Below are 141,860 nucleotides of genomic sequence, written 5' to 3'. Positions count from 1 at the left end.
GTAGGTGTACATGTGATTAGGTGTCCCATGGCATGTGCATTTCAGCATTACATTAATGTGATCACAAAACGGACAAGTTCAGGCTGATATTAAATCATAGGATAAGAAAAGAATGTTATGAATACTCAGCAACAAGTATGGAGTGTCTACAAAACATACAATGTGAAAGTATATTTCTCATTTTCAAATCCAGATTTGAATTTCCCACTGTGTCAGTCAGGTGGCCAAAGGAGGTGTGTTCCCATAGAAACAAGCCTATGAGTGGGGAAGTGTTTCATTCAGGGTTTCATATTTCACTCAGGCTGGGAAAATGTCCCCCTTTCCCCCCTCCCCTGACTTCATGTGCAAGGTTAGGGCTGTCCACCTAACTGATGCTGAAGATCTTTGTTGAAGATTGTATATTCAGAAAATAAGTAATTTTGATGTTTCATACATCCTGATAAAGGTAATCTGTCATCAAAATATGTAGTGAAAGGGTTGTTGGGCAATCACTCTAAGCCACATGTTCATTCTAGTACTAAATTCCAAGGTTAACCTTTCATATCGCCAGGCACCCATAGCCGTTACAGCCGTAGGAAGATAACATCTACACTGCTGAAGAGTAGCAAATGGGTGACTAATTGGAAACCCATTGGTTTTATGGAGGTTTGGACCCCAGTCTTTAACTGTCGTACAACTATTTATATCAAGCACGTATCAAAAGTATTTCAGACTCAAAACTTTTTGATAGCCACTCTCAGCACCAGCCAAGTGATTGATCCAGACATACTTTCCATATCTGTCAACAGGCCATGTTCAGTGATTATTACCAGATTTACATCTGAAGCTGTCTTATAGAAGATATGTCCATTCCTTCATCAGAGCTCCACTGCTTGTATTCCGTGGAGGTACAGGAGTATTGTCCAATCATATAAGGTGATTAAAATATTTGTCTAATATAACTTAGTGCCAGTCTCTTTATTCTTAAATGATGCTTTTATGATGTGAAAGAGGTCCAAGATGATGACCAAAGTAGCCTAAGTCTTTTCTTTGGACCAGTGCCAACCCATCAAGTCTATTCAAAGGACATTAGGCGACATGTTAGTGATAGCAGCAGTGAAGGACGTTTTTGACAATATGCAGTTTTGATGTTAATGTTACAAAATTACCTCACTATGTACAGATGTTGTGACCAGTTAGATAAAGCATTGGTGTATGGTTTTATAAGTGAGGTTTTATGTTGAATGGAAATAATAAGTAACTTACTGTTCGTATATCAAAACTGGTTTAGAGACAAAATACCAGTCACTTCCCGTGTGTCACGTGTAACTGTTCTCAATGGTTCATAAATCCATTTCTGAAGGTGTGATGAAATTGATCCCAAAACCAGAAAACAGCAAAACAACTGATATGTGCATCATGTTTTCCATTTCTAAGCCATTTGATCAGTGACATGTTATAACTAGGAGATAAACATCATGTGTTGGCCAATTTCCGGGTGTTATTGAGTATTTGAAGCACGGGAATGTTGCATTTGAAACCTCCGGCTGACGCCGTCGGTTCCAAATGCATTTGGTGCATGATGTTTATCGACATTGTAAACACAAAAGTAAACCAAAGGGTTTTACTGTCTGCACTCGTTTACATCGAATACGGATACAGCAGTGAAGTGTCACCAGCTGGCCGTTTCAGCTGGTTCCCATGGTAGCATCTGGAGTTACTCATTTGTGACGTCATTCTAACTTTACGTCACAATATGATTTGAATGACGTCACTACTGTTGATGACACAACAAAACAATTGTTTACGTGTCAATACGCGGTGAATAGTCTTTCAGTTTCCGGGAATCTAATACCATTTGATCATGTATTTCAACCAATCAGATTACACAACACAGTAACTTTTGGTTTACAATGGTATTTATATATTTATATATACATGTTTGTTTGTTGTTAGTGATGCTCTTAGCATTCCAGCTGCATGGTAGTGTACTATAATTTTAATCCAGAGTGGACCAGGCAGTTTGTTGAATGACATCACGAGCATGTTCTGAGAAATACAGTAACTGGGGGACCCGTGAAGGTCCCGGGGTAGAATAGGCCTTCAGCAACCCATGCTTACCATAAAAGGTGACTATGCTTGTCGTAAGAGGCGACTAACGGGATCGGGTAGTCAGACTAGCTGACTTGGTTGACACATGCCATCGGTTCCCCATTGCGCAGATCGATGCTCATGTTGTTGATCACTGGATTGTCTGGTCCAGACTCGATTATTTACAGACCGTCGCCATATAGCTGGAATATTGCTAAGTGCGACGTAAAACTAAACTCACTCACTCACTCAGTAACTGGGTCTGACCATCAGATCTTACCAAAGGGTACACATAAAAGTCTGCTTAGTGTCAAAGTTTGATGATTGTTTTAATGTTTTAACTATTGAAGTGGTGATCCCAAGCAAACTGTATTTATGATGTGGTGCGTGAATGGAGGAAATTACAAATTACATCCGCAGTGACGTCAGCACATTTCTGCCAAAGATGATAGAGCATCCACTGAATCCCACATTTGTGGAAAGATTCATCTGTTGGTGAAGAAGTTAACAGAAATTAGCACTTGCACAATGTATGCGAGACAGTTGTTCCTTCATGTTTTGGAAAAGGTGGAAAGTTGGTGCTGTCAAACTGGTGAAAACGGAGGATCTTCAAAACAATAGCCATGTGCTATGGCAAAAACAGAGAGATAAGTTGGGTTTTAGGTATCGGGATTGTTACAGCGAGTGTATTGTGACGGGATCACTTGAATTCATACACATTTACAGTAGACAGAAGTGCATTGTTCGTAGATATCCACAGAACCTAGCTAAGCACCTTCTGACATATGTCCCGATTGAATAAGGTCCTATCGTTACCTTTGGGAGCATATTTGGGACATAATTAGTCGTCATAAACAACAAAGGCATCCTCCTGTAGAGAATCTAGAAGCAGCTTTACCCGTGGAATGGCGCAAACTGTCCCTTCAGAGGATCAGGAGGCTGACTGTCATACAGTCACAAGGACGTTATGCTCGATATTGACCTTGAATAGTGTAATTCACGCAACATAACATTTTTTATATTCACATGCACCAACAAAGTCAACATTGAACATTCCAGGACCATACCAGTACATGCACAGTTTTGTATGAAAAGTCAGTCAGTTTCTTGAAGTGAGCAATTATCACCATGAAATCAACATGAATATATGATGAGCTTACGGGTCAAAGAAGCCAAAGTTTTTGCCTCACTGCATATTCCAACGTGTTGTTGCCATTTTAGCACTGAAAAAGTTAGGTTTAACGTAGAGTATGAAAGTCCTCTTCATGTTTAAGTTTACGTTTGACTATCACATTTGAGGGCATTTCCATACTTTTTGTTAGTAGTATATGATCAGCATGATGTTTACGACTGGATGATCATTTTGAATGTTATGGAACACCTCCAGACTGGCGTTTTTCGATTTCGAACAAACTCACTGAAGTCATATCTTGCTTTATAGGGCTTGGTGCAGCTCCAAAGGGCCCTAGTAATTGATTTGAATGAAGCTCTGTTTCCTCAACTCTTAGTCTTCATTTATAATAATAAGGATGCCAATAACTGATGTATGTGTTTGTATCTCATTAGTCATCACGCTGTCACAATGACTACCTCGTACTGGCCAGACTGTCACCGCATGTTTTGTTCAGTCTCTAGCACGACTTGTTATGACAGTGCTTACGTTTGCACATAAACTCAGCCAAAATAAAAACTTTCCACTCATTATTTTTCATGCAGTGTTTTGATGATCTCACGGTGTCATAGTAGAGTGTCATCTCAGAAAACACGGTTTTATGGTTAATTATTCGTTAATTTGCAATGCCACGACTGTCAAACATTCAGCGTGAACGTGTCATTGGCATGCTGAATACGGGAACGTCCGTCACTGATGTTGCGAGGATTATGGGATGCAGACCATCCATAATCTCCAGACACGTGACCATCAACCTGGCACCACAGCTGACCGCCCCCGTTCTGGTCAACCACGTATGACGTCATATTGTCTTACGTCATTTGCGTCATCGGTTTGTCACTGCCACTTCCACTGGGAATGAATTGTTTGGCGGTCGAGTGACTGCCCAAACCATTCGAAATCCCCTGCGCTGTGCTCGTCTTCATGCACGGCGACCATATCGTGGACCAATTCTATCCCGTCTCCATGGACGCCAACGTCTTCTCTGGGCACGTCAAGTAAGGAACCCTCCACAGAACTTGCGGGAGCTTGGTGTCATGTTGGTACAAATATGGCGGCGCATTCCCCCAGGTGTGTTCAGACGCATCATCCAATCCATTAGGAGACATTGTATCGCAGTTGTGAACGCCCATGGAGGACGCATTAGATACTGACATGATTTCATTAAGTTGTGACCCACAGTTTTTGACCATGGACATTGTAGTAGCATTTCCGGTGGAACCGATATTATGACAAACATGATCTGTATGCTATAGCATCTTTAATGACAAGAGAATTCAATACAATCGTTATTTCAAACCCATTTTCCAAAATGTTCAAATTATTGACTTTGAAACGAGTGTCAAGTTTTTATTTTTGTTGAGTTTATATTTCCATATTTATGGATTGAGAGGTGCGTCACCTTTGGGTTGTTTTTTATGAGAGTATTATTATGTTCAGTGGTTGCTGGTCTGACCTCACGGGATCCATTGTAAAGGCGCGCATACACATACGCACACATGCATACACAAGATCGAAGTTCAAGGGCACGCACATAAACATCTCTCCAAATTAACGTCGGCTGAAAACCACTCGAACCCGGCCGACAGCTCTCTCATCCCCAATAACCAGAGCTACTATTTCCATAATTTAAGTGTAGGAGCTACACATTCTGTCCCACAGCTTTTCATGGTTCAGGAACCTTTGGACCCTGCAGCTTTTTAGGACAAACGCTAAATGCATGCTATAATTTTGGACGTGAATTGGTATCCACGTGGGGAACCGATCCTGGTTAGAACTGAACTTTAGCAACCAGGTGAGGGGCGAGTAGCAGGATGGAATGGGCAGGCATGGTGAATTGAAAGGTTCATGACACTATTACAGTGCATATATTTCCTCATACAGTTTTTATATTTTTCAAAAATTATTCTTAACTAAGGAAATCCGTAGAGGAGGAAGTTGCTGTGCCTAGTGTATCTTGTTTATGACACAACTTGTCAGGCAATTAGCAAACGCGTCCATGCCAGCCAGTCTTAGCTAATTAATCACAGATGAAATTAGTGAGCTGTGTTGGCACTGGCCTTTCTTCTCAGCTACATCCCATTGTCAAGCGCAGATAAGTAGGACGATCTCAAGAGGAACATGTATACCACCAACTAGGTCGTAATAGAAAATCAACTTTACCATCGTACCATCCTTTTTGTCCTGTCGTAAATGCCATGGTCACATACTGACAGATATTTGGATTAACAGCTGCCTCAAGCTGACCATGGCTACACCATAAAGAAAATCAAGTTTTGTTAGGTAATCATCTTCTTACCAACCTACCCGGTGAAGTAAACCTTGTCAGCATAAGGTAGATAACGCATATGGAAAGCTCCAACATCAGAGAAACTTGATAACGACAAACGGGTAGAGATTTGGTACAAATATCCTGGGTTCTTCCATCTCAGGCACACTTGCTTGAATAAACCTAGGGAACTCTCTGCTTTGATGTTTCAAGGTAAGAAACATTTAAACTTTATTCTTGTTTATGTCTAACTTGCTATTTCTTTGTAATTATCCTCTAGAAAATGTTAGATTAAGGTTTGAAGCACTCCTACGATACCGAAGCACTTTTCGATGCTGGTTCTAGGTCAATTGCTTATCCATTACACAGAAGTATTTATTTTTGCACATTGCGTCGTGGGCTCCTCAGGTTTCATGTTTTTCGTGTACAAACGAATATTTCCTTTCTGTGTTACGACACACGTGTGTACATGTCTTTGTCTAGTTTTATTCAGTTTGCGTGTTAGATCTGTAGTGCAGGTTCAGTAGCCTAGATGCTTGTAGTTTAGTCACAAAATCAGTTCAGAGCTGAGAGTGTATGCAGTTATTTCGAGCAGTGGTGAATTTATACGAGTTCGTGGACCAAATAATATTCCAGTAGATTTGCATCAGTTACGCGAACAGAACAGGTTACAACAGCCAACATTTGCATTTTGGTGTTTCATAAACATGAATAAGTATTTCAATTATGATTTGAAATGTCCAGTTCCACGTGCACTCGTATGCGGTACAGAACAGTTTATACGTAGATCCCAATACCGTAATCATTAAAAAATGGCATTGTTTTCTCTTTCTACTTCACGAAATTATATACTTCTCAGCCTAAGTAATGCACCACCAAATTATTTTGTCAATGATTATGCAAAAATCAGTGATTGTAACACAATCTGCACGTGAAAAAACACAGAAAACGGACATAGAGTTGCATTATGCACGTGCAACATGCGTAAAAACATAGCCATCTAATACAAGTGAAATCACATGTTTAACTGACTGTTTTCGAAGCAACACTTGTGAATCTTAGGTTAACGTAACCTCTATAATGAGGCCTAGAATTATAGTATTCCCAGAAATTATTGAGAATCATGTTGCGTCATGTAACTCATTACGTTTATTAACTTCTGGCGTTTTACTTACATAAACATGTTAAAACATCATCCTTTTACAGTCTCAGTCTTGTTTTAGTACTTTGTTAGACCTCCTCGCTCAGCAATGCATGCCTGAATACGCCCAGGCACACTACCCATCAAAGTTTGTAGGTAATCGTGTGACAGGGTATCCCAATATTGGACCACCTCGGCCTTCATATCTTCAATATTTCTCAGTCCCTTTTGGTTTATTCTGTCCTTCATGACTCCCCACACATTCTCAATTGGGTTTAGGTCTGGGCTGTAACTGGGCCAGTCTAAAACTTGAACATTTTCGCCCGACAACCGCTGTTTTGTGTAGCGCGCAGTGTGTTTTGGGTCATTATCATGCTGGAAAATCCAATCATCTTCATACAATGTTTGTGCTGTCGGAAGAAGGTGACCATTTAGAATGTCAACGTATCTTTCTTTTGTCAAGTTTCCCGTGAAAACACACAATGGCGTCACTCCGCGAGCCGATATGCCACCCCACATGTGAAACTTCGGGCTATGTTTTGGTCGCTGGTAGATAGGTTTGACAGTATCTTTGGTCCAAATTTTCACACAATTAGGGAAAAGCCAAACAGAACTTTCATCCGAAAAGAAAACATTATCCCAATCTTGATTTTCATGAGCCCGACACCAGTTTTTCCTTTTGTGCATCTTTCATCAACTTCGAGGGAATTCCACGTTTTTTCACCCAATTAAGTCTCTGTAATTCCTGCCTAACTGTTTCATTGCATACCTGAGGACTTCCTCTGCTAATCATTTCATTTCTGATGTTCTCAACACTTTTCAGTTTGCCCCTACTCACAATCTGCCCAAGTCTTCGGCGATCCTCAACACTGAATTTCCTAGGCCGACCTGCCCCTGCTTTGTGCTCTATCCCTGTTCCTGTTTGAATATTCTTCAAAGTTCTGTATACTGTAGACAGAGGAATACCATGTCTACAAGCTAACACTTTAGCATCAGCCTCACCCCTTTCAAAATCATCTAGAATGAGCTTTCTTTTCTCTCTTGCTGTAAATTGTGCCATGTCAACACAGGAAGCCGTCTGCTCAGACAAGGGAGATAACTCTTGACGTAATGAGCTGCCTTCTAATCCTTCAAGAGTTGTCTCCCTTATTTAGTATGCTTAGTGCATAGTGAAAGCGCTTTTTCCAATCTTAGCATCATTAGAAAAAAAACAAAGATTTTCTCAATAATTTCTGGGAACACTGTACCACAGGAACAAGATGGCAAATGATCGGAATACACAGAATGGGAATGTCTTCACGGGCGATAGGCAGACAACTGAACATTAGTCACAGCACTGTTAGCAGACTTGTTGCCAAACATGGTGCCACCGTAGAGGTCAAAGACAGGCCCAGGTCAGGTCGACCAAGAAAGACAGATGCCAGAGAGGACCGTGCTATTGTTCGTAGTGCCAGAAGGAATCATAACAGTACTCAGTTATTTAATGGATTGCGTACACATCTCCGAACTTCAGCAAACAATGTGCGGCGAAGGCTTCATGCCGCTGGATTAAGGGTCCGGTACGAAGACCCCTCTTGACCCCAAGACACCGACAAGAGCGTTTACATTGGTACATGGCTAGGCGTCACTGGAATCAAAGGTCATGGCGTCGTATACACTGGTCAGATGAATGTCGGTTCTCAGTGCAAGTCGTTGACGGTCGTTCGCGAATATGGCGCGCTCGTGGTGAATCTTATAACCAGGACAATATTTATGAAGAGGTTCCCTTTGGTGGTGCATCCGTCATGGTTTGGGGATGCATTTCCCTATATTGCAAACGCGATCTTGTAATCATCCATGGTAATCTGAATGATCCGCGATATCAAGCAGAAATTCTTCACCAGCATCTTGTGCCTCATTTTGACAACCACGCCCTTGCTACACGTCCTATCATCATGGACGACAATGTCAGCTCTCACCGCGCACGCGCAGTGCGTGAGTTCCTCCAACGTAATGCAATTGCTGAACTCCGTATGTATTGAAATAGCGCGTTCTCCATAGCAACACCAGTTGGAACGCATTTACCGTAGTCACCCAAATACTTCATGATTAAACAAATTAATATTACTCTAGTCTGGCTAAAGCTATATCTTCTCCCCTGTAGTTACACATATTACTTACTTTTGTCACGTACCGTATCTACTGAAATTATTGTATAGAGAAAACATTTGCTAACATTGCAGTTAGAATGCGTGCAGTCGATACCGGAGTTAAATGTCTCATGTCCAATCTGAACACTGCACGCCTTTTACCGTACTTGCTCCATGCATATATGTTGATATCTGAAAACTACTTACATTAGTCGTAAAGCTTTACCGTAGTTAATGCACCAAACGCGACCTACCATAACTGACATTAATCCCAGTCGTAGTTAACGCAATAGGCACTGCATACCGTAATTATCGCAGACCCATTACCGTATTTATCGCATTAGGCGCTACGTCCCGATTGTCATAAATCGTTGCAATAGTTAACGAACTTGATACTACATGCTGTATTTGAATTTGAATTGATTAGGTGTTCCTCTCCATGCTGTCTTCTTCAATTGTTGTTGATGGTTAGTTTATCAGTGAGATTAGGGTATTTATCAGTACCGTAGTTACTCCAAGAAATGTGTTATTTGTGTTATGTAAGCAGCTACCGTACATACTACGTTATACCACACATTGCTTAAATTACTTGACATATACTTAAAGTGTATTAGGATATGATTGATTATTATGTCTGTTATTTGCATGTCATTATTATGTATGAATTGGTATATTGTGAATGCCATGACACACTTGCTCGAATAAACCCAAGGAACTCAAAGCTCTCTCCTTTCTTGTTTCAAGGTTCACTCCCAATAGCTAATTCTCCAAATCGAGGCTTGATTATTTTCAGACTGTCATCACAGAGCTGGAATATTGCTGGAGTACAGTTTTAAAGAAAAAGAAACTGTTTTTCAGACTTCTCTTTTGCTTGTCTGTTCTGGCAAAAATCTCATATTACTTTTATGGATGGAATGTTTGTAGTGAATTCATGGCGGAGATGTGTAAATGATCGTGTCTTGACGAGACAATCCAGGGATCAACAGCATAAACATCGATCTGCACATCTGGGAACCGATTACCTGAGTCAACCAAGTCAGCGAGCCAGACCACCCGATCCCGTTAGTCGCCTCTTACGACAAGCATGGGATACTGAAGATCAATTCTAACCCAGAACTTCACATTGATGGAACCACTGGTTGACCTAGACAAACACATCAGCACAGGGAGAACTTCCGAAAGAACATGTCACTGCATGTGAATCGCAATTCGATCATTGGAACGAGGCATCAAGAAGCAGTTAACTTGTAGCCTGACTGTTAAGCCTCTCTCACATGGACTCATGGTACTTACATAGGCAATTTACTTACATGCGTAAATATACCCACAAAAGTAAATGTAAATTTACACCACGAAAGTAAGTGTAAATTTACATCACAAAAGTAAGTGTAAATTTACATCACGTTCACATGTTGTTTTCGCCAGGTGTACGTTAACATAACCTCGTGATTAGAATAAATAAATTTTATTCATTTGAGACGATGTCTTGAGTAAACTGCTCATGCATAAACGGAGGAGAGGTTTTCCATACTATGTCAGTGTGTGTTTAGCACCGAATTTGTGTCGTGAGAGAGAACTATGGAGTAGGGCATGATCTCGCCATTGGTCTCAAAACATGGAAATGGCCTTTGGTGAAGCACCTTGGTTAGAAAACTGTCGGATGAATAGAGACATTTATTGTTCTTTGCAATGAACTACAGCCATGTTTTCCCACAATGGATGTTCATGTAAAGGAACCTCTGGAACTGGACCTTAAGGTGGGCATTGCAGTGTACTGGCTTGCTTCCTCTGCAGAGCATAGAACTATTGCTAATCCTATGGGGTAGGAGTTTCCACAGTTCACAAATGCAATGCCTGCAATGTGATATCCGAAAGATTGTAAACAAAACGTGTGTAATAAGGAGATGAACTGAGACATGTGATTCAGGGCTTTGGAGAGAAAGTAAACGTGTACAAAACAGGCTGAAGGATTTAAAGTAATGGGATGAATTTCCTGAATCGTCAAAGGAGACATCTGACTGTTTAGTAGAAGATCGGCTGGCTGACTTGGTTGATGGCTGACATGGTTGATTCCAGCAAGTCCAGGCATGGCTGTTGATGACGGAGACTCATTGATCACGTTCCTTGTGCTTTTGTGATTCTTCCACTTCTAGTTTTACCTTCTCCCGTTCTATCTGCTTCATTTCTGCATCAATTTTCATATCTTCTAATAACATTATAGCATTTTCAAATTTTGTGTTTAAGTATAATTCCAAAAACAGTTTTGTGTTCTTTATTCTCTTTTCCTTTTTCATGGGCTTCTTTTTTACTCCTGCTATTTTCTCTCTGCCATTTTTGTTTGCGATGTCATTTTCCTTCGTTTCATCCCTAAAATTATCATCATGTGTTTGATCGTCCTTATCGTATTTGCCACCAATCCATGTCTTCAATCGCATAGAGATGTTCGCTACTATCTTTATCTCCTAAGTCATCAGATCTGTACTATGACTGGCACTTGCGCTGTCTCTGACCCATATTTTCTGTCCTCTTAACAGGTGATGCTGTTGGTCTTTGGTTCCAAATTTTGCTCACTATATTTATCATAAAACTTTTGATACCAGTTTCCCAGACATTTCGTTTGAGTGTGTGCATATGTTACAGCTGATTAGGGCGCCAAGAATCACATGACTCGCTGTAGGTGTGTGTGTGTGTGTGTGTGTGTGTGTGTGTGTGTGTGTGTGTGTGTGTGTGTGTGTGTGTGTGTGTGTGTGTGTGTGTGTGTGTGTGTGTGTGTGTGTGTGTGTGTGTGTGTGTGTGTGTGTGAGGTGTGGTTTATTCAGAATTTATATCATATCTGTAAGCCCTGGAATGATACAACGTTCTTATTAAAATTTGCACAATACATAATGTTTGGCATAGGCAGCACAAGCAGTTTGGCTCAATAAATTCTGTAATCAAACAATTACACACGTAGGTTATACAACATTATCACTGACAACAGGAAATAATCACATGGCACATAGGTCGTACCATCAAGGGAAATAATTCATGGTCCAGTAACCTAGTTTGCCCAAAAAACTGCTAAACTTAGCAATATGTACACATATACTGACAGGCAATAAGGTTCACAATTGTAAAGACATACAGCGAGATAAATATTTGGTAACACTTCGTAGAAAGGTGCACATAAAAAATATGGGTAAATGAGAATACATCTTACCCATTTGTGGAATAGAGCCTAACATGTGATCCTGATGCCTTGGACCATGTGTTCACATGTGACCTGCCAAGTGCAAACATCATTCATCATTGTGACAACACATTCACCATCACTGACGATCTCCATTTACACAATGCGAAGAAACCCAATGTATGCATAAACACGGAAAACTGAGCACAGTGGATGCAGATACAAATCATGCAGCAATATGAAAACGTTTTCATCAATATCTCTGCTCTCCAGTCAAAAAACAAACAAAAACAATTAACAGTACATTTTCCTTGTAAAGAATAAAACACTGTGACACCAATTTATATATGATGGTTATAAAATAGTTCAAAGCAAACAAACCAAACTGAGTTATGAAAAACATAAAAATGTCACTGCTACACATAAGTATTTTGTACGTATTTGTGCTCCTCTGCATATCCTGGTGTCTTCATATCGTCTGACGTGTATATTGCTCCTTTATTCTATCTTTGACCTTCAAGTTGTTCCTCAAAACTTATTTTCATTCCAAAGAGGCAAATAAACTGAAATAAACAGTCTCTTCATCATTCCACGAAAGCCAGGTGTAGCTCTTTCATCAACAGGATTCTTCTTGGGATGTAACTTCCCTCAGTAATCTCTTAAGATGTCTTAAATGTGTGGTGGAATATTCACCTAAACAAACATAAATTCTGTTCACATGACCACAAATACTCCAGGAGTACTTATATATATACTTAAAAGGAAACACTTTTACTAGACCTCATGCAAGCAAAAGCGTTTACATGCCAAGTTTACTTATATAAGTATATATGTCTGCTCACAGGTAAATGTGTTAGTGTGCAAGGGACATTAGTTTCAGCAGTCCTGAAGTTTAGGCATATTTATACATTTAAAACCGAATCGCAAAAGCCATATTGTCATTTATATTCATATCATAAATATCTATGTATGCATGGCATATTTGAGTCTTTTTTTGCATCATATATTGTGTTCATTGATATTCACGAGCTCCGATCGTAGGCTAGCATGGGATTTGTCATTTTTGTCGTGCCAGCGTGACATGAGTAATAAATGCGTGAGTCTAAAGTCATATGTGTGACAGTTGGCAGGTAAACACGCAACTCTGTCGCGATGAGCACAGGTTTAATTTATCTTTGCATATCACCGATATGCATCACAGAAGGAAGCTGGGCTCCGTCTCGCATATCGCAAGTTAGCAAGCGCAAAGTAAGCCGGGACCGGCTTGGTAAATTTGGAGGCACACAAAGAAATGGAGTGTGACTGTGAGATTACGGATCCATCATAACAGTGTTATTGTTGCTCAAAATCTGAATCGCATTCTTGTGACGTTTATGTATGCATTGACGTTTTGTGACAAGATTTGCGTCCATATCTCCCTAAATTGTAATGATGAAGCTGAAAAATATCTCTTTCCATAGATTCAGGCGATGTTAGTTTGACGAATGACCAGAACTTTTGAAAAGTTCAATAGCAGCCATACAGGTAAGAGGTCTTCCTGTTCCCTCATCCCAAATAATATTTATGACTTGATATATAGTAGAATTATTTAAAAGAACTAACACACCGATTACTAGAGGTCTCACAAAAATAACTAAAAGCCCCCAAATTAAGTACAGTATTATATATGTATAATAATAATAAGAAGAAACTGAGGGCTTCCTTTTTGCTGCTCAGGACCAGTCACTTCCCACTCGCAATCGCCAGAATGTTATTCTTAAAGAAAATATCAGTATGAAATGTCGGCTTTGCAATGAATTTTACAGAGACTTGTCAGTGGATGCCCTTCCTTGGCACAAACAACATATCTTGAACGACATAATGGCATGGCTTGCTGCTTTTACTATCGTCTCTGCCATGCCTGTGGCTTTGATCCCGAGGTCCATCCATGGTACGACCCTGAACATGTCCAGGATGCCCTGGAAAATGATGCTTTCAAACTTCTCTGGAATAGGCCCATATACAGCCTGAGACGAATTATAGCCAACAAACCTGATCTTGTCCTTTTTGATAAAGCAAATGAAATTATTTATATCATTGAATTTTCTGTCCCTTTTGACAGCAATGTGATTGACAAGATTCAGGAAAAGCATGATAAATATGCGGACCTTGATTTGAAATGACTCGCTTGCATCCTGTTGCTTTTACTATCGTCTCTGCCATGCCTGTGGCTTTGATCCCGAGGTCCATCCATGGTACGACCCTGAACATGTCCAGGATGCCCTGGAAAATGATGCTTTCAAACTTCTCTGGAATAGGCCCATATACAGCCTGAGACGAATTATAGCCAACAAACCTGATCTTGTCCTTTTTGATAAAGCAAATGAAATTATTTATATCATTGAATTTTCTGTCCCTTTTGACAGCAATGTGATTGACAAGATTCAGGAAAAGCATGATAAATATGCGGACCTTGATTTGAAATGACTCGCTTGCATCCTGTTGCTTTTACTATCGTCTCTGCCATGCCTGTGGCTTTGATCCCGAGGTCCATCCATGGTACGACCCTGAACATGTCCAGGATGCCCTGGAAAATGATGCTTTCAAACTTGTCTGGAATAGGCCCATATACAGCCTGAGACGAATTATAGCCAACAAACCTGATCTTGTCCTTTTTGATAAAGCCAGTGAAATTATTTATATCATTGAATTTTCTGTCCCTTTTGACAGCAATGTGATTGACAAGATTCAGGAAAAGTATGATAAATATGCGGACCTCGCCTTTGAAGTGTCTCGCTTGCATCCCAAGTACAGTGTCGCGAGGCTCCCCAATGTTCTCGGTGCCCTTGGTTTGGTACCTGCTGATCTCCTGACGCAGATCAGGAGAGAGCCCGGATTCTCCACCGGGAGCATAGCTCTTCTGACAATCTGGGTAATGCAGAAGGCTGCAGTGTTGGGGAGCCTCCATATTTTCCGAAAAGTTCTTGGTGGGATCGACAAGGAAGTGTTTCCTGGGAGAAGTCCCATCTTGTCTGGGCTGCGTGTAGAGGGGGCGCGGGCCCAGAGCTGATGATGAGCTTTACCAGCCTGACTGTGCCAGGATCACCCGAACCCTCTTCTGCTGCATTTTTATCTCAATCTGTAAAACATAATAATTGGTTTTTATAGCCCCTATTTCCAGCTGTATGGAGCTGCTCAGTGGTGCTTTACACGATAGAAGTCACTTTGCTTCAGTTCATCAGTTGAAAAGAAATGTTTTCAGTTCTCTTAAAAGTTGGGAGAGAGTCACTGTATCTGATGTCGAGGGGGGGCGTGTTCCACAGGGTAGGAGCTGCGACTGAGAAGGCACGATCTTCAGCCTTTGTCGATGTTGACGGAACAGCCAGTTTCTCCTTCTGGGCAGAACGTAGGAATCTTGTTGGGTGGTAGACCGATAGCAGATCCTTTAAATAAACAGGTGATGATTCAACATTAAGAGCTCTGTATGTTAAGACGAGTAACTTGAAGCTGACCCAATGTCTGATGGGCAACCAATGTAGATCTCTGAGAACTGGCTTAATGTGACAGTCCTTTCTGGAGTGGGTTACGATCCGAGCTGCCTTGTTCTGAACTCTCTGTAAGTGAGAGATTATGCCAGATCGAAAAACTGGAGAGTTACAGCAGTCAAATCTGCTTGTTAATTGAGACTCAAATAAAATCTTACAAGTTTCATTGTCGAGGTACTTTCGGAGTGTGCCGATGTTGGTGATATGAAAGATTGCTGCTTTGGCTGTATTCAGTGCCTGATGTTTACCTGACATTGTTCTATTTATGATAACACCCAGGTTTTTAACAGTTGTAGCTGGAGCAACATGAATCTTGTCCACAGATAGGTTAATGGTGACTGGAATCTTGGCGAGCTGTTGTTGTGTACCAAACATGATGAATTCTGTTTTGTCCTTGTTAAGTTGCAGGTAATTAGCAGACATCCAATATCACTTTGTGTTACCCCTGTTGATCTGCGGACGAAAGAATATGGGGGAACAGAAGGAACTCTTTATGCCATATAATTTTGGTTAGGGTTTTAAAACGACAGGGTGTGCATAAACCCCAGAGGATGAAAGTAACCCCTAGAACATCTGTTCAATCCCACCCCCATCAATAGACGGGCAAAAGCCCCACAGGCCAAAGAAAAACCTTGGACAAAAGCCCCACAAGACAAAAGCCCCATGGCAAAAAAAACAACATATGAGACAGGGCCCCCACGTTATGTTTTCTCAGGGTGGTCTGAGTAGGAAGTGGGGCTTGAGGAGCTTGGTCTTGAAAAATTGGAGAATAATTAAGACATGCACTTATTCTTTACCAGAGCACCTGGTGGAAAATACAGGAATTGGGACTTGCCATACTGTGCAAGGAAAACAACCATGGCAAACTGTAAGATAAGGGTAAGATGCAGCAAGGGCTGTAAAAAGTAAGACCTCTTCCCCAGCATGATGCGCAAATGTTTCGTCTAGGCAGAACTCAGTGATGTAATGATGGAGTCTCCAACCCCCTCACTGACAATGGACAAGCTAGACATTAAATGTCTTCGGAATCACATCAACAGCACTCTCTGCTCTCAGCAGTTTCTGCTAGGTATTGTGCTTGTATCAGTTAAACATGAAATACCAAAAGTAGCCATCGCACGCGTGGCTGCTGTATTTGATCTAAGTCAGAGTAACACACGGGTCAGATTGGTTTGAAAGAAGAAAAATAATTCGTGTTGCATGGAGATTTTATGAGAATCGGGAATTATTGCCGTATTGGAACAGAGGTTACATAGAAAGATATGACAGGGGTAACCTCCGTGGGAAGAGAATGAAATGTTGGTTTTACGGCCTCCCATCTGTGTGGTATTATGGATGTTCCGTACACGTAATGGATATGGAGACACTCTTCTCATGGCGTGGGGTGCATCAGGATTGCATGATGCAGACTTCATTCTTTTGGACGTTCCAGTTACATAAAACTGTGATATTCAAGTTCAAGGCCATGTGATGTTTTTTTCTTTGAGACAACTCCTGCCTGAAATCTGAAATGACATCTTCCTGTTAATCCCTCTCAGTGATAATCTTTGTTAGTAATTCAATCAAAGCATGTCACTTATGTCAATCACACAGTAGTTAAAACATGTTTGGGGTTTTGTCCAAAGGTTCTCATTTAATGGTGGGTTAGGGGGATAGGTTGAGGTCTTTCCGTCACAGGTTCACCACAAGTGACAGTGTTCAGAATAACTACACTTGCATAACCTTGATACATTTATATCGGGAAGTACAGTGAAAAATCTCTTTTTATGTGCATGATTTCATTTTGTATTCTCACTGATTATTTCATTCAAAGATTCAGCAAACTAAAAATGCCAAAATTCCTCATGTGAATGAAACATTCCTCTTGTGAACGAAGCGTTTTGTTTACGAAAGCTGTTTGCAATCATCACCCATTTGTGTGAGCACAAAATGTGACGTCACATTATGGATTATGTAGAACCATGTTTCATGCATGGATTGCTTATTTGGTGTCTTGGCATCAATTTATGTATAACAGTCCACTGCAGTAAGTATTGAGGAATTGGAAAGCAAACCATGGGATGTGAGAAGAGTGCTAACGGTATCTTTTATACTTGACATTTTGTCAAAAATAAAATTTAGCATTGGTCGTGTTAGTGATTTGGGGCAATTTGTCTCAGTGCTTGACAGTTAGAATTTTGTCAGCGTGTCATGTTATTGTATGTACATAACAAAAATGTTTTGGGACATGATACGAGACTTAATTTACAAGACTGCATTACAGTTACAATGATTCAGGAACCAAGGTTATCCACAAACTTGAGCCACAGTTCTTTATACAGCAACAGTAAATTGTTTGTGGTGTCTTGATGACAGTGTCACGGTATTTTTAAAAGAAGTTACCATTAGACAATTATTTTATTGTTGTGGTGCGCAAGATCTCATGTGACTGAGTTATGTTTCCAGGATCTGTTCTCTAAGAAATACAATTTCTGTTCCAAAAGTTAATCTGCGGTCCATCTGGGAAGCACTTGTCAGTAAATCTGTATGTTCACTTTATCAGTGTACATGATTTAACGTTGTTAAAGGAAAATATTCTTTACCTGTGCTCTTGTAAAGTCCAGCTTACAGCTTACAAGCATATAGACGTTGGTTATTAGGAAACTGCCACATTATATGTAAATACTTTTGTTTACTACTCCATTTTATTCACCTTCACAGAAACAATTCTATTTAACCATGAACTGATGCTCATGTCAAGTGCATATTTAGATATACTCTTCCAAAAAGTAGGGGAACCTGAACTTTGAAGTCTGGTAGAACGAAAACCCATAGAACGTTACAATGACATTCGGGAAGACTCCTACACGTGCATAGGGTGTCATTATGAATCTCCTCCTATACGTGCATGGGGTGTCATTATGAATCTCCTCCTACATGTGCATGGGGTGTCATAATGAATCTCCTCCTACATGTGCATGGGGTGTCATTATGAATCTCCTCCAACACGTGCATGGGGTGTCATTGTGAATCTCCTCCTACATGTGCATGGAGTGTCATTATGAATCTCCTCCTACATGTGCATGGGGTGTCATTATGATTCTCCTCCTACATATGCATGGGGTGACATTATGATTCTCCTCCTACATGTGCATGGGGTGTCATTGTGAATCTCCTCCTACATGTGCATGGGGTGTCATTGTGAATCTCCTCCTACATGTGCATGGGGTGTCATTATGATTCTCCTCCTACATGTGCATGGGGTGTCATTATGAATCTCCTCCTACATGTGCATGAGGTGTCATTGTGAATCTCCTCCTACATGTGCATGGGGTGTCATTATGATTCTCCTCCTACATGTGCATGGGGTGTCATTGTGAATCTCCTCCTACATGTGCATGGGGTTTCATTATGATTCTCCTCCTACATGTGCATGGGGTGTCATTGTGAATCTCCTCCTACATGTGCATGGGGTGTCATTACGAATCTTGACTTTTTTCAGGCAGATCGATTAATCACCGTAGACCATTTTTTCTGCTTATTTTTTTTGCATCTGTACATGGTCAGGGTTTTCAGGGTCAAATCACACACTACTGACTGAAAATTTTGAAATATGGTCCTGTGGTGTTTGCTTCGAAGGATAAGAGGGAAGGGAGTTTTAAGAATCCCACATACCAGCTGGGTTATTTGTGAAATACAAATCAATATCACAACACCCTACCCATATTTAAATAAAACCAAACAGTGTTTTGACATTTGTACTCGATATCTGTAGCAAGTTTTGTGATGTGATGGATGATGTTACGAAAACAGGCCTCAAGGTACCACAGGATATTGAGGATAAAGCCCAGGTCATCGATTCCACTTCAGGAGATGCTTTAAGTGTGCAATATAGGTTGGTTTTCTTTCATCTACCAGGGTTGAATAAATGGTCAATGGCAAGTATCAGTGTCATGTCTGCCCAGCAATTTATGACAACCCGTATCTGCTTTTCACACATTAAAAGTCACATGATACTGAGGTGAAAGAAAAGCACAACAATAACCCTTTGATGAAACACAAACTTGATCATGAGAAGTGCATGTATGTAACTAAGACATGTGATGCACAAGGATGCACAACAGATGTTGAGGAAGAAGACAGTATGTGACAGTAAGTCACGTCCAATTTGACACCGCTGACGGGCTTGCATATCACATTGAAGCCCATGATACACAAGTTATTATAAGTAATGTCTTCTTGGACAGTGCTGTTGCTGATGTCAGCAGGGCTTCAGCATCTGCCTGCAGCAATGAAATAGCAGATGATACCATTGCTGTGAAAGGGAAACAGGAAACAATCATGACTATGAAGGTGAGGCAAACACCATGGAACCTCATCATGAATCATCTGGATTTGACCCAAGTGTTAGAATCAAACAAGAACCAGAACCTTCCGATCTTCCTCAGCATTCTACAGAAAACAGGGTGCAGACTAATATGGGTGTGTCGTTGGAGGACGATCTGTGTCTCAAGAGAACTGTTTTTCATAGAGTTGTTAGACTTAAAAGAATTAAGTTGGAACCAAATGAAATCCATACTGTGAAATGAGAAATCTGAGAATTGTTTGTATTGGCAATCCATTGTGATAAATAAATAAAATATCCAACAACATTGCGCTTGGCCAAATTTTTAAGAGCCCGCCTATACTCTAATTATAATTAGTCATATTTATTTAGATCATTCAGGGGCGGTGTGGTAGCTAGTGGTTAAAGCATTCATTCATCATTCTGAAGTCCCGTGTTTGATTCTCCTTATGGGTACAATGTGTGAAGCCCATTTGTGGTGTCCCTCAATGTGATATTACTGGAATATTTCTAAAAGCACCGTGACACCCAACTCACTCACTCTGAACATCAGGGTTGGAATTGGCCTTCAGCAACCCATGCTTGTCTAAGGAGCTGGATTGAGTATTCATGCGTAGTTGATGTTCGTAAATGTCCAAGATGTCCTGTCCAGACTCGATACCTGATGGACTGATGTTATACCATGGATATACTACTGTATACAGAAGCACATACATGTTATCAACTTACTGCCAGGCTCAATTGTAGGCAACAATGTTCCAGAAATGTTGGGATGTTTCAGCTGGTGTGCACACCTGTATTAAACCTCAAACGTAACAAACAGTTGTATTATTGGTTCTCTGCTAAAGGATTCTTGAATTCACCAGCTTAACATCTTTCCATAGTAATCCAGAAATACCTGCCGTTTTGTCACACAAACCGTCCACCGCTGTTGTAAAGGTATGCTTCTTCGACAGCTGCAAAGCTTTTGACACAGTGTGATAGACTGGACTTCTATACACACTCTGTAAGCTTGGCATACATAGTGCCTTATGGATAGTCATTGACAACATGTACAAATCAATGACAAGGTGTGTAGTTACTGAGAAAGAGAGGTCGCACTGGTTCCAACTTCACAGAGGGTTGAGAGAAGGAAGTGTGATGTCTACCAAATTGTACGTGCTCTTATATAGATGGACTGCTTCGGCTCCTGGACCAGAGTTAGAAAGGGGCGATGGTTGTGGATCTGTACGTCGTAGCACCCACACACGGCATTGCCCTCCTGAGCCAAATCACATTCTACCTACTGCATGTGGTCGACATCTGCCAGGGATACAGCTGTGGAAGTTTACCATCTACGCAACCAAGTCACAGTTTGTGCAGTTTGGAAAGAAAGAAATATGTAATCCAGAGATAAAAGTCTACCTTGAAGTTGTGACACCGGCTATAGAGTTGAAATCATTCTTGACGCCCAGTTCAACTCCCGGGAGAGAACATAAGACAGCTGCTCAATGTAAGAGTCACCCATTATGCTGCTTACCAAATCAGGCTACCATGGAAAAGGCCGAAGTTCTTTGATATCAGCAAATCTCCTACGCTCAGCATGCCTCCCTAAAGATTTATTTGGATGTGAGCTTTGTAAAAGCACCTCACGTCCATAAGTCATAGCTCTAGAAAGAGCTCAACTATTCGCCCCTGAAGTTGTTCCATGGGTTATCAGACACACAAGAATGTATATATGCAGTGCACTTCTGGGATGTCAATCGCTTGAGTTGCACATTGATGACAGACTGCTCTTCTTTGGACAAATGTGCAACAACCAGAAACATCCAATGAAAACAAGACTCCACCTCTACAGGCAGCAGTGTTAATCCAGTGCAGGTTTCATTCCAGACCTCTGCAGAATTCACAGAATGCTCTCTGGTGGATACCTAGACAGTTTCAGCAACAGTGCCACCTTTGTGACACAAACTAAGTGGAAGAGGACAGCGAGAGATGCAGTAGCACGAAGCTGGGTGATTGAAGGAGAGAATCAGAACCGACCCAGGCTTGCAGCATTTCCAAGACATCCATTTAACTCTGCGACCTCATGCAGCGTGGTTGATAGCGAGAAACAATCCCATCCTGAAAATAGCGGCCGCATCTTTCATCCAGAAGTGTGCGTCATGGAGGCTTGGGAGAGACACTGGTGTATGCAGCATTTGATGTGTGAATGTGAATTGACATGGAGACTACGAGACGAACTGTGGTGAAACATCAGCTGTGTAGGACCATTCGAGCTATATGTAAGGTTCAATGAGAACCAGGATGTAGTCGTTGTAGCCGGCATGCTATCCTAAACACAACCAGTCACAACGGACCATGCGACATGCGAACGTTTTGCAAAAATTGTGATAAAAACATCTTCACCCACTTAAAAGAATCTCAGACCCACGGATATAAATTGAAATCCTCACGTAATGCGTGCTTTTGTGCCAGTGTTTATTGTATAAATACCAAAACTTCACACTACTTATGTACCAAAGTCTCCCTCTAGATCCGCCGCCATATGGCTGGAATATTGCTGAGTGCGGCGTAAAACTACCCTTTAGGGAAAACAAACCAGCGTCTTCAGCATGACCAGCGCACGCCTTTACTATAAATTAGGCTACCTCATCGCCCCACGTCTTCAAGTATACTAACACATAAGACAATGATTGAACTGGCCAGGATTTGCCAAGCCTCCCAGGGCTCATTGTTTTGGTAACTTCACCATTCTCAAACGTGATGCCCAAACATGTAAAGAGAAAATGCCTTAAGGTATTAAGGATATCTAAACACCAGTCGTATGACGATACATTGATGATTCCCCGATCCATGAGTCTTACATTGTTGTATATTGATACGAGACCTCAAATGAGCACGATACATCAATATTTAACTATTTAACTATTGTCGAATATTTAAGGATTAAAATGTATTCTAGTTTACTTTCCCTTATAATCCTTATATTATAATCCTTATATGGGGATTCGTATCGTATCGCAGCTTCACTGCACAACACTTTGGCAATAAATCGTCGTAACTAAAGTGTTAGTATCGTTATATGTCGTATCGCCGGTGGTATGCCAATACCAGTACTACTCATGTGACACACAACTGCACTAGGTATCGTGCCACAATATGCCACTCAAATATGTTGCAGGCTTAATGTCTAAGAAGATGATTACATATTTGGAACAGATCGCAAGACAACAATTTTCATTTCTCATTCTCGTGGGGATCCTGGTTAGAACTGACCTTTGGCAACCATGTAAGGCGACGAGCGGGAATGGGGTGGTCCGACCAGGCGACTTGACTGATTCGTGACATCGTATCCCATTTGTATAGCCAGATGTTCATGTTGTCAGTCTTTGCATTGTCCGGTTCAGATCATCGCAATACAGCTGGACTATTACGTAGTACAAGTACAAACAAACCAAACAGTTATTCTCGTAGACTAACAACTAGTCTTTGAAATTAACATATTTTACTGAAAAAAAGGTTCATAGTGAAAAGCAATAATATAATGAAATGGAGCCCTGAGACGTTCTCCATTTTCAGAGCTACGGAAATCTAGACTTGCCACGTTTTCTAGACTTGCGTGAGCTTTCTTGGATATATTTTCTTCAGGGTCTGTAGGACAGACTACTATTCTACTGTTGCTTGAATGTTCTGGTGAAAATGTTCATAAAGCGTAATGGAAGGAACCATTGGTTGAAGCAAACAAGCATCTCAAACACCAGCAAAGGGAAAACGTTCGTAAGAACATGCTGTCATGCTGTCCTGTAGTGATTCGCAATTCGATCATGACATTTAGGTCTCGTAACACATCAAGAATATAACTTGAAGATTGACTGTTCGTTGTCAACAGTCCAAACGGACATGCATATTTATATATTAAACAGTATCGCAACAGCTGTGGATCTTAACCCCCATAATGGTGATTATATCCATATCATAATTATCGTTTTACGGCTAATTTGACTCTTTAGATGCACCATACACTGGTTAGGATACACACATGCTTTGACCAGAGACAAGCAACAAATGCAATACGTGTCTCCATCATCAAGCAAGTATCACGTTTCAGTGTGTATACACCGTTCCTTCGGCTCGATAAATCGGAAAATCAATTGATTTCGTCGATGATAAGCAAGCACGGGGCTTCTGCACTGGCAACCGCTCAAAGATGGCACGCCATTGGCATGCAGAATGTTGTGATGTCATTGGGGGCAACTGCAAGAGATGTAGGTTGTCAAATATCAACCGATTGCTCACTGAGCATCAGCACACCAATGGAGGCCGTAAGCATCCAGTGTGGTCACTAGTGACAACTTCTGAGAAGAATACAGCTCTTCTAGAAATCACAAGACTTCATCCGTTCATGTCAAGGCAGAGACAGGATGGCTTCCATCTCGTCATTTGTCCAACAGTATGTTCCGACATCGCCTTAAATCGGCGGCTTTGCTTATGGTAAGAGTCAACTACCGTCTGGATGTTCAGGCTGTCTGACTGGGATGACGCTCGTATTATGGGAAGACGTTAAAGATGTCACAGGTTGCCCGACCTGGCTTCATTTCAAGGGTATAAAACCACACTAATAGGTTTGATGTCTCTATATATGGTGTACCTTTGGATCTCAGCTATAAAGCTGTCAAGTGTCCCTGTCAGACTTATATATACGTATTACACCGACAAACAGATGCAACGCGCGCGCGCACACACCTGTGAATGCGCGTTCAATTTACAAGTGCAATACTCTTGACGCATTCCATGTTATCTTATATCACCTAATATCCCGTCCAAAATGCGTACGCTCTAGAGACTACCTCTACACTCTGAAATTAACATATGTTACAGAAAGAAAACGGTAAAATATGTTCCAAATATTATAAAAGGGAGGTCAGACTTTCCTCATTTTCAGAAACTATTATGATCTAGACTTGCCACAAATTCTACACTAGCATGAGCTGTTTAGGCATATTTGTTTTTAGGGTCTAGATGACAAATTACAGATGTCCCCTTCCATCAGGACGGGAAATTATTATGATAACCAGATTGCTTATATTCTTGCATCGTAAGGTAACTAAGATAATCTGTCTCACAGTCCCTGAACCACGTTATTTTGCCTAACTCAAACGCTATTTTGCTAAAGCCTTAAATATTTAGAAGCAAGTCTAGATTTCCTCGGGTTCAGAATCTCTGGTCACCCTGGGTCTCCCTTTCAGTTAAAATGGGTGGGTTTGTTACTAGCAATATTATAAATACTCAGAGACTAAGCCTTAGTCTATAACTATTGTAAAGATGGTCACTAGACAGTAGAGTTTCTAGTCTCACTGGACATCACAGTGCCATAGGACAGTCAAACACGTCTACGGGAAATGGACATCATGTGAGCTAGCTTCGTCAGCGAAATCAGTATCCGACTGCCACCTTTTACGTCTGAATTGTAGTATCCATGGCTTGCGTCCGATCAAAGCACGATCGACCTTGGGGAATCAATTACGCGACCACAGCGTCCTGTTGTACATGTATGTCCACATATGCTGCCACGTCGTCGATTGGACGCTTGGCAAGGATAAGAGGACGCGACGTTCAACACAAGCTTGCATGTCAGTTTGAGAAATTGTTTGTCCCATTACTATATTTTAAAGCCCCAATACATCCACTACCAGTAAATGTACCTTTCGAAGTGACAGTCCCGAACTCTATATATTATACATGGAGAGACACAGGTTAATTATATACCAATATGCTATCTGAAATCATGCTAGCATAGTGCCCACTCGGCAAAAGCAGTGGTTCAATATTGGAGACGTTTGATTTTACTTTGTCTGTCTTCCATGACCTCCAAAATCCTTAACCTCACTTAAATTTAAAAGGGCCTTAGGGTTTCATATTCACCACCCACCCCTGCCTTCTTAAGTGAAGTTACAAATGGCCCAAGTGAATTCCTTCCAAACTTCATGGCTTTCTACTCAAGAGGGATAAGAGCTTGAGATGCTGGGGGTACATTATCATGTTTGTCGTGGGAGCGTGACAATGTACCAGGCTAGCTATTTTCGAAACGTATTCTGAATTCTTAGGGTTAAGAACGTTTCGAGATGGATGTTTTCTTTCGCGATAACTGTAAGGGGGGATAATTCATCGTTGGATATCGCCGGGAGGTGGCACTACAGCAAGCCCCGCCAATATGGCGGAAGAGTGAAAAGTGTTAGAGTATTGCTCCGTGGAAATAGTGTTGTTGTTCCAAATCAGTGGAGCTATTTTGGCGACGCTTATGTATGCATTGACCTATACATATCCACAGTTCACAGCTTTGTTTTAATTTTATGATGTGGTGTTTGGAAATTGATTTTGAGACAGCTTTGCTTTCCCACTGTAACTGGACGCAATTGTGATGAGCCAAGCAGATTGAGCTCTGACCGGCGGCTGATTTCAAAACACCGGTACTTGTCAAGTTGTGTTTGGAGTAACTATAAAGTAACAGTAACATGTTTTGGTAAGAGTTCCTCTCGTTCCCAGTCCCAAATATATATATATTTTATAAACTGATATATTACTTGGATTATTAACAAAGCCTAACAGAAACCCAAGAGGACTCACAAAAATAACTAAATGCTCTGAAATAAAGTACCATATATATAGGGTTGAACCACTCAGTGTAACCTCTGTTAATCTGCCGAAGAAAGAATATGGGGGAACGGAAGGAACTCTTTCTGACACAAGACTTTATACAGTAACTTTATGTGGTTCATAAATTCTTATGTTGACAACTAATGTTTGCAGAATCCATCTGTTCTCAAAGCAACTGTTCAAAAGCTTCATTTTGTGGTACATCAGGGAAGGATTTGTCAGTAACACCTTGCATGAACTTAATCAGTGTACATGGCATAATTTCAGGAAAATATTCTTGACTTGAGTCACGCTAAATATTAACTTCAGTAAATAATTCCTCCTCTGTATAGTAATAGGTTTTGACGAAACTGCTGCATTTTATATAAACACTGACAGTTATACTCCGTTTTACTTACCACACCACAGAAATATTTCAATTTTGCCATTCAAATGTATGTTTAGATTTAATGACATATTTCATTATTTGTTTCGGAAGGTTAGTATAATTCATAAGAATTGTGAAAATATTCCTTTGATGTATGATTCAAAGGATGAGACCTATTGAGACTCCTGAAATGCCAACTGAGTTATTTATGAATACAAGTTAAATGTGATCTTAATTCACATCACCCTGCCCATATTTACAGTCCCTGTTAAAATGTTAAAAAAAAACGACACAGAGACAGACACACACCCACCCACCCATCCACCCACCATCTTTTTGATGTGTTTACATGTCAAATCTAATCTGTTACATCAAAAGTAAGGTACATCAAAAGTAAGGTAACCCAGAAGATAGTATCAGGTTATATTCTTATAAAGTATTGTTTTCACATGATGCTATTTGTTTATTCCCAAAGATGCAGGAATAGCAGGTGTTCTTCATGTTTCTAAACTGTCTTTCAGAACAAATGTGCAGAGTAATGTGATAGTCAGTCAACTGTGAATCATGTGTGTCTTCTCACAACTGTGAGACAAGCAAGGTATGTTGTTATACTAAATTCACTGCAAGAGGGTAATAGTCTTTGATTTTAATCTTAATGGAAGTGTAAATGCTGATAATGAATATTCCAACTTCCAGAATATAATTGCTCTTCAGAATTCCATGCTCATCATGAGACTAATGGGATAAAGCTTTCAGTATAAAGACATTTATTCAATGCATTATTTTCAAATTGTGCAGATAGATACTCATGTCATTTGTAAATCAATGCATTCTGTTGTGAGCCTTGTATCACAATATATGATTACACTGCTAACTGACATTGAATATAGCACAAATTTTCCTTTCAAATTTGACATATGATTGCATAAATATTTCAGGATCTGCAAGGAAAATAAGTATGGACAGCGAGGAAGAGCATGAGGGTGACCAGCACAATGCTGCTGTCTCCTCCCTAACTGGCTTCCTGTTCGGCAACATTGACGAGAAGGGGGAGCTGGAAGAGGACTTCCTTGATGAGGTACACCTTTTTGATATTCATTGTTTTTGTGGGGTGGTTGATTGCATATTGATTAAAATGTTCACTCGTCATGTCTTGATTTTGCTAATAAGACTAAACTCATTCATTGTTTTGTCATGTACTCAAAGCTTATTGACTGATGTTTGTTAGACTTGGTCTTTGCATCCCATACTTGTAAGAAATTACCTGTTAAGATTTGGGTTAGAATTGATCTTCAGTAACCCATGCTTGTATGATATGAATAACCAGATCGGATGGTAGGCTTGCTGAATTGGTTGACACATTTCATTGTATCCCAATCACAGGTAAATACCTTTAAAGGGGCACTGATGTGGAACATTTTCGTGGACTGGTTGTTCCTTTTGTTATTGTTTTTCTTCCTTGAGTACTTGGATGATATCTCAGAATTCATGACTGGTTCGTGACCACAGATGTGCAGCCTGTATGTGCAATTGAGAGTTTAATTATAGACAGATCAACTAAGGTGAAGTCATGTATACTTCATTACAAATGTATTATAAAAACAAATGAAACACTTCGAAGGTTAATCATCTGCCAGTGGTAAAATGGTCAAAAACTATTAAGACAGAAAAATAACAAAGCCAGAGTACGTCTTCATGTTTTGTCTCATAACCCTAATTAGTTTATTGTCATATTTGTATGATTTTGAAAATAAATAAAAGAACACACGGTCTGCTTATACTTATAGTAAATTTCTAACATGACTGTAACATTTAAACATTGTGTAGACTGCCAATGTAGATCCTATTTCAGACACATACCCGATCTAGTGTGTGTTTTCTGTAATATAGATTCTGCTGAATGCTACAACAAATAAATTAAAGCAAAATGCAGTGAATGAATTTAAAACAGACTAATGTTATAGCAACCATGTCAGGCTACTACCTTGTTCAGGAATGTATCCATCAATATCCACATAAAAGAACGATATTCCATTCATCTGCTGCTGGTAAATAATCCTGCTCTGTGTCATTTGTCTTACAACAGTCAAATTTACGAAAAAGTAACACATCGTTTTACGTCTTTCCCATTGGTGAAAACCTGATAAACCTCTCATTGGTTACCCAAGATAGCACACCTGGCAATTAATTGTATGATGTCCGCCATTCTAAGTAATTTAGTTAACCAATAATGAGTAATCAATCAGTCGACGCATTGGTGGTGAATTCTTTGAAGGGAGGATGTTGTTTTTACACTCGCACTTTACGACAGGGTGCAGTCAGTATAGATTAGTACATCTCGACACACTGCCTTTTGACAAATCCGCTGTATAAGATAAAAGTGATTAATCAATCAGTGTGTTATCGGTTAATCCTTTGATCGATGTTTGTTTTCGTAACTCAGCTGATATATCCTCTTACATCACTTTAATGCACATATTACACAACATACAATACATTTGCAACTACAGACCTTAATTTACAATGTTGAGTATTTACTCCAGACAGGAGAAATGCCGAATGGGAACCTTTGTTGAGTAACCTGAGTAGTGTTACCACTAATTATACCTGTTCTAAATTCATTAACTGACCAACAAGAGAATGAGTGAGTGAGTGAGTTTAGTTTTACGCTACACTCAGCAATATTCCAGCTATATGGCGGCGGTCTGTAAATAATCGAGTCTGGACCAGACAATCCAGTGATCAACAACATGAGCATCGATCTGCGCAACTGGAAACCGATGACATATGTCAACCAAGTCAGCGAGTCTGACCACCCGATCCCGTTAGTTGCCTCTAATGACAAGCACAGTCACCTTTCATGGCAAGCATGGGTTGCTGAAGGCCTATTCTACCCCGTGACCTTCACGGGTCCCAACAAGAGAATGATGACAAATAACACGTTTAGGGTTATACCATCAAATACAGCAAGGAAGGTGTAATCTCTGTGTTGCATACAGCCTGAAAACACTTATGGGCCAATACTGTTTTGAGGATACCAACGGAATTTTGTTGTTACATAAGAAATACATACAGGCATTTGCTGTGTACTTGGGGAAATAGGTGTAATCAGTTTGTTTCCCGTAAGAAAATTTTCAGATTTCTCTACCAATTGCAAAGTCATTGTTTTTAGTTTACGAATTCAAATAAATCAACTGTGTGTTTTTATTATCATAGATAATAAACTAGGGTAGCTACCATAGCTATCAAAATTTACGTATGATTTTTGGTATAACAGCTGAGCCAACACTCAAAACTATCTAAACATAAAGCTTTGCAATCTTTCGGACTGAAACAAATGGCTTGCTACATGCAGGTAGACATCGTATTTTCACATGACATGATTAAATATTGAGGTAAAAAACACAGAAATAGGATCAAATTGGACCAGTCACTATACCATCCAAGCATCCAAAAAAACTACACTGCTGGGATATTTTGTTACAATCAGACAAGGAATACCATGGATATTTTTAAATAATGGCATATGATGGGCATCGGCCTCCTGACTGTTTAGGTGAAGAAATTCTGCTAATGTGGACCGGAGCCCAGTCCCTTTGTCTGTCACTGTCGAGGGAGCGGGTGCTGACCAATTTTTCAGTTTGGTTGGTGAGAAACATTATTCACTCCACATCAGTGCCCCATTAAAACGAACTCCAAGGGACCACTGAGATTACTTTGTAATATACTTACTTCACTTTTGAACCAGTAACCATGCAGCTGACAAGTTAGAATCACTGAAGAGGTCATGATTGACTGATGAACTTTCACTGTGTGATGATTTAGCACTGATACCTCGCTGCTACTTAAATCTGTTACCCAGACTGTGTTGCATGAGAAATCCGAATGACCTAACTTTGCAAAGTAAGCACTGCAAATTGACACTGAGTTTGCTCAGTTTGTTATTCACACCATTATGTTCATTATGAAAAGTATTCTACTGTATGTAGATTGATACGCATGCTTTTGATTACTGGATTGTCTGGTCCAGAGTTGATTGTGTACAGAGTGCTGCTATATATCTGGAATATTGTTGAGTGTCGCATAAAACTAAACTCACCTCACTGTTGTAAGGAGTGATTGATTAGATCATGATGTTGATTGATGCAAGTCATATCCTTGTTATACAGATTGATACTCATGGTGTAAATCACTGGTTTGCCTGGTCCAGACTTGATAATAGCTTATGCTGTTATATAGCATAAACAGCAAACAAACAGTCATAGAAGATGAATTGTACTGTGTAAAGTGCACCAAGCTGATTAATGATGGTTTAGCAACTTTTGTCATGAAGAGAACTCATGGCAGTAGGAAGGCCAGGATGTTTGTATGTTTTAAGAAAAAAGCTCCTTGAGAAATTTTTTATGAAAGTCAAAGCTACTGTTGTGTGATTTGTGTTACAAGTCAAAAGCCTGTTCAGCAAAGTTTGGTTGATCTTGTAGGGTCAGATATTAAGATGCCATATGGTCACATTAAGAGCTACTAAGGTAGGTGCCAGGACATGTCACCTCATGAAGTAACAGATAGTAGCTCAGAAATGTCATGGTACTTAATAAGAGATTGTTTTTCTTAAACATGTGTCATGTATTCATGTTCTTTCAACTTCCATAAATTCAGTGTTGTAGGTGCAGTGTGTCTGTATAGATATTTTTGTTTATCAGGAATCTAAGAGACACATTGGTTCTCTCAGTACCCTGGGAGGAATTGGGTCAATGGTAAAGGAGCTGACTCAAGATGCTAGTGTTGCCACGGATACTGCTGCAGGCACCAGCAGCGATGACAATGGATCAGGTGGGTCTCCGTCTACAGGTCTGAGTGTGTCCAAGAACTTACATTCTGACATGGCTGAAGATGTTTTATTTTTCTGCAATCTTGCTGATCTTGTTTCTGGAATTTGGCAAAATCTGTCCCCAGTGCTTGTACCTCAATGAAGGTACATCGTCCAGAATATCCGTCTGCCCATGGATTTTACCTGGATAGTCTACTTGATCTAATTTTGACCATGTGTTTCCTCTAAACTTTGATCACACTTTAAGATAGAAGTTCTTGCAACAATTACTCAGCCATTTTGTTCGAAATGTTTATGAAATATGTTTTGTATGCTTAGAGGATCACCCCATATATCTTATTTTTGTGATATTTTGACTTTTTGTTAGCCTTGCACTTAACCACTAAATTCAGTGGCTTGAAATGTATACATCATCTCAACAGAAAAAAACAGGACCTATGAAGCCAAAACTAAATAAGCTTATTCTCATCAGTGATGAGAATCCAAGATTGAATCTGATTTTCAAAATGGCCACCATAGCAATCAAACTGATTGAGTTGTGATGGCATCTGAGATATGAATTTTTGTATGAGATGTAATACAATTCTTGTAGTGTTTGAATGATATAACGACCTTGTATAGGCCATTATGAACATCCTGAAATAGCCAGCCTTAGTCCTGTTTCGTCAAATTAAGGCAATACAGAAAATGTTGAAAAATGCAACAGTAGTAAGCATGTCTTATCTGGCATGGTTGACCCTTTTGACATTTTGCACTGTTGCCTGCCTGTCCATGATTTACCACACTGACATTAGAGTAGTTAGTTAATGACTCAAGAACCCTTCGTGTTTAGTTTATGACTCAAGAAACCTTCAGAAATTAGGAAATTTACATAAGTTGGACTGGATATTTTCAGCAACCGAAGTTGATATGTATCTTTAGGGAAGTAACCCTCAACTGTTCGTTTCTTATTTCATTCGCTTGACACATTTTAGAAATGTATATATGTAATGACCACTTTATCCCAAATGTTTTGAAGATTTTCTTTCTTTAGATTAAATGATGAAATATGAGACTGTAGATGTGTCTTGACCTAAGAATCAGATGGTCATTACAGACTGGTAACAGTCTATTTCAAGATTATTCAGTAATTCACTAGATACATGATGAATGAATGTGATCAGATGACTGTTTGATTTCATCACACACGTTAAGATTTCCTTTGTGTTATGTTGACATTTGAGCCCTCTCTGTCACTTGTGTTACCATGTTTTGTTGACAGAGGACTATTTTCAAAAGGCTCCCAATGCTGTTGACTTCTCTGACATCAATGAGACTGCTGACGAATCGTGCGAAGATAGTGGAGCACGGATGCGAGAGGCAATGGGTTCTTTTCATATGATGAGACACGGTAACATGTTACTGTTGCTTCTGACTTCAGCTAAGGGGCCGATGGGGTAGCCTAGTGGTTAAAGCGTTCTCTTGTCACGCTGATGACTAGGGTCGATTCCTCACATTCCAGCATTTATGGTAGAATAAGGCAGATACAGTGTAATGATCCTCACTGTTATTATGAGGGCTTTGGAGAGGGGTGTGTGTCAGTTTATGGTGGTGCAATTCGTGCTGTTCAGAGGTGCATCTTTGAACATGGAAGTAACCTGTGATTGTACTTTGTAGGTTTGAATCCTTGTTCACTCAGATGATGTTTAGGGCAGTGGAGTAGCCTACTGTTTACACCAGGGTACAAGCCCTTTTCTGGTGTCCACTGCCATGATATTACTGAGATATTTCTACAAGTGGTGTGAAACCAAATTCACCCACCCACGTGCTGAGCTAAAGCAGATTTTGTCTGAATCTTTGCAGGTAAACCAAGTCTTCACCTGTGTCAAACAGTAATATAAGTGTCATCAGATTCATTATTGCACTTCCTTAAATGTTATTGCCAGTCCATACCAATGTTATTGTGCATGCTCTTCTGTTATTTCATGGCTGAACCTGTGGAGATTTTGGTTTAGAAAAGGTCCTCAAGTGCTTGGTGTGGTCATGAGCAAGCTGAATGTAGAAGATTTTCAGAACCTTGTTACATAGTTGATAGCATATCATCATCTCTTAACCATGTGGATAATTGTTTACAATATTAATGACTCTATTGTCAGGTCCAGACTCTCATACCTAAAGACTGCTGTCTTACAGCTGTAATACTTTTTAGTGTTTTGTTAAACAAAGGATGTTCTTGGCTGATATTGCAGTTTTGTCCAGTAGCAGGCAAGGTAATAGAGGCCCAAGCTCACTAATCAAGTGACTTATCCATATTGGCTGGTAATGCTTGGTTGATTGTATGTAGCCTGATAGAATGGGCTACTGCTCGTAGTATCAACCAGTGGTTTGTCTCTTGCAGACTCAGTTATTAACAGTCTGCCATCATACAACTGGAAGATTATCATTATCCTAACTACAGCATGAAGGAAATGTTTCAACTATCTCAACCTGGTAAAATTCTTCCAATGATTTACAGTAGAAATCTCTCAAGTATCCCCTGTTATTTGTATTGACAGACAGTAAAGATGAAGATTATGATGACACTGAGTGTGACAGGAAGCTGATGCCACCTCCATCTTGGCTGCCAGGCCATGGTATGTCTGGCCAACAAGATGGACTGCATCATGACCCAACTCACCTGTCGCCAGTCAAGTCCACTCAAAGTCCGGACAAGAGTTCTCCCAAGTCCGACTCTCTGTCACCAGGCTCAAAGCTGAAGACACCCCTGGCAGACATGTTGCCTCCACAGCTGTCTGAGGTGGATGTGACAACTCTCTTCCCTGAGTTTAGACCTGGCAAGGTACTACACACACAGTCCTCTTGATCTGAAGTTCTGTTGTCTAAAAGGAAGATGGGGTAGCCATGCCATGAAGATGAAGGTTTGATACCCCACTCTGGCACACTGTTTGTTAAAGCTGCTTCAATTTGATTCATCTCAAATCGAATCTAACGATTGTCACTATTTTGATTCAATATTTGAATATCTATTTCAGTTGTTGCCGCACAGTTAAAATCCATCTTTAACAGTAGTGAGTGCTAAAATAAGGCTGAATGTGATTGGTACCAGCGGGGCTAATTATGCAGTGAGCACTGTCGTTGGTAGACATTGCCAAGTTGACGGTTGATTTCACGCAAAGAAAATAGAAAATAGCTCATGTGGACTCTGAGAGTTAAATGAAATCTGATGTTTTTACCTGTATTAAGAATTGAGAAGAAAATTATCATCTCACAGGGCCCAATATAAAATACTGAAAAGAAACAAGAACTGGGTGAATCATTGCAGCCCTAGTGTTTGTAGCCTTATTCGTATTTTTCCCCACCATCTGATATTGTGGGAATATTAAAAACAAATGGTGTAGCCATACAAAAACAGACTCTACAGAGTAGATCATTGATAAACAATACTGGCATGAACTTACTCTAGTTAGGACTGGGTGATCACTATACAACTGGTGGTGGTAACCTATTGTTTGGACTGTTGTTCATGCTGTCAACCAAAGATTTGGTACAGATATTGCATCCAAATGCACTAAGGGAGAAATGTAAAACTGTATACAAAATCTCTACCACTACTTCATAATACAAGTTTGGTCACCTTTATGGTTGTATTCAAATTTCAGATAATCCTGCTGTGATAAGTTCCTTGTGTGTACAGAGGCGATGGGGTAGTCTCAGCGATTCAAGTTGAGTCCAATATTTGAGGGCCCATGGGACTCACATTCCTAATTTTCAGGGGTCCTGGAGTACAAAATGGGGGTTCCAGACACTTGAGTTATATTATTAAGACGATGTAATAGTGTTGTACTTCAGTTACTGCCATTGTGTTTGTATCTTGATTAGCACATGGTTACAGGAATTAAATTGCACATGATACCATAACCCATCTAGTAGAAGACTCAATGATAACTTAGTGTTACTTGATCAAAATTTTTGCTGAAAGTATTCAGACTTTTTCTGCATCCTTGTGGATTTGTGAATAAATATTGTTCCGTATGTGTATAGGAAGCAGGAATTTGTGCACTGTTATTCCTTTTTACCTAATGGTTGAAACATCTGCTTATCAGTCTGAAGACGCGGGTCCAATTCCCAACATGAGTACAACGTTTGTAGCCCGTTTTTGGCCATTATATTGCCAGAATATTGCTTGAACCAGAGTAAAAAGTCATTCACTTTGTGTACAGAAACATTTTGATGGTATAGATATAAATTAGTCAAAACTTATGTTTGTTTGCAGGTTTTACGGTTCTCTAGGCTATTCAAGCCAGTGCATACACCCCATGTCTGGAAAAGGAAGAGGAAGAAACGAGAGGAAGATCCCAAGGAATCTAAAGATGACCAGAAAGGAGATGAGGATCAGAAGGATGAGAGAGAGGAAGATCCCTACCATCAGCCGGATGGAGGACACACTGATACACATGTCGACAGACCATTGTTCAGGGACAGGGTGTTTGAGGATGATGAGGATGTCATCATCACCCCCAACTTTGGTCGCCAAGCAAAGCCTGAGGAGGTTGTGTCTGATGATGAGGTATGTAGAAGATGCAGAACCTTGAATATACATATAGAATGCCATATAGAAAGTGATCAAATGTAATACATGCAGTGTGCGAAAATAGCAACTGGCCCACTAGCCTGTGGCTGGTAAAATTCCAGTCAGGCCAGTAAATATCCAGAGTCACTAGCCTGACTGTCAAGTGAATTTTCATGGAGGTCATTTTGTAAATATGTCACTGTCTCTGACTTGTTATAAACCACTTTAAAATCATGCAACAGGGGTTCAAAATTCCAATTGCCCAATGCCTGGGACAAGTCAGTTTTCATTTAGGGCAATGAAATAATGGTATCTTACTTGTCCGTGGACTACTAGATCATTTCCACTTACGGTTTCAAACTGCAAATAATCTTGGGTTTCTTTTCTTATCTGCTCATAATGAAGCTATTGAAGTTCGCAATAATAATAAAGTAGAGATAGTAGAGAGTGAAAGTATCACTCTTCAATAAAGAGTCCAGTAAACATTAAAGGTCACATGCAACCAAAACATCAAACATAATTAAAACACATTTATCACTAATTCATGACATATAATATACATTGCTGCTTTTAAAAAAACAAATAAATCCAAAAACAAATAAATCCAATAAAAAATCATGTCAGTAGAGATGGTAAACTACTGCAGGGCTAGAATCTGTCATTCGTCCAAGTACAAAGCAGGACTTGAAACTGACAAGAGTTTGCACCAGTTTCCGTCAGATCCCGTCATCCGAAAAAAATGAATCTAGTTTGTTTGCAACCCACAGACATAAAAACATGTCATGTGTATCACACGTGACTAATTACCTAATGTGGCAGACACGGGACTCAGGTGAGTCATAAATCAACATATTTTCTAGGACAAGTTGCTTTCTTGAACCCCTGATGCAAGATTACGGCCTGGTTATATTAGGAGCTTAATGATGAAACTTGTGTCTACATTCAAATTTTGGGACAGTGAATTATTTTGTGTTCTAGGAACTTTCAGTCTGATTTGTTATCAAAACTTTGAAACTAATTTCGCACACTGAACATAAGCTATATGTGGGACTACACTTTCTCACTAATGTACAGAGTCCATTTCTTTTACTTGGTTTGAGTCCTATCTGGGATTCAAAATTGAGAAAGTTTGTGCTGTTTTCTTTTCAAACCTACATTTTTCATAATTTTCTTTAAGATTTGTGTTTTTTAGAAATGAAAATCTGTTTTTGTCAAAAGATCATAAGATAATGTGTTTCTGCAGGAGAAGATGCTTAAGCCCATGGAACAGATAATTTCTAAGTCTACCCAGGATGGAACTGCAGACTTAGAACAGAAGATGGAAGTGGCACCATGGCGGTATGGCCCTGCCCAGCTGTGGTATGATCGTCTTGAAGTGGATGAAACTGGAGAGGGATTTGACTATGGATTTAAACTGAAACAGGTGACTTTTCTTCAGAACATTGTTGGTTGTCCCTGTACGTCATCTGTTGTATGCTTTTTCATCTGTTCATCTGTATTTTCTGATCAGCAGTGAAATGGGTAATATGTTTTCTGTTGTAACCTCCAGTCTTATGGCTTCTTTCAAATCTTACTGCATAAAATTATGTTGGTTATTTATGTCTTTTTTGTTTCTTTTGTAGTTTTCTAGGAATCCTTAAATCATTAAATGGGGTGGTAGGGTAGTCCAGTGGTCATATGTTTGCCTGTCTTGCTGAAGACTAGGGCCTAGATTTTCAAAGCTCTTTTAGTGCTAAGGTAGTTGTAAGTGCCATGTATAAACATTAACTTGTGACCATCTTAGCGCTAAGAAAGTATCGAAAATCAAAGCCCTGGGTTTATTTCCTCACACGGGTAGAATTCTTCAAGCCCATTTCTGGTGTCCCTGCTTTGGTATTGCTAAAAGTGGCTCAAACCCACACTCACTCTCTCACTCTCTCTCACTCACTCTCACTCACTCATTCAAATTGTTTATAATACATGAAATTGTGCCACACATATTATTATTATTATTTAACCTTATCTTGACTCATACTTATTATGCTTATCTCCTCCCTCTATGCGAAGATAGTTGAACATTTGAAATCCCTTGAGGTTCCCAATCTTCCTGGTACCCAAGAGAAACTTAAAGGGACGCATTCAGCATATCAACTGCCAGATGAAAGTTGTAATCAACACAGTACGGCACTGGTCGAAGACTTGGAAAGGCTTGGACTTGGACTTCGAAAGGCTGTCATGCTCTTGAGAACCATCTCCAACGGAATGGATTCTACACCGAGAGGCGTTTCTACTCATCAGTCATTGGTCGCGCCTTATTGGCCAGCAAGAGGTTGGTTCCCAATACTTAATGAGGAATAAGGAGAATCAACACTGCAACTACCAGAGTGGAAGAACGTACTTGTCTATCTGCACACCAAACAAGCATATGGCTATCCAACATTGTTCCAGCTTCAAGTGTGGATCATATCAAGGCCTGCTTTGAGGATTATATGCTAGAGCACCAGAGGCAGTTACCCAAGCTCTACATACACCTACCCACACCTTATATGATGATAAATGGATGTGGTTTGAAAGATACGCCAGGAAGAAAGGCATCACTGCAATGAAGGACACACATCCTCAAGTAGCAAACTACTTATGTCATCTACGACATATCAGGGAACTGAAAGGTACTACACCCTTGACATACTTGGTGGCACTCAGCTCCGTTATCACCATGAAAACGGGATCAAACTGACTAAAGTACCTGAACAACTTGCCTTAGTATGATCGTTTTAAGCTGGAAGACGAACATCAAAGGATCTGAATGTCATACTACAACATCTCATGAGTGATGACTACGAGCCACCAGACTGGATACCGCTTGAATTATTGACCCAGAAAACACTGCTCCTACTCGCCCTAGCAACCGAGGCACGAATGTCAGAAATATTGGCCTTGGACTTTGATCACACACGATTCATCTCCAATCTCTGTGAGATTGTACATCTAGGACTGAGGTGGAATTTTAATGGTAAAAAACTACTGCCTGGACAATTGGACAGACAAATCCACATCCCTGCATTATCTACAGTCATCGGGCCTCATGATACACAGGATGTATCATTATGCAAAGTCAGAGCGTTGAAAATATAACTCCAGTGTACAAAGACAAGGAGACAATGTTTCAAGTACCTATTCATCCCATTATCTACTGAGACACCTGAGGAGGTATCCCGCAACGCTATCTCACTATGGATGAGAGCTGTCATAATGAGGGCCTACAAAGCAGCAGGACTCTAACCTCAAGCTTCCATCCCACATGAAGTGAGAGCCTTGTCATCGACATTCTTGCTCTAAATGGAAACTGCTTGCTAGCAACTATAATGGAGGGCTGCGTTTGGAAATCAAACACAATGTTTGCCAACCACTACCTACAGGACATAACCACATAGGATGTCACTGGCATTCACCAATTTGGGCCACTTGTCGCACAATAACTAGCGATGCCACAGAGATGCTGAGTTTCACTCAGCCTTTTATCATGTGACTTGTTGAGACCGAGACGCTCTGGGGAGTATAATGGTTGAAAGTCCATGTGCACATCCTGAACAGGCTACCATGAGTGATTATGATCCGGTACTAGTAATGCAGATACTTGTACGTGAAGAAGGGTTGCGACCGGTCTTTATGGAAATCTTTACGTACAGTTGCACTGGACACTAGCAGGATGCGAACTGATCTATATATATCATCACATTCCAGTCAGCAATCGCAGCACAAGAAGAGAAGTTCGACTGGATGTAGTCCCCCTATTTCACAGATGAATATTGGAAGAACAGTACCGAATTACCGCTGTTACAATTCCCGAAGTAGGGGAGGAAGTACTGGGAGTACTTATATGGCGGCCAACAGAATCCAGCATTGTCTGACCCACCAACAATTCCGTCTGTAGGCAAATAAGCATGAGTCAGGATAAGGAAAAATATGTATTATTCTGAATAAGTTATACTTATCCTGACTCATGACATCAAGCCCTCCCTACCGCCCCACCTAGACACGTTGGATTCTCTACTTCTGGAATTACGGAGAGAGTGGTAAGCATGGCTGGTCATGTGACCGTATTGGTGGGAAAGGGATGCTGTTGATGGGTATTGTACGTCCGCTTCAATTAGAAGAGAACTTCATGGGATGTTAAGTGTTCCACTGTCTTCGCATAGACTGAGGAGATAAGCATAATAAGCATTAGTCAGAATAAGTACAAAATATCAATTTTATTCAGAAAATTTTGACCTTTTTGCTGAAACACATTCTTGACCTGTTTTACCTTGTGGGCAAGGCTACCTCAGATACGTGTAGGTTTTGCAATTCAGTCACAGGCATTTTAGTGAGGATCTATGTTTCAGTGAGCATTTCCTGATGTTTATTCTGAATAGGGATGGATATACAGACTGGACAAAAAATAGGATAAACTTTACTGCTGTGAAGTCATGTCTAGCAGGATATCATGTGACTTACGGTACTGTGAAATTTTCAGCCTGACCAAGAGCCAGAGAAAGAGATGGATCCGCTGGAAATCTTCTCCCAGGAGACATTCCTGATGGTCACTCAAGTCCACTGGGAGGATGACATCATTTGGAACGGCGACGACTGCCGCCAGAAAGTGTTACAGTCACACAAGGCTAGGGCTGCAGCTGCTGGCTGGATACCCAGCACCAACAACAGAACTGCTGGACAGTTCATCCAACAAGGTTAGTGTTGCTGTGTTAGAGTAACTGTCATTCATGAGTATGCAGATCTGGTCTGCTGCGAAACTCCCATCTTCTTATAACAGCCTTAACTCAAGTTTGATGTGTGAAGTGTTGTGAAGTCCCAATCAATCAAATTGTCACATTATATTTTGGTCATCTGGTCACCTCGACAAGATTGACAACATGTGTTTGACATGTGATAGTGTGAGTTTGACAAGTTTAAAAACTTTAACAACATGTGTTGTCAAACTTAAGTTTGCTGTGTGAGGACAACTTATAGGAAATGCCACCAGTCTTACTGATAATGAGAGATTTTAAGTTAGTGTTTACAGACTTGTCTGCAATTTCTCAGATACGCTTGCAATAAGTCTATAATGAAACAAATAAGAGACGTTTAACACCTAAGTGAAGCCAATGAGTCATGCATGTAGATGTCTGATCAAGCTCATAATAATGATGAATTTTGATTTCAAACAACTAATGGATGCGAGTTCAGCAAAGGGACATAACTCTGAATGGCAGGACTTTAGATCATAAGAACTCCTGTATCCTATTTTTAACAGAATGATGGTCTATCCTCTACAGTGCCAAAAGTCAGTATTATGACATGGAGATGGATTATGCTTGATTTCTTTTAGATAATATAGATACATAAAAATGTGTGGAAAAGTTAGTTAACTTGGATTCATATCTCTTGTTTTTCAGCTCGGGGTATAAATACTTCTTTAATTCAGAAGCCAGGTACAAATGTTTCAACCAAGATGTTCCCAGGACAGAAAGGTAAAACTGACCTGCATATTTTGTACCAGTGAAGCTCCGGGGTGGTATAGACCTTCAGCAACCCATGCTTGCCTTAAAAGGTGACTATGCTTTTTGTAAGAGGCGACTAATGGGAACGGATGGTCAGGTTTGCTGACATGGTTGACACATGTTATTGTCTTCCATTTGTGCAGTTGATCACTGGATTGTCTGAACCAGACTTGATTATTTACAGTCGCCATATAGCTGGATTCTTTTTCATAGAGATCCTCCTTGGGGTACTTATAAGCATTTAAATGTTCTTTAAATTCTCGCGACAGTTGTAACTATATTTTTTCAATAAAATATATACAAAACAAAAAACATCGTGTTTGTCTTGTGAGACCACCCCTACAGGGCCCCTGGCCCCGTGACAGCCAAGAGCAGGTAACTCTTCAGACTATATCCTCCAGCAAAACACTTCCTTTTCTGTCGCCCGCCTATGCAGACGTGCTTCAGCGTTCACAGAATTTCTTGCTTACCAAAGACAAAGACAAGTACTAAGATGAGTACCTCAGAGGCTCAAACTGTATGTATGGTTTCTTCATTAGACGCATGGGCGCATTAGGAATCATTTTTTTACAGTTTACTTGTCAAACTGTTGTAACTTTTGCCGTCCCTGTTGGTAGCCACGTGATTAGCATAATGGTGGAAGGCAAACCTTTTTTCCCGCCAAAACTTTTTAGTTTTATGGCGGTCTTTTTTAAAAAAAAGTAAGCTTGTGTAGCTATGCTTTTATGTACTTTATTCATGTTATCTCCATATTTACTACTATTTTTATAAAATATGTTGTAAACTATGGTGTCGTGGCACTTAGCTTTTACCTTAACTATGTACGTAGTTTTAGTTTTAGCTTTGCGCCCATGCGTGTCTTGTTTTATTGTTGTTTATTATGCAACACTAGGAGGTTATTTGTTGCCTTGCAGTTTAAATCCTGCTCAACATGCAAATCCTCCATTCCGGCTAAAGACCTGCATGATGTATGTCTACGATGCCTAGTGGAATGTCATCACGACGATCAGTCTTGTGATGTGTGCGCGGGGTTTACCCCTCAGACGAGAAAGTCTAGACACGCGGACTTCTTGTTCTATTCCAACCTACTGAAGGGGGGGGGGGGGGGGGATCTGGGCTCAGGACCCTCCATCTAAGCGCTCCCACAAAAAGAAAGGCGCAGCTTCTTCTTCGGAGGGGTCGGTTAAGAAGGCCAGGGTGTCTAGGGACCCTTCCCCTTCTTCTGCCGTTGTATCCTCAGCACCTACCCCTACTTCGCAAGCACCATTAATCTCTGTTGATTCAATTAATGCCTTGTTTCAGCAACAGATGTCTTTGGTACAATCAATGATAGATTCGGCGCTCTCTGGTTTCCGAAAGGAACTGGACGCCCGATCTTCATTGAGTGGCCATGGTGGTTCAGTTGAGGGAGGCCGCGGCCCGGGCTTAGGCTCGGAGAACGCTCCTCCCTCTGGGCAGCCGTCCTGCGCTTCGGGCGTTCAGGCAGATGTGCCTAGGGCAGTCGACCCCAGCTTGTCCCTAGTACTGCCCAGCCGCTGGGGGCATCGACAGCCTATCCATTTCCTGGGCTCTCGGGTCACCCTCCGGTGGGGGGCTTGCCCCAGTTGCCCAGGCGACCTAGTTCGGGCTCTGGCAGGGGCGAACCTAGCGGCTCGGCCCTTCTTAGTCTCTCTGCTCCTTCGAGTTCCGTCTCGGTAGCGCCCTCGACAGGTTCGCTTTACGGTGAAGGTTCCCTGTCTAAGGAGCGTGAGGAGATGGCTATCGAGAAGGAGGGGATTGGGGAGGAGTGCGAGTCGGAGGTCACATACTCGTTCGGTTTGTCCCTCAGACAGGTTAGAAAATTGCCGAGGTCTTACCTCAGGTTTCTATTCCTGTGTCGGAGCCCGACCCCTTGGAGTTTCGGCTCCCCGGGGAGGCGTTCGCGCCTACTAAGGTCGCCGAGGCGAGGTTGCGCCTGCTCCCATCGCTGGTCGGGGAGGTAGTGAATCCGCTCCTTTCGGGTACCCGGTCGCGCTTTGATCTCCCGGAGATTAGCCGCCGGTATCAACTGGATGAGGATTCGCTATTCGAACCGCCGGTGGTGGACGAGTGTGTGTACGCCTCGGTCACCCTGGGGGGGTCCTCCTCCTCTTCCTTGGCCTCGGCCAGGCAGGGCCGGCGGCTGCCGCCCTTCTCCACAGCCGCTCCAGTGCTAAGGTCTGCCTATCGTTCCTTTGAGGAGCAATATAGGTGTGCGGCCCAGCAGCTGAGAGTAGTGGTCCATTCAGCTTACCTTTCTGCTTTGCAGGGGCAGCTGTTGGATCATGGGAGCGCTGCTGTCGACTCTGGCAGTGTTGGGTCGGCAGCTTACGGACGTGCACTCTCATCTGGCGAGGGACAGCATTAGGTGCTGTGCTAGCCAGATGATGGAGGCCGTCATGAGGTTTCGTCGGCTATGGCTTTCCGTAGCCAGGCACTCTCCCGCTACCCAGCAGGCACTCCTGGCTCTGCCCTACAGGTTGGGATCTTCCCTCTTCCCTGGGGCACTACAGGTTGTGCGGGAGGCCGCGGAGGCTGTTAGCACTTTCAAGGACTCTAAGCCCTTGTTAGAGCAACCCTCCTCGTCTCGCTAACGGCCTCCCACTCTTGCTTCAGCTTACCCTTCGGCGCCAGCGAAGGAAGGTGCTAAGTGGACTGCTCCGCTGCAGCACAAGCGAAGCAAGAGGGCGAAAGGCAAAGGCAAGGGGCCTGCGTTGCAGCAGTCGCAGCAACAGCAGCCTTTTTGGGGCACAGGGAAGCCTGCCCCAGCTTCCCGTTAAACATTATTCCCAGAGCCTTTGGTGTCCCCCACACAAGCAGGCGGAGAACTGCCGAATGTGGGGGTACATTGCCTTGCGCCAGAAGTCCCTGTAGGCGGCAGGCTGTCACTATTCCTTTCGGAATGGCAGGCGGCCACTTCAAATCCCTGGGTCCTGTCCACAGTCAGGGATGGCCATATGCCACAGTGGAAGCGAGACCCTCCACGCTTCTCAGGGATTCGGCACATGCCGGTGCCGTTCTCCCGGGAAAAAGCAGAGGTCCTCCGTGCCGAGGTCCAGTCGTTACTGGACAAGGCTGCCATCGAGGTGGTTCCGGAAGGTCAACAAGACGACGGGTTTTATTCCATGTACTTCCTTGTGACCAAGAAGGACGGAGGGTTCAGACCTATCTTGAATCTCAAGGGGCTGAACAAGTTCATAGAGGTTCCGTCCTTCAGGATGGAGACACTGCAGTCAGTGATCTCTTCCGTGGAGACTGGGGATTGGCTCACGTCAATTGATCTCAAGGACGCTTACCTCCATGTTCCGATACACTCCGAGTTCAAGAAATACCTTCGGTTTTCGTTCGACGGGAAGTGTTATCAGTTTCGGGTTCTACCCTTCGGCATCTCCACAGCGCCGAGGGTGTTCACCAAACTTATGTTGATTCCGGCTCAGCTAGCCAGGTCACAGGGCAGGTGTTGTCATCCGTACCTGGACGATTGGCTTTTGAGGGCCCTCGGGCTCCTGTTATCACACGATGCCACACACCATGTGATGGACATCCTGTTGAAGCTTGGCTGGATCATCAATCTCAAGAAATCAGACCTGACCCCCACGCAGGATCTGGTGTTCTTGGGGGCACGGTTCAATACGGCTCAGGGGATTGTTTCCCGAGCCCCAGACCGCATCGTCAAAGTTCAGAGAAATGTTTTTCAGTTTCTCGAGTTCCCCAGGGCCACAGCAAGAACTTGGCTTCATTTGCTGGGCACTATAGGCTACAGGGGATGTGGTCTGGCGTGCGAGGTTGAGGATGCGACCCATTCAACAGGCGTTAGCCCAGTTGTGGTCCCATTCGAAGAGCTACGAGACTGTTCTCGAGACTCCCGCTTGGTTGATTCCTCACCTGCAGTGGTGGACAGAAGTCGGAAATCTGTCCAGGGGGATCCCCTTAGAGACACCGACACCTTCCCTCTCGATTCAGACGGACGCCTCCCTCACAGGCTGGGGGCGGGCGTCCTGGGTGAACTATCGGTCTCGGGCCATTGGGCTGAGGACGAAGTTACCCAACACATCAATGTGTTGGAATTGAGAGCAGTCCGCCGGGTGTTCGAGAGCTTCGTGGAGTCAGTGCGGGGTCAAGTGGTTCGCCTAGAGATGGACAACCAGACCGCTATGACGTATATCCTGAAGCAAGGCAGCACAGTGTCTCCGTCCCTCCTTCAGGAGGCGTGGCAGTTTCTGCTGTGGTGGGACCAGTTCGACATTCGGGTACTCCCCTTTTTTCTCCCGGGCATAGACAACGTCCGCGCAGATGCGCTATCGAGACGTATACTAGCCCCACACAAGTGGATGCTGCATTGGGGGATATTTGGGATTATTTCCCAGTTGTTTAGGTCGTTCCAGGTAGATCTGTTTGCCTCTGGGGCGACGAATCAGATTCCTGTGTTTTGCTCAAGGATACCAGATCCGAGAGCGATAAGCCAACAACGCCTTTCTGCTCGATAAAGGACAGACAGAGTGCTGTGGGGTTCCCACCAGTTCCTCTGATCTCAAGAGTCCTCTTGCAGCTGACCGCACAACCGGCTTGGCTGCTTGTGCTTCTGGCACCACTTTGGTCGGCTCAAAGCGGGTTTCCGGTAATTCTCAGGTTTCTTGCTCAGCCTCCTGTACTATTACCCTTTCGACCGGACTTACTATCCCAGAACGGATCCCCAATCCCAGGATTCAGTGGGTGGCTTGGCCGCTGTCCGGAGTCGCCTCCATGCGAGAGGAATTCCTGCACCAGTTGCAGACACAATTCTGGCTTCGCGGAGGGATTCGACGAACGTTCAATATGAGGATAGATGGGCCTGTTATGCGCGCTGGTGTGTTGACAGGGGGTTCTCGATCCCTTTTCTGCAGATCTAGTATCTGTGTTGGAGTTTCTGCAATCTAAACTGGAAGCCGGTCTGGCCGCTTCTACAGTTAGAGGTTACTCCACGGCAATCTCTGCCTTCCACATTCCTGTCGATGGTGCATTATTGGGGCAGCACCCTCTAGTTCAGCACTTTCTTGCAGGCGTGGACAGAATCCGTCCGTCTGTCCGGCGGATTAGTCCCCCGTGGGACTTGCCAGTCGTTCTTGATTGGCTGTCCGGTCCTCTTTTTCACAACCTGTCGGCTTTGTCCCTCCAGCTGTTGACATGGAAGACTGCTTTTCTTGTGGCGGTAACCTCTGGCAGGCGGGTAGGCGACATACATGCTATGTCCGCCAACCCTGAATTAACGGTGTTTCACAAAGACAGAGTGAGCATTCGATTGCCAGATACTTACCGTCCTAAGAGAGATAGCACCTTTCATGTTACGGCGCCTATTGAGCTTCCCGCTTTCACGCAGCCTTCGCCGCCCGGTACCTCTCTTCGACGTGCTCACGTCTTAGATGTCCGTAAGACCCTTAAGGCTTAAATCAAACGAACAAAAGACATTTGGAAGAATGATCAATTGTTCTGCTGTTATGGTGGTGGCAAGTCTGGCCTTCCGGCGAACAAGCAGACCATATCTATGTGGCTTGTCTCTGCCATTTGTATGGGATACACCTCGAAAGGTCGTACGCCTCCTGAGGGTTTGAAAGCTCATTCGGTTAGGGCTGTGGCGACGTCTAAGGCATATGCGTCTGCCTTGCCCATTGAGGAGATCTCCTCCGCGGGTATTTGGAGCCGACCGAGCACGTTCATCCGTCATTACCAGTTAGACAGACTGTCAAGCGAGCGTGCTCAGTTTGGCCAGTCAGTTCTCACCAGTGGGCAGGGCACGAGTGCCCTAGCCGATTGAGCTACCTTTGCATTTGACGAGCGATGATTTGACGAACGATCATTTGACATTGTAGCTGCAACAAGTAGACTGGTGGTGGTGTCTTACTGTATACTTTCCATCTTTTATCCCGGTGGTGGGCTCTATTATGGTGGTGGTATTTTTTGCTTTACCGGTCTAGACTGTTTCAGGTCTTCCCTAGCACTTTGGCCAGTGCACGAGAATGGACCCTGATATATCGGTCGCCTGTCTCGACTTTTTGTAAAAAAAAGAGGGGGGGGGGGGGGGCATTTTTTATAAGCACCCTACGACTTTCTCATAGAAATGTAGGGTTAGACCATGTAATAGCCTGACCCTGGTCCGCACCCCCGCCGCAAGGCATAGAAGGTCACGTGACCAGGTAACTTTGATTCCTTGTTACTTTCAGTTAAACGTAATAAAGGTTATCATCTTATGTCAGGTTTATGAGCAGACAGAATGCCTCTCCCTAAGATCAGTCTTTTGGAGTCTGTCTTATGCTTATAAGTACCCCAAGGAGGATCTCTATGAAAAAGAATCGAACAAACCTGTAGAGGTTGCAGATTCTTTGAATAGAGTCTTCCTTGGGGTAAGGCCACCCACCTCCCCACATTCTGTCTGTATTGCTTACAGAACGGAAGTGTTTTGCTGGAGGCTATAGTCTGAAGAGTTACTTGCTCTTGGCTGTCACGGGGCTAGGGGCCCTGTAGGGGTGGTCTCACAAGACAAAAACGATGTTTTTTGTTTTGCATATATTTTATTGAAAAAATATAGTTACAACTGTCGCGAGAATTTAAAGAACATTTAAATGCTTATAAGTACCCCAAGGAGGACTCTATTCAAAGAATCTGCAACCTCTACAGGTTTGTTCGAATATTGCTGAGTGCAGCGTAAAACTACACTCACTCACATATTTATATTACTTGAATCCATATGACTGCTGTTTTATAGGGCAGATTTGATTACTTACAGCTTGTTGTTATTAAGGTGTAGAATGGCAAACAAACAATTGGTTGAGGATATAATTTTGGATCCTTTATCCAAAGAATTTCATATAGTTGTCTTGCTAATACTAACCTTTCCATATACATGACGCAGGTTAATTTTAAGTGGAATTGCCTCCTGATGACTCTCCATGTTTACAGAAGGTGAAAATGGAGACAACACCTGGTATTCCATCTTCCCCATTGAGAATGAGAGTCTTGTTTACTCTAACTGGGAGGATGATATCATCTGGGATGCAGAGGTGAGATATCAAGGTTTAGATGTTGAAATACCTCTCTACTTACAATTGAACTGATTGAGGAGTTTGGGGGAATAGGTTTCAGTACCTTAGAGGTAACTCGAAAAGCAACTGAACTGGGCATCGAGTGGTGCTGTGGATGAATGTTAGTTGATGTGGATTGGTGCTCATTCTTTCAGTCACTGGGTTGACTGATCCAGTCTGTATTGTGCAAGTAATTTGATAATCATTGATTGAAGGTGACAGAACATGAAGATAGTAGTCAAACTTGGCATTTTACTCGACCAGTTCTTTCATCGTAATTGCTATTTCAGTGCATGGATAAAATCCCAACTCCTCCAGTGCTGACCCTTGACCCCAATGATGAGAACATAATTCTGGAGATCCCGGCAGACAGAGACTCAACGACTGAAAGCGAGCCTGCGAAGAAAGAGAAGGTGTGAAACTATCACTTTCAGCCTCTTGTGGGGTTGTGGAGTAGCCTAGTGGTTAAAGCATTTGTTCCTCACACCGAAGACCCAGGTTCAATTCCCCACATGGGCGCAATGTGTGAAGGCCATTTCTGGTGTCCCCGCTGTGATATTGCTGGAATAGTGTTCAAAGCGGCGTAAAACCTTACGAGCTCATTCAGCCTGGTGTTTATATATTTCTGATGCATGGGGCTTCTAGGTTAGTCCCCAACATGCTCACTCTGGTTTGAGCTCTGGACGTTAAAATAGGATGTCTGATGCTTGGCATCATGAGGACAAAACAATGACAACTCAAAGTTCGTATGTTTTGTCTGAGTGGGATATCCATGTCAAATTTCAAAGTTAAACTGCCATTAGTACATCTTTTACATGGAACCACTTACAGTTGTATTGACTGCGCTATGTGCAATGCTCAATTTAAGGCAAAGGTTATAAATGCATTGCTCACTACACTGTAAGAGGTGTAGGAATGGGTTTGGTTAGGTTGTCATCGCTGATCCATCAGATATAAATTACACAACATTAAGACATGAGTATGACAGTTGAAACTACCATGCTGAAGCAACTCTGTGTCCTTAGTGGATCTGGCTGTCAGTCTTTGTGACATTCTCCATTGTTTGTCATAGTAACCAGGTGATGTTGGACATTGCTGATAATATCAACCACTTGTTGGTCTGATGAGAACACAGCTTAATGGGATTATAAACAACATTCAAAATTAAGTTGTGCATGTTGGCTATATTCTGTCATAATTGAACAATTATTTATGTGATACATGGTATGGCATTTCCAGGCAGAGACGAAGAAGTCCAAGATTTTGTTGGGCAAAGCTGGCATCATTAAAGAGGAACCGGAGGAGAAGGAAGAGGTGAGGAGATATGGCATGTACATGATAGTGTTTATAGATAACTTACAGGATTAGCTCTGTGAAAACAGGGTCTGTCTGTGTAACTGTGAAAATAAATCAATATTTTATGTATGTTTAGTAAACTTCAAAGGAGGCACTAGTTAATGACATTCTAACTCTAGTTTGCTATTTACATTTTGACTGAAATTTCTTATATCCATCAGTTTGTTATGAACTTATTTTACCGTATCAGTTAGTCGTGGGCTGGGTGGGTGTGTTCAAGTGAAGTGTTTGCTCATCATGCAGAAGTGTTGAACTCTACATGGTATGTGAATCCTTGAACATTGCAAGAATTGTCCAAACTCCCAACACGTACTCTGACTCATTCATGCACACTTTGTTGCACAAACATCACTTAGTATTCTCACTCAGTGAGCTGTGAGATGCAAATGATGTCATTATATGACTGAGCAGGTCAACAGTATTTGAGGTAAAGCTATTATATTTTAAAATTGGAGAGCATCTCACTGTAGAAGCAATACCTTTTGCTTTTCATCTGGAACTGAGCAAAGGTGAAAAGCCTCAGATTTTCATAAGTCAGTTATTTTATTTTCATTCCATCTGGACTGCAAGAATGCTTTACAAGGTAAGTTTATGCTGCCATAACATGATTCTTGATATATACGAGGGGATGTCAATAAGTTTTGAGCCTTGAGCATTTTTCATACCCAGGTGTCACAGCCTATGGTACGACATTGAACCTTGGGGTGTAGCTGATGTGATATACAAGTTTTGGTATCCTACTCTCAGACGTTATTGAACAGCTCACATTGACAGAAAGAGACCCCCTCACGGCAGTGAAAATGAATAAAATTGAGTATAGAGCAGTAATTAAGTTTTTAGTTCTTGAAGGAAACTCAGCGAAGAACATTGAAGAAAGGCTTTCAGCAGTTTATGGGAAGTCTTCCCCTTCATCTGCTACCATCAAACGATGGGTCAACGAATTTAAGCATGGTAGAGAGAGTCTTGAAGATGACCCCTGTCCAGGTCGCCCAACAAGAAGTACTAGTCAGGAAAATGTTGACAGAGTGCATAGGCTTGTGCTGGAAAATCGTCGAATCACACTCCACGAGTTAGAGGAGACCACAGGCATTTCACACGGATCCATCGAGACAATTCTTCATGAACATCTCGTCATGTCTAAGGTGTGCGCAAGATGGGTGCCAAGAATGCTTTCAGATGAAATGAGGCAAACAAGGGTCACCATAAGCAGCTCCATGCTAACCAGATACAACAAGAATCCAGAAGATTTTCACTTTAGGCTAGTAACCTGTGATGAAACCTGGATCCACCACTATGATCCTGAGAGCAAACAAGAATCCATGGAATGGAAACATGTTAGTTCTCCCAGGACCAAAAAGTTCAAAGAATCCAGATCAGTGCAGAAGGTAATGGCGACAGTCTTCTGGGATAGCAAAGGCGTCATCCACATAGATTACTTACCAAAAGGAAGAACAATGAATGGGGAATATTATGCTAACTTGTTGAGGCAAGTGCGACGGTCAGTCAAGGAGAAGCGCTGGGGCAAGATCAGACGTGGTATTCTTCTACATCAAGACAATGCTCCAGTACACACTTCTCGCGTTGCAGCCGCTGCTGTCCAGGAATGCGGGTACGAAATCTTGCCGCATCCCCCCTACTCTCCAGACCTGGCACCAAGTGATTACCATCTGTTCCCAAATCTCAAGAAACACTTGCGTGGTCGTAGATTTCAGGATGCTAATGAGCTTATTGCTGCTGCTGAGGCTTGGTTTGAGGACCGAAATGGCGCCTTCCACAGAGATGGCATCAGCGACTGGCAGAAAAGATGTAACCAGTGTCTTGGCTCACAAAGGGACTATGTTGAAAAATAAATATGGTTCATACCAATATTTTGTGTTTTTCTATGCAAGGCTCAGAACTTATTGACATCCTCTCGTATCTGTATAAGAAAAAAGCAAAAATTTTGAAACAAGTTGTTTCTTTGTAAATCAGGAGGAGCAGACAATCCAGCGCAAAGATCCTTTCAACTTGTCAAATGATGAGTACTACAACCCAAAGGTGATGGACAACTCTCTCCGATCTACCCTTGGCAGCAGCCTCATACAGGTCAGTGGACAAAGTTGTAGCATTACATATTTGTATTGTGCAGGTCAGTGTATTTCTTGATTTAACCAGGGAAAGTCAGGTACAGAGATGACCCGTTGGAAAATAAAATATCTTGTGAAGATGTTTTTGTCCATGTACTCTTATAGTAATCGAGTTTTGTTTTAATTTGACCCCACTGATAGAAAATATTCGAGGTAATTTAATATTAAATGCTGCCTGACCAATGTGCTGGCCACAATTTCTGGTTTCTGCAAGGGCAATGGGTTAGTCCAGTGGTTAAAGTGTTTGCTTGTCATGCTGAAGACCCGGGTTTGATTCCCCACATGGGTACAGTGTGTGAAGCCTATTTTTGGTATGCAGAATATTGCTGGAATATTGCTGAAACTGTTGTGAAGCTGAAGCCACTCACAAGTTTCTGCATACGTGGTGTATTGTGTGAATCTGACAGCATTATATTCAAGCAACAACAACCAACCATGTTAACATTCTATGTTGTTGTAAAGTCGTTGTACTATCTGACTGTGCCCTCTTGTGATGGTTTCAGCACTCCACACCTGGAGTGGAACTACGGCAGCCCTTCTTCCCCACCTATCTGAATGCTAACAAGATGCGCAGCTTCCATCGACCACAGCTGAAGCGATATTCTCATGGTGCTCTCACAGAGGCAGGCTTCCATCCTGTACATCCTCTGCTGAAGCAGATCAGGAGAAAGGCTAAGGTATGGCTGTTAACTTCTTCTTATCATAGAATATCACTTCTGTTTTCTGAAGATGATTTATTTTCAGGATTAGAAATTAAGAACAACCTTTGCTGGTTATGAAAGGAAACCAAATAAATTCCTTCATCAAGCTTGATGACTTGCATTATGGTGTGTAATCTTGCCCCATTGGTGTGAATTGTTCATGGCAATAACATTCAGTGGACCGTCATGTCCAGACTTAATTGTATGTATTTCGGCACTATCACAGCGACCATCAAGGTACGTACTGTCACTAATGGGTACTTAGCAGTATATGAAAGGAAATTAATGGAACAAGGTCAGCACACCAAGTTCATTTCTGTGCGAATTCAACAATGATCGCTGTATCTATCTTATTAAAGTGTGCACACACTTCAAGCCAATAGATTTGCCAACAAAATGAGATATACAGCACAAAAATCGAAGCAGTACTTTGGGAGCTAGGGGCTTCGGAAGCTTAAACAAATCTCGATTCTCGATTCAGAGCCAAAATTTGTAGCGGTAACTCACCTATTTTCTTATTTATTTCACTGTATACACAAACTATGTGCACCAAAACATGTTGAATTGATGGCACTTTAAAGCACTAATCGCTATTCTTTCAGGGACACTTACACCTTCCTGTCACAATGAGTTTACGTACATTTATTCATTGCTAACAGAATTGTGTCATGGCCATTTGCAATTGACGACCCTGGTCTTGACCTGCCCTGCACTAAAAAGAGCGATGGAGCTCATTGGCTGTAAATAAAATATGTCCTATCATATCGCTGACTCTTATCATACCAGTCATACCAGTAAAACTGCTGCCATTGCTTGTCCTGGGAAATGTTACCTGCTCTAGCAATATTTACCAACACTGCTGCAGTGTAGGTAGTGAAGTAATCCTTGGTTACTTTAGCCATTTGTGGTTTATTGTTGCCAGTCTGTGAATGAATTGATTCTGCTTGTCTTCAGATTCGAGAACAGGAGCGTGCAGCATTTGGAGGTGGAGAGATGTTTTTCATGAGAACCAATGCTGACCTGACTGGCATGGATGGAGACTTGATACTGGCAGAGTATGCCGAGGAGTACCCTCCCTTGATGATGCAAGTTGGCATGGCAACCAAAATAAAGAACTACTACAAAAGGGTGAGATATTAGTTTTTGGATAGTAGAGGATAGTTGTTGTTACCGTGGCTCTCACCATTTAGGTGCCAAAATTAACTGAATGAATGATGAATGATGAACTTAAAAGTCTGTTCATTGTGTATGAACTCACCTCAAGATCATAAATGTGTTCAAGGAAGTAATGGTTGTGGCTTGTCAAAGTAATGAAGCTCTTCAGGTTTTATCACACATAGATATGAGTAGATATTTGGCATTTGAGTAGGTGACCATGTGTCTGTTCTTCAGAAACCAGGCAAGGATTCAAACCCTCCTCAATTCCCATTTGGAGAACTGGCCTATGCCCACACTTCCCCATTCCTTGGGAATATCCAGCCCGGCTCTTGTCTCCAGGCATTTGAGAACAACATGTTCCGTACTCCTATCTACCAACACAAGACTCCAGATACAGACTTCCTGATCATCCGAACACGTCAGAAGTAAGTCAAGGATACAGCTGAGCTCTGTCATAATGTTGAACCAGTGATGATCCATTCATTGCCTGATTATGTTATTTACACCAGTCTTGTAGAAGTCCTGGAACTATTTTGCAGTTCCTCTACCTTCATGCTTTCTTTCATGTGTGACTATCTGTTCAACAGCTACCATATCCGAGAGGTGGACACCATCTACTGTGTAGGGCAGGAGGGACCTCTCTATGAGGTGCCAGGACCAAACTCAAAACGGGCCAACAACTTTGTCAGAGACTTTTTGCAGGTAACCCACCTATGTTGTCATTGCCATGGTAACTAAATTCCTGGAATGTCTCTAGGAAATTTTGCTGGTTGCAAAAAGCAGCTTTGTCAATTGAGGGGAAAGGTTTTATAATTGCTAAGTATCTTGACTGTCTACTTTGATCCTCACTATCTGAGTCACTGCATTGTCTGGACCAGATGTGTCATCTTCTGACGTTGAATATAGTTTTGGATAAAGTTAATGAAAGATTACAAATGTAATGCCATATATTTATTGAACTCTATAATAATAGATTGGATTTATTGACATGGTATTCCGATGTTATATCTCCCGATGTCTTTGCATGGGGGAGAAAAAGCACAAGAACTCACATTGGTGTGAATTATATCCCACCCACTCGACAGACCTGATTGTTTAGGTATCTTAAACTCTCTACTCAAGATAATATAGGCCGAGTTGCAGCTTTAAACAACAAATATGATAACAAAGGCATAAGAATTTATGATTACTGAGTATAGGAGTGATCATAATTGTGTTTCAGTAGTGCTTGGTAACTGAAGTCTTTTCAAGACTGGGAACATCACTACTTTTCTTATTTGTAGGTTTTCATCTACCGTCTGTTTTGGAAGAGTCGAGATGAGCCACGTAGGATCAAGATGGAGGACATCAAGAAAGCATTCCCTTCACACTCGGAGAGCAGCATCCGCAAACGTCTCAAGCTATGTGCTGACTTCAAGAGAACCGGTAACTTATTTCCTAGGTCTCCCATGAAGGTGTGGGGAAGATTAGGCCTTCAGGAATCCATGCTTGCCATCAAAGGCGACTATTCTTGCCGTAATAGATGACTAATGGGATCGGGTGGTCAGACTCGCTGACTTGGTTGACACATATCATTTTTCCCAGTTGCGCAAATTGATGCTCATGCTATTGATCACTGGATTGTCAGGTCTAGAGTTGCTTATTTACAGAGTGCCGCCATATGGCTGGAATATTGCTGAGTGTAGCATAAAACTAAACTCACTCTTTCTGAGGTGTCAGTGTATTATTTGTTACAGGAAATGTACTCATGTTTAATCATTCGTATTTGAACTGATGTCATCATTTGAATGCTTGTGAGTAATGACTATATCTTGTTGCAGGTCTGGACTCAAACTGGTGGGTGTTGAAGCCTGACTTCCGTCTACCTACAGAGGAAGAGATTCAGGCCATGGTGTCTGCAGAACAGTGCTGTGCCTTCTACAGTATGGTCACAGCAGAACAGAGGCTCAAGGTACATCTGCAACACTTTGTTTGTTGTTTAGTGCTGTGTCCAGCAATATTCTAACAATAAGACAACAGTTTCTAAATAATCAGATCTGGACCAGATAATCCAGTGATCAACAGGATGACCATCAATCTTCACAACTGGGATACATTGACATGTATCAATGAAGATTTGTAACACTAATTACACTGTCAAAGGAAGCAGAAACAGTTGTAAATGGATGTATATATATTTAAATATCTTTAGATTTGTTTTGATGTGTTGTTTTAGAGGCATTTTAGGAATTCACATATGTAGTCCTGACTAACAATAGTATGATGACTTCTACCCAAACATTGCTATAACAGGATATCAAAAAGATCTTCGTTCATATATGGTGTATATTTTTTTTGATTGTTAAGAATACTATACAAGGATGATTTTCAAGATTATCCAACCTGTCATGGAAAGAATGAAATAATACAGAATTAGAGACTTTTATAAAGTAGAACATATAAAGGCAAAAATAACTGGATGACAGCGTCTTTATTTAAGTACGGTAGACCAAGTATTTTTTATCCCTGTTTGCCAGGATGCTGGGTACGGAGAGAAGTCTCTGTTTGCTCCAGATGATGAGAATGAGGAGGAGACTCAGATGAAGATTGATGATGAAGTGAGTAGACACAAATACAGAAAGAGATCTGTTACTGTCTGATTGTTGCTATGTTAATAAGAATGTTTGTCAACAAATGATCCTGATGAGCAAATTCAAAATCACCTGCTTGGGATGCTGCTACAGGTGGTCATAGTGTGGGGCACTTGTGACCTTGACATCTTATTAATGCAGTGTACTGAATGTCAGATATCCCCCTAGAATATTTCAGCACTACTGAAGCCCACATTGTATTTCCATTTTACATAACCATTTCATAAGTTCACATGAGGAGGCACATTTGGATTTGTGAACAGTGTCATGCTCATATTAAACACCAGATCCTTGTACCTGTTTCTGAGAAATAGTTCTTGAAATATCCTTAAGTCAGCTTCCTTACTTCTCATAATATGATAGAAGTGCACAAAATGTTTGAGAGTTTAGTCAGAACTTGCTTCTCATCATTTTTTGTAGATTTTTGTGTTACATGTGAGGTTATTAACCTTGCTTCCAAATTTCATTATGCTCAGACTTTATATGCGTAGCTTGACTGATATGGTAAAAAAAACTGCCTAGAGAAACATGGTGTTCTTCCGCCTAATACTGACAGATGTTAGTGGTATCTTATTTGTTGTGTTTTTTTTCAAAATGAAAGTTCTGTATTTCCAAAATATTTGGGGATTTAGGTTAAAAGGGTTTAATTTGAAGTTTTTCATCCAGGTGTGTATATCATGACAGCAGTTAGCAAATTCATGTAGTTATAGCATATATAAACTTGATATCCCCTTGATGCATTTTACTGAATCTGGAATATTCTTTAAAATAGATCATCACCACAAACTACCCTCTTTCTGTTTCCTTTTGAAATGAACCATTTCAAATGTATGCAGGTTTCCAAACGTGTGCTTTGTGATTCTGGCAAAGAAAACATGCGTGTCCATTTCTGTTAGTGACAGTGTTCTCACAACTTTTGTAGGTTCGGACAGCCCCATGGAATACAACACGAGCCTACATCTCTGCAATGAAAGGCAAATGTCTTCTGAAACTGAATGGTGTGGCAGATCCAACAGGATGTGGGGAAGGTTTCAGTTACGTTAAAGTTCCCAACAAACCTCAGGCCAAACAGGAAGAACAGAAGGACACTCCAGTCAAACGGACAGTCACCGGCACTGATGCTGATCTCAGGAGGCTAAACTTGAAGGATGCTAAACAGCTGCTGAGGAAGTTTGGTGTGCAGGAGTCAGAGGTAGGTTTGCTGTTGGCATTGGAGATTTAGATATTGTCTTGCCTCCTCTTTAAATGCTTCATCAGGTCTTCATGACTGCTTCCAAACTGTAATGTCTTGTCTGAAATGTGCTTATACATGTAATATTACCATGGGGTTTGTTTGCTTCCATTACCAATTACCCTCATACTTATTTAATGGGAATATAGTTGAGGGGAGATAATCCTGTTATCTATGTTGATATCGGGGAAAACTTTAGTTTTAGGGTTAAACTTAAAGAGTTTTGTTTTCATTTAAGTTCTGTGATATTTTAAGGTTTGAATTTAAACATGAATGAAAGATCACATATTTATGATGGATATAATTACAGATTAAGAAACTGTCGAGATGGGAAGTCATTGACGTTGTGAGAACTATGTCAACAGAGCAGGCCAAGACAGGGCAGGAGACTGAAAGTAAGTCATGATTCAGTACTGCTTAGAGGGAGGTGGAGTAGTCCAGTGGTTAAGGCATTGGTTTGTCACACCGAAGACCCGGGTTTGATTCCCCACATTGGTACAGTGTGTGAGGCCCATTTCTGGTGCGCCCTGCTGTCATATTGTTGGATTATTGTTAAAGCATTGTAAAACCATACTCAATCACCCACACACTCAAAGTGCTTAGTCCTATATGGAGTTTTTGGTCAAGCAAAGAACTCATCCACTGATTTGATAATGCTTACAGAATAGCAGCATGTGATTGCTTTCAACAAGTGTATTGTGCTACCATTGCTGTAACTTTTGTCAAGGTATGGAATTACAGTTCATAGAAACCATGAAAAGTACTTAAATTTCAATTCATCATTCATATAAATAATGGGATAGAAATTCTAGATTTTTTCACTGTAAAACTGTGAAACTGCATTGTCATACTTTCTACAGATAAAGCTGGAGGATGGAGCAAGTTTGCTCGTGGCAACCGCTTCTCCGTGGCAGAACACATGGAACGATACAAGGAGGAGTGCCAGAGGATCTTTGATCTCCAGAACAAGTAAGCTGAGTGCCAGGCGTTTATTTAAGGTCTAATTTGGGTTTCCACATGCTTGAAAGGAGTTTTATCTGTTGTTTTCTTGAATCAACATCCCTAAAAAGTCATAAATGTGGAAAAAAACAACAAAAATAGACGCAAGTTTCAGAATCAGATATTCTTGGGAATTGGTTCAGATCTCACAATTGATTATTAGTTCTTAACCTATCCATTGAGCAGTCATCGAAAAAATTTTGTTAGCATCATTTTCAGATTCTCCTGTTCAAGCAAAAATATGAGGTTATTGTTGGTTTTTATTTTATTTAGAGAATGTAAAAAATGCATTTGTAAATTTCACATCCAATGTAAAATGATACATCTTGCTACATTAAAGTGATGACTGATCTATCATGAACATCAGCTTCCTGGAGCCTTAAAAAAATATTCAGTCTTGATTTTTCACTAAGTGAAGCGAGTTTTCTAGAATTAAACATGTTTTCAGGCCTTTGAGACAAATACTAAAACAGTATTGCCAAAATCTTTTGTTCAAGTGTGCGAAAATGTGACTGATTGCTGGGTCGTTAGGTCACTACAACCAGTCTTCAATTATTTCCATTAATTGTAACACCACTAGTTTCAAATTTCCAGTGTCTCTTGTCACTGTGTACTCATTGTGAAAAGTATGCCATTCATGGCAAAATTGTGAGGTGTCACGTGTCTTCCTCGGTGTTATGGAATATTTCAAGATTTTTTAAATTTCAAGATACCTTCTCTGTGACTACAGATTGTGTTGGGATTTGATTCTGTCCTTCGGGTATCAACACTTTTGTTGAATAGTCTTGTGAAGAAGTATATTGCACTAATTAGTCAAACCACTACCACTATTTACGTAGTTAATTCAAATGTGAAGACATGGATGTAGGACAGGTGCCTCCATTTCATGGTCCTGTTTGTACATTTTGAGCTGTATGTCATGATTGAATCTCATTACATGGACTAACCTGTTTTATGTACTCCTCCAAGTCTGAAACAAAAATTTAGTAAACTTAACAAGATGAATTCTGAATATCCTAATTCATATTCATAAACACTCCTTCTGGAATATAATGAAAAGCTTAGTAAAATCTACACTCCCCTTCCCAACTCACTTCTTCACTCATCCATTCGATCACTCACTCTCATTCACTCCCTTGGATACTGACAAAGATATTCTTACTTGACAGGGTGTTGTCCTCTACGGAGGTGCTGTCCACAGACGAGGAGTCAACGTCAGGAGAAGATTCTGACTTTGAGGAGATGGGCAAGAACATAGAGAGTATGTTGTCCAACAAAAAGACCAGCACACAGGTGAGTTAAACCCCAATTTTAGTGACGCTGTGTTGGAGGGATAACCTAGTGGTTAAAGCGTTTGCCCGCCACACCAGAGATCTTGGTTGTAGATCTGGTAGCTTATCATCATCAGATGTTGCTGATGTAGGTGATCTCTGATAGATGTTACTCTAGTTGTAATGGAGCACTGACATTTTGTAGTTGAGTATGGAGAAGGAGGAAGCTGAGAGGCAGGAACTACAGCGTATGATGATGGGTGAGAATAGCATTGACAGCAAGGAGAAGAAGAAAGGAGATTCATATGGATTGGGGAAGGATGAGGATGGTCTACTCTCAACACCAGTAAGTTACAATTTCCCTTCAAATTTTCTGTGAATAGTTCACCAACACCCCACAGATGGTCTTAAGAGGCTAGAGAGTGGACAGTCAGACTCTTTGATGTCTTTAGCATTGCAATATAATGGTATTGAAGGTTAATATTTTCCAGATTGAAGATCCCGATTTGATTGTAATTCCATGAAATATATATATTCCTAAACTCAGCTGTTTTGTTAAGTGCCCAAAATTTCACAACAATTGTGTATGTCTTTTTACATTGCATAACCTATATAATATAATGTGTTACTGAATTAGACTGAGGATAAGGGTTCACCCTGGAACATATTATATAACATTGTGTAGTTGTGTCTCGATTTCAGTTTGTATTAGATTCATTATTTGACTGCTACTTTTATGTGGTGAGTATTTCTTAACATTCCCAGATGTGTCATGGTAAAGGATTATTTCTTGTATGTACCCTGCTTTGCGATTGGTACTAGGAGGGCATAACAAGTACTGACTGACTTGGAGTCAGTTTTAATGTGATGGAGTATGTTGTCGAAGTATGGTAATATTCCAAATGACATAAAAGCCCATTTGTGCTTATCTCTTCTCATTGTTCTTCAGGGTGGCAGGAAATTGAAGATAACGCGGACATTCCGGGACGAGATGGGAAAGACATACACAAGGACAGAGATTGTGAGGAAGTCACAAGTCATAGACACATATGTCCGTATCAGACAGACAAAGGATCCAACGTTCATGTGAGTCCACATATCAGTATGTGTTAAAGGAAATGATAACAAGATCTGTTGTTTAGGTAAAATGATCAACATCTGTTGTGTTGAGGAAGCTGACCAGTATTTCTTGTGTAGGAGAGAAAAGTGACATTTATCTCCTATCATGTAATTACACATTGCGAGGGATAACACACAGATTTATTGTCTAGAATCTATATACAATATGCATACTTTTAGAAATGAAAATATTCAAGACTATACTGATTATTTCTAAACCTGATTTTTGCATTGCAGCAAGCAGTTTGCAGCCATGGACGACCAGATGAAGGAGGAAATGAGAAAAGAAAGGCGAAGGTAGAGGACATCAGGGGAGATCACTGTCATGGGCAAAACAAGTGCCAAAAATAAATGATTATTCTCAACTTATTCTTATCATCCTGTCATATATAACTTATAGTGTAACTGATCAGATCTTGAAGATTTTGTTCTAGGTTTTTCTTCAGATAAGGTATATTTTGTATTCATATTAATGAGTTTGCATTTCTGTTTCTTGGTAAAGGGAGTTGATTTGTTGGCCACTGTCACTTTGGAAGAGTTACTTTTTGATGCATTGTTTACTGCTGTTCTTGTTTTATTGATTCAAGTTAACTAACACCCAAGCATGAAGCACTTTCTCTGAAATGGTAGGGTCCCTTATTTTCGGGTTTTAAGTAGAAAATTTTGAGGCAAGATTATCTGTGACAAGATTATCTATCGTCACACAACTCCACTGAGTATGGCACTTCACAGGAAATAGTGAAGAAAACCATTTGACAAAGAGCACAAGGTTATTAATCTTCATTCATCAAAACATTTTGTGAAGTAAAGTCCAGAAATTTTCAGTTGATGTCACTTCTTGGTATTGTAACTTGTGACAACAGTATTAAGGGTTCATGTGATATTTGATGTGTGCAAACACCATGTATGCAGCTATTGTGGCTTCCTATTACTAATTGAGTATAATTTTCCCCATTGGTGACTTGCCCAAGTTCCTATTAATTTCGACCCGTGAAGGTCATGGTTACACTAGGCCTTCAGCAACCCATGCTTGCCACAACGGGCTAGTCAAAAGAAGTGGCTAACAGGATTGGATGGTCAGACTCACTGACTTGGTTGACTCATGTCATCGCTTCCCATATGTGTAGGTTGATGCTCATGCTGTTGATCACTGGATTGTCTGGTCCAGACACGCATATTTACAGACTGCTGCTTATAGCTGGAATATTGCTGAGTTCGGCGTAAAACTAAACTCACTCACTCACTCTTATTAATTTGCACCATAATAAGATGCCTGTTCAATTGAACTCATAGCCCAAATCACTTAGTGAGTAGAGTGTTAGCACAACAGCAAAATTGTAGAGCAAAATAAGGCAACTTACCCTTTACTTATGATAGATATGAAGTGAGCAGCATAAGACTTCTTTCTGGTATTCTCTATCAGATTTTAATCTGTTGAGTAAGAGCAAGTACTTCATTTACACTACTAATCTTGTTATCACATGGCAAGTTGTGAGGAGTTGTGTTTTTGCTGTTTGTTTGAGAAAGCGCTCTTTGATTCGCACAGAATCCAAGAGCAACTGCGTCGTATTAAGCGTAATCAGGAGAAACCTCCACCACCTCCTCCGAAGAAGAAGAAAAAGAAGGAGATGCCCTTGTTGAAGGTAAAGGCAAGATTGTCGTTCTCACGCGCCGCGGTTATCTGTATCACCCTGTCTCAGTACACTGGTGTCACAGGTAATAGAATTGCTTCTCCTCACGTTTGTTGGTAGGTTAAGGATGTGTCTTTACACGATGTTCAGAGTTGTACTTTCTTCAAGACAGGTACTAGTACTGATAACCTTTTTCGCTGTCAACTGTCTACCAAAAGTGTATTGGAGGAATATGTTTCAGTGTTCACACAGCTAAGATTTTATAACAGTCAAAAACAGGAAAATTTGCAATAAAATATGTTATTGAATCACTTACACTTTTATGATATGCAGTGACTTTCTATTTATTGTTACAATGTGAGGTCATAGTGTACAAATCATAGCCAGTCTGCTCATGTTCTCAGTTGCCCCAAAAATGTGTGCAACTTTTTAACTTATTATAAAATGCAACATACACTTGATGTAAAATTTAGTGGTTATTAATTTTGGATGATTCTTTTTCACTAGTAGCAGATTTATAGCAATATGCTTCAAAATATTTATTAATGATAATAATTAGAGTATTTATATAGCGCTGACTTCCACCACACAAGGGCAATGCTCTAGGCGCTGACAAGTTTTATCCATGATGTTTTTATTCGTTGTGTATTTTTTTGAAACGGTACTTTGAAATCCAATTGGTTGCATGTACTGTGCAATGAGCAGTGTGTGGCTTTAGATATGGTGTCAATAAAATCACCATGTAAGACAGCGCACCAACAAATATCCTCAAAGCACTTGCCTAAGTTACATATATGCATTTCTTGAGAAATCTGTGTACATGTACCTGAAAGTTACAAGTGGTAACATTTCACCTTGTGGTTTCGTAAGTGAATATTTTCAGTGTTACAGTTATGTGAAGGACTGAGTAAGTTACAGGTGCTCTCATACTCATGCTCTCATTCAGCAAGTTATGTATACTTGACTGCCTTGTGTTAGACCTTTGCCTATCCACTACAGATGAAGTGTGGCGCCTGCGGTCAGATCGGACACATGCGAACCAACAAGGAATGTCCCATGTACAACAAGGGAGGTAACTCTGCACCTGTCCAGGTGGCTATGACCGAGGAACAGGAGGAAGAAGAGGAGAAGAACATTCCTTTGGACAGCAACCTGATCAATCTGGAAGGAACCAAGCTAAAGCTGTCAAAGACTATCCTTGCTCAGTGAGTATATAGGCGATCTGATGCAGCGAAGATCAGTCAGCTTTTCGTCTCATGTCCAGTTTAGGTCAGTGTAGACCTTGATTCCATGTAAGAATGGGTCCCAACATATCACTCTTGACAAGAGCTAGCTTAAATAAAGACCTGTTGCACTGCTTACATGTCTGATTTGCTAATGACTATCTGGCCCAGTTTTGAACATAAGAACCTGTGAAGGTCCCGGGGTAGAATAGGCCTTCAGCAACGACTATGCTTGCCGTAAGAGCTGACTAACGGGACCAGGTGGTCAGACTCACTGACTTGGTTGACACATTTCATGGGTTCCCAATTGCGCAGATCGATGCTCATGTTGTTGATCACTGGTTTGTCTGGTCCAGACTCGATTATTTACAGACTGCCGCCATATAGCTGGAATATTGCTGCGTGCAGTGTAAAACTAAACTCACTCACTCACACAAAATTTAGAAATCCATCAAGATGATAGTTAAGTAACACAGGCTTCTTTTCAAGAACTGACTATTGGAATAAGCTGGCCATGCTCACCGGTTTATTATTGTGATCGTATCCCAGTATTGTAGAGCACGTTCATGGCTTTCATTGGAATATCTAACCCACACTCCAGTACTGTTGTCACATAGATGGACTACTGTTGCATGCAGCATTACGCAACAAAGAAACAAGAACTGAAAGTCAAATATTTAAAGGGTCACAGAAACCCAGTCAGGCACACTTCACTTTTGTTATCAATGTTGTACACTTATGGTGCTCCTGAAACCAGTGCCTTTAGCTTTGAATCTGGGCAGTGGGGTATGTTTGTGGTTAGGCTAGTCCACTCATCACTCAATTTTTTATGGTTATAGTTGTCATGCAACCATAGATGAATTGTTGCAGTTTAAAAATCAGATATTCTTTTATGTATGTTTAGTGGTGCTTTTGTTTGTGAAATCTGTCTCTGCAATATTAATCACATTGATGCAAAAGTGTTCATTGGAACCTGTTCAAATCAGTGCTGCATGTGTAACATTCTGTTTTATAGTGCGGAGAGCATCAAGAGGAAGTCTTTGTTGCTGAAGTTCCCTAAACAAGCCGTGGAGACAAAGAAGAAGCGTCGTATAGGGACTGTGGTTCACTGTGACTACTTGAAGGTACTAACCAACACTTGCCCCATAGTAAATGTACATTATGTACTCAGTTCCCATGGAAATGCTATGAATTACGCATAATTACCATGCACACATATCTGCTTTTGTCACTATTTCAGAAGCCCAAGCAGTCTTCTAACCGGCGCCGCACTGATCCGTTGGTTACTCTGGCAACCTTGTTTGAGAGCATCCTGAATGAAATGAGGACTCTGCCCAATGTGAGTGCAGTTTGTGCAGGAAGTTGTTGTTCATTGATATGTGTAGTGTTGTGCCATTACTTTGTGATGTTTTCTGTTTGGCCACAGTGCACTGATTGATGTATTTGGACATGTGTTACGACATTACTTAGTGAAGAAAATTTCATCCAAACATAAAAGTATAATTGAATGGTATTTTTCATTTATTTCTTTTAAACAAACTTATCAAAGCGTTTGTGGACATTACATGTTAAGTGTGTGAATCACATGATGTTTTGTAATAATTAGCGTAGGCAAGTCTATGATGTAATATAGTTATTTTATGAAAACCTCACTGCGATTTACCTCATCTGTTGTACATGGGGATGAAAAATGGCCACATTTATTAGTGAGATTAACAGAATAAAAATTTCCTGCCTAGTATACTTCTGCCTTAAACTTAGTTTTATATGTAAAATTATTTTCATTTTCATTTTGTCACAGACCCAGCCTTTCCTGTTCCCTGTCAACCCCAAGGAGGTACCTGACTATCATAAGATTGTCAAGAGACCAATGGATCTTCAAACAATACGAGAAGTAAGTGAAGCACCATCATCCGTAGTGGAGAATGAGTGAGATGTTGAAGTGGTTTCAGCAATAGAGTGAGCTCTCTACTCCTCATCCTCGATATCTCCAGGGTATACGTTCCGATAAGTCTCCACTATACCCTGGACGCATCTACGGCTCTGCCCGATAAATTTATTGCCTCCCTTTGTTGGCTTCGCCTTCTCACAGAAGCCAATCAGCTAGACCGCCGTTATAACAGAACTTGCCAATGTCAACAAAGGTAGCGGTCGCAACTGCGAAGGTTTGCCCACAGTGCGTCCCAGATTTTAGGGAAATCATACAAACAAATTGACAGGTCCGAAACTTTAAAACAACATATGCAAGAACGCCTTCTACCTCTTCCAGAGAACCCCTGCATGGTTTCTGTTGCCAAGTATAATCGGTTAAATAATTCAAAAAACGAAAGTGAGTTGTGATTGGTTCGCTCAACTTCCCAGCGTAGACACCTGACTGGATGAAAAGACAGTCAAGGGAGGTAATAAATTTATCTGGCAGAGCTGTAGATGCGTCCAGGGTATAGTGGAGACTTATCGGAACGTATACCCTGGAGATATCGAGGATGTCTACTACTCTGAAGTATTTATTACATTTTTACGCAACATTGATGCATGTGTGTATGTGCCTATTGCTGTCTGTGCCTCTGCCTTTGTGACTCAGTGTCTTGCAGTTTGTGCTGGTCCAGACCAATGCCAGGTTAATAATGCCAACCCACTGAGATACTACAAAGATTAGGTATAGATGAATTCAATGTTTTCTCTTCTGTTTTGGCACTTTGAGTTGGGATAATTGGCGATGGAGGCAAAAAGGATTATGGCTATGCTCCAGGTCGTGGATAATTCTTGAGATACTTTTCTGATAAATGCATAATATTTAGCCCAATGTTTGTCTGCCTGTGAAATATTCATTGTTGTTTGTCGTTACAGAATATACGCAATAAGAAGTATCATTCACGAGAGGAGTTCTTGGTGGACATCATCCAGATCGTGGACAACAGCAAGATGTATAACGGTGAGATGTTTCTAGTGCACAAACGTCATAGTTCCAAATACCATTCTACTGCATTGTTCGCAGTATTTTGTTGACTCCAAATCAGCTGGGAGGTAGGGGTGTGTGCTGGAATATATCCCCAGTTCTAAATCAGAGTGAACTTGAATGTAGGGGTTGCTGCATCTTTAACCATCAGTATTAAGGATATGAAAACTACTCAAAGACTACTTGACCATAGTATCTAATTTCAGAGCTTGTTGTCAGAGCCCACTATTATACGGGTTATTCTGTTTCAAAGAGATCCTCCTTAGGGTACTTACAAGCATTAAAATGCTCTTTTAATTCTTGCGAAAGTTGTAACCATATTTTGAATAAAAGATATGTACAAAACAAAAAACAATGTTTTTTGTCTTGTGAGACCAAGCTATGTTTGTCTGATTGTATGTCTGTCTGCTGGGAAATCAATCACTGCATTTGTTATTGATTTGATTGCAATAATGCTCACTGATACAAGATTTTGAGGTGTTTTTGATGAGGAAGAAAAGTTCTCCGGTTTTGCATTAGTTTCCATACTAAATCAGTGCATTACAAGCATGATCATTTTAAACATAGTTTACTGTGAACAGTGATCATACCACACATGCCTGATGCCTTTGCCTGATTATCGTGTTCTCCTGTAGGTGCCCGACATCTGCTGACTGAAACTTCACAGAACATGATGAGCCACTGTCTGAAGAGATTTGCTGAGGTATGCACACATGATGAGTTTACTCATCACTTGTCTAGGAGACAAATGAAAATTTACGAGAATTACTAGTTGTCATTCAAAGCATATTCATGCTACATAATAACTGGTCAAACTGAGCTGCGGACTAGTCCAAGACAGGCAAAGATTTCTGTCTGCTGCACATGATACAGAGGCTGTTGATGCTCTGTCTTTTGAAATGCCACAACTAAAACATATATGTAGGTTTATACTAAGCAGCAGATGCAACCTGTTATTGTCTGGTGCGAAAAGGTTATTATTTAAGTTTGGACTGGGTGCAAGTAAGTTTCATTTCCTTAAATCGAGCCCAGCGTAAGATTATGTTATAACATAGGCATCATAATGAGTTTACCTTGTGGAAAGGGGTTCTAGTGGGTGTTCTCACAGTCACTCTATTTTAAGTCTGCACAAACTGCTGTTATTTCTGTGAATGATCAGATGTGCAGAGTTGTGTCCCTTATCACTGCAAGGATCAGCTTATCATGGATTTGTATCTGGAATGTGCCCAGACAATGATTCTAGGTTTGTCAGCACCAATCTTTTGCTCATGGATCTCTGATTGCTTGGAGTGATGCACAGTTGTTGTTGTGTGTTGCAGAAAGAGCAGAAGCTGATGCGACTGGAAAAGGCCATCAACCCTCTTCTTGATGACAATGACCAGGTCGCATTCTCCTACATCCTCATCAATGTTGTTGAGAAGATGAAGTCTGTTGAAAACGTAAGTCCAAAGTGTTTATCTTTCAGACATTTAGCTCGAGAAAACTTGTAGACTCAACAGAGTTTCTTTGGACCAAATCATGCCGCAAATTTCTTTTTTGTATTCACCTTACAAAATAGTAATGGTAAGATATTCTTAATTCTACCCTTGTATAAGGATCCATTGTGCAATGTTAGCTCAAAATTGAATAAGGAAACCTGTCCACAAAGGTATCTAGCCTGTTCTAAGTACCCAGGTAAAATCTGACGTAACACTTTTTGCCACTTTGTAGCCTAATGTATCTGACAGTGTAAAAGGATTTGGAGAGTGACAGGTGCTTTAGCTTAAGTTCCAAACTAGAATAAGTCAATGTCAATATCAATAAGACAAAGGTCATAGTTTAAAAAATGGAGGGAGATTATCAAAACAAGAAAAATGGTTGTATAGCAGTGAACATAAGAGGTTGTATGAGGTTACAAGTATTTGGGTGTGCTTTTTAGAAATGGAGTAACATCATCATTGCACTGCCACAAAGCTACACTTCAGGCCAAAAAGATTTTAATAGGCATTTCATGAACCCTAAAACTGTTTCCAAACATTGGCTTTGACACCTTTTTCAAAACATTTGATCCTAAGATTAGTGCTATTCTCTGGTATGATGTATGCCTATGGGATCAAGAAATCTGTGACACACTAGAGAAGGTATGTATATATGTGTGCAAAAGATATTTAGGTGTAAACTCCAACACCTTAAGTTTTACAGTTTATAGGGAATGTGGGAGATAACCTATGTGTATATTTACTTGCACAAAAGTAATAAATTTTTGGAAAGATTACTTAAAATCCATAGTACCAGATTCCCCCCAAATGTTATGAGATGATGTGCTTTGTGATGACAGAGGTAAAAATAACTGGACCTCTGGTACCTGGAAAGATGCCTCAGTCTTGCAGCTATGATTGCATCTGGAGAGCACCAGAGCATTTTTTGTATGATTTAACTCAAAGGCTAAGAGATAATGTATTTTCAAAAGTGGTACTCTTCACTATGCAGGTACTCTTCACTTTGTCCATTGTATAATGCCAGAAATGAATGCATATAGAAAGATGTCTGTTTGAACCGCCCCGTAATGGTCCGGGTTAGAATTACTCTTCAATAACCCATGCTTGTTGTAAGAGGTGACTATTGGGATCGGGGGCTCAGCCTTGCTGACTGGGTGGACACGTGTCATTGGTTCCCAGTCGCATAGATTGATGTTCATGCTGTTGATCCCTGGATTGTCTGGTCTGCTGCCATGTAGCTGGAATATTGCTGAGTGTGATGTTAAACTCAACTCAGTCACTCATTCTATTCAAGTAAACAAATTCTACACTCTCATATCGTTCCCATATCAAACTGTCACAAAATATGTTGTAATGTATATGCACCATGCAATGAATATCAGATCTTCTGCATTACAAATGAGATATTATTTATGTTATATTTATTTCTCTTGCACCCTCTGTTACTGTATGCATAAATGTACTATAGGCCGATAGCTTTTTCAGTATTGTAAATAAGGTATGGTTGGCGGGTTGGTTGGTTGGTTGAATAAGTTATCAGCCACATAATCTTTCTCAGGGTGGGGGTTTGGGGTTAACATCATCTAGTCTACCAGAAGGGCTTTCTTGTTTAGAGAAGGTCTCCAGCAACTGGGTGATCAGGCGTTGTTGTTTGTGTGTCATTATCTTTTTGTTGAAACAGTAACTGGCCATCAGAGAGACCTATCAGTTTTTATATATTCTGATTGTTGCTGGATAGAAAGAGTGTTAATCATTTACTCTTGCACTTCATATGTTCCATTCAAGATGAAAAGAAAATATCCATGGTTGCATTGATGGTTTTGCTGAAACCTGGATTTTGTTTTAGTTAGTTTTGTTGTACAAACTACTTTCATATGATATAATATTTTTACCCCAGTCGTGGCCCTTCCACCAGCCTGTCAACAAAAAACTGATCAAAGACTACTACGAGATCATCAAGAAACCCATGGACCTCAAGAGTCTGCTACATGTAAGTTGTTTTGTCAGTATTTGAGGTAGCTTGTACCAAATACAGTGGAAGCTGTCTAATCTGGCACCTGTAGGGACTGAAGAAATCATCCATTTTAGACAATGTGCTTGATTGTAAAGCTGATGATAAATGTACAAGCCATGGAAGGGACATAGATTTCATGCCACTGTTGACATCTTGCTGGATTAGACAGATGCCAGTTTTGACAGCTTTCTCTGTACATGTGAAATCTAGTTTCAAGTCAGTGATTGGCTCTTCCATGGTGATGACAGGTCAGAGTATGACAGACATTCATTGATAGGTTTCTTGTCCATCAGTCAAATTCAAAAGCCTCTGTCAGAACTTTATGCTATTTTAGACTTTACTTTATATTCTTTGGTCTTATTTATTGTGCATTATTATCTCTGTTTTGATAATCCACAGATATTCATTTAAGTCTTTTTTTTGTGGAAGCTCACACAAAATACAACTTGAAAGCAGTACACAAAATGGCATCATATTTGTAACCATTATTATGCATTAATGCATCATTGCAATCTTGAAAGAGTACAGAACAGAAATCAGTCTGAAGAAACTTGAGGAAGATTAGAATGTGTAAGAAAATACATCTGTGCTTGTCATACACCATGTATTTTCTCATACTATAATTGATGTCTTGGCTGGCACTCAAGTAGTAATGTCTTTGTTTGAAAGCATTTTCGAATAATATTTGCCTGGTGGTATGTAATATCCACTTTTCACTTCAAGACAGGGTGAACAACAGCTGTCATAATTACTGTCAGGATATGAAATGAGACAGAAATTTTGTATTCAGTGTATTACGTGGGTGTGAGCAAGATTGCTGAAGAGAGAAGTTACTTTTTGATTATCATGTTCTGTTTTGAGACTGATATTGTCAGAGGTTATTACACTTGCTGGCTTCTGCAAATATCATATATGATAATGGAAAATATTTTAATGTATTTTGTAACAGTAATTTATCAAGTTGCATGCAGCTATTCACATATTTGACCAGAGCAGTTAAGCTAGTTGGACATTTATGATTGTCACTGAAAGTGAGTGAGTAAGTTCAGTTTTATGCCACGCTCAGCGCTCTGTAAATAATCGAGTTTGGACCAGACATCTAGTGATCAACAGCAACAACAGATCAACAGTCACCCTTTATGGCATGGGTTGCTGAAGGCCTATGCTACCTCCGACCTTCACGGGTATGTCACTTAAAGGATTGTGTTGGCTAGAACTTCAGAACTCTAGAACTGCTTGTTTCATAAACCTCTAATTTGAGATTGGTTTCCAAAAGAAGGCTGACTGGGTATTATTCATAGTGTGATGGTGTGGATTGTTGTTCATGCTATCAACCATTGGTTCAGCTGTTCCATGGTCAGTCATATACTGGGAGAGTTGGTGACAGTTATATGAGAAACCAATGCCAGAAACCTTTGATCACAGAGTTTAATCCCAAATCCCAAACTGGTCTTCTTGTTTGTATTGCCAATCAGTTATTTGATTGACCCTTCGAAGATCCAGGTTAGAATTGGTCCTTGGTCATCATCAGCCCATGTTGGTTGTTAGAGGTCACTAACAGGATTGGGTGGACAACTCACTGACCTTGTTGACACATGGCATCATGTCTCAGTTGCGCAGACGGATGCTTGTGCTATTGATCATTAGATTGCACGTCAAGTCTGGATTTTTTACAGACTGCTGCAATATGCTGGAATATTGATGAGTGTGTTAAACAACAAACAAACAATCAGTTATCTCGTCCATTTCAATTACTCTTCCACACTGCCATCTGATAGCATGAATATTGCACAATGCAGCTTTTATTAAAAAAAGACACACTCGGATTAAATGGTCAGACTCGAATGATGGTATGTCATTTTGACCTGACTGTGTGGATCTTTGTTCATTTTATTGATTATTTGTCTGGTCCAGGCTCGATTAATGACAGGATGCTGTCATATAGCTGGGATAGTACCAAGTGAAACATCAACAAAAAAATACAGACATGCAGAAAACAGTGATGCAGTGTATAAACTGGCTGACCACAGTTTTGTTTTTTGTTTTTGGCCCATCTAAAATTTAACTATATTGTACATTTAACGCAAACTGTACAGCAATCATCTGAAATATATACATGTTGTTCTTTTGTGCTGTCATTTTATTTATGATGCTGAGAAATACCATCTGCCACAAAACAGTGATCATGACTGATCTAATAAGGAAAAGAAAATTAAGTTTTTAGAACTTGTAGGTAAAATGACAGCAATTTGGTAAGCTACACATTGTTTTTGGTAGTTTTTGTCAGTTAAGGAAATGTCACCGAAATGTTTGTGAACTTTTTATCATAAAAAGTGTGAATTCCAGTGTAGGGTGTTTGGCGGTGACCTCATACATGTGCAGATGGCGAGTGATAATTGGTGTAAAAGGTGTAAAATTGTTGACAAACCCTCTCTGCTGAGGGTATTCACCTTTTCATTATGTCCTGTTTTCTTCTGTCTGAACACAAAGCTTTGGCTAGATTAGATTCTGACTTTGACTGAGCTACAAAACTAGAGGACACAGGCAAACATACTTACACTCAACTTTTTCAGAAGTTTCAAGAGACTGGCTCTTTTGCAAGTTTTATGTGCATGTTCTTTTTACTTCTTTCATGAGTTTTATGAGTGGGTGTTTTCTTTCATGAGTTCATGAGATGTGTCACTTCTTTCATGAGTTGAAGAGAAGTATCGCTTCTTTCATGAGATTTATGAGTGGGTGTTTTCTTTCATGAGTTCATGAGATGTGTCACTTCTTTCATGAGTTGAAGAGAAGTATCGCTTCTTTCATGAGATTTATGAGAAACAATTTTTATTTTATGGCACCGATTTGGTATGTATGGTATGAGTCAACAGACTGGACAAAAAGTGAACCCATGAATCATGCTTTCTCAGATGAATTGAGGTTCTTTCGAAAACACTGACTCAAAAGTTAGATAAGCAGAATTGTTTGGGATTTAGTGGAAAGATGTTTACAGGTACTCAATACGTTTTACTTTTTTTGTGTCAGAGTACTTGATAAATCAGCTGAAAGGAGGTTGAATCCAGAAATATCCCAGCCTGCACTTAGTGACGGTAGTGGGTGTTTACGAAAAGGGTGTCCCCATTGTTTCAGCAAAGAAAGGATTAGAAAACAAAGAAAAGCAAGATTCATGAACGTCAACTTCTTTATTGTGAATAACACATCATTCCGGAGCGTATGCTTGCTCATTCATCGGGTGAATGGTTGGCAGTATCAAGGGGGTATATATACATATATGTGGCATTACAAAGACAACAACATGGAGGAATGAAAATATAATACAAACATTGAGGCCAGTAATGCACTAAAACTTGCAGAACAAGAGGCTAGTTAAACAAACAAGAGGCTAGTGAGCTGTTAAGGTGGTGATAGGCATGGGTGAAGGACATATGATTAGCAGTGTGTGTTTATACAAGTAAGTCCCATGCCATGTAGCTTGAATAACTAAGCTGAACTCACTCACTAACCTAAGCACAGTAAGTGGATTCCTTGATCATGGTTAGTGACTAGCTGTTGTCTCTGTATGTCTGTAGCCTTATGAGGCTTCCTATGGTGACAGTTGGTGTTGTTGATGAACAAGACCTGGGTGGCTTTCTTATTCCACTTCTAAATGTCCTTCAAAGATTTGAAACAAAGGATTGTCTGAAACTTGTAAACATGGCATAGAATATGCATCAGAATGATGTTGTCAGTGAGAAAGCACACTTTTGTGCAGCATTTGTTCGTCAAGAGAATGATGATGTATAACATCTTAGGTAGAAGCGTATTACACACAAGACAGAAATAGGAATGCCAGCTAATTGGACAGAAAGTTCAAATGCTGATGAATTGAATGGGACTGTTTTGAAGGGAGGTAACTCTTTCTGACTTAAGGATCCCAGGTGTTGTGTGCATGTTTAATCTTCAAAACAGCAGATCTGCTATGAAATATTCTCTTCAGGTCTTCATTCGGAGCCTTTAAGTTGATGTGATGGGTTGTGGTGTCTAATCGCATGGATTTGTTAATGAAATTGATGGTTAATGTGTTAACAGCTCATTCATTCACAGGGTGATGCAACAAATCCTATAAATAAATATAGCATGTTTACTGGCAGTAAAAAGAGTATTATCAAAGGAAATAGACCAAAATCCTTTGACCAGACAGCTAATGGTACCAGTGACTGATTCCTTCGCCATAAAGTGAACTTCAAAGCTGACTGTTCAATCTGACAATTATCCTGTGGGATAAAAATGGAAATTTATGTCATTTTTTTTCTCAAATGAATTTCAGTGATCAGTCATGCATACACAGAGGTGACAAAGGGAGAGATGTCGTACACATTTCAAGTAGTCGTGATTAGTTGTAATTCAAGAAAAGGAGATGTGTGTTGTAAAGAATTGGTCCTGTTCACATTCAGTGGCTTATGAGGTTGCTTCTGTCTGATGTAACTTTGATGTTTGGAGATTTAGGCTAGATTAATGTTTAGACAGGTAGCTGATCAATACCATGAAGGACAGTATTTTTTTGTGTCTGTCATTTTCTTTGCTCAGCTTGTCTGCCATAAGCCGAAAGAAACTAGATTTTGGTTGTTAGCTCTGGCAAATATATTTTCTAAGCGTACAGAAGCAAAGTGAAAAAAGTATTGTTAATATTACAAATTCTGTACAAATTGTTTACTCTTGTTCCATTATAACCTTTGCTGTGCCTTGTAAATATTTGCTTTATTTCACTCCATGTAGTGCTTTGAGCATGCTTTATGTGTACATATGTTATCATTATCGTTATGTAGGGTAATTTTCTTCTGCAACCATATTGAAATTTTAATAGAAAGAATCAAAGAAAAATGTCATAAGACACATGTTTGGTTCAGCACACTTCAAATCGGACATCTTTTGGTGCACCTGAGTGAAAAAGGCAAGTGAGGTGATGTCATATTTGCTGTCTGTCTGGTTGTCTGTCTGTCTGTATTGTATACCCAAGATCTGGGTTAGAATTGGTCCACAGCAACCCATGTTTGTTTTAAAAGGCAACTAATGAGATCGATTGGTCAGGCTCACTGACTTTGTTTACACATGTCATTGTGTCCCACTTGCACAGATCAATGCTCATGCTGTTGATCACTGACTTTTCTTATTTACAGACTGATGCCATATAGGTGGAATATGTTCAGTCAGTCATCTTTTCCTAACTTAGCAGCTAGATGTTCATGACATCAATCACTGGAACGTCTGTCCTTAGACAACAAATACAGCAACCAATCAGTTATCTGAACACTTATTGATTTTAGTAGGGGTATGCCTGAAGTTTTGAGGGGATTTGAAAAGTTTCAGTTTGGATGAAATCACTCATTTATGTAATGTTTCACGTCTCTCATGGATAGAAATGTACTTCAGTTCTGTGGGCCCTTATGATAATTATCTTGAAGACATTGCACTGCAGGCAATAAGTCATCTTACCATTATTTTCACTTTGTGACAGGATTTTGACTTTGTTTTTCAGGAAAATCTTCATTTTGCTTTAAAAAGGGTAAGAAATAGGAATTGAGTGGAAAAATAATGTCTATTGTTTACTTATGCCCAGAATGCCCAGACCCACAAGTATCACACCCGAGAAGCTTTCATGGAGGACGTAGAGTTGATCTACACCAACAGCATGGCATACAATGGTGCCGACAGCCCATTCACTGCCACTGCCAGGAAACTGATGACCATTTGTAAAGAGGCTCTGGATGAGGTGAGTTGTGTATTTGAGGAGGGATGGGAGATTTTGGCAATGAATGTCGTGGCATGTGTGGAATGATTGGGATGTTGGTAGTGAAATTTGAGGTGGGATGGGAGATGTTGGCAATGAATGGGATGGCATGTGTGGAATGGTGGGGATGTTGGTAGTGAAATTTGAGGAGGGATGGGAGATGCTGGCAATGAATGGGGTGGAATGGTGGGGATGTTGGTAGTGAAATTTGAGGAGGGATGGGAGATGTTGGCAATGAATGGTGTGGCATGTGTGGAGGAAAGGGGATATTGGTAGCGAATAGGGAAGAGGGAGTGAGAGATGTTGGTAATGAATGGGGTGGAGATAATGGTAGTGAATAGGGAGGAGGGTGCTTGAAATGTTGATAGTGAATAGAGAGGACAAGATTGGGAAATGCTGGTAGTGAATGGGATGGGATGTGTGGAATGTTAGGGTTGTGACTGCCAGTGGGGGTAGGAGATGTTGCAGCATTTGTGGTATGATTTGTTCGAGTGCGTGCAGAAATATAATTATAAATATCTAGTCCAAATGTTTTGCGCATGAAATTTTCATTACAATCCTGATCATTTCAAAATTATTGTTTTTCTATGTGTTGCTGTTTTAACATACTTTTCAAAACTAAGTAGATCAAAACCTGTGCGTCCAAAACATGCACACAAAATATTTTTTTTTGCGTGTTTTCGTTATTTTTTTGTGTGAAAAATGCAGGTTTCCACGTTTACATGAACACTGGATGTTGGTAACAAATGGATGGGGATTTGGGTGGCAAGTATGGAGGGAATTGGTATATGAATAGTAATTGGAGATGGTGCAAAAATGAGGTATTTTGAAATCATCGAGACTGGGATGGGGCAAAATAGAGGAACAAATTGATTGTTAGCTAATGTAACCATCCTACTCTGATGATGATAGATTCATGTCTATGCAATTTTCGATTACTATTTGTACTTTCCATGGTGGTGGTGTTTCTTGCATGATCTGTAAGTACTGGCTCAAGTTGATGTGTAATATTTTTCTGTGAAAAGGAGGAGCACCTGCAGCAGCTGGAGAATGATATCGCAGCATCAAAAGAAGCCGCACTGGATGCAGCTGAGACTGACAGCGTGATGACAGGCACGTCTCTCAAGACAGATGAAAACAGTATGCTGGGTAATTTAGAAATGACATTTTCATGAAATATTACAAAAGTGTCATTTCCATCTGTCACACCAGATGAAATTCATCATTTTCTGAGTGATTTACAATCCACAGATATTATGTTGAATATTGAATAGGTCAGTAATGAAATATCATGAGTATTTTGTTTTCTGTGTATATATGCTAGTATGGGGCTATAGCCACAGTTTTTCAAACCTCAGACATGCAGGTAAAATGTTGATGGGGTAGTTATAAAATGTGACTTTGTGGAGTTCATGTCATTGTTGCTCATTCTATTAACCATTTGTTTGTCTATACTACACTTGAGTAATTTATGTTATTACTCATTATTTAGATGTGTAAATGAGTAGTTATGTAGCATAAAAGTAACATATTTTGTTTCCTGTGAGTGATGTTTAGGTTGTTGTTGCAGGTGGAGATGAGAGCTTTGATGACATGTTCTTGGGGGTAGATGACGAAGGCTTGCCTATCGCTAAAGGGGGCAGGTCACTGGATGGTACCCCAAGCAAGAGGAAGAAGGTGGGTCCCTTCTCTGTGGGTAGCTGCTGGAATTTAGAGGGTTTGCTCTTGTGTAGATATTTGGAGAGGAGGTTGGCTGCTGGAGGTTTCATGGTGGGTCTCTTAGAGAGCTTGTGCAATCTTATTGTGATCACAGGTTGCTGAAGGGTAGGGGTTCGTCTTTCATGTTGTATTTGGATCCTTGTGACATGATGACGGGATGGGAGGTTGCTGGAGGTTAAAGGATGGGCAAGTGAAAGCTTAGGGTATCTGATGAGTGGTCACAGGATACTGAAGGGGTTTGCCCTTCAACATGTGTCAGTTCTGTAAATCATGAAATTAATGCAAGCATTTTGTTAATGCGAAAAATGCATCTGTACTCTCCTAGCATTTCAGTCTGACCATGTCTACTTTTGAGAAAATTTTGAGTGATCACATGTTGCTGAAGGTAGCATAACCATGTGCAAGTCTTTGGTCAGCATTAGTCATCACTGGTCCACTGTCACCTTGCACTGGTTCCAGGAAACCAACCTTTGTGATATTAAAATGCATGCTCAAAAAGAATTTCAGGCCCCAAGTCAATGTTTAATATTTTACACATAGATTTTGACATAAAGTCGATCCTCATTGTGTTGTATTATTGAGGTCTTGAAAAAAGATTTAAGTTTTCAGAAATCAGGGATTTTATGCTTATGTTGGACACCCAGATGAGTTTGAAGCCTTGGATTCTTAACAGAAGTCCAATCTAATGGAGTTTAAATGTATTTGTTGTTTTTTTCTTAAATGAATGATGTGTTTTATATCATTTTGAAAGATGTGACTAGTTCATTATCCGAGTAAACTTTAATGTGTTGCTAGTGATACTGATATAGCTCATACCAATGAAATAGATTCTGTGGTATATTTGACATTCTTCTATGAATTTCCATATACTAGAGGCACTATAAGGACCAACGGATGTGGTTCCTGTTGTGAAATTTCAAGTTTATTATTTTGTAGGCCTCCTTTTCAGTTCTCATATTAATTTTGAAGAGCGCTGCATTGCTGGCCAAAGAATACCATGAAGTTGGTAGAGTTGGTTGTTATTCAACTCAAAAGAATTTTAAAATGCACCCATGTTTTTTTTTCATATGGCTGTAGTTTGTCTGGTGTTTATTACATTTTTTAGAGGTATATGGTGATATGTGTTAGAGATGAATATGTTTTGTCAAGATCAGATCCATTGAAAAATACCCATGGTTAACATCACAGATTGTATGTGCAATGAAAAGTGTATGATGTTTTTGCCCTTTGTTTTTTTATGTGTCCTGTACATTAGTAATCTTGGTCTTGTACGGTGAGGGGACATCATCTGATTCTCAGCATGGCTTTCTGTCGCTATTGCATGGCCATTTGTTCTGTGTCTTTGTGTATACTCCAAGCTACACCTTCACCTATCAACTATATCCCACATCAAACATTAATGTCTCATACTGTGGGATCTGATGTTGAACTCAGCACTGTGATCACGTCTCATCTGTATTACTAATGTACACTGAATGCTTCTTTTGTTATCATTGTAGTACTGACTTATGGACCTGGGAGAAAGCTGATGTTAGTCTGTGTACTAATTTGGGTATAAGCTGCTCTTTTTTTTATTTGATTTGACATCATGGGCAGACTATGGAATTGACTGGTTCACTTCTCAAATATCATTTTTAGTCTGGAGAAACTTTTGATGTGGCATTTAGAACTGAACACTACCATGGTGCAGTTGCACAAAGTGATCATTTATCTGTAACAGTCACAAGGCAGGGTTCAAGATGGTTGTGAAGAGTGAGTTCAGTTTCATGCTGCTTTTAGCAACACTGCAGCAGTTCTATGCTGGTGGACACCAGGAATGTGATAGTCATTGTTGGGGGGAGCAGTGGTGTAGTCTAGTGGTTAATGGGTTGGTTCGTCACATCGAAGAGCCAGGTTTGATTCCCAAAATGGTTACAAAGTGTGACCTCCGCCGTGATATTGCTTGGATATTGGCAAGAGTGGCATAAAAGTAAAACTCACACTCTCATCTTTTGTTGAATGGTCTAAGGAACAAAGAAGCTGCATGTAGCATTGTCATCAGGAATCAGGCATCAGCTTGCGAGGTCAGACAGATGTTGAACATCCTATAAGCAGGCATTATGATATTTCTGTAGCATACAGAAATGAGAGCATAATTTGATCCATCATATCCACTTCAGGAAAGGAATTTGGGGTGCATACATGCTTGCAAAAACTTTTCTCAGTCTAATGTAATAAATATTGGATTTTGTTTTTACGGCTTTCTCTTGATTACCTTGCATGGAAAAAGTGGCTAAAAGTAATCAATGATTTTGTTATTTTTTTAAATGGGATCAGTTCTTCCTTGATTGAGGTTTAAATCTTGGAAATGAAATCCTAACTTATTTAATTATGACTAGATGCATATTAACCCTGATTTATGTCAACTCAGTGCAGATGTGTAGAGAACATTCTGATGACAGCAGTGGATGAGAACATCCATGAGCTGATGTACCATGTCAGTTGTCCAGGCAGTCCATGATGTGTTTGTGTGTTGTGTGTTGTGTGTTGTGTGTTGTGTGTGTGTTATGCTGGGCAGTCGGTGTTGTTGTTATGTTGTAGGGGGCTGCGCATGACGACTCTGACTTGGACTTTGTTGACATTGAGGGTGACGATGATAATGCAGTTGATATGAGATATGATCACCCCAGCACTAGTCAGTTGGTAAGTTCTAGATGCTGATGACAGAAGGAAGTTTCCTCACCAGTTCAACAACACACAGAGAACAGGCATTGTTGAGTAGAGTTGCAGATAAACACACCATGATGTAGCTGAAATCAATTTAATATTTTAAACCTGTATCTGTCAATATTGCAAAGTACTGTAGTAAAATATTGCCTTAAATTTCAATTGGATATTAACTGGTATTTTCAGAAACTGCACCCATGAAATATTCAGTTAATAATCACTTGTTTTAGCTGATGGACTTGCCATCAACATACTCTCTTATTAACTGATGGAAGATTTGCACATAATAGGAATTTGTTTTTAAGATACTATACAAAATACCTTACAATTAGACATACCAGAACTAGTCACTGTTTCATTTCCATAGTAATTTAAGGAGCCATATGCCACAGATATTCCTAATTGTCACTGTATGTTTCTCAGTGGAGAAATAGTTCTGTTGTACAGGAAGGGTTGATTGTGAACAGATACATTTTCTCTACATTAGAGATCTGTCTCTTGTTTGTGTAGTACTCCATGTGCTTGTTTCAATTAAAGAACTGAAATGGGAATCAGAATGTCAAAATGGCTACTCAGTTTGAATTACAGAATTGTTTCTGGCCCTTGTCTCCATTATTTTGATGAACTGTTGTCAGTTTGGGTGGTATCCAATCATTGCCATTCTGCTTTTCCAGAGGTTGGGCTTTACCGATTTTTAATTTGTTCACTCATGACTAAATATGGCATACTTATTTAACTTTAATATTCTATGTAGACAGTAAAAAAGAGATGTATAATGTGTTTTGTGTGATATGTTGTAAATTGTCAATGTATTTCTTTTTTGCAGTATTATCATTTTCTTAAGCTATTTCGTTCATACTAAGGTCTGATAAGCTTTGCACATGTCCTCAGTTTTCCAGTTTGTTATGTCTCATTCATGATGAACATCGGTAACCATTCACAACCATACTGTACTCCATTTTGTCCTGTTTTAGTGACACAGTGCTAAAAAGCGTCACCCTCTCACTGTTGAATCTTTGCTTTCACAAAATACACTAAGTTGTTATCTGTGAAAAAAGAAAAAATGTCATTATCAGTTAGGTTGCCCTCTTCTTTCTTGATTAGAACATTTAGCAAAATCAGTGATCAAAAGTTTTGTATTCTATTTTTTTTTTTCTTTGATGGAGAAGTGGGTATTGATTTGTTGTTGATTTCAAAAATATCTGTGAGAAATTTTTACCTCACTTCCGGAATAAACCTTTAGAGCTGGATGGTTCTTAGGTGTTCATGTAATAGAATGGTGATATCAATATGCTGGATAATCAAGGGTGCTTTGCATAACACACACTGTGTACATGCTTTGCTTTACTCGTACAGTTGATCCTAATTTTGAAGGCTGTCCTCGAAGCCTCTCACTGTGAACTTGTCTATGTTCTGCTCTGTATATCCTGTGGGTCTAAGATTTGTGTTCCCAAGGTTACAGCTTCCTAACTGTGCCTTGTCCTTTGTTTCTGTAACAGAGTCAACTGGACAGTTCTAATGCAGAGAATGATGAGGACCTGGCCCGGGAACTGCAAACTGCAGACTTTGATGAGGACCAGGAGGAGGACATTCTGGGTGAGTGGGAACATGCTTGTCTGCCTTGAGAGACTGCTGAAAACATTAATGCTTACAGCTTACTCACTTGAGGTGACTTTGTCTGGTTCAGGTAATTTACAGACTGCCATTCCTGATTGCAGTGTTAAACAACAACCAAGCAAACAAACAAAACTTAAGCTTACCCAGGAACTTGTCAAAACCCGCAGACAACAACTTCAGGAAGGTCAGGATGGCCTTAGTTTTCTTCAAGTGGCTACGGGACAGCCCTGAAGTACTTGATCTGTGAACAAGATACATGTCCAGGCCAGAATAGGTTCCCTTTAGTCATGTTTCTCAGAGATGAATATAATGGGCTTTTTCTCCTAGATATGAAGGCATGTCAGTTTTGGCTTCATAGAGTGTCCTGTTCTCCTCAAGGACCATTCCCTGTGGTACATGGCTGTCATTATTTGTGAATTTGTTTTAGACACCCTGGACATGCTAGTGTATTCAGGAAGGTCATGATAATGAGTGTAGGTGTGATTCCCATGTTCTTCTGCAGGCAAGCTAAGTGAGAGTGATGGTGATGATGAGCCAGGGGAGAACTCCATGGAGGTGTCACAGTACTTTGCCCAGAGTGAGGAGGCCCAGGACTATGATGCCATGCAGCCAGGCTACTACCAGGTCTGTAGACGCACAAAACTTTCATTTCCAATAGATGTTAATCTGTTATCCACTAACTTTGTGTCCTTAGCCAGTCATGTAGTCAATCAGGTTTCCTGTCTAATCAGTCCAGTAATCAATTCTGTCTACATCAACTCTTACCATGTAACATGAACACTGAATTTCTTTGAACACTGAATTTCCTGATTCTGGAGACAGAATTTACTTTAATTGTAAAGAGCTTTGATGTATTCTTTTCAATGTTGCTTCTTCTTTTCTCAGGCAGGGAACAGCACAATGGAGGGCCAGCCAATGGATATGGGTTATGATGATGAGAACAGTTTTGACCCGACCGAGTTCTTCATGAGTAGTTCCCTGGCTCAGGCCCAAGTGCAGCAGGGGATGCCCACGGACATCAACCGCGACCTTCAAGTGTCAGAGTCTGATGATGATGAAGCTCCACATATACCTACTGGCAACCAAGATGAAGGATTTGATCTAGATTTCTTCTGAAGGCAAAATCTGTTTAATAAGGACACAAAATGACTTACCTTCACAAGACACAGAAACTGTTCCTTTCTGAAGATATGTGTTTTGTTGTCATGAAGATTCTGGTTGCAGTTTCTTCACAAATGTAATTGTGGATTCTTATCTCAATGTGCAAAGAGGGTTATCTTTGTAAGATGATTTCTTATGAAATCACAACTCAAGAATACCTCATTGCCATAATAAGTGGTTAATGTATTGAAGAACCAAGGTGGATTGGCTTAAAAAAATGCAGAGTTGGTGTTCTTGGAGATATAAATGATATTGTCACAAGGTTACAACTGATGCACAAAGTAAGTTGTACTTAACTTGCTAGTAGAAATGGCTGTAGATTCTGCTTAAAGTGCTTAAAGGGTTTCAGTCATGCCAGGAAGTATGGCATGGAATGATGTTGTTTGTGTCACCTCATGGTTTGTTGTAAATTGTGAGTGATTTAATCCAATATTGTATGACCAATGGTGTATGACTGATTGTGTATAACTGGCTGATAGACAAATGGTGTGTGACTGTATGACAGACTGTATGATTGAATATGGATTGTACATCTGATTCTTTATGACAGGCTGTATGACTGAGTATAGATTGTATGATGAATTCTGTATGACTGGCTGTATGACTAATGCTGTATGACAAGCTGTATAACTGAGTATGAATTGCGTGACTGATTTTGTATGACAGACTGTTAGGGTGATTATTGATAGTATGATTCTGTATGACTGTATGACAGGCTGTACGGATGAGTGTGAGTAATGGTTAATCTATTTCTAATGGTGCAGTTTAAGGATGCTAACAAGACTCCTGAAGCTTGGGTCTCCTGCTGGTCGGTGAGAACTCTCATTGTACATATTCAACAGATTTCTTGCATCGTATGTTGTTTGGTATTGCATAGCTTTTGTAACATGTTAGTAGATCAGCTCTCATTTTTCATTGTTCACCAGATGAGCTCTCTAGATGTACATACAAGCTGTTTGACTGTACATGGTTTAACAGATCAGCTCTCACACAGTGCTCACACTAGACATAGTTAATCACAGAGTTGTCACTCTGTATATAAATTGCTGATATTTTGCACTATTAAAAGGAAACTTCAAAACGTGAACATCAGCAGATTTGTCATTCATTGCACAATTTATTCCTTCTCATTTTTTTAGCTCTACATTGGTATTCCATTATGTGACTGTTTAAGAGTGTAACTGGTTTTGTCCAAAGATAACCTTTGTGGTATTCAGTTAAAATGCCTGTATTACAAAATTGTTTTCTTCATTCTTTGGTTATCGGCATGAAAACACCAGTTCATGTGGGACATTGAAGGATTTTCATCCATGACTTTATGTCCATTAGAAGAGGGGATGGTGGGGTAGCCTAATGGTTAAGTTGATCGCACTGGCTGAGGACCCGAGTTTGATTCCAAACATGGGTTCAGTGTGTGATGCCCATTCTGTTGTCCCTTGCCTTGATATTGATGGGATATACTAAAAGTTGGGTAAAACCATACCTTTGGAAGTGAAAGGATGGCCAAGTTATCTAAAGTATAAAATGTGGAGTTGTGTCCCTTACATCTGCCAGGATGTGCCGACAAAGGTTAGAAAACCAGATTTTGTTTGTCACCATTATATCTGTGATCAGGGATATTACCAGAGTTATAAACAAATTTGACCTGTATGTCCATGGATTTGCAATTTCACTGAAATTCTATTTATGTCAGTGTAAAAACATAGTTTCACTGATTTTCCATTCATCTTCCTGCAGTAGAAAACTGCATGTGCGCCTAATTTTTCTTGTTCCCACTCTGTTGCTCTCCCAACTCAAAAATTGATTAAAACTGCCAAAATATCAAATTGAATTGCAGAACCTATTACTTTTTCGAACAGTTGATTCCTCAACTGCAATCATGTTTTAAAATGTGGATAGAGGATATTGGTGTTTGTGTCTGTGCCTGCATAAAGAATGGGTTATTGAATCAAATGCAAAGAGGTCATTTCATTGAAAGGTGTTGCAAATTAGCAAGCTGCAAATGTGAATTAATGTCGAGACAAGTCAGCCTAAGTAAACTTATCCTCAGTACTTTCCGTTAACCTCCACTAATGAGTCTAACAAAACCGTATGGGAGGTCACGTAACCTTTGAGACTGACCAATCAGAACACAGCTTACCAAATAGCGAAAGTAGACATTCACACATACCTTTTGAACTTTTTATCTAAAAGGTTCGTACCCGAACGATTCTGAATGCTATATAGCGTACGCTCGTTCCAGGTGATGCACACGTCGTACGAACAACCATGACAACGGTGAGTAAACAGTCCAGAAAATGGTGTTTTTGGCAATATTCAAGGATGTTATCTTGCGGAAATATTAGCTAATGGTAACCATGTCAACCATTTGTTTGTGTTGGTGACCTGAATATTTTGAAAGTCCCTCCGATCCCTAAATAGTAGCCGTTGTCTGATTGGTTAAATCTATTTAACCGTCTCGCGTTTGATTGGACGGTCATTGGTCGCTCAAAGGTTACCTGACGCGGCCCTCTACTAGGTTTTGTTAGACTCCGTGGTGAAGTGTAAAGAAATACACTGAGAATAAGTTTACTTAGACTGGGGACAAGTCTTCTTTGCTGATGAAATTTTGATGTTCGAAAATTTCAAACCAAATAGCTGGAATATTGCTGAATGCATTGCAAAGCAAAACTGACCCACCCCCTCACTCAATCACTCGATGCCATTTCATATTGACTTACGACTCCCTGAATGCCCTGTCAATCTGATATTTTAGGGGGTTCCTGTCACATAGAGACTTATCTGTCAGCTGCTCTGTTTGCTATGATCTCTTTAGTGGAACATGCTTCTCATATACAAGATTCTTCAAATGTTCTATCCGTTCATATCAGACATTGGTCTTTGATGTTTGTCAGTGATGGATTGTATTTTGAGATATCGTGTTTGATGTTTTGATCACCCTGACAGTGAAGTTTGTATTATGATCCTTTGTTACATGATATGTTGATTTAATTGTTTAATTCTGTTTCAATCCTCATTATTCCAAATGTCACGTGCTTTTGTGGATCCATTGCCTGTTGCAACACAAGTACACATTTTGTCGGGCTAGGATCATGTTTCATTGTCAGGGCAGGCATGAGAACATATTGTGATATCTTGCATTGCTAAATGGGATTTTTAGACTTGGAGGTAACACAAATACCGCTCTTCGGTATTATGTTGTTTCTACTTCCATGGGTTAATGGTTCAGGAGGTCCATACACCGATTAATAATAAAACTTTTATTTCATAGCTATCAGTTTAGTAATTCAGTGTTGAAATAGCATGAAATCATGATATATTGACCTGCTTCTGCAGCTTGCTACCAGAGGTGGTTTGGGTAAGAGAGTACTCTGAAATTCATGCTTATGGTTTGTCACAATCATATTGTACCGCGTTGTGCAGATGGAATATATATGTCTAAAAGTAATCTAATAAATTATTTATAAGTACATCACAGTCTGTTGTATATATTCACAAAATACCAGTTCAGCGTTTTCTCCTATCATTTCTTTCAGTGTAAACAACTGGCACAATGGTTGAAGCAGCGTTTTATCCTTTCTCTGTGACCATCTGCTGAAAATAACGTTTAATAGACATTTTCAAGACGTTGATGCACGCAAAAGAAGACACACGTTACGGATAAACTTTCCATTACACCATTGGAGCTACTCTTCCATGTACATCCTTCTACCATTGTCAAGCAAAACCTCTTCAAAATCTGCTTTGACAGTGATATTCACAGGAGGTCTGTCATCCATGAATTGTGTCCAAGTTGTTTGCTGGATAAAGAAATAAACAACAGCAACTAACGATAATTTTAATCAGTCGGCACTAATCCGTTGCCTGGAGGTTTCGATGTGTTGGCGGTGGATTTCATAATTCATAATGTCATAATTCTTTGAATATTGAAGTTACGGTATCATTGGTAATAGACACATGCAAGCAAGAGCGCTAGCTCTAGGTAAAACAACAGTCATTGTTGTATGCATATATCTTGGAGTATTAAAGTTCTGTATGGATTAAATAACATAACGTGTTCAGTTACAGATGGGTAACAATCGTAGTCTACCCGGTCGCGGTTCTGTTGTATAGACTGTCATCAAAGTAATGGTACCGTCCAGTTGGTGTCACCAAAACATACACACCACAAATGAATAGCGTAAGATAGTATTCCCCTGACGTGTGGATGTAGCTGGTTTTGACCCGATATCCTGGAATGGCAACACTTTCGGTTCACCAATCAGCATCGGATATTTCTTCCTTCCGTTCTCCCAGCCAGCTTCGAATGTCCAACATGGCCAAACCTGTTCCACTCAGACCCTTGAAGATCAAGGTTAGAACTGATCTTCAGTAACCCATGCTTCTCGTAAGAGGCAACTTACGGGGTCGGATGGTCAGGCTCGCTGACTTGGTTGACATGTCATCCTATTCTAGTTGCGTAGATTGACGCTCATGCTGTTGATCACTGGATTGTCTGGTCCAGGCTGGTATATTTACAGCCCGCCACCGTCAATAAGAAACCAACCGTTCAGTAGAAGAAGCCGATGTATCATAAGGATAGCAAGATGAAGTTTCAGTACACACACTCATCATTGCGAGATATGATGTTACTGTCTATAAATTTGTTATGTATCATAATATGAGGACTGATTGTCATATGCAGTCTCGTTTTACTCGTTTAGACAAACCCACATTGTATAAGCTTAGTAGGCGTGTAAATCTGATATTGAGAGTATATCGTGCGGCTAATCTATTTGGCTGAGCCTTGATGATGAGGAACCAAATGTCTCACCTGATTAACAGGCAATCAGATCAGCCGGGAAACCACTCCTGTTGTTAACAACGGAATCAAGATGCAAATTGCTACAGCTTCACATAAATCCTCGCGGAAGGTCTATTGTAATGAACCTCTGATAAGCTCAATTTGCCGGACCACGCTCATGAACAATACCTATGTCGCCTGCTCAGAGGTACGTGGGAGGGAGCCAGGGCAGACCAATTCACGTGTCTGTTGGCCCAATAGTGTTAATTTTGTCCAATTTCATTATCATTGATTCCTCATTGGAACCACGTCTGCAATACCCCTTGCCCAGCTCTGTCAATAGTTCTGAAGAAGTAGGCTGAGGTAGTCGTGTATCTGGTAACAAATTAGTTTAGACCCAGATCAGTATTGCCATGGACACTTTCATGCACACATTGCTGATGGGTTTGTACTTTCTTTGTCGAGTGAAATGTACCGGAAAACTCGACGCTATTGCATTTATTGTCAGACAGTCATAGTTAACAAATATCAAATCAGCGTCCAATGCAGCAACAGAAATCTGAGTTGATTTATGAGTTGTCTATATGCTTTAAGTAGTATTTATTGATGTCATCGTATTCAACTGGTGCACCAGGAATTGTGATCTATAACTTTCAAGATTAGATAAGTACATAAGCAATAACCTGACGATCATATGATAGTTGGGATAGCCCATCGGTTCTCTAACACTGAAAGACTGAAGTCAATAACTATAGCCAGCGTTCTCCAAAATCCGTCGGAGGTATTGATGATTTGCAGTTATGGTTCTGCCAGTACAGACCAACTTTGCAATTGCCGTCGTTCACACTCTATTAGCCGTGCAGGTTCATTTTATCTACATGTACGAATTCCTCACATAGGTACAATATGTGAAGCCCATTTCTGGTGAGCCCTGTCTTGATACTCCTGGAATACAGCCCACAACGGCGTAAACCTAAACTCACTCACTCTGTTACAGGATATTTATATAGGGCACTTATCCATGCAACCAGTGCTTGCTCAAGGCGCTGGTATTTGTTTCCCCTCGATCACTGGATGTCAATCTCAACGTCACATAGTATTATCAACCTCAAGTCCCTGGGGAGTTGCTGCCTCAAGGTGTATCGAGTTCATTGTGTGTCTCACATCCTAACGAAGCACCCAGTTCACAGCCGGGTGGACTTGGACTCATAGTCACAGTACTTTGTCTAGGTTTACTGCACGTTACTGTTCCCGCAACTGGGCGTATTCATGTGGCCACCATCTGGTCATATTCCAACGGATTCGTGGGTTCTTTTAAGTGCACAGTATTGTGTACTGTACACTAGGGGTTGTGACAACACGAAAAGCTCCTGCACACAAAGTTGACTCCAAGGTTTTTACACCCGGTCACAGGTGGGCTCGATTCCGACATCTCAGCCTCTCTGGATCACTAGCATTGCGCTTTAGCCAGCTCGCCTACTGCGCCACACTCTACATGTACGTAAATACACAATGTGATTGCCATAATGCTTGGTGCCAGACTGCCATGTCAATGGCAAAAAGTGAAAGAAGAAAGCCATATTCAATCAGTTAATCTAATGTGAAACGTATTCGTGATTATCTTTCTGCTTTTGGCCAGTTTGGATGACAGTGTAGCTTGTGACAGTATATTGTGTGACGAGACGTCGCCTTTGGTGTCTCTATTTCACTACTTTTGAAGTATTGCCTTCAAAGATTTCATGGAGCGTCACATGACTCTTTCTCATAAGTTGTGAGGTGAGGTGAAATGGGGTTTAATGCCTTTCTTAAGAAATTTCGTGCATGCTTGTGTGCGTGTGGATTCTGGTCCTTGAAGAGACTTCAGCAGGTTTTAAATTACTAGCACACGGAGATACCGCCCAGAAGTTAGGCATGAATACAACACTCAGACACATTATAGCGACTCCGAGCCACCCAGTCCTTGTATAGACTAATGCCGAGCGCCAGGCAGTGACCACCAAGTGCCATATTTTGACGTCTTTTGCTATGACGCGGCTGGGGATTGAATCCGCGACCTTCTGCTCTGCGGGTGGACGCTCTAACCGCTACACTACGTTGTGATTACAGTCCGGACATTCCATCCGTTATGAAAATTCCCAAATGTTTTGTGGGAGGCACGAAGAGGTCATTTCAAAATATTACGGATGAGTGAGAATGTGATGCCAGATGCAATTCTGTCTTCACTGCACATTATGTTCAGATGATATTTTTCAGCTAAGTGATTGACTTGACTGTTCATGTGTTTGTGATGAGTGTCACTGATGGCGAAGGATACGCCTACGTTAACTCAGCAACGTTGTGTTCCTGATAAAGACAAAGTTGTCATCCACAAACTCACACCCTATAATATGCCATTACAGAGTCACGGAGAAAGCAAATCAGTTAAGGTGTGTTCGATTCCATGGTCTCAGTTGTGAAAAAATCTCGTTGATGGAAAAAGCATTGATTCCATTATCCACACATGATTACTACGACCAGCTAAGTGACACTGCGGTGCGGATTTAAAAATATCCATTTCACTTGGCAGAAATCATTACTGTGAAATGCCAGTAAAAGCAACTTAAGTTTTCAAAGCCTGCATTTTTCATCTACCGAGTATGAAACAGTGTTTTAAATGATATGTGATGGTTATTATGCTACAGACTGTTCTGTAACATGTATGTTGAATGTTTGAGCATGCTGGTGATTTAGGTATTTGTTTGTATGTTCTTCAAAACCACACTGTGGAATATTCTAGCTATATCGCCTTGATCTGTAAATAATCTAGTATGGATAAGGAAATCCAGTAACCAACAGCATTAAAAACTAGGATACGATACCACGTGTCAGCGAGCCTCACCCTCCCATCCCATAAGTCGCCTCATATGACAAGCAGGAGTTGCTTAAGACCAATTCTGTATTGTAGAGGATTTCTTGGTAACGAAACTCTTAACATCAGTTATCACATCGATACTCTATTTCAGCTCTTATAAACACTGTTTCTCATAAGAATTACGGTATTATGGAGTCGCTGAAGTTTAGTCGCATTGATTTTGTTTTCGGAATTACAAATCAAACCTGTTTATATGATGGCAAACAGAGTGAAGGTTGATGCTGTCTTGGTGCAAGGGTCCGAAGCAATGTTTTGCATCAGTGCTGGTGCCAGGTCGTAAAGTAATCTCTCTGTGATCAATTCCCCTGTGTGAGAGGGGGCAGTCTCCCCGCGTCCCAACTGCCCTCAGCAACCCTATCTCCATCTCCCGCCTCCTCGTCTCTCACTTCAGTTGTCAACTCATCGGCCTGCAATGACAGATAGCTCAACACAATTCCTTAAGCTATCATTTCAACACTCATACTTTTTCATTTCCATGTTCAAAGTTCAAGTTACCAAATCAATCATATTTTCACCGTCCAGAATATAATTCATTGTGAAAATTAATCAGAAAAGTTCCCCCAAAGCTTAATACTGAACAAATGACGCTATTTGGAATGTATATCCTTGTGCAGTGTGTAAAATAGGGATGGACATATTTGACAAGCCATGTAATTCAAATCTTACTCTGAATTCGTTGTTTGTACTTCTTGCCCCCTCCCTTTTGAAGATCGGATTCAGATACAGCTTCTCCTGCCACAACAAGGGCACATAACCAGCATCGATTGAGACAAAGGGCAAGTACCATAGAACGACATGCACTCACAGGGTCCTCTGACATGACCACTGGTAACGTAAAATCTGAGGTTGGCGTGATCTGGGAAATCTGCCATATGCTGGGCAATAGAACCCTTCCGCGTAATAGGTTATAAATGGTATTTTAGTCCAGCTTTTTGTGAGGTTTCTAGTCATCAATATTTTAGATCTAGTTTGGCTCCCTGTTTCTGCCGCAAGAACAGGAAAGAATATTGCCTTAAGTAGAATTTAAGCAGCTTTAAGTAATAACATTCACAAAACTGTGAATTTACCTATATTAATCAAGATCAAGATCTATCCATATTGATATGTCATGAAAAACGTGTGTTTGTTTGTCAATTAACGTCGCACTCAACAATATTCCAGCTATATGAAAATAGTCTTTAAATAATCGAATCTGGGCCAGACAATCCAGTAAACAACACCATGTGCATTGCTGTACGTAGTTAAGACATCATAACGTGTGTCAGCCCAATTACCGAGCCTGACCATGAGTTGCTGACGGCCACTTTTAACTTGGATTTTCATGGAGCATAACAAAATATTCAGAATCGACTCTTTAACATACTTTAGCAAAAACCTTTCAAGTCAGTTTCAGTAAGTTACGGAATAATTTCATTTGGTTTCTTTTTTGGACAATCCAGTCTGACACGAAACAGACAAATAAAGATTATGAAAATCACAACAATAGCTGTATCGTGACATACAACTCGTAGATGGATCGACGCTGGGCGGATAATGACGACCAGTACAGTATTAACAAAGGTAATTGGAAAATCGGCCTGTAATTCCTTGCTCAACGACGAGTGCTGAATGTCTGTTGTCAGCACTGGTTTCAAATCACTCCTTAGATTCATTGTATTCAGTGAATAGTGAATGATGTCTGTTTTACGCCGCACCCAGCAATATTTCAACTTGATGGCAGTGGTTGGTAAATAATAGCGTCCGGTCCAGACAGATCTATGCAATTGGGATGCGATGACATGTGTCAACTAAGTCAGCGAGCCTGACCACCCGATCCCGTTAGTCGCCTCCCACAACAAGCATGACTTACTGTAGACCAGTTCTAACCCACATCTTCACGGCTCTATTTTACGTATAACGCTGGCTGAATGACAGTGTTCCTGAATTACGTCTGCTCGTCCAAAAAGACTGTTATCGTCAAGACTCTCTGTACTCATGTGGGGAATCGAAAACGGGTGTTTGGCGAGACCAGCTAACGCTCCATCATCGCCGCTTCATGTGTTTAAAACTGACCGAGAAAGAAGTGATGTGTTTACCAATTGATTTGTTGCTGGAAACACGACCCCCTCCTACTTACCATATTCCGTCACAACTCTAATGAAAGGTCAGTGATAATGAAAAAGAATAAAATTCACTCTATTGGGCCAACCGAAGCTGGAATTGGTCTGAACAGGCTTCCAAGCCATCAGCATTGATCTGGCGTCAAATGAATTCTTCATGGATGTAATCCAGCAAATTGGGCCGATTGGAAGTCAATTGCTATGGTGCTTCCGCTCAGATTTATGTACAGCTGTCTCATTTTGTTTCTTGATTTCTTTGTTAGCTGCACGAAAGTTTTTCCCGACTGATCCGATTACCTGGCTAACTGTAAAGGAGTACTCCGTTAAGTTTAAAAGAGAGGATGCATAGAAAAATGTTCAGCATACATCTTAAAACACCGTTTTGAAAATAACAATTGTAGTTGGAATACGAGATGATGTGCGGCAATTGTTCATCTATATAAAGTAAAACTATAACAACCTCAAACCAAACAAATAAACAACCACATATACTGACAGCAAAAGAAACGCAGCTTTAGCTTTTCGTCAAGGTTTTAAATAGGTCATAAACATTAACGCTTACTTTTATGAGATTTCATGTTTTCGAATATGCGTTTCTTTTGCTGTTCAGTATATATGTTGATAGAGAGTAATTATTTGTTAAGTACACATCGCTACATCACCTGGACGTTCAATATTTGTCTGACCTCGCAACGTGAGAGGCGCCAACCGCTGCTTCAGGTGACACTGAAACAGACCTTTCCAATGTCGTCCGCGAGCGCCTTTGCTATAGATATCACCGGTCTCTGCTACAGGTATGAATTCGCCTTTGCAGAGTCCATCAGGACTGACTTTGACCATACCAGGTCAAAACACTCCTGTTGAATCGATCTCAGATCATATGCCTGCGATTCGATGACGTGTTCAATACATGGCTCTCATCAGCTCTCTTTTTACCGCATGTCTTAATCTTTTCATTGTACCCATGCGTGGAACTGAACCCGGTTCATCGACATAATGAGCAAACGCTTTAACCACTAAGTTACTCCACCGCCGTACGGATAGGATGTAGGACATGCTTTTATTTCTGTTTTCCCTGTTTATAAATGAGGTCAATAAGCCGGCCATCTATGTCGGACAATGTATGCATTTGTTTGGACAGCTTTTTGGCTATATTGTTGATTAATTGGAAACTATCTTACGAATAATTCACAAATTGTTGTTGTATCCTTTATTGCGTGGATCGATGCTCATGCTGTTGATCACTGAATTGTCTGGCACAGATTCGATTTGTTTTCAGACAGTCAACATGTAGCTGGAATTTCATTTAATAACAGCATTAAACAACAAATAAGTAAACAAAATCAAGTGACGAGAGATTTGTTTCACATCAAAGGGAAATTGAGAAAGACGCAACATTCGCACCTTGGATGATAATCTGGCATGTTATGTACAGTAATATATTAAAAGTCGTCGCTTCAATGTGGATTTGCAAACAAAGTTACGGAAAATACCCTCACACAGTCGAATTAAAACAAATGAACATTTCAAATCATGCAATGCCCTTCAGTTAAAAGGAAAACAGAATTACCTCTATTGTTAGACATCAATGTTATTGAATTAGGTTGGAAATACATTGGGCAAGGATGTTATAATTGAATAAACTCACACATTTCTGATAACTATATGGGCTGTCATTTTCAAATAGGCTATCCTTCTAGTGGCATCTCTCTGTGAACTGCAAGGATCACTTTACGTTGTCATGGGAACACTTTCTACATGTGACAACTGATGAAACAGATTAAGTGCCCAAAGTTCAAATATAAAGTCAACATTGGCTGATAGATCTCCCCGTGCGTTGCAGTGGTTATTTGCAATGGAAGAGATCGTATATTGATAAGAGTAACAAGTTGTCATTTTCTAACACCCTCATGCTCATGTGACTGCCTACATGGAGACTGACTTAAGCTCATAATGACAGCTGGTATCCTCGCTCAACATCACTCTCTTCAGCTGAAGCGAAGGGAATCGTAATGAATTAGTTTCATGTGTAAATATTCACATGATTTTGCTTTGGCAAATTTAGGGACATATTAGACTGTATGTCAGTGTTTAAACGACCAGAAGATATGTGCAGGATATGTGAAACGTCCGGTGTACTTCATCTGTCATTGATGAACACTGCAAGTTATGTCCAAAGGATGAGGCACAAGAGATCTTTCTCAAAATACAACCACCACTGTGTCAAAGGTGAGGGCATATTCGTTAATATTTCGAAATTCGACAACACCAAATGATGCCTGAAGCAGGAATACAGAGGAACCAAAGTTTTACTTCACAACAACCGACAAATCAAAGTTCGACAAAACGGTGTCAAAGATCATACGAAACACCCCAGGTTTTACCACTGTACCCAACGGTGAAAATTCGTTTCATAACGTCATAATGTAAAGTTCTGATGTTTCCACGCTCACAATTATCTATGTTCTTGGACCATGTATTCAAATGAATCAGAATCGTGACGTCCAGAGTCTAATCCACTGTGAAATGTAGAGATACCCATCTCACCAAATGAGTAACTGACAAGATGCCAAGGAATACAGCTATGAAACCGAAAGCAAACTATGAGAAATACAGACAGACATATATTTTCCAGAACCTTTTTGAAAGATTTCACTTGAGATTTCATTGAGTTCACTATTTTAAGTCCATCTTTTCTCTTCGTCAAAAAGTTAAACACAGAACCATCAATTATACTCGCAACCTTGAACACATCTGTGCTTCAGTGACGAACACCATGGGGCACGCACCTGGCCGGCAGTTGACGTCACTGGGTGACATAAAACATGTCGACTCTGACACGTAGTTAACAGAAACAAATCTCCAGAGACGATGTTTCTGACGGGCTTTAGTTTTAACCGTGAAACACTTGATCAGGGCAATACATTGATTATTGCATCTTGATAGCTCAAAGATGTAATATATTAGCCTGTTTAGTAAGCACTTTTGTTCAATAAAATTAAGACATGGTCTTATTCTCTTGTAAGCTATAATGTAAAAGCCAAATTCTTGCTATCCATTGTTATCTTGCTGAAAGGTTATGGGCGATCGTCACTCTAGTGCTTATTTCGTTGTTCCGAAACAGGTTGCGCCATCATTCATATTGAAGCTCGACAGTAGAACGTTATGTTGAATCTAACTCAGTCATAAACAGGAATATACATCAATAATAATCTAATGAATAACTTTTCTAATATGTATACCATAGTATTTCTAACATGCACTGTATCTCTAAATCATTTAAATCATTCTCAGATGACACAGAATGTAACAAGCCCGGCATTTCCGATACATTTACAGACCTTCCATCAATATAAATGAATCAGTGTGGCTCCATTAGATACAGGTGTTTAACGGTGGTCATTGATTCTGTTACCAGATACACGGACCCCCTTACACAGACTCTCATCCCTATTGGTAGTACCGAGAAAACAGCGGAGGGCGTGTTGCAACAAACGGTAAATCATAAACAAAATAAATTCTATGCAATGAACAGGGCCTGGAATTTTTCAGCCTGGCTTCCAGGCACTGTTCTGGCCCGGGCGATATAGATACAACAAGGGTATTACGTCAAACTGGGCTTATTGGATGTTCATTGCTCTTGTTCTTCTGCCAGACTTTTTCTATTATGGATAGATTCCATTAACCTATTTAAACATCCCCTGTAACGAAATTACCATTTATATTCCCATGTATGTTTAATTTTAAAACAGCCTTTCGAAAGTGACATTACTGCCCACTCATTATCGTTATGAGCATTGCCTGTCTGTATGTGATACTCAAAGAATGAGTCAGTTGTTTCTGTTATTTGAGATGCTTGTTTTGGGGCTGTGGATTTCAACTGAGAGACGAACAATACATTCATTAGTAGATGACGATCGGATCCCATCTCATTCATACTGTAGGAAAACCTTACAGAGTCATTTATTACATTAACTGAAGATGTTACCTCACGATAATACCAGAGGAAACACATTGGCGAACAACCAAGACGCCTTTGAAGACGGCAGTTTACATCTCTGGACACATATTACAACAGGTCCTAAGGTATCCCTGACATATCAGTTATGTTATCATTTAAGCCTACGTTGCATAGAAATGTGGTTAGAGTAGTTTCAATTGTGAATCTGAGGATCAGAGATGTCTTCCACTATATCTGTTGTCGTGTCAGTCCTGAAGCTGACAACCCTGGATATGGTAAAACAGTTATTACAGCCGCTGATATTAGTCCCCAATACATTGATAACAAATAATTAACTCAGTGAATTTAGATTTACGCCACATTCAGCAACATCACAGGGGACACCAGAAATGGGCTTCACACATCGTGACTATGTGGGGAATCCAGCCCCGGTCTTCGACGTGACCCGGCTACTCCACAGTCTCCTTGCATATCGTATAGTGTATAAGTCACTATTTACTGAATTGCATGGTCGGTATGTATTGCTTGAATGCAGATTATATCAGTCATTAATTGTATAGACGTCTGGAGTAATTCTTGACCATCTCTGGAACTACTGAAGAAACTGATAAATCTGTATCATTGCGAACCAAGGGAAAGTTGGGAACGAACGAGTTTCGTGTAATGAGTGCAACCTTCAAGACATTCTCGCCAATAATACCGAGTAAGGATGTGTGTATTTAAATCGAAAGACACATTCGAGTTGTCAGTGTGGGAGATTCGAACAGATGTGTTTCATGTCAGACTGGGAGCGGTTTAAAACAAACAGAAAAAGCTCTAAAAGTCGACTTAGCATTGATTTCATTCTTGTCATCGCAGATGATGGCGTGGAGAGTTAAGACATGCGAATGTAGCTGTTTGGGAAATTAAATTGCAGTTGAAAATACCCTTAGCGTATCAGGCAGACCAGTGAAAAGAATTAATCTTTCCAAACCACGGGAGTTTGTTAGCTGAATTAGGAATTGAATTACGATCAATGTTATTGCATTGTTGGAAAACAACGTTGCAGTTGACTAAAATCAAGGTATAATTTTTGGGAATGTCAATTTCGAATATGTTTCTTTTTGAGTTTTCGCTGACCGGTTTCCAATCTGTCTCCTGAAATTAAACAACGTCCTCATGTGACACATAATGCAACAACTAAAGAGTCCAAAGCTCAGATTTAGAGTTGAAAATGAGATGATATATCACGTAATGCGAAATATTTACTAAATATTTACTTTTTCAGAAGAACCGACTGATCCAATTCAAGCCAAACACATGATGGTTACACTGAACAGTGTAACAATCTGTCAAAATCAATTAAACAGCGGGGAAATGTTTGCAACAGGATGTAGGAGACTGAACATGTATGTTATTGGCGTAGAAAAACAAATACCGCGGCACATTTGCTTAAGCTTCATTTTTGAGTCACGAATGTTTGGCCGCGTGATTAGGGGAGGTAGGTGGGTTTATTTGTCTGTCCATATCCGTCAATCGTTGCATCTTCGGTGAGTAGGGTGTTATGCCGGTTTTATCGATATTCTAGCATTATCACGGTGGGGGACACAACAAATGTGCTTCACACGCTGCACCCATGAGGGGAATCGAACCCGAGTGTGGAGTGGAAGACAAGAGAACACAAATGTTCATCTCCACATATTGAGGTGTCCCTTAGCTTGGGATTTATTTCCGGTTCACGACGTTTTGGTCATATGATTGGAGTCGGTAGTAAAAACAAATAAATCAAATAATTTTCTTTCTGTCGGTCCATCTGTAAGAATTAACCTTACCAACGTTGTGTTTTCCTCCAGACGTCATTCAGTGTGATGACACCTGGTGGCATGCTTTGTCTGATCAATTTCCCTGTGTGAAAGCAGGTTGTCTGCAATCGTGCCTCCTGTCCTCAACAACCCCTGCTTCATTTCCCGCTTGGTAGCTTCACACTTCAACTGTCACACCATCGCCGTGCTATCTAAACTTATTATTTCCGAGAAGATATTTTTTTCATTTCCGTGTTCCAAGTTCAAGTAATCAAATCAATCAGCTTTTTTGGCTTCCATAATCTAACTTAGTTTGAAAACCATTGTCAATCGAAAACTCTTGCAGCAAACGAGAATCACATCACGTAATGATAGAACGTAAAACTTACACGATAACAGTCAGCATGCATGGTTCCTTTCGTTCTATTTTTCCGATTGCATCAAATGTGAAATTCTGACAGACATATTTTGAAAGCCGTGTTTTTCAAATCCTTCACTGAATTCACTGGCTTAACTTCTTATTCGGTATTCATATTTGATCTGAGTTAAGAATAGTTCACATTCCTGAAGACACGAACGCGAATTCGAATAAAAGTTCACAACGTACGTTCAAATCACATTAAACATATACGAACTAAAGACAGATATGTTTGAGCCAACTAATATACTGTGAATAGAATGAAACTGCATCCTCCCTCCATCCACTTTGGAATTATTGTACAAGGAAGACACGGTTTTCTGACAAAGGGAAGATAACCTCGAGCTATTTTCAATTTATTATTATGAAATTCGCTTCTTGACGACAGGTAACGTGAACAAGTGCGTCGTCTGACATTTACAAACGCCACTAAATGTTTTTCCTTTTGAATTCGTGTTGTTTTACCTTGATGGTGTGGATCGTTAAAAGATAGTCCTCTGAGATTGTCACGCATATAGATGACAATCACACCAATACGTGCGAAAAACAGGCATATTTGGGACACCTTTAAATACATTTTGTACACTATGACTATGGTATAATTATTATCTTACGTTTTCAGTAGAGGATGGATCCACTATGGTGTTTGCTGACCACATCGAATGTACTGTGTCCTCATACAACAAAGGGAGATAACCTCAAGCAATTTGCACGTCAATGATGAAAAAATAATGGACACGACATCTCGATAACACCTGACAAGTGCTTCTTCTGACATAATAAAAGCAACGATAGATGATGAGCATCTCTACTCATAATATTGATTACTTATAGCCAACCGTCGTACAGCAGTCATACAACTACGTACCTCGTTATGCATCAAACAGACAAGAACGTAAAGTAACAAACAAAACAGTGTAACTGCAAATATATGCATCGGTATGCATTTTATGACGGGGGAATGTTTTAAAGAATCAGTATTCATAGGGTAGAACAATTTCTACTTTTTATACTCTTAAATACACTTTCATGACATTTGAATTGAATTTCCTTTTTCTATTTCAGCACATCTGAAAGTCTTAAGTTGCGAACTGTCACGGGTCGTAATTTAAGACAGAGACACTCTCCACTGGTAGTTTACGTGACAAGATGTTAGCAAATTAATGTTCAAATGTTTTATCATGTACACTGTTTAATTATCTATACTGTTACCTCAGCAGGTATTGAGGAATACATATGTCAAATGTGATGAAAGTTCACAGTCAGACTGTGAGAACAGTCAGTCTCGCCTGCAGCATAGAAGGAAACTCACAAACAAGTTTTACATAAGGTGTATGTCATTGTACTTATCTCTTCTACCCCAGCTATTCGATTTTGGCAAGACAGGCAGCAGAAAATTACGAGAATCACAACAGTAATTGCATCAGGTATTGTCACAAGGGATGCAGACAAAACGAGGTTAGAATTACAGCGGTGGCTATTGCTGTGTTAATGAACTAAATGATAATGAAGTTAAATGTAAAGTCTATTTGTGATCCCTTACTGCATGTTGAGTGTAGATCACCGATAGGTACCTGGTTCTGTAGGAGCTTTTAGAGGAAGACCTCTGGGTTTTATTGGCAAGCGTCTTCTAGAATACCTTGGGCTGACCGATAGAGCCGCAAACTGTCTTAGCCAGACCATCGGGTGTTCGTTGATTTATTACTGGATATTAATCTAGAAAACGCACATCACCATTCCTGCTTCCTTTGACAAGTAATGATTTCCGAAATTTTGCGGTTAATGCATACATATCAGTCGCAACTCAGGAATGATGTTTTAAGTTGCATCTGGTAGTTGCTGTCTAACATGCATGGAATCTATAAATTATTCACAATTGTCAGGAAATGTAATCTTGTGTTTTCCGGTGCATTCACTGACCATCATTTGGGAACAATGCTGAAGGGGATCATGTGCTTAAGAGTGGCCCTGGCACGAAGGATTGGTTCTAAACTGATTTCATACCAGATGCACACATTCCTCCAAATCGTCAACCCTCCCAGTAGCATCGAGAACAGAGAAGGTGTGTGTTGTTGGCAAACTTTTAATGATAATGAAATAGAGCAAAATTAACACCATTGGTGAAAGAGGGACTTGAAATGGTCAAGTGTGTTTCTGACTAGGGGATATAGTGTATTGTCCATACCAGCTTACTAGAAGTTTATAAAGCTTCACTGGATTCCACCAAGAGGGATGTTATGCTGTGTGATTTTGCATCCCGAATGCTCTGTTGGACGCAGGAAGAATTTCCGGGTCATTTGATTGCCGGTCTGTTAGGTTGAGAAGTCTGTCTCCTTAATATTGACCAACCGCTTAATAAACTGGATCAAGATAAAGTGTCGCTATAGTATCTAAAGATAGATTGATCACATGCAGTAAAGGTGGTATCAAAACCGATGACACAAAAAATACCAAACACAACAGTCCACACAGGGTTGTTTCACGCAGATGAAAGAATCATTAAACTTTGTAGTAATATCGTAATATGTGTCAGTATTTACATGGCAAGTCTAGAAGGACGGAAGAAGACACCCACTTTTCAATGGCGTGTGTTGATGAAGCTGTTATTCTTACCAACTTGAGGTTGATGTAAGGTTGGTTTGAATATGAATTCTGATCACAGGTGGTACACCTTTGAGAGAAGTGGGCACAGATCGAAATGACCCCGGTTCGCTGGTTTTCTGAGCTGCGTAATGTGTGGAATGGACCATTTAGTCGTCTTTATGAGGTAAATCTTTGAACCATTGATCTGATGGTATTTCTGCTGAACCTAACAATCTCTCTCTCACTGGAGGGATTTAAACGGAGCTTTAGAATCTAGTATAAACGAGGAATGGACCTGTCTTCAAGTTAAAGATATGTTGCTATTTCAAGTTCTATGATTAAACAGTTACTTTAAGCATGCATGTTATGGTTATTTATGACCTCGTCGGTGGGAACAACACTTTCTGAAATGTAAGTCGAACTTTGGATGAATGGGATTAACTCGCACTTACCAATGACATCACAGAGAGAGGTAACCCATTCTGAAAAGAAATCGTCCTTAACATCTGCAACAAGGCCTTGTCAGTGAGTTGGAAGAATGAGACTCCGGGTCAGTTTGTTCATTTTACCGATGACAACATCTTGGACTAACGTTGTCAGTTCTTAAAATCTACATTTATCAGATGTCTTTCTTCTATAACATCTGCAACAAGTTGTGATCCCAGTTGACAGAGGGATGCTGAAGGATTTGCCGGTACTTTGTAATGATATTATCAGACATGACATTAAATGGAAAAGACATGATGACACGGCATAATATCAGAGTAAAGTGAGTGAGAGTGTATAAAGTGGTCCATGTTCACGCACATTGTAAAAAGGTAATCCAGTTTTTACATACTGCTTCCATCATTAATGTAGTCAACGGCACTGTGTAGAAAACGGTTTTATCTATTATACTGATACTACTATCCCACATTTGAACCCATTGACTTAATAAACTCAAACAGATGTTTTGCAACATGACCCTGTCTTCATTAGGTACGTGCTTATTTAATGGACAAAACTAAGTCTATCAGGATCTAAAATATACCGGATAGGAAAAGAAACGCAAGCTGCTAAACAAAAGAAATGAACATGAACGTTTACCTTTAGGAAATTTCATATTTGTCGATATTTCGTTTGCTGTTCAGTATAAAATGTAGGAATAAGACACGAATATACTTTTACCTCGCTAATAAACGTGTTCCCACCTGATTCACTCTTCAACATTATCCTCAAGCTGTCAGGGAGCAGAGTAAACAGCTGATCTGATGTAAATCAACAGGAGGCCACGATGAAACTCGGAAAACACCCAGGGAAATACACTCAGTCACTGACAAAGCTGTTCCTTATATATCGACTAATGAAATATGGCTATACAAATGTAATTATTTCGATCGTTCTGTGCAAATGTGGGGGATAGAAATAATAGATTAGCCTCGGTGATATCCCTAATACATCTATAGCAACAGATTAGAGTGTTTATATGGCCCGTTCTGTAATTCGTCTTTATGATGTTCTCATACAACCGAGGGTAGCTTGGACTTGACCTGACTGACTGGTTTTCATTGAGAGTTATCCTTCCGTCTTCAAAGACTAACTTTATGGTGTCGGTCTGTAAATTGTCGAGTCCGGACCAGACAATCCAGTTATCAACATCACGAAGATGGTTCTACTCAACTGAGATATGATAACACTTGTCACATAAGTCACACAACTTTAACCCGCATCTTCATGTGTATGAAGTGAAGTAAATAAATAAATAATAACATTTGAAAAATGGAGCTTTTTCACTTTCACAGACATCAACTTCCACAGAAACAAACAATATTTTGTGAGTATGCATGGAATGTAAATTCACTTCAAACTGATCTTTCGCTCTGTTGCACCTCGTCATGATATTAATGCCAAACCAGTTAGTCTTTGATCAGGTACTCAAAGCATCAAACTATTTCCCGGACAGTTCAACAGTTTTCATCCTCTGACACCACTAACATTCCCTACGGAGTTAAAAGCATAACAAATGGATGCAGTTTACAGTTCGGGACTTTCTTTCTACATAACTGTTTTATCTGGTTTATATTGAGTCCAGATTCGTTTTTAAGTGCAGATAAATATTTCTACAGCAAAACAAGAACATTAAGCGATATTCTCTGGGTTTTTAAATATGAATTTGCACATTTGAAAATGTCAGCCTGTTTAGCATCAATAAATAAATCATCACGTTTTAAAAGGATGGTTTCTGGACACAAAAAGGCATTGTTCGTGGGAGTTTAGCAAAGCCAGACTGCGTTTTCCGTTCCTTTGAATATGCACAACTTGGACATGTAATTAAAAAAAACTAAGATCTTACCTTAAGTGAAGACATGACATTCAACAAAAGGAAGGAAGAATTGCAAAACGAAAACTATAATTTGGTTTCTCTAAAGCATTCACTGGCTCTTGATTCTTTAGGGAGTCTTGTTACTACTAGATTGAAACAATCTGTGTATTTCACACTGTCAACAATAATCAGTGAAGGGGCGGTCTGTGAAGTTTTATGCAGTTTACTTTCACACTCAACACTGGAAACTGATTTATACAAAACATGCGATTTTAAAGGTGATTTCATTTTCGTCATAAAAAATACTATTGTAATGTTATTGTATAGACAGTTAGAAGTTTTCGATAGTGGGTATTTGGAAATTTAATTTGGCTAAGAATACCCTTGAGTATTTGGCAAATGTAAGTAATCTTTTCAAGTCTACAATCTTCTTGAGTTAAATATTAAGAAATTAAATTACGAAAGTTGTTCGCGCCGTCCCCGCCGACAGCAGACACCATATTTATAATACTTCTGTACTTAACACTGTTTTCACGATATTCAGTTTAAAGCCAGACAGAAATGTCTTAGATACATTAATGTCCATAATTTGACGTAAACAACCTAAAATCAATAAATGGAGGTGTGAACTAACTTTTAAAAATCATCAACCAAAGTATATATACAGTACACCATGTACGTTCTACACAGGCTAATATTTATCGAACTGTGGACCAATTCTTTAAAAAATCACAAATACACGTGCTGGTTGAACACGTCGTTCCAACTTTGGCCATTCTAGTCTGACACGACAGAAACAGCTAAACAGTAACTGAGTGAGGTACTGACACACGAGAAGTAGATGAAATGAGTAATTACAGCCATTACAGTGCACGGAAGTAATTAGAAAGCTAGTCTTGTCTGAGTTGTCTCGATGAATGATTAGTGCATATAGCCAATAGGTCTCCAGCTGCATAGTAGGCTCTACTGTCTTTACCGACTACTGTCTTCACGAAAAACCATTCGTGACCGGTAGCACGGTTAGACAACCGGTGGTCAATACCATGGTATCAACTGATTATCAGTCTAGAACATCATCTTTCATGCTGCGAATGACAAATAATGGCGTCTCAAATTTTGCGATTAAACCGGACATATCAACCATGACTAAAGAACATGGTTTCCAGTGGTGTCGACTGGTTTCTGTCTTTACATGAATCATATCTAGGAGGTATTCCCTGCTGACAGGAAATGACGTCACCTGTTCCGGTGCATTAATTGATAATTCATCATTAGGAATGAATACTCCAATACCCACATGTGCTTGAGAATGGACATTGCAACAATGATGTCTTTTGAAATTTGTTGCCAGATGTACGAGTCCTACTTCTCGTCCACCTTGGAAACACCGATAGGACTGCGCCAGGGATACTGCAGGAAGACTTCTGATAAGACAACTGTGATTACGAAGTTGGACACAATATACACTACTGGACCACCAGAAACGTCAACAGATATGGCCCGTCTCCCAAGTTCCTAATTCCGACCAGGCAAAATTAGTATTCATCGTGAGGGTAAACCGTCAAATTAGGCGTGACAGTAGCTTATTGCTGTGGTGCTTCCGCAAGGATTGTGTCAAAACTGTGGAGGCTTATATCGTGAATCTTTTGCTACCAGTTCCTGCGGGTTCCCAGGTGTTTCAGTTCAGTTGGTAATTTGGAAGAATTATTCATGTCAGATGCTGGTCTCGCATCAGTAGCAATCATCTAAATGGATTAGATCCAATAAAATTCTGAAATACCATTTAAATCTTGAGCGGAACTATGCAATGCAGGTTGATTCCAAAAATTCAATCGAGCAAAAACCCCTGACAATACGTATCATTTCACAAAAAGACCAAACTAACATCAGGTAATAATCGCAATGGTAATATTCGACAATTACACCTCACTGTGTCACCATGTCTATGTGATATTAGTGCTTTTGTGTGGAGCTTAACTTGTTAAAACAATTTTTAACACCCTTTCAATTATATGACCAAATCTGCCCCTTTTATGGAATTCAGTCTCAAAGGATTTGGTTTTCCTTTTGACAGGACGACACAATCGATATTCATAGCTGAACACCATAAAGTGTACACATAGGCAGGCGGCTCTCTGATATGTACCACAAACAAAAATTAAGGGAATGCCCTAAAATTTAAAAGCCATGTATAAACTTAATGTTCGGGTCATTTGTTTATACTTCCGGCACAGCAACTCGGTCTTTGGCAATTTAATAAAAAAACAAGTGCATCCCCTCGAAAGGCCCGTGTACATGCCTCCCACACACATCAGAAATGTGGACAGAAGCTTCTGATACTCGTGAAACTTTTAAAATACGATATATTCAATGAAGAGTGCAAAATTGTCCTGTTTTCTATCACGTCGCCGTGATTTGGTGATGCACCTTTACAGGTTATATAGTAAGGGGGCTGGATAGTAAACCGGGACTTAGTTTATCGATTTTTTCGGACCCGCGGTGGGCGCCTGTGGTTCAGCAGTTAATATGTGTAGCGGTAGCATGTTTCCAAACACTGAACGTACGAACTGACATTAATGAGTGAGTGAGCTTAGTTTTGCTAAAAGATATTCCAGCTATGACGGCGGTCTGTAAATAATCGAGTCTGGACCAGACAGGCGAGTGACCAACAGCATGAGTATCGATCCGGGCAATTGGGAATTGATGACATGTTGCAACCAAGTCAGCAAGCCTGGCCACCCGATCTCCTTTAGTCGCCTCTTACGACAAGCGTTGGTTACTGAAAGCCAATATTCTAACCCGGTCTTTTACGGGTAAAATGACAGAAAGCACTGAAAGATACCAGCAAAGGTCCGAAATCCCATGTAGTGAAAACAACTAGGTTGTGATGCTGTGAAAAGTGAAAAGCTCTTAATGGAGAAAAAAGAGACGCTCAGGTTACACGTTAACGACAGATGTTGCAGGAATGTTAAAGGATCCGTAAAAAATGATAACCTGGTTATCTCGCTGATGCAGTTGACATTCAAACTAGCTCTGAAGAGGACCTTGAAGGGAAGATATTACATTCAACAGAAAATGAAGCATTTTTATCGTAAACAATTCCCGTTTTTGCTCAAGTGTATTTTCTAAAATGTATTTGTTATTCGGTAATGATAAAGGATGGTTCCAGATTTAATGTAAATAAAATTAAGGTGCTTCTTGCTACTCTGTTTGCCGTCATTGATTGCCGAGCACGTGTTTCATACACACTGTAACCTTAATCATGAAAGTACAATATTTGTGAACAATCGTTGTCACTTGAAGCTGTTACGTCTTGTACCTAATATAAAGGCTACCGAAAGAAACAATTATGTGTCAATTTCTTGCAAGCGCATGCCGCTGGTGCCAGCTTCGTAGGGGAACAATTATCAGTATGATGAAGATACCGTAAATACACTGTGTAATGTTTGTAGGTTTAACCTGTAGAAAATTGGAAACTTTTGAACTGTGGACTAAATCCCTTATGTTTCTAGGTTTATTAGAACTTATACCTTCTTGTGTGTTTCTACAATGTAACATCTATATGACTGTGTTGTGAATTTAGTTTTACGCCGTGGAGGTGATCTTTGTTACATGTATATCATATTTTATTCTTTCATTTTAAATGTAGCTTCTCGACTAAAAAGACTTGTTGATGTAGGCGCTTTTCACACCTGTGCCACATTCAGACAAAGGGGTATTGCTAACACCATTTCTAACTTCTAGAGTTTGCAAAAGATATAAGAAAATATGATAAGTGTGGTTTCGGTAAGGAACAGTGACGTCATATGAATTATATCACTCACTGTTGCCGTAAGCAAGGTGCGAGTTGTAACATTGAAATTCTTGAACTTTTTGTTTCGTATATTACACCACATATTTATATTCAGCGGTATGAATTAGGTTTTTACGGTGAACATAAAATCATTGCAGGATACATCGTCAAAGGACCCGTGAAGGTCCCGGGGTAGAATAGGCCTTCAGCAACCCATGCTTGCCATAAAAGGTGACTATGCTTGTCGTAAGAGGCGACTAACGGGATCGGGTGGTCAGCCTTGCTGACTTGGTTGACACATGTCATCGGTTCCCAATTGCGCAGATCGATGCTCATGTTGTTGATCACTGGACTGTCTGGTCGAGACTCGATTATTTACAGACCGTCGCCATATAGCTGGAATATTGCTAAGTGCGACGTAAAACTAAACTCACTCACTCACTCACTACATCGTCAAAGAACGTATAATCTTAAGCCAAAACGTAAGAAACATATAGTGAGTGAGTGAGTTAATATTTATCATCAAATCGGCAGCATTTCAGCCATAACAATTTAATTCATACCAATATTAAAATCAATAAATTGAAAACATAAAAACTTGCCATTGAGGGACAGTTAAAAAACTTGACTGTCACAGATATGAACATAAAACTGGCACTGAAAGCTAAACATAGTTATTAAAGAGGACAATACGATATAAATCAAGGAGAAAAGATCGCCAACAACTAATAGTAGATCGCAAACATATATGTGAGATACATGCAGTTGTATATTTGTTGTAAATTAGAACCACCATTTTAACACTGTTACGAGTGTGTATTTTCTGCATATTTTGTTATTGATTATGTAATAATTATTGGGTCACAGCGTTTAGTGTTTTGAATAATAATTATGATGGATCACATTTCGTATAATACAATGTAGATGGTCAGCATTTTTAAGATTTTGGTAGCAGGCTGCCCGGAAATTATCTGCCCTTGACTTTCTATATGTTTACTCCCGGGAGACATTGTTTCCAGGGCATTCTACAATGTTGGTGATGTCAGTAAGTGCTCGTACGTTCGGGAAACGACTGAAAATGTATATAAATGCTAGCTGCCGTGTTGTGAGCGGACACAGAGACACACATTCACATTTATTCACTGGAGTTTACATCGCCAGCATATCCGTCAACGCCTGAAAGTGCTGTCAGACCGCTCGCCGTGTTTCATTCTACATAACTGTTTCTCTCTCGCTAAGACTTTGGTGAGTTTGCAATGATATATTTTTTGTGACCCATTGTCTTAGATTTTGCGGCATTTGTATTGTATTTGAAATGTGTATTGCGAAATTGACTTGTGACTTTCTTAACCGTAAATTCTTAACCGTAACAACACATTAACATCATTGACATTTTATTCAGCAACCCATGCTTGCCGCAAAAGGCGACTGTGCTTTGGGTCGGGTGTGATCGGGTGGTCAGGCTCGCTGACCTGGGAGACTCGTCATCGATTACCAATTTCGCAGATCGATGCTCATGCTGTTGATCACTGACTGTCTGGTCCAGACTCGATTATTTACAGACCGCCGCCATATAGCTAAATTCACTCACTCAATCACTCACTCACTCCTTCAGTAAGAACAAACGCGCTTTGAACAATGTTTCAGCAATATCGGGAGAAAATGGTTTTCGCACATGTGGGAAAATGAGCCTGGATCTTTCTTGTAACTAGTGAACTAGGCTATCTCAGCGGTCCATTCCTATATATATCAGTATATATCATATGGACGTTTCGGTGTTTTCTTACTCCAGCACATCAATGTCATCCTCAACCATCGTAATACAAACAAATCAATATGATCCTCACCAAATAAATATTTTCGGAAGGACAAACGTTTATATGATGAAGATAACTGCTCAGGAACACGCGCAAATAAAATGGTATCATGTGAAGTTTGATTACGACGCCAAAGCTGATCAATCAAGAATCCATAGATTTGTGGGGTTTAGTATGACCTCTGTTCGGAAACGGTTTTAGCTAAAAAAAACCCTCCCACCAGCATTGATTTCCATCCCCGTGTGACTTCACAGTAAATACTACCCCCAGTTAAGAGTTGCACTAGCAGGGACATGTAAACGTATTTTGATTGAAGACACCCTAGCAGTGTTTGACAAAGAAATATAGACTTTCATTCCGTCATCTCAATAGAAATCAGTAATAAGGTCGTTGTTCAGTCTCAGTGTTTTTTATCACATCAGAAATGTTTTAAGATTAATTTGTCGGGGGATTGATACTGTTTCAAGTAGGGTTCCATCAGTTGACGGGCAGGAACTGTAACGAAGACTCCTCGTTGTCTATTCCACAAAAACATAAGGATGCAGTATGACTCGATATGACTCAGTTTACAGAACCTGATTTTCAAGTAGTGCCAAATAGGATATATGAGTGTGCCGCTTTTAGCAATACTCCAGCAAATGGGAACGGGAAACACCAGAAATGGGCCACACTACCAATTTGAACCTGGTCCTTTGGCGTATGAACCCTTTAATCACTAGGCTACAGAATCGCCTCAATGTGATTGTGACAGTAGGAGAGAGTACTCATGGATTTATAAGCAGTGCAGGAAACCATCACTGCCGATATGATAGGATAATCATGATGATTGATACTTCATGATACGCTCTTGCAATATCAAAGATATCTTGCTAGATCTGTTCCTTAGTTCTTAAGTCTGAGGCTCCTTCAAATCGCAAAGTTCGCAGATCTGACATCCCGAAAGCAACACAGCGATGGTGCCATAAAATCCTTATGTGGTGACGAAAGCTGTCGAAAGTTCTTGTACATATTTCCAATATTTCCATATATCACCTCAGAAAACGAAGATGACCAGGAGTGCAGTGTGAACCAAATTTCCTGGAGTTCTTACTTTTCGCACATTGAGACAGTCTCAAGAAGGAGGAAGCATCGGTTTCCATACAGAAATACTGGATGACCGGTTCTCCGGTTCATGCGATATGGGTGATCAGAGAGGTAGTTGCAGCTCATCTTGAATCGCATGCTCCTTGATTACAAACTTTTGACTGCCCGAACAAGGTCTACGACATGAAAAAAAAACCCCTAAAAATCTTAATAAAAATCTGTTTTGGAAAACCAAATGGGAGACCAAATAGTCAACTTCTTTATTACAATGACCGTAGAGCATAGTTTTCTTTACAATTTCTACAATGCCTCTCAGAGACGCGAACTGATGCAACTGAACTATTGTTAAAGCGTTAAACAGTTAACTCAAATATGTTTGTCTGAAGAAATGGGCAACCAGGTACGTGTATAAATATTTCGTTGTGTTTGACAAAAATAACATAAGACCGTAAACATTTCATTTCCATATTGTATAGACCCGATCCCCACCTATTCTACATTGAAAGTATATATATTGAAAATCGTATATCTGTCAATTTTGCTGGGCGCTGATCATGAGGAAACGATCATCACAACTAAGTAAGTAGTTGTGATTAGCCAGGCAACTAGATTAGCCGATTAGCCGAGACAATCACACTGTGCTGTCAACATGGAATCCGACATGGAAATGACACTCCCACATATATATTCTGGCGATGAACTTCTAATCAGCTAAATTTGCCGGATTACGATTATGAACATAACACCATACAGCGTGGTCAGAAATACATGCTTGGAAGCATGGTCAGACTGCTGAAAGTCGTTACTGGTCCATTTGTACTTGTGTACATATTATTTCTTCATGGGCTAAAGTACCCCATTACCCCTATTCTCTTGGTACATCCGAGGGGTGAAGAGTACGCTGGTAGGTTGTGATGACCAATGTGTAGCAGACTGGACTGTGGAGGAAGTGCTCATTGGTTTCCGATTGGCGAATGGTCACTAAATGTGCCGGAAGACACTACGCTCTTATTAATCTTACTACAAATCTTGACCATTCGTCAAAAACGTCTTACTGATACGATACGTGGGGGACATTTTCATGATTGGTTCATCGAAGATGGTGCTCATTGCAGTTCTCCATTTCAACGTGTGCCAAAATGTTCCTTGTCCTGCCAGATGAAAAACTCACTTGTCTTGTGATTGAGGCAGTTGCCATCGGTTCTCGCGTTTAATAGTGGTTAATGAGCATGTGCTTCTGTTATTTTCGACCTCCTTCAGTGGACTGAGTTTTGTGTTTCTTAAAAAACATATGAATCGTTTCTATCGTCGAGCATATTGACGGTCTACGTTATCGACCAGCAGTCGAAGTACCCGTCTAAATACTGTTATGATCCTCAATTTCCGACCAGACTCCCGTGTTCACATGTCGCATGCCAGTACATCATACAATAAATTTTATCATTCTCATATTCATGTGTCCTGTGTTAGGCTGGAATAGCATGCTAACATGACGCAATAATGTTCCGGATTCTCATATTCGTTTATGCTTCGTTAGACTGCATTAGGTAAAACAGAAACTAAAAAGAAAAACAATCAAACAATATACCTACCGAAAACAATACAGAAAATAACAAAACCAATTAAATACATATAACTAAAAGTATTCTACAAGCTAGGCCAGACTCTCACAAAAGAGCACAGGCCATTCCATTGAAAGGGTAGTTTAAGGATGACTGCACTTTGGGAACTATTTCACCCAACGATGAACCCTCTAGAAGTATGGTTTGATTTGTATTGGACAGGCGAGTATTCCTGTGATAGGCATTTTGGAACTGAATTGATGGAGAATGATGACAATTTTTATGGCGAGCACTCTCACCACCTGCTATTAGGCGACCGCGCAGACATCAGTGACATGTCATTACCAGGAGATTTGCCTTACATAACTACACGACAACTACATAGTCGGGACGATTTAAAATCCGAAGACACACCAGTTGCCGACAGAATCATCAATGTTGCTTGCTCCCGTTGCGTTCATCACAGAAATACTGACTGGACTGCACTCGAGGCGGTCTGCTCTCTTGTCAGAGGACAGTCTTGATTTCGTTTATTCGCTATGACCAATAACCTTGACTCATATCAAGTGCATAACAGTCGGAATGTTATGAAATTAGTTCAGCGTTGGTGTCTGCATGTCTACAAGTATTTCATGCTTGTTGTCATCATTCCAGTATCAGTATTTGCTGCAGCCATTTTCGCTTGAAAAAATTGTTTCTATAACGGGGAATTCAAGGGTATGTAAGACCACATCCTTTAAAGCACATCTACTCCCGCCTTGGTTTTACTCGTAGAATATATGTTTCCATAATTTGGCTGACTTTGTCAATAATCGCAAATACCTAAACGGGACATCGAAATCCTGTTTGGGTTGATTCAGATACAATAGTTACTGTAAGTGCCCCATGGTCCCCTTTTAGGTGATCTACCTTTAGGTCCATTATACAATGATACTTTTTTATGATTCCACACTAACCTAAAACACAACTGTGATCATCTAGTAATTTTACTGGTCTCTGGTGATGACATTTTATGACACTGTATATTCTGCAACTGCATATATAGGTAAGATATTACTGTTAAGTCGCGGTACAGAATAAATACTGCCAACGTGACTCTACCGGTTAATGACTCTCCGTCAGGTGTTCAAGAGATTGATCGATTTGAAGACTTGAACACGGAAAAGAACATCACAACAAGCAAAAATATTACATATAGGATATTGCGGTGGACTACCGATAATTGCATGTCGATAATTTGACAGTTAAGTTTGTTTATGGCAGTAAGGGAACTTGTGCATGAGCATCATCGAGCTTCATAAACATGTCTATCTTTATTCAGCATATGTTAGGATGGAATATAAACGTCCGGTGTCTGTCAGACTGAGTGTTATTGGATATATTTCGATTTTTCTGGAATATTTGTACGTGAGTACATCATGGAACATGTTTATCCGTGTTTTGCATATGTTGCAATAGGATATATAGGTCTGTATATTGGATCGATGCCACTTATCTTTGAAATATTACTTTTGATAATATTGTTGTGACTAATAGTACGTTTCCACCAGGAGTTAGACTCCGGCAATTTGACTGTTCTCATTACTTGAACTTGGAACACGAAAATGAAACAAAAATGATACTGCGAAAATAATACGTTTAGAAATTGTGTTGGGTCATCCGTCATAGCACGCCGATTATTTGACAGTTAAAGTGTGAGTCTAAGAGGCGGGAAATGAAGCTGAGGTTGTTTCGGTCAGTAGGGAGCGCTTCCAGACTGCTCCCGCTCACGGAGGGAACATTTATCACAGAGACGTTACATCAAAAACTTGGCATCACCAGGCTGAACATTAAGTCTTCATGGAAGACCCGAGATTGTCATGATCTTTCATAACCTAAAGCAGCAACAAAGTCCACAGGATTGAAATCCCCAAATGAATCTTTTGAAATCAACAGAGAAAAGATTCTCCCAATGTGATAACAGGTTTCTAAGACATGACTGAATATATGCCAGGATATACCAACATTAACAATGTTCGTGAATAGATCATATTTCCCTAATTCAACCCTTGGGCCATGTTTGAGAGGTACCATCTTAACCTGACCCTAACGTCATGTCCATGACCTTGAAACACTTGGAACCGGTTCAGTGTAACATTACTGAATGCCATTTACGGCTATAATCATTGTATAGAGCAGGTCTCTGGTAGCCCATAGTGTAGTAGAATGAAGAATTAGAGATTACCGGTGTATCTTACGTGTCATGACTGATTGTATGTCGCCAAAATCATCGCCACGCTCCAGAGGCAACCACCCGCAATAGTCTACCAGGAAAGCATGCGTGTAACAACACCGTCCCATGTATATATCCAATCAATGAAGCATGGCCTGGAATAAAACCCGCCTTTTTCATGCAGTGGATAATATCCCCTCTCCACGGACTCTACATATACCACACCTACTCTACATATACCATTCAAGGAAGGCCTGATGAATATCGTCTTCTCTATAGTCTATCAAATGTAAGAGGATAGTGACGAAATAAATATTAGCCATAGGTAAAACAAACTAGAGGAAATTCTGCGTTTATCACAGGTACAGCTTATTAATTCCTCAAGTGTGTGTTAAGGTCGGTGGTGCATTGAGGAAGCATGACACTAGCCATCAACTTGACTGCACCGATGTCATCAGTGGGTAAGCTGGTGACTTTGACACTTGAGTTCAAACAATACATACTATTAGCTTTGTAAAACGTATATTTCACATTTGCCTATCTTATTGTCACGTTAAGTTGTTCCTTGCAATTAACGTCACAGAAACAGTGAACACAGAAAACTACTGAAAATCTTCCAGCTGATAACGTGATTTAATTCAAAATCAACGTTATATCAACGTTATATTCCAACATTTGTTTCATATCAGATGTGAAACTCGCTTTTATTTCCAATTCATCTAAGTAACATTGTAGGTTTTGAGAACTGTAGCTGTTGTTGGGTGTTTGACAAACATAAACGAGTGTCTTCAATCGAAATTTAATTTTCAGATACCAGATGTGGTGACCAAAGAAATGAAATCAATGCCAGCACAAAAATGAAAAAAATAACCCCAAATCTGATGCAATGTCAACCCACACACCATAAATACATTTTAATTTGATGAACTTCTACTGAAACGCAAGCAAGGAAATATTTGAAATATAATGTGTGGGCGTTGTTTGTTTGAAATATTGATAAAATTACGTTTTCCATAAATACTGATTAAAAATGGCTGTTGTAGGTTTTATCAATTTCTATTACGTTGTTTCAGGGGTTTTCTGAAGTGGTTCATGGCTTTTGTAATTCGATTATGAATACAGTCTTAAGTCCTGATGTGATATGTTATAAGACGTAGTTACATTTTCTTTTACATAGTTACGTGTTCTAACACATGGTTATATGAAACCAGGACCAAAATGATGGTAACACAGTAAGTGGTGGTATTTTCGTCCAGACTTCTAAGTGACGACGATTTCTTCTTTCGTGTTCGGAACCCAAGTCATTTTTGCTTGATCTAAATGGTGAAAACGGTTTATTTCAACTCTACGTTGACAAACATGAAACACAAAGTATTCGAACGAGAGAAGATACTCAGTAGGGTGGGTGGGATTTGGTCTATTGGTTGAAATGTTGCCGGCTTTAATAAGCGATAGTTGCTTTTAAACAAATAATAACACTTTGTGAGTTCGAACATTTCTACTTTTTGCCCACATGTAATCCAGTATTAAGCGTTTTAGAAAAGTAAACCTACCTCGTCGCCTGACTGCGACACGACTGGTATGTACATATGTAATGACAATATAATAGATGTTGGCAATCATTATTACCAGTAAACTGTCAAAGCCATTGTATTACGTGCGTTTGTGGAGCGTCGAAGAGGTCTCACAGCCACGGTAACATGACAGGTTGAAGGTCAGATGACTATTCATTTGTCAGATTTTTGCCCCCTTTTCCCGATTGGGATTGCACAAGCTAAAACAAAATTGTACTCTGTGTCATGCAAAGAAATCAATGTCTCCAGCAACTTTGCTGATGGATGATGGGTTTATTAATGGGTTTAAAAGTTCTTACACACCAGAAACAGTCTCCACTAGGACAAAGACCGCTTGCTTTTTTTAAAATTTGAAATTGGATGACCTTTTTGGAAAGAACATTTTCAGATAAAAGTAAGTTCCCGATAGGCTCAACATTTCACATTTCAGGAACCAGCATGAATTTCTTTTTTATGCGAACACCATTCTATGGACTCGGAACGATTGGAATTATAACCATGGGGTTTCTTGAAACTTTTCTGAAAAAAAACCAGGTCCTATTATCTCCAAACATTTCATTTATCGACTAAATAAGCTAGTTCACCACAATCCAATTTAACGAAAAACTTCCGTCCTTGATATATGAATTTTCGTAACCGAATAGCTTTTTCTACATACTTAGGTATTAATCATTCGTGGTTTAGGACACTTTGTCAAAACCACAAAGAAATGTCATCTGAAATAGACTATGAAAATACCATGTGAAAAATGCTTTTGGGTATGACATAAAGCAAGATTCAGGAATCCCTACGGCACCACTGCTCTTCTTTTGTTGCCCCTCTGATTCGTCCTACACATGACTCGAAATTTCTGCTCGAAAGGTCAAATTTAGACGTTAGGCATTTCGCCACGAAGTTAAACTTTCGCGTCAGGGATACTGATTATCTGATATCAATAGGTAACTGTCGTATATTTCCGTCCAGTCATATATCCAACTCACAAAGAAAAAAATGAGACATGTAAAGCTCATTGAATGTTTCAAGTATATAGATCAATGCAAAAATAAACGAACGAAATGCTCTCTACAAACTACATAACTTCAAAGAAGAATAAAGGACAAAGATATTTTTACAGATATGTTAGAAACGCCATACGACCTTTGATCCAAATTTCTGATCAACGGTATTACATTCAAGACCTAAATAATGCTTACATTTGCTAAGTGTCTGTATATGTCCATGTTCTCAACGGTGTATGGTTGAAATAAAGCTGATGCGATGTTGAATTTCTCTTTTTTCTTTAAATTTATTAGCACAGGGACAGATGTTACATATCCGATAAAGCAATATTATTCGAAATATACAACATTTGCTTTACATGTTACATTGGAATATTAAGGCAAATAAAGGATAAGTGCCAGGAGGTAAAGTGTAGAAATAGGAAGAAAGAACAGGATAGGGGACAGAGTAAATGGCAATGGAGGGAAGAAGTTAGGGGGATAGCGCGTGTGTCCACGTGTCAACGCTGTAAGTGTCGGCATCACTGTTGACTATTTGTTTTTAGTGTGCTATTGGCAGGTTAGTAAATAAATTTTCTCAGTGTTATAAATTTGATTGATGCTTTTTACCAAACCTTGGAAATTTATTTCTATATTTTATCATATATATTAAATGTACAAATGGTTTAACATAATCCTTTGATTGGGGGTCTCCATGTAACATAGTTGATTTGAGTTTCTTATATTCGAAACTGTTTCATCACATCTGGAGTATTCCTGCAGTCATAGAAAAGATGTTCACGTGTTTCTGGTTCGTCAGTACAAAACACCAAGTCGCTGTTGTCAGATATCCCTATATTATAAATAAATGTTTGTGCTGTTAAAATGCGATGAAGAAACGTGTACTTATAATTTCTCGTCTTATTAACGCGGCAGTTGTTGGTAATAGAAAAAAATGACATAAAATCTGTTGAGATGGGTATATCCAGTTTGGATTCCCATCTACAATTTTGTCTAATGTGGCTCTATCCTTATCACATAATGTCTGATCGACGAACTTACTGTCTTTTGACATCAGTCGTTTCAACATGACACATTTGCTTGCTTTATCCGTTGTACATGTAAGGTTATTTTTCAACTTGTTTGTAAAGTTCTTAGGAAGAACTTTAAGTAATTTAAAATAACGCAAGTATGTTCCAGAGAGGATATATTTTTCTTTGAGGGTGTTGAAATCAATTAGGACTCCCGCACCTGTGTAAAGGTAGTAGATAGTGTTAGGCCCCTGTCATGCCAGTTAAGAAATTCTTTGAAGTCATGCAGTTTTATAAAGTTTAAAATGGGAAGTTTTACGAATTCATTGATGATTGGCTTCATATGGCTGTAGCTGAAAAAGACATTTTGAAAGAAATTATTTGTCATTACTTAACTTATACATTATTATTTTTCTGGTAGTTTAGAATTGTTGTGTTTCCATATGGCCACAGAATTTCATTCACTGAAGATTGCCGTGGGCCTTACGATGATAACAATCGTTCGATACAAAGTATTTTCATATACGACGTTCAGTGTCACTCATAAAGTGGAGTACAATCCTCATTATGTCAATCAGAGGATTTTCACATCTGGACACTACTTTGCAGAAGGAGATTATATTACTGGAATTGGGGTGAATGAGACAATAAAAGAGATGAATGACTTGCTTGACAACGACGTAAGGGTCTATGTCAAAACGTCGCCTATACAGAATAAAGAAGTTGTATATCCATCAAGAATAGTCCTAATTCGACATAGAACTTCTTGAAATAGGAATACAACAACTAATTCTAGCTGTCTTCAGCACGTTGCTGTCTAAATAATCCTATCCAGTTAAATAAACGTTATGATGTTATATTGTCTACGTATACTCCCCTGATAGTCTGGTAATATTTTCTTACTGTGTCAGGGATGTCCCTAATAAGTCAGAATTCCATGAGATCAGCTCCACACAGCTGATCATGTACGTCCAGGGAGTTGAAGGTGCGTACATTGAGTAATGTCCACAAATCTCTGCCGAACCAATGATCCGTATGTAGACTGCAAGGCTATTCTGTGCATTACAAACATACAGGAAATGTTGCACCAAAGTTACAAGTGCTATCAAAACGACACTGGACTGAAGACAATCGCACTGTACAAGTCAGCTTCAAGTGAAGTGGTTCTTTTTGCAAACATTATTTTGCCTTTATCACAGTCGCTCTCTCTACGAAACACATTTGCAGTTAACATAGACAGGAAACAAATTTGTAAAACGTGCTTGATTCTATTTACATTGAACATAAAACGTTTTTCATCCTCTACGACATTTTAGAAAATCTTCTTCAAATGCAGTTTCAGTGTTAACTCTTAGTACGCTGTGCTTTCTCCGACGAACATTTTGAATTTAATGGACTAAACGCGTTCATATCATAGTGCAAAAAAAGTTCAGCTATCTGAGGAAGCAATGTATCCATGATAGGTCAGTCATGCTTGAAAATGGACGATTGTGAGTTCGAATGCTTGGTTGTAATCCCTGGTTGACTGAACGTAGGTGAGATGATCTGGGCCTGTTCTAGATATGGTGAAGAGATCTTGTGCAAATCATCATTAAAACCATCTCACAACTCTCAAAGCTGATGGCAACGCCATCCCTTGCACCTAAAGTAACGGTGCGAAATCGACGGAGCCTTGGTTATTTCTAATGCGTAACCTATGTTTACATAGAGTGAATATCAAATGACAGCCGAATATCTCTTAGGTTCATGTGTTACTTTCAATTAATTTGAACAGGCTGATTTTGACGCCCCCCCGTGACGTGTCAAATCGTACACTGAATAATATCGCGATTCTAATCTATTTGACTATTTGCAAAGGACTGGGAATAAGTTCCTCAAAATGAAATTAACCATTTCTGATCCTTCAAACAATTGGATCAGCCGGAATACCTCTGGCACAGCGAAGAAAGGAATCAAGATGCAAATTGCAACAAATTTACATAACCCCACGCGGAAGCATAAGAGTAATGTACTTCTGATAAGCCAAATATGCCGGATTACACTCATGAACAATACCTGTCTGACCCTCTCAGAGCTAAGTGAGTGGAAGGAAGTCTATTGCATTCACGTCCCTGTTGGCCCAATAGGGTTAATTTTGTCTAATTTCACCATCATCGATTCCCTCGGTAATGTGGCTGCCGTACCCCTTCCTCCGTCTCTCGGTGCTTCCGAGGGTGTGAGTGATACAAGAGGGGGGCCGTTTATCTGGAGACAAATCTAAGGACAAATAAATTGTGATTATCTGGGAACCTTATTGTCATATAGTCACAGTACTCTGACCAAGTTTACTGAACGTTGCTGTACCCGAAGCTAGGTGTATGCACGTATTCATGTGGCCACAATTTGGTCATATAACAACGGACTCGTGGGTTCTTTAACGTTTACAGGGCTGTGTATTGCACACTAGGGGTTGTGACAGCACAGAAAGACTTTGCACGGAAAGTTGACTCCAAGGTGTTTACACCCGGTCATAGGTGGTTTCCATCCCGACACCTCAACCTCGCTGGATCACAAACCTGGCTCTTTAGCCAGCTCGCCCCCAAATGTGAATCATTCACAAGTGCTCACAATATAGTCAGAATACATAAAACTATTTAAACCTCCCACCTACTACATGAGATTCTGATTTTCAGATTTTCATGACATCTTTCGTTCTTAAGAAATATTTGTTTCCGTAAAACATTTGCACGTTGTCCACGCAAACGTGAAGTCAGAAGACTTTAACTTTTGGAGAGTAAACAGAAGAACGTGTTCTTTATATTCTGAAATCAAACTAAGTAAAATTTTAAAGATCCAAAACTATCCATTTCATTGACTCTATTATTACTGCCCACTAATCGCGTAGTTGATTCATTGACTCCGACTATATTGTGAGCACTTGTGAATGATTCACATGAATGATATGATAAACATTCTACTGTCTGTGACGCCATGCAACAACGAGATGCTCTCCGTTCAACCAAAGACAGTCATTATCAATTATCAATCCCTTATCATGAAGTAAGCACTTTAATGTTCATCTGTTCATGACTCAGTATCCTGAACTTAAAGTGGGTGCTTTATTTGTTACATTAGTTACGTTGAAACCTTTTAGTTTCCCCGAAGCCATTCCATCTGTTGAAAACTGAATTCGCTTCCTTCAATCGGGGGTAGTTCACAGGCAGAATGCAAATAAAATCCTACTTGAAACTGGAAATTAACACACCAGAGACGTTATATTTGCTCAATATCAACGTTATGTTTTAAGATCTGTCACTAACGAAATCACACTAATATTTAACCAAGAGAGTAATTCTCTTTCCGTTTCATTTGGGCAAGAATAGGTTTCAAACAAACTACTCTTTTATGAGGCTTTCAAAACACCGCAACGGTACTTCCAGTTGAGGATTGATTTTCAAATTCTGCGTGGAAGATATCAACACCAGGGTCCTTATTCTCGAAACAGTCGTAGCCCTAAGAATTCTTAACTCTGATCGTAGCCAGTGTGTTAGGAATGGACTCGCGGGGCTACGAACGTTTCGAGAATAGCTAGCCAGGATCGAGTTTTGTCCTAACTCGTTTCCGATGCAATTAATTTCACTTTACACACTACGTGTGCTGGTGAAATTTCCAGTTTCAACTTAACCTCGAATCCTATATTCTCTGACTGATCATCAAAAACTTATCAATACTTATGAAGTTATGTTTGCCTGACACAAATTGTAGCTCGGACTGATTGAGTTGTTGATAATTGTTGTAGTCCCAATGGAATTTGCAGAAGTGTTTTGACGATATTATGAGTGAGTGAGTGAGTTTAGTTTTACGCCGCACTCAGCAATATTCCAGCTATATGGCGGCGGTCTGTAAATAATCGAGTCTGGACCAGGCAATCCAGTGATCAACAACATGAGCATCGATCTGCACAATTGGGAGCCGATGACATGTGTCAACCAAGTCAGCTAGCCTGACCATCCGATCCCGTTAGTCGCCTCTTACGACAAGCACAGTCACCTTTTATGGCAAGCATGGGTTGCTGAAGGCCTATTCTGCGCCGGGACCTTCACGGGTCTGAGATATTATGACGATTATTTAAGCTATTAAACTTCCTATGATGTATATGGCCGGGAACATTACATTGAAACATGTGAACATTATTCTCAAGTATGGAAAATACAATAAAATAGTTGCGACATTATGTATGTATCTTGCTTAAAGTATTGTTAAAAAGTTCGAAACAAATATGATACTTTGTGAGTTAGAACATTTCTGGGTTTTACTCACATGTACGTCAGACACAAATAGCGTGTGCAGAAGAGCAACTTTGTAAGCAAACATGAAGCGTTTGAGAAGGGTACGAGCGCGTTGACTGACTATACTACGATAGGTGTATACAGTCAGGCCATATGTAATGACAATCTGATGGACGTTGGAAGTCATTATTACCAATGAGCGTCAAAGATGCTTAGCAGCCACGGTAACAAGACAGGTTGAAGGCCAAATGACACCATTTATTTAGCAGATTTGTACCTCCTTTTCAGGACCGATTGGGGCTGCAGAAACTAAAGCAAAAATATACTGTGTGTCATGGAAAGAAATTAATGTCTCCAGCAACTTTGCTGGTGGATGATGGGTTTATCAATGGTAGGACTCGACAGTATCTCTTAGAGAGTGTAGATTAGGCGTGGGCTTAAAACGTTATTACATCTCGTTTAAATTTGATGCCTTTTTTGAAGGAAGATTTTCAGATAAATTTCAGTTCCGCTTTGAGTCAACATTTCAAATTTCAGGAACCAGCGAAATTCAGTTTTTATGTCAACGTCATTTGATGGACTTGGAAGGATTGGAATTAAAACCATGGGGATTCTTGAAAACGTTTGGAAAAGAACCATGTTCTATTCCCTTCAAACATTTGATTCATCGAGTACATAAACCAGCTGCACAAGTTATAGGAAAACTTCAGTCGTTGATATGTGAACAGTTACCAAATATTTCCATATATATATAGTTACATATTCATCTTCAAACGTTCAGGACAGTTTGTCAAAACACACAAGAAACATCATCTTAAGTAGACTAAGAAAGTATAATGTGAAAATCCTGACTTTGGGGTAAACGTTGAAGCAAGATCTAAGCATGCCAATGGACATAACTGATCTCTTGTTCTGGCTCTTCTGTTTCTTTATGTACATAAATCGAAATTTCTGCTCGAAATGTCAAAATCAGAGCAAAGGAATTTGGCCAAGAAGTTAAACTTCAGCGTCAGGGATATTGATTATCTGATATCGATCAGTGATTGACAGACATTTCCTCCCAATCATATATCCAACTCACAAGGAAATAAAGGAGACATGTGAAACGCCTCGCCTGTTTCATGTATATAGATTCATACATAAAGTCTGAGAGAACACTTTCTACAAACCTAAATAACTTCAAAGAAGGATACTTTCAACTTTATAACTGTCACGTTTCCTTTGATATCAAGCGATACTCCTGTAGCTTGCCTGACTTTTCACAATGTTTGAGGTACAGAGAGTCATACTCCTTCTACGCAGATATACACGGTCATCTTACTACCTTTGATCCAAAGTTATTTTTCCAACGTTATTACATCCAAGACCTAACTATAACTTTCTAACATCTAAACTGATGTCGGTCTCCTCGTTATATGGTCAAAATAATACTGATGAAAGTTGAATTTCACTCACGATTGCATAGCAACATAATGTGAATCAGAGGATTTTCACTCAACTGTGGACTCAACTTTACAGAAAGCAGTTATGTTATTGGAATTGTGCTGAGTGCAACGTTATACATCTACCAAATGGTAAAGATAAGTCAAACAAATGATATAACGTAGAACCTGTTAAATTGGGTACCTGTTTTTCTCTCTCGCATTGTGTTCTTGTATGACTGATACGCCAGTAAAGGTGAGTTTAAATACACTAAACCATAACTATGTAATTTCTGCTACTTCTGCAACTGCATTACCACCATCACCATAAACTCCACCACGGGTCCTTCTACAGTTAACGCTCGCTTTGTTTGCAGCACATTGCTGTCTAAATAATACTACCCAGCTAATGAAACTTCATGGAGCTTTATTATCGACGTATACTCCCTTGACAGTCTGGTAATAATTCCTTACTGAGTCAGGGATGTGCCTAATAAGTGAGAATTTCACGAGATCATCCCCACACACCTGATCACATACATCCAGGGAGCGGAAGGCACATACATTGTGATTGAACTAAGTCTATAAACCGCAGTAATGAGAAATGTCCACAAATCTCTGACCGAACCAATGGTTGGTATTTATATTACAAACAAACGGGAAATTTTCACACTTAAAAGATATACCCTAAAATGACGAGCATTATGAAAACAATACTGGACTGAAAACAATCGCAGCGAAGTGGTTCCTTGTTTGCAAATATTATTTTTACTGTATGACAGTCTCGTTCCGTGTATGTCATAACTGACAAGAAACAAATCTGTAATACGTTAACACTGAGCATATAATGTTTGTCATCCTTCACGAAATGAAATGTATTTCAGATTTGTAAAATCCTCTTCAAAGACAGCTTCAGTGTCAACTCTTTGTACTCAGAGCCTACTCCTTCGAACATTTGTAATTTTGGCGGACTAAGCGGCACAAAACAAAAGGATCTTGTGCCCAGTTATTAGTGAGGAAGACGTCCACGATGGAATCGGGAATGCTGGAAAATGGACGATGGCAATTTAGAATACTTGGTTGTAATCCCTTGTTTATTGAACGTAGTAGAGTTCATCTGGACCTGTGCCACTGTTCTAGATATTGTGAAGAGATACTATGCAATCTGTAAAACCGTCTCATGAACTCAGTCAAAAACCAGTAATGATGCGAGGTCCGCTGAGTCTAGTTATCTCAAATATATTATCCATGTTTACGTAGATAATTCAATATGAAATGACTGTCGAATATTGTTCACGATTCATGCGTCACTTTCAATTAATTTTGTACAGGTTGGTGCCCTGTGTATTCTAATCTGTTTGGCTGGTCGCTAAGGATGGGGAACCCAGCTCCTCATCAAATTAACCATTTCTGATTATCTAAGCAACTGGATCAGCCAAAAATCCTCTCCCACTGCTAACAAAGGAATCAAGATGCATTTTAAAACAACTTCACATAAAATCCTTGCGGAAGCACTAGAGTAATGAACTTCTGATAAGCCAATAAGCCAATACCTATGTCGCCCTCTCAGAGCTAAGTGAGTGGAAGGAAGTCTAACCAATTCACGTCCCTGTTGGCCCAATAGGGTTAATTTTGTCTAATTTCATCATCATCGATTCCCTCGGAAATGTGGCTGCAATACCCCATCCTCCGTCTCTCGATGCTTCCGAGGGTGTGAGTGGTAGAAGAGGGGGAACGTTTATCTGGAGACAAATCTAAGGAGAAATAAATTGTGTTTATCCGGGAACCTTATTGTCAATTTGATGAGAAACAAACTCATATATTTCACAAATACATGGTGAGCCACTGAGACAAGTATTCACCATCCTTTTGTTTTACTCCCCATTGATTCCCTTTGGCAGAGAATCGAGACAGATTCTCTTGCGTTGACGTTTTGAGTTTGTGGGATGATGTTTGCTGCAGCAAGGATGAGGACATAGGCTGTTCAGAGTTAACAAGGAAGGCAATAGGTAGGTATTGAAAAGTAGCCGTCTAACATCCCTACCGTCCAATGAGCGTTACACACAATGACGGTAGGCAGCGTTCCCCAGAATCCCGTAGGCATTATTGGCAATCTGCACTCATCCTTCAGTCTTGATTTAGTTAACACTGCACTCAATGTCATTTTAAGCCCAGACTAATTTTGTTTACACCTCGAATATCAATATAAATACAATTACTGGTTTGATTCTCACAATGTTTAGTTTTGTCTATTCCGATAGTTTCAAAGTGAAAGATGTTTGTAGGTTGATGTTAATTTCGTTCATTGAAGTATTTGTTTGACATTCCCTCAGCTTTTGATTAATACAGCCATCAGCAATGTGCTGGGTAACTGATGGTAGTCTTTCAAATACTAAATCTGAACCAGGACATCCAGTCGTTAAATTCACTGACGTATTTTAATTACGACGACATGCATCAACGATCTTGATCTCCCGAAAGCGGTCGCCTCCAACAATCAACAGTCAGTGTTATGAATTTCCTTCAGTATTTATTATAATCTGGCAACTGGTCAGTGTTAAACATAATATAATTGCCATATGTCCTCATTTCATCTACTTATTTGGTGATATGGTTCTTCGTATAAACATTATATTACATAAAACTATCTAGTCCTCCCACCTACTAAATTTGTTCCTGAATTTCAGTTTCAACATGCAAAACTCATCACATCTTTTGTTTCGAAGAACTGTTTGTTTCCGTGAAACATTTGCACGTTATTCATGCAAACATGAAGTCAGAAGATTAACTCTTGGGAAGTAAAGAGCACGTAGAGTGTGTTCTGAAATTAAATTAAGTAAAATAAAAAAAATCCAAAACTACCTATTTCAATGACCATTAGTATTACCCATTAAACGCATCGTTGATTTAATGATTTTGACTATATCGTGAGCACTTGTGAATGATTTATATGAATGATATGATAAACTTTCTACCAGTTGAAACGGCATGGCTTGTGAGAAAATCGAGTTATCGTTTTTACGGGTCTTTTAACACTGCCTCGTAGGGCCTGCAACATCTGTACAGGAATGTGTCACCAGGAACTTTTCTCCATTAACACCTCCAGTCATGTGTGAATTATCGGCACAAAATGCTTGCATGAATACCTTCAGTGACGGAGATGACAGCCTGGTTTTGGGCACATTCCAAAACAGTTCATCCTTTGGGAGCTCACTTTATTCCAGTAGATGTAACGTTAAAGTTCAAGCTACTCACGAATCTGGTTATTTTTAAAATATAGGTTATAGCCTGTATTTTAAATTGGAAGTAATGTGATAATTCAAACTGCGTACAAATCTAAGTGTTTTGTGGTTTTGCGTTTATCATGGATTTGTGTACATGTATGGAACTTGGGAAACTCTATGGTTGAAATATAGCTGATGTGATTTTAATTCTAAGTCGCTGACTCACAATTGCATAGTACGATCCTCATGATGTCAAGCCCTGGATTGACACTTCACGACACGTTTACATATAACAAATAGAATACTACTGAGTGCATCTAAACAAATCAAGGGATTCACAAAAGGGCGAGCGCATCTGGGTCCACCTGCAGCGTCGGTCATTTACACATGCAAAGGTAAGTCAAACACCCGCGGACACATTTTCTGAAATAGGGAATTATGTTTTATTATCTACCATCATGTCCTTATATAATTAATAGGCTGGTAACGTTCTGTTTGAACAAAGCAAACTACAAACTATATTGAACACCAAAAGAAACGTAAGTTTCAAAAACATAGAAAAATGAAAGTAAGTGGTCATGTTTATGTGTACTATTTACAAAATTGACAAATAGCCAGAGTCTCTTTTGCTGTTCACTATATGCCATTTCTACTACTTCTGAAACTATCAATATCCCAACAATACCACTATTTTTATAGCCCCTACCACCAGTCCTGCTGTAACTAATTCTAGCTCTGTCTGTAGCACATGGCTGGCTAAATATTCTAGTCCGTGATGAAACATTTTGAAGTTCCATTATCGACGTATACTCCCTTGATAGTCTGGTAATAATTTCTTACTGTGTCAAGGATGTACCCAATAAGTGAGATCAGCTTCACACACCTGGTCACATTTCCCAAGGGAGTTGAAGGAGCACACATCGCGATCGAAGAAATCCTATACATCGCGGTAGTTCAGAAATGTCAGCAAATCTCTGTCCAAATTAAAATGATCGGTATTTCTCAGGACGTACATTATGAAGGTATTCTGTTCTTTAAATAAACTGTCTGGCTAAAGAACTCGCGGACTTTTGTGATGTGACTGAAGTCGAGGTAACCCATATATGCCACGGCATCTCATGTGTGAGCATTAAATTGCTTTTAGCGATGTTGGCTATATGTTGTAAACAATAGCTTCAAGTGACGAGTTTTAATTTTTTTTACCTGTTTTTGCAAAAATCGTTCTTACTAATCGTTGAGGGGAAAAGAGATGCAGGGGTACATTGAATACGAAACGTCTTTTGTTGAAATAAAGCTACATTCAAATAAACAATGGGTCTACTTCAGAGCCAGTTTGGATATGCTGGACCAAGAGATCCAGTTACCATAGGGAAACAGATGCCCTTGTTTGATACCAACCATCATTCATACTTGACAATGGACGATGGGACTTGGAATATCTAGATCTTCTCTTTTCTTTAAAACTTAGGTGATCTGGTCAAAATATATGCCCCACTGTTTCAGTTACTGCGGTGACATACTGTTCAAATCCCATCACAACAAAAACAATATAGCGATGTCTACGTACCCTCCCCCAATCTAATTGTCATTTTGCGCACTCTTGTTTTTCTCGTAAGTGTTACAAATGTATAACACCTGTCATAATATTTCACAGTCAATGCACTGTTGTTTTTTTCCTCCAGTATATGTGAATAACCCTTTTGTCATCCTATTTGATATCAGCGTTACTTTTCAAGGCATATTGTAAAAGCCCAGTCAACGTTTAAATTGTACATTGAAATACATGACGCTTCCATTCTACTTGGCGGGTCGCTAAGGATGAGAAACCCAACTACTCATCAAATTAGCCACTTCTGATTATCCAGGCAATTGTATCAGCCAGGAAATCTCTGGCACTGCGAACAAAGGAATCAAGATGCAAATTACAACAGCTTCACATAAATCCTTGCGGAAGCACTAGAGTAATGAACTTCTCATAAGCCAAATTTGTCGGATTACACTCATGAACAATACCTGTGTCTCCCGCTCAGAGCTAAGTGAGTGGAAGGCAGTCTAACCAATTCACGTTCCTGTTGGCCCAATAGGGTTAATTTTTGTCCAATTTCATTATCATCGATTCCTTCGGAAATGTGGCTGCAATATCCCTTCCTTCTTCTCCCGATTCTTCCGAGGGTGTGAGTGGTAGAAGGGCACCGTTTATCTGGAGACAAATCTAAGAAGAAACAATTTGTGATGGTCGCTATTAACCACAGGTGACTGATGTTTAACCGTGCTTATTCTCCAACTGCAAATTGTCATAATCTGGTGCTATCGGGTAAGCAGAACATGCTTACCATTTTTTATAACAACTAGTGAACACTTAAGCCATTTGCCTGATCGTTTTGCGTTCTATTCCCAGCTTATTCTATCTGGCAGATAATCGACACGTTAATGTTTTGCATTAATTGGATGGTGTTGGTTGCAGCATGAAAGTGGTGTAGGTAGTTCAATATCAGCAAAATGAGCAATAAGTTGATGACCTTGTGATACCCTGGTATTGACAAGTAGTCTTATCGATCGACCATCATTAGATTGGAGTGAATAACCAAAGGCAGCGGTCCTAGGATGCCTAAAGGCGCCATTGGCGATCATGGTTGAGCACATGGATCACGATCTAGATTTCTTATTACTCAGTGTGACTATCCGCCCACATTCATTTTGTCTACACCTCGAATGCCACGATGTGCATGACACAATTTCCGTTGTGATTTGCATAGTGTTTAGCTTTGTCCTGTCAGTGTCAATGGTAACCGCCATACACTAATGTCCCAACATGTTATTCGTGGAGTAAAGGCATTTAGACACACGTTGACTTAGCCTGACTTGCTCATGTAGTTCTTAACAATCATTTCTTTTCAACCTAACTTGATATTATATAAATCTTTCTGTTGTATACAAGTACAGTATATGTACCAGAACTCCAGGTTTATTTTGTCTCCCGTTTTTAAAACATTTTGTAGGCTTGTTTCTTGTTTGAAGCACTTGGTTGTCGTGTAAAGAAAAACACTCTCACTTACATACAACTCTTCTGAAGTACAAATTAGGGATACAATAATATTTTATTCAAAAGTTCATTCAAAGATGCTGACTAGACCTTGTGCATGTGTTCATGAATGACGATCTACTGACTTTGGATTTATACTTTGGTCCCTTGGTACTGTATCTGGGCACTGTGCGTGTATGAGATACGCAGCCAGTGTGTAGCTTGGAAACTGCTATATGGGGCGTTAACGTACAAACAAACATATAGAGATGCGATGCACTTGTTACTTTCCGAATAGTCATGTATCCATAGAATGCAAATGAATGCATCAAATAATTCTTTCAATCAAAGGTAAATGCAAGTGTACACATGAGCATTAATTAAGCACCAACAAGCAAAATTGTCGATTGTAACAAAAAGGGATCAAAACAGAGAAGTCATCTAAATACACATGCAGTCAGCATGAAATTACGGGCGGACTGAAATGCATGCTTTTCATGCTTAAGTTCTGTCATGGTACACGCAACAGTGGGGTATAAAAAGGTTATCGACGCATCAATAAGTGAACAGTGCTGAAATTGAACTCTTTGGACATGCCATGGCGTAGGCTTTCTGATAATACTAGATGGCAGAATATTGGTATGCATGAAGCTGGTTTGTCCTATCACAGCATTGAGTCCAGACTGAATATCAAGCACACTGTCATTAGTCGCCTTGTAAGGAAACACTGGTTACGTCAAGGATCGTCCACAATCACAAGACCGAGAAAGCCACTCCCCGTGATGACCGTGCCCTAGATCGCCTAGTGAGACCCCCTAGTAGGCCCATGACCAATGCCAAAGATCTCAGAGAACAATGTAGAGTGGGCGTTCGTCTCTCAACCAGCACCATCCGAATGAGGCCCAAGTCCGGTGGACTCCGTGCACGTCGTCCAATCAGACGTCTCTCTCTGGTGTAATCAACGGCAAAACCACAAGTCGAGGATATGGCGCCGGAACCATTGGTCCAATGAAAGCCGTTTTCTTCTTCGTGTTACTGATGGCCGTTGGCGAGTTTGGACAATAAGTGATGAGAGAGCAGATGATCCATGCCGCTGAACCCTTTGGCGGTGGTTCTGTAATGGTGAATCTTATCACCATTCAAGGGACACTCAATGGTCAGAGATACTAAGAGGAAGTACTGTTCCCGCATTTTGATAACCAACCTCTCACTAGTCGGCTAGTATTTATGGACGATTATGCTAGGCCCCATCGTTCTAGAGCTGTTATCGCATACTTGCGGAACAACGCAGATTACCTTGGCCTGTCATACGTCCTGATCTCAACCCAACTGAGCATTCATTGGACCATATGGGGCGTCAAGTTCAAGTAAGGGATCCACCTACTCAAAGTCTACAGGAATTAGCCCAGGCGCTTCATGACGAATGCCAGAGGATTCCAATGATGCACATTGGTTTAATTTCCAGCATGAGGAGGGTTGTTGCAGTTATCCGTGCTAGGGGGTGATACGATGATACACCAAATACTGATGTCAACATTACTGTTGGCTTAGGATTGAACACTGAACGGTTTTTTTTGAGAACATTGAGTACGTTGGACAACAGATATTGTCTTTGTGTTTATAGTCTTTCACATGATTATTTTAGAGCCACCATATGACCGTCAATAAATTACAGCCGAAAGCAGCAGCAGTGTTGGTGGTTGATGGACTGACACTTTAGATGGTTCAGTTAACGAAATCGAAATTATAACCATGTGTTTGGTTTCCATATCATGAATGACCAGTGTATTGTGTTAAACACCATGTTATAGCTTGAAAATGTGTGGTGCTTAATTGTTTGCAAACTAAACTTAGAGATAACCATACTTGAATTGTTTGTAGAATCGTAGAGGTCCTGTAATGAAAGTATGAAAACTTTCCGTGGTATCAGCATTTACACCTATACACTGACTGAGCAATTGTCTGTACGAGCTGTCCCCTTAGATCATTCCAAAATTCACATAAATACTCAAATGTAAGGTTGTAATGAATATAATTGTACCCCATTCCTTACGTTTTACCCACCACGATGTAAATAGTAGTTAGCTGACAAGTATACATATTAAAACGTTTAGTTGTGGAGACCACAGGCAAGTAGGGTTGCGCAGAATAGAGAATATGACCAGTCTTCTTATGTGCAAGCAAAGCAAGCAAAGGTTTGCCACGTACTTCCCTCGCTTCGGTTCGAAAAATATTTTTCATGTCAAAATAAAACAACGCCACCATCAAAGGTATACTCCCATTTCCTTACTTGTGTGTGCTGTCATGCTCCCAATCCCAAAGCTAATAATTACGTGAAATGTATCACAGTCAACATTTTAAGCGCCACTCGTGGTATACCCCCTACCTGCGTCCGGTTCAACGGAGTGAAGTAGAAATTAAAAAGAAATACCATATTGCCTAATTTTACCATGAATCCTGTTGGGGTTATTTTTCCTATCTGTCGTCGTTATTCCTTCGGTACAAAACAAACATTCTAGCGCAGTGGGCGAATGTTGCAGGGGAGGTAACTCAAAAAGTATTCCACATAGCAGACAGGTGATGTAACAAGTATATACTATACTGTTCCTTCACTCCGTTGAACCGGAAGCTAGCAGGGGGAAAGGAGGCGAAGAACGATCTGATGTACCACGAAGTGCGCTTAAAATGTTGAATAAAATATATTTCACGTTACTAATTATGAATCTGAGAGCACAACCCACTGAAAAAATGGGTGTATATGGGTGATGGTAGCGATGCTTTATTTTGACATCTAGGCATTACAGCGAAGCGCGGGAAGTACGTTGCCAACCTTTGCTTGCTGCTTTTTCATTGCGCAACCCCATTAAGGCCACATTTTGCCCGTGCGTAGACTATTTGTATGAAAACAACGTGTGTAATATGGCATGGGTATTGTAGAAGATGGTGTTAAACAATACTCTGCAACTGGTAATTTATACTTGTGCAGTGTCCCCGTGTACCAGTTACAAATATAGTTAAAGCTCACAATAGGCCTCGAATAATCCATGCTGTAGTCGAGTGAGTAATTAGAAATACATGCTTGAAAACGGTATAAGAATCCATACCGAAACGTCGCCATTGTGAAAATAGAGAAGTTGATCACCCTTAAAATATGTTCCTTCACCTTTAATTAGAAATCGACTGGTTACAATTTGTGTCATGACTGATTGTATGTCTTGACAAATCGACGGCGTGAATGAATCTCCGTGATGTTTGCTGGAATGTTGCAGACGGAGCATAAAATGTCTCACTTCTGCTACATGCAGATACTTGTCCAATGCTGCAGTACACCGTGGATTTGATAGTTCTAGCTTGTTAAGCATCTAGAAATGTTAACAAATTGTCTACTTTGCCTTGAAAATATATCGCTGCTCGACCTCAGACTTGCAAGGCCGGTTGTGCACAAAGTGTCGTATATTATAGTTGTTTTTATTGTTAATGCATCAGATTATGAAATACAGCGCGAAGTAATATTATCCATCTGCAAGATACTCTGTTTGCCTTACAGTGACTGGTCTGTATCATTCACTTTCCATTGTGTGTAGAAGGCAGTGAACAGTAGTGAGAAGTTCATGATGTGTCAATGAAAAGTATTACAACAGATGTTCGGACCTTTAACAGCTTTATATTTAATAGAGTGGTTGCAAATATTGTTCTTTCAACCATTTAATGGCAGTAAGCGTGTTTATGAAACACATGTTCACTAATCGATCCACTTCAACAGAAAATAAAGAAGTGGATTATTTCTACCCACATAAAGTACAAATAGCTATTTGCATTCGCTAATAACAAGTACACTTCAGAGGAATGTGAAAGCAGGCATGTTTACAAAACATTTTGATTCATTTTCGGTTATAATAACAATCTAATAACCGGTCTGAAATGTCTGTTTCAGAACCAGTCGAAACAGCAACAGCTCTTGTGAGAAAATCGTGTTATCGTTTTTTACAGATCTTTGCTCGCATGCTTGCTACTGCCTGTAACATCTGCACTTAATGTGTGACCAGAAACGTTTTTTCCTCCATTAACGTTGCCAGACTTGTGTGAATTATCGACACAAATTGCTTCCACGAATACTTTCAGTTAAAAACGTGACAGCCTGGTAATGTCGCACTCCGAAAGCGGCGCAAACATTTCTTCCTTTTGGAGATTTCACATTTCACCGAATCCATAAAATGCTATCTTCCTAATATTTAGTTAACAATCGAACTATTTTCGAAACAGGCTAGTGGGCATAATGATCGCCTGTAAAAACGTGCTCAAACATTCAGTAAAATAATGGCGGGAAAAGGAATAAAAACCCAAAGGTATAATTACTGATTGCATCGTTGTTAACTCATAAAGCATTACAGAACATCATCATGAAATGTTGTAAGGTGCAAAGTCTGTAAACCTCGAGTGATACTTTAATGACTTTAAAGGAACACAACCATATAATGACCACAAAAGAACAATTAAATGTTAGTGAGGTTCTGTTTATAGACATATAATTTGGCAAGCCGCCGTGACAACGGCTTTGTCTAACGCCCTCTCACGTATTTTCGGCTTTGAAGTGTCTTTGCAATCTCCAAAAAATACAAAAATACTGATTGATAGTAAAGTCGATATTCAAGAAACTGTGAAACGTAACGTTGCAGAATGTTTATGTAATGGTAAATTGAATGGAAACGCTCCGTCACTTCCATCCCACATTAGGCTGGTATTGCGTGATATTGACTTTGTGGCTGTTTCTATTTCCTTAATCACACTTCTGGTATTGTGGATAACACTGGAAGATTAGTGGTTGGAACCTTGGCCGCGCGTTACGTGACGCTGAGTTTATACCTTTATACATTTAGCCTGCTTGAATGTTTGAACTGCGATTATTCACCTCCCCCTACTACTACTGCTGTTGCTGCTGCTGCTTCGGACGTTCCGAAATATTGTTCAAAACAACCTTACTCGCTCACTTCCGGTTAATGAGGTGGTAAAACGGAAGTGCTGCTACAACCTACGAAATTGGCTGAGGAACTGGCGACTATAAAAAGCACAAAACACGAATGGCTCAAAAACAAAGTTTTATGGTTTACGTCACAACCAGGCCAGAATGGTCAACCGTGAGCATCCATCTTCTTGGCCTCTTTACAGTTTGCTCTGTAAATGGACACATTAACCAAAAGAAGAATAAATGCAGACTTTGGTTACGTGAACATTTGATTATTTCTTTAGGATAACATCAACAAATGGAGACGTTAGTCACAGCTGGGATATATGTCATCTGGTGGTAATATCATCAAAGAAACCAAAAACAGAAACTTGTACATTGGTAATTACATGTTTACAATATAAATTTAAACACCTTGTGTTTCTGACGTATGAGTGAGTGAGTTCAGTTTAACTCTGCAATTAACAGCATTTCAACAATATCAGGGCGGGAGGACACCAGAAATAGGCTTCACATATGGTACCCATGTGGGGAATGGAACCCCGTTCATCAACATAACGAGGGAACCCTTCAACCACTTGGCTACTCCACCACCTCGTCTAACTTAAGAAGGAAGCAGACCTGAGAATGCATATTAAACTCTTAGCCGTTTTCCTGACTTCCCTATTGTTTGATATCTTTGAATGGCATTAATAGGTTCACTCACCCTCTGGAAGTATCTGGGTTCCTTTCAGTAAACACCTCAGTGCTTGGAGATCATTGTCCGCTCGGTAATCTGGATTCTGAATCGACCATAGGGTTACATCGTTTCTAAAGATACATCTGTAGAGTGAAGTAACAGTTAACATGAATGTTATATACACAGGAAAGGGTGGGGTTTTTTTTGCTTCAAGCCATCGTCGTTATCCGTATGAAAAGCACTATATTGGAGGTAGTTTTAAACAGTAGTCGGATGAAACATATTGATATATACGACACCCTGGAATTTGAGGTTTGTCCCACGTGTAATGCGTTATGAGATAAACGTTCGGGTATGTCCAAAAAGTGTGCTGGCCATGTACAATAAATGATTCACATTTTATCAGACAATTATCAATGTTAAATACGTTAATTATCTGTAGAAACGTTGCACTACACATGAATTAATCCAGAGCATTACTTCTATAACATTTTAGCCAATTTATCCACTGCCCTCCCTTAAAACGGATTACCAATACGTTGTCAATCTTTAAGGTTGTGCCTTTTATTTCCCATGTTAAAAGTGCTCATTTATAAAAATATGATAACTCTCTCATGCCTGAGATATATTGGCAATAGTAAATAAACTACGTGTCCTGTAATGGTACAAAGACATATTGGTTTAGGAATTACTTCTGATCCGAGCCCTGTTCCTGTCTTTGATGAGAAGCCGGTCCGGTGTATACAGCTCCTTAATTAACTCGACTTCGGTTCCCTATAAAACAAGAAGGAAGACATCATAGCAATAATCTGCGATCATAAATGCATTAGAAGCATAACTGAGGCTACTTTAGTCATATTTCCATCAAAGACGGTCGTAAAACCCGCTTGGAAATAATTACATTGTCATTGAATGACCCAGTCTGAAAGGAACAATGTTGTCAGTCTTTGTGAATATGTCCATCCAAGATGTAACTCGTGGCCTTCGGTAGACGTAGTGTTTTTGTGAGATATGTTCCGTACTCAGCTCCCATGAATATCTCTTGGAATACATACATCCTGTGAATGAGATTACGGGATGAATAAGATCGGAGTCCATTTCATCTTAGAGTAATAAATCTATTTCCTGCCCGTACAAAGGATGATGATTTAGAACCCAAACAAACTGATTAATATAAAGGGTGGGGTGGCCTAATGGTTAAAGGGTTCGCTTATCACACCTCAGACCCGGGTTCGATTACCCACATGAGTGCGATGGTGTGAAGCAAATTTCTGGTGTCCACCGTTTTGATTTTGCTGGACTGTTACAAGGTAGCGTAAAATCCATTCACTGAAAATTAAATAGATCGCATCACTCGAGGCATTCCTTGAATGGGATGGTGTGTGTGGGTGTGTGTATGTGTGTGCGTGCGCGCGCGCGTTTATGTTTGTCTCTCTCCCTCTGTCTCTCTCTTTGTGTACGTGTGTGTGTCTCTCTCTCTGCATGTGTGCATGTGTCTGTCAGTCTCTCTCTCTCTGTGTGAATCCATGGTGCTGTTGCTGCAAGTGATTATACATGTATCCACAAGTATGTAAGAAATTCCCAGGCGTGGTCCTACACAACACACTACAAGATGTGCTCCGTCATTGCCAACGTCTGCTGTAAAATGTAAGGAGGGTAAACACCATCATCATTATGGATGATGATGACAGATAACAATGAGGGAAAACGAAACCTTCTTAAACCAATACATTGACATATATCACTCTTGTAAACTATCGTCTCCTTTACACCCTTCACACTTATAAATCAATTTCCATTGGATGGAGTGTCTTTAATGGAAGTTTGACTAATATGCCTTGATATTACTTCAACTTGAAGATGTCAAATGAGTCTGCAAATGAGTTTTTCCCAAGCCAAATTACCAATGTTTTCACGAGTTCTTCAACCTGGACACATGCAGGGACGGTATTTAATGTAAGTCCCATTAATAATAAGGAAATATTATACAGATAAGAAAGAACATGATTCTTTTTACCAAAATATATGAAAATATAACTCTGAGAGATAAACATCCGATCTTTATAAACGCTTGTAATATCTTTCGTAAATATTGGCGCCTTGCTGATGCTTATTCGTATTCACCTGGAAAAAAGGGTTACATCAAAGCTGAAGTCAGCATGTAAGTTTCGAAATGAACTTATGTCAGGTTTTACACAGCAATGCTTTGCCACAAACAGACGAAGAATAATCTGAAAAGTAATCCTATGAAGTGTAATTGTGTGGTATTTTGGAGTTTCAAAGTATGCAGTTTTTTCTAGCAATCCTAGAGTATGTTTCCAGTTGCTTGAAATCATACTTATTTTGAGAAAAATGTGCCCTGGTTGCATCTATATCAAGGACGTAAGAACAATCTCTTGTTGAAAACTCTGTAACTCACTCTGATCAAATCACAGATGGCAAGTAGTTTAACAGTTAATGTGTTTCGTTTTCTTTTAGGCGAACAGTCGATTAACCGTTGCATGTTTCATGATTTGGTGGCTTTGGTGTTTCAGGATAAACTGACACGTGGCATCCTTACTGTTTCACAGCGATTCATGCTTGTAAAGTGTATAGTCCAGTTTGTACAATGAAGGATGATTTACGCATATAAATGTGTTTGTATCCCTTTATATGTGAATACATTCACAATGTATTGATAAAAACGTCCAACTAACAATGCTTACAGTCTATTGGAAGAAGGGGTAAACACAAAAGTACGGTTTCCTTAGGAACCTTACATAGAAAATGTAAAATCCAGAATGTTATACTTTTCCCTCCAACAATACGAGAGCTAGCGGATTAGAGTGGCTATGCGACAAAAAGACCATAGGAGTTTCAAAATGAGTACAACCACATCTGCCAATGGATACACTGATTAAAATGTCGACAATAGCACTTTCGCATAAGGACCTATGAATCCTACTTTTCTATTGCGTCAAATCGACGCCTTCTACGACAGGGCCGACATCGAGGCCCCTCACAGTAGTGACAAGTGGAAATTGAACTCTACAGAGTCAAGATAGTTTGAACAAATTGTCCCCTTTCATTAAATGCAATGTTCAAAATTAGACATTTTATGCGTAAGAGCAAATGCGTAAAGAATTATATATGACGTTTTTTCTGTTTCACTGATAGGTTTCATCATGTTATGATTCACTGTTCTTGTACATCCGATCCCTGACTGTAGATTAGTGGTTACATTCTGGATTCAGTAAATATGTAACTGAATAAAGTGAAAAAGTGTAATCTTTGCACCGAAGTCTGTAAGCCTTCATAGTCTGCATGGCATTGCTGTGATGTTGCTTCACGCCTCTTCAATAACCTTACAGACGAAAGAATCATATCACGGATAGCATTGATCAGTGAGTTACTGTAAGATTTCCATAAATGACAAGAAGGAAATCAATGTATTCTTAATGACGGATATTCGTCAAGCATAATATTTGCATTCTGGAATGTCAGATTGGTGATTACACACATCAAATCTAATTAGTGTGTTATAATCTTCCCAGTAACCTCAACCCCATAGACAAGGTGTCGATGAAAAAATGCAAATTGTACCTAAGCAGTATTTAAAGAATTGAGATGGTCTATTTGACAATTACCAGGGTACCGTCCGAAAAAACATTTAAAGAAATTGATCCTGGATCCCAAGATTATCAGAGGCCTTGGCTGTACATTTTTATTAAATAAATGAGATAGTAAATGTTCTGAGAAACCGACAAAGGGTTTATGTGACCGAAAGTTGCCAGAAGAGTTGTAATTCACGTTCAAATCCAATTCTTGGATGAGGTCAATTATGACGCGCCGTTAATGGATGAGTTAATTAGGTCTTCAACCGAAATCGTTCCAGTGTTAAACACAACCTTTTGCGATGCCATAGAAGTGATTCATATGCAGAAAATTATATTTCCAAAGACGTGGAAGACCAAGATTCTAATCAATGCTGTAAATGTGCCATTCTCCAAAGGATACGCGTATTTTAACACTGTCCCAGACTCATATATGATGAAGCAATTCATGTTGTATGTGGATGGTGTTATATTTCAATTTCCAGTCTATATGAATTATCATATATATCCGCTTTGTATACGCATTCAGACGTGTGAGACATGTATTATTCTAGGGTCAATAAGATGCTGCATATCAGGAAATGGATTCATGTAGTGATGTCAAATAGCCTGGATCATAAAACAAATTTAGTCTTGCATAAATGCAAGAGTAGGAATTCAGAGATATTTAGCAGTTCTTTTACGTCCTCAATCTCAAGTCATCATTCATAATTAATGTGATGATGAGGTACAACAGATATCCCACTTGGAAAAAAACACACTAATGTCTGCAATACCCATATTATGATGCTCTGGGACCGTTTTAGAGACTGTAGTGCTTTCAGAAAGAATGTGTATATTCACTTGGACGTTTAATGTGGTCTGTCTCAAACATAAGTAATTATATCGATTCGATACAACCCAAGAACAATAATGAATGCGTGATTAATCAATTTAAGATCAAAACTTTAGAAACGCTTGCTATGGTATTTACAGAGGCACTAATCTTGTTTGGTAATTAACTGTCAGAATGTGCAAAACATGTTGCAACAGTGCCGGGGAAGGTCATTGACACTGGCCTAAAGTGGATGATTTCATACAGTCTTAACATTATCATTGTAAATCTAGAGAATGAGTCAAATGAAACGCATCCAGTAAAAAATAATAGAAAGAGTGCTTTGAGCTCCCTCCAAAACAGAAGAAATTACAAATAAATACAATTTATAATATTGTTTATTTATTAGAATGTCCGGCTTGCCTAAAAGCCCCATGTATTAAGCAGTCCAATTATATCTACAATTTAAAATCGGATTTAAATTTTATATTACATTTGATGATGAGATACAAGAACACGTTTTCATGGAAAAGAACACTCAGATCTACTTACAGTAAACGTGTGCATCATTTGTTGTGACCAGCGCTGCATACTGCTTGTAAAATCGACCGGGGGAGATCAATAGCATTGGCCTCAAGTTGGTGTCTTTTTGTAGATTATATCATTTGCTTAATTATGTTACTGAAAATCTTTAAAAAGGAGTAAAATGAAACGCCTACTGGGAAAGATAAATGCGGTTAATAATATTGTGTATTCTTGACCCGTGAAGATCCGGGGTAGAATAGGTCCTCAGCAACTCATACTTGCTTCTCTTAAGAGGCGACTGACAGGATCGGGTCGTCAGGCTCGCTGACTTGTCATTGATTCGCAATTGCGAAAATCGATCCCTATTGCTGTTGATCACTGAATTGTCTGGTCCAGACTCATTATTTACAGACCTCCGCCTTTCAGCGGGAATATTTGTGAGTGCGGCGTAAAACTAAACTCACCAATTCGGACATTCGTGAGATTGGAATGATATCAGTGACGGTGTAATGTAACTACACACTCATCACTTAGTCTGATATTTAAATACACTCAGCCTGTACCACTGCACTGGTGATTGTAACGGCATTAATGCGAATAGTTATTGTATATGTATATGGACACGGACAGCTATCTGATATCATCTGTATCTCTTTGATAAATCGATTAGCCATTTTGTAATCCCTGATATCAGGATAGTATACAAATATTCCATATTCTTAAAAAAACAAATTTCAGAGAATTATGCGTAATATGTGTCCACAAAATGTTTCGATTCTTTGTACAAAATAGCCTCTCTAAAAGTTCCATTTGAGAGACACTGAAAATG

The 141,860-nt window shown here is 39.9% G+C and overlaps 1 protein-coding gene across 2 annotated transcripts; it reads left to right on the top strand.

Moving 5' to 3' along the window:
- Positions 1–25,977: 25,977 nt before the first annotated feature.
- Positions 25,978–87,105, top strand: LOC137274347 (transcription initiation factor TFIID subunit 1-like). 2 transcript variants are annotated; one of them, XM_067807496.1, is made up of 44 exons: positions 25,978–26,246; positions 27,322–27,398; positions 27,739–27,878; positions 31,501–31,630; positions 32,890–33,018; positions 34,163–34,446; positions 35,881–36,174; positions 37,421–37,600; positions 40,673–40,886; positions 41,592–41,666; positions 48,648–48,748; positions 49,060–49,182; positions 50,009–50,083; positions 52,097–52,210; positions 52,755–52,928; positions 53,907–54,080; positions 54,345–54,535; positions 54,698–54,812; positions 55,394–55,535; positions 55,931–56,061; positions 56,627–56,707; positions 57,663–57,932; positions 58,282–58,366; positions 58,832–58,940; positions 60,140–60,263; positions 60,447–60,587; positions 61,191–61,327; positions 61,598–61,657; positions 62,907–63,003; positions 63,991–64,196; positions 65,230–65,338; positions 65,455–65,553; positions 66,016–66,108; positions 67,062–67,146; positions 67,806–67,873; positions 68,490–68,609; positions 70,546–70,638; positions 76,262–76,414; positions 77,458–77,581; positions 78,003–78,109; positions 80,732–80,833; positions 82,357–82,453; positions 82,977–83,098; positions 83,360–87,105. In XM_067807496.1, the coding sequence occupies exons 3-44, from the start codon at positions 27,759–27,761 to the stop codon at positions 83,588–83,590; spliced, it is 5,679 nt and encodes a 1,892-aa protein (XP_067663597.1). In that variant the 5' UTR covers positions 25,978–26,246; positions 27,322–27,398; positions 27,739–27,758; the 3' UTR covers positions 83,591–87,105. The 2 variants fall into 2 exon arrangements, with proteins under 2 accessions (XP_067663597.1, XP_067663598.1); XM_067807497.1 differs by lacking the exon at positions 80,732–80,833 and having other exon boundaries at positions 83,360–87,097.
- The last annotated feature ends 54,755 nt before the right edge of the window (positions 87,106–141,860 follow it).

This window comes from Haliotis asinina, chromosome 2 (genome assembly GCF_037392515.1).
Source record: "Haliotis asinina isolate JCU_RB_2024 chromosome 2, JCU_Hal_asi_v2, whole genome shotgun sequence".
Lineage (NCBI taxonomy): Eukaryota > Metazoa > Mollusca > Gastropoda > Lepetellida > Haliotidae > Haliotis > Haliotis asinina.
The sequence above is the reverse complement of the archived record's forward strand: the minus strand, read 5'-3'. Positions and strand labels throughout refer to the sequence as shown.

Coding starts and splice junctions, on each gene's coding strand:
- LOC137274347 (XM_067807496.1), top strand. CDS start 27,759: ATGGACAGCGAGGAAGAGCATGAGGGTGACCAGCACAATGCTGCTGTC. Junction 41,667..48,647: donor GATGTTCCCAGGACAGAAAG/GTAAAACTGACC, acceptor CCATGTTTACAG/AAGGTGAAAATGGAGACAAC. Junction 52,929..53,906: donor AGATCAGGAGAAAGGCTAAG/GTATGGCTGTTA, acceptor GCTTGTCTTCAG/ATTCGAGAACAGGAGCGTGC.